Source organism: Microtus oregoni, unplaced genomic scaffold (assembly GCF_018167655.1).
Source record: "Microtus oregoni isolate MIOR12 unplaced genomic scaffold, Mior012 000010F_ref0000083, whole genome shotgun sequence".
NCBI lineage: Eukaryota > Metazoa > Chordata > Mammalia > Rodentia > Cricetidae > Microtus > Microtus oregoni.
The window spans coordinates 40976839-41121017 of record NW_024543069.1 but is presented as its reverse complement, the minus strand read 5'-3'; the positions used below and the strand labels follow the sequence as shown (position 1 = coordinate 41121017).

At 40.7% G+C, this 144179-nt stretch overlaps 2 protein-coding genes and 1 pseudogene across 6 annotated transcripts; 1 reads left to right on the top strand and 2 right to left on the bottom strand.

The window, feature by feature from the left end:
- Window positions 1-43967: 43967 nt before the first annotated feature.
- Window positions 43968-48140, top strand: Dnajc19 (DnaJ heat shock protein family (Hsp40) member C19). Its single transcript, XM_041659248.1, has 6 exons — window positions 43968-44121; window positions 45137-45188; window positions 45264-45337; window positions 46009-46088; window positions 46542-46612; window positions 48017-48140. The coding sequence occupies exons 1-6, from the start codon at window positions 44119-44121 to the stop codon at window positions 48085-48087; spliced, it is 351 nt and encodes a 116-aa protein (XP_041515182.1). The 5' UTR covers window positions 43968-44118; the 3' UTR covers window positions 48088-48140.
- A 7044-nt stretch (window positions 48141-55184) lies between these two features.
- Fxr1 (FMR1 autosomal homolog 1) lies at window positions 55185-102521 on the bottom strand. 5 transcript variants are annotated; one of them, XM_041659060.1, is made up of 18 exons: window positions 102436-102521; window positions 85771-85823; window positions 84770-84863; window positions 79464-79535; window positions 78995-79143; window positions 78504-78597; window positions 77832-77948; window positions 76310-76480; window positions 75471-75549; window positions 71226-71335; window positions 68499-68585; window positions 66998-67055; window positions 66848-66910; window positions 63280-63483; window positions 60675-60875; window positions 59953-60033; window positions 56841-56932; window positions 55185-56238 (listed from the first exon to the last, which is right to left on the bottom strand). In XM_041659060.1, exons 1-18 carry the CDS (start codon window positions 102484-102486, stop codon window positions 56068-56070), a joined length of 1947 nt encoding a protein of 648 aa, XP_041514994.1. In that variant the 5' UTR covers window positions 102487-102521; the 3' UTR covers window positions 55185-56067. The 5 variants fall into 5 exon arrangements, with proteins under 5 accessions (XP_041514994.1, XP_041514992.1, XP_041514995.1 ...); XM_041659058.1 differs by having other exon boundaries at window positions 66848-67055; XM_041659061.1 differs by lacking the exon at window positions 59953-60033.
- Window positions 102522-139438: 36917 nt separating this feature from the next.
- Window positions 139439-139992, bottom strand: LOC121452769 (annotated as a pseudogene).
- Between the last annotated feature and the right edge of the window lie 4187 nt (window positions 139993-144179).

The window sequence follows — 144179 nt, the reverse complement described above, 5'->3', positions numbered from 1 at the left end:
CTTCCACTACTGAGGAAAGTATTTAAGGGGATACTAGAGGGAAACACTCTTCTTTGGAAGTGCCAACCATATTCTGGCGGCAACAGCCTTCACACATCCCTGGAGTGTGGGGAAGCTCCTTCACATTGCAGACTGGTACCACGGCCCACCAGCCATGGAAGTAGAATAGAAATTAACCTCATTTATATGTGAAAAGCTAAATAATCTTACATTCTCTAAAAAGCAAAACTATAGAAACAATAAAACAGCAGAGATTGCCAGGATAAGGAGAGGGAGGACTATACAGGCACCATGTGGGGGTGGGCCTACACACAGCCACAGAGCAGAGGACTTTCAGGGCCTATGAGCTGCAATGCTGAATAGATCTCACTGTGGTTTTCAAATTTATTTTATGTGTGTGCCTTGCCTGTGTGTATGTTTGTGTATTGTTTGTGCAGTGCTCACAGAGGACAGAAGAGGACATCAGATCCTCTAGAACTGAAACTACAAATGGTTGTAAGCCACCATGTGGGTGCTGGGAATCGAACATGGGTCCTCTGAAAGAGCAGCCGGTGCTCTTAAGTGGTGACCCATCTCTCCAGACCATATTTTGTTGTACATTTATAAAAACTCACAGGATGTAGGATGCCTACAGTGAACTATGGTGTGATCTACACCCTATGAGCAATCGTGCACTAATGCAGGCTCGCCAGTTGTACCAGATGTAACCAGCTAGCACATGTGTGGAAGACTATGCAACCATGGGGCTGGAGACAGGGCAGGGGTGCAGAAGGCTATGAAATCACGGGCTGGAGGCAGAGTGGGATACAGGGGTGCAGAAGGCTATGAAATCACGGGCTGGAGACAGGGTAGGATGCAGGGGTGTGGAAGGCTATGCAACCATGGGGCTGGAGACAGGGCGGGATGTAGGGGTGCAGAAGGCTATGAAATCATGGGCTGGAGACGGTGGGATGCAGGGGTGCAGAAGGCTATGAAATCACGGGCTGGAGACAGGGCAGGATGCAGGGGTGCAGAAGGCTTTGCAGTCATAGGACTAGACACAGGATAAGATGCAGGGGTGGGGAAGGCTATGCAACCATGGGGCTGGAGACAGGATGGGATGCAGGAAATATCTGCTTTTTCTTGCAACTTTTCTATGAAGTCAAATTCTTCTAGAAAATTAAGTTGCATCCAAAAACAAACAAATAAGGAAAAAGTGAAATGAATTAGCAATACCCACTGAATAAGATGTGAGGCAGGCTTAGCACCCAGGTTCCGGGGACTTGCTTCAACCACTGCCCAGGTGAGGGCGGACAGTGACGAAGAGACAACTGCTCACTCTGCAGACACTTACCCCTAGAGATGAACCCTGAGAACCATAGCATGTGAGAAAGACCATGATGGGAAAACAAACCATGCCTAGCGCAGACAGAAAGGCGCACCTCAGCTCGGCCTTTCACTTTCCTGTATTATAGTCTTGTAAAATAGCGTTCTTGTTAGACACAGCAGAGCCACAGCATGGCAAATGTTTGCCCCCAAGTGATATCCAGCTGCCAGATCCTTACTCTAATCATATTTAGGGGTTGTCCACCCAAGAGACAACCTCTCCCCACCATGGCAAAGCCCCTTGGGAATGAAGTTACCCACGAGTACTTTGCATTGGTCTTTCCTACACAAATAAAAGTTGGAATTTTTTTAAGGCTCAATAAATATTAAGGATCTTAAAGTTCTGGAGTGTTCTAAGTTACACAGTCTTGTCAAAATATCAGACAACTTAGGATACAGTATGAAGTTGTTAAAAATTTAAAGTTATGTATGTGTTCAACTTTTCTTAGCCTCAGCATCCTTTCCTGCACAAGTATACAACAATGAACACCAACTCATCTTTGATACCAGGATGTCATTACTCTAATGTGGTTGTTTGAAAGAAATGGCCCCCAAAAGGAGTGGCACTTTTAGGGTGTGTGACCTTGTTTGAGTAGGTATAGCCTTGTTAAAGAAAGTGTGTCACTGTGCAGGCGGACTTTGAGATTTCATATATGCTCAAGCCACACCCAGTGACCCAGACTACTTCCTGTTGCTTGTGGATCAAGATGTTAGAACACTCAACTCACTCTCCAGCACCATGTCTGCCTGCAAGCTGCCTTGATTCCCACCATGATGATAATGGACTAAAGCTCTGAACTGTAAGTGAGCCACCCCAATTAAATATTATCCATTATAAGAGTTCCCATGGTCGTGGTGCCTTTTTACAGCAACAGAAACCCTGACTAAGACACCTAGTGATGCACAGAGGACCAGGGAGCAAATCCTTCCACATACATCTAGAATGGTGGAATTCACAAAGGTCATTGCTTCAGGTAAGATGAGCAGTGGGACCTCTGATTCAAGCTTGGAAAATGTGAGTGGCTCTGAAATAAGATCAAAGAAATTTGGGACATTTTTATCTTAAGGGATATCTCAGCTTAACATCAGTTATCAATTACAAAATTGTTAACTATTCAATAGACAAATTCACATAGACACAAGCACAAATTATTAAACTGAGCCTTGAATCTAAAGTCTCTGTGAGGCAAATCCCTGATAAAGAAAATTGGTAGCAGAGGACACAGGAATATGAGGTCATAATCACACAATAAAAGACAAAAAGTCACAGGCCACTATTTTATGATGAACACAGATGCAAAACTGTTCAAGAGAGTCCCAGAAACCAAAGCCAGCCGTATATAGAAAGAGCAGCAGCCATTCTTACAGAGGGTCTGGATTTGGTTTCCATCACCCACACATCAACTCACAATTATCTGTAACTCCTGTTCCAGGAAATATGACTCCTTCTCCCTACTCCCCATAGCCAGTGCTATATCAAATAAATAAATAATAAATCATTTATCATGATCAAATGGTACCCACCCCAGGAAGGCAAAGAGGTATCAATGTACACAAGCCAATGCATCATACATTAAATCAACAGTATGAAACACCATATGTTCATCTTAATTGGTGCGGAAAAATCATTTGGCAAAACTTAACACTATATCATAAAAAAAAATAGAACAAACTAGGCATGTAAGGAAAGCATTTAACCCACTAAAAGTCAAAAGTTAAAATTGTGTTGAATGGGAAAGGGAAAAGCTGAAAGATCTACCTTTGAGGGTCTAGAACAAGACAGGATACCCGTCTACCTACCTTTACACTAAATGGTCTTGGAAGGCCAAGCCAGAGAAATTAATTGAGGAAAAAATAAAGAGTGACCAAATTGAAAGAGAAGTCTAGTTGTCACTATTACGTAAAACTGACACGCTCTTCTAAAGAAAAACCTCCTAAAACTCTGCCAAAATTATTAGAACTGATAAATAAATTCAGTAAGATTATAAGCTAGAACACCAACATACAAAGGCAAACAGTGCTGGGTACAAACCAATAGAAAATTACCTGAAATAGAAACCAAGGAAACAATTCCATTACAATAGGTACCGAGAATTTAAACACCTGGCAATGAATTTAACCAAATAGATGAAAGATCTCTAAAATAGATATTTTAAAGCCCTAGTAAATAGAAATTGGAAAAGAAAGATGTGGAAAGACATCTCACATTCTTGAATTGAGAAAATCAATACTGTCAAAATAGCCACATAAATCAAGCGATTGACAGAGTCTATGAAAATCTTATCAAAATACTCATGGAAACTCACATATAAAACAACTCTAAAGTTTATATGAAAACCACAAAAAGCCCCAATAAGCAAAGCCATGTTGATTAACAGCAGCAAAGAATAAAGGCATCGTGTGATCTGTGGTGGTGTGAATGAGAACGGTCCCTATTGGTGCATGCATTTGAATGTTTGGTTCCCAGTTGGTGAACTGCTCAGGGGGGATTAGGAGGCAGGGCCTTGTTTCAGGAGGGCTATGCAGGAGGGCTGCAGACTTCACAGTGGAAGTTTCCCATCAGGAGTGGACTTTGAGGTTTCAAAAGCCCACACCATTCCCAGAGTCTCTCTCATTGCTCCTTATGGATCAGATGAGAACTCTCAGCAATGGCTCCAATGCCATGCCATACCTGCCTGCCTGTCTTTCTGCTTGCTGCCATGCTCCCTGTCATGGACTAATCCTCTGGAGCTGTAAGCAAGACTCCAACTAAATACTTTCTTTTATAGGTTGTCTTGGTCATGGTGTCTCTTCATAGCAACAGAAAAGTAAGATATTATCTGACTTCAAAACATGCTATAAAGCTACATTAATAAAACAATATGGCACTGGTGTGGGCGCGCGCACACACACACACACACACACACACACACACACACGCAAAGACACAGGAGTTAATGGGACAGAGTAGAAAACCTAGACATAAACCCATAGTCTTTACAAATGTGCTAAGGACACACACCGAAGAAAGACTAATCTTCAGTAACTATCACTGGGAAAATTGAATGTCCCCAAGTAAAAGAATGGAAATGGAGTTCTCTTACCAGTTAAAAAGGTCAACTCAAAATGTTAGCCTGAAACTGTAAGAAGAAAACCAAGTAAGATACTTTTAAACACTGCAACAGACAAGTATTTATTGAACAAAGCCAGAAAGTGAGATTAAAAATAGGCACGATTTCATGAAACTTAAAAACCTTCTGCACAGCAAAAGAAAATGCTGAGCAGAGTTCAGAGACAGCGACAGGAGAAAAAAAAATTTCCAGTGCACACATCTAGCAATGGTTGGTACCTAGAATGTATAGTAAGAACTCCAAAACTCCATGAAAAATAAGTAATTCAGATTAAAATGGGTGGAGGGGTTAAGAGTTGAGGTGAGTTGAAAGCATTATATACATAAACATATACAAATGTGGATTTACGTGAAGAAATAAACGACATTGCCAGGGAAACCCAAGTCAAGATCACTAAGCCATCATCTCACCCAAGCAAAAATGTTAATAAAAAAATAAAAAAATAAAAAACAGAGAGTTCCAGGCAAGAGATGGAGTGTGGAAACCTATACTCTATTGGTGAAACCTCCACTATGGAATCCAGCACTAAGGTTGTACAAAAACTTAAAACCTGCACTAGGTGACTCTATTAGTCAGGGTTCCCTAGAGGAACGGACCTACAGGGCATATAGAATGATTGCTTTTTAAAGGTTCCGGGTCTGCAGTTGGCTCAAGTCTGGAAACTGGTTCCCTGCTGAGATTCTCAGTGGCCGTGATCTAATGAAGCTATTCTTTCAGTTGTTTGAGAACGGTTTTGCTTATACAGAGCAAACAAAACTGCAGTAGGCTTTTTACTTATTTCATGCTTTAGAAACACCACGATTGACTAGCCAATACCAAAGGTCCATACGAGTCACATCACCATAAAATTCACTTTGCCTGTGTTGACCATTACGGCTTCAGACACTGTGGCTATTGCCTATGCTGTCCATTATGATAACTTCAATAACCTAGCCCTGCTACCTTGGGGTCCACTTAAACCCACCGCATTTAATTCATTCAAATGAGCAGCAGCATCTCCAACCCTACGGTTGAGCACAAAAAAAGGTGACAACAAAGATCATCCATCACCTGTGCTGGTACCCCTCACCATTTTGCATCTCATAGGATAGGTGAAGGGCATGTCTTCTGGGCCTCCCATGGTGGAGGATTAGGTTTCACACAGCATACCCTCTCTAACATCACAATTTCCCTGAGCCTTAAAATACCTTCATCAACACTAAGTCAAGGACTATCAGGCATCTCCAACTCCTTTCAGTAGGCCATCTTTGAACAAATGCTTCCAAACATTCCAACAAATTTTGTACACCTTTTTAACTGCACAAGCTTCCATATTAAACCTAGGCTCTCCACTCACGAGCCCTTATCAATAAACTCAGCATGATCTAGTTAGGTTGCTTCCACCATGGTCCCACACCCTTAAAATCCATTCACATACATATTCCCCTGATTTCTACTGGAACGAATTAGCAAACTCATTTTCTCTTTAGTTCTAGCTCCCCTCTAGGGGCCTGCTTAGCCTTTAGTCTGGTTATCTGTTGGTTGACTGTGAGGGACATCAGTATTGTCTCAGTTGGCATGTCCTTCTGAGAAAGTCTCTGCTGGTTGAGCAGACAATGAAGGATGAATTTCCTCAGTCAAAAGCGGGAAAGGCAATATTTCAGGAGACAGCAGTAGGAGAACACCTTCTGCTGAGGGTGGAGAGAATGTTCCCTCAGGTGAGATAAACCCTTGAAAATACGAGGGTTCAAAGTCCTCAGACTCAATAGAGTCCTCCCACACATCCCCATCCCAGGCTATAGGACCCCATTCTTTAATTAATGTCATTCCTTTAACCACCGACACCCTCTGAGGCTGGGACCTGAATTTTTCCTGTGATTTGGCCAACCTTATAACGATGGCCTTCGTTTGATTTTGTGAAACTTGAGATCTGAGGCTGCTGGCGAGAAGACTCTCTTCCAGGGCACTCTTAGGGTGCTCTAGACTGCTTATTCACATCTGGAGCTGGCCATTTTCAGCCCTGAGTTCACTGTTGCCTTTCACTGTGTTCTGAGATGCTAGACGTTGGTTAATTTTACCAGGAGTTCATTTCTTTCCCATGTCAGTTTATCCAGAGAGGCTAGGAGCAACTAAACAGGATCATTATTTTCCGTATTCTTCTACAAATAGTCTAAATTTTATACAGAGTCACCAAATCTTACTTCTCAAAATTGGTGAATCAGGATAATCAAATGTATGTCTCCTTGAATTTGTAAAACAGTTCACACCCTGGACTTTGAATACTCTCTGACATTCTAGGAGAGGCTTCAATAACTTTAAGTGTTGACAAACTGGAAAGTCTATTCTAGGTACCTTAAAAGTTCACCTCTATTCTTCTGTTGCTTTAGAACCACTTCTGGAACCAAAATCTGTATAAGTCAAATTTTTCAGAGGAATAGAATTTTAAAATAAATATACGGAAAGTTTTATTACAATGGCTGTTGGTTCAACTAGTCCAACAATGGCCTATGGATGGATGGTCCAAGAATCCAATAGCTGTTCATCCAGCTGGGTGTCTCAGCTGGTCTTCAGTACATCAGAATCCTGAAGAAGTGGGCTGTAATGCCAGTGAAGGAATAATTTTTGCCAGAAAGCGGGAGAGCACACAGGCAAACAGAGCAAGCTTCCTTCTTCCATGTCCTTATATAGTCTGAATGCAGAAAGTGTGGCCCAAATTAAAAGTGGGTCTTCTCACTTTTAATGATTTAAAAAAAATAATAATCCTTGCTGGTGTACCCAGCCAGCAGATCCTGAAGCAGCTGGGCTTGAAGGACAATCCTGTACAGACAGACAGACAGACAGACAGACAGACAGACCAGCATAGCCTAAGACCTCTGTGATCATTTCCGTCCATCAAGGCTGGCCTGTGGGCTGCTCACACCCAGTTTGAAGGGATACCACATGGGCAGTGACAAAGCATTGATAGTTTTCTGATTGTTTGGAGAATATCCACACAATGTTTTTTTTAAGTTTGAGAAGATATTGGAATTACATCCAGCACATCCCCACACTGATGGTGGTGTTGGTGACAGCCTCATGAGCCAAAGAGCAGATAAAAACATTTCAGCAGAAACAGGAACTAAGTCCAGAAAACCTGGAATAGCCTGGTTTTGTGTCAAAGTCTTAAGGGTATTTAAGATAATCCTCCCAGGCCCAGTCTTCATGTGGCTTGACTTTTCTGAGTGAGAGTCTCAGTAGTCTTTGTTAAGCTTGAGAGAAAAGGGCTCGGGGACCGGGTCAGTTTGAGGGACTTACTGGAGCTCTTCTGAGGGGTTTACCTTCTGGCTTTTGGAACTTCCCTAGGATGGAAAGTTTCCATCGTGGAGGAAAGAACTATGCAACACCATAGTATTTTATTCATGTGTATAATGGAGCTAGATACATTTTTTAAATTTATGTGACTATATGACTATATTCTACCTGTATGGGTGCCCATGGAGGCCAGAATAAAGGGCCAATCCCTTCGAGTTGGAATTAATGCTGGTTGTGAGCCATCCAACATGGATGTTGGGAAGCAAACTTGGGTTTTCTAGAAAAGCAGGAAGCCTCTTAACGCTGAGCCATCTTTCCCGCCCTAGGTCATAATTAGAAGCCCTTTTCCATCAAGTCCTCCTCCCTAAAAGGTATAGCACACTTCTAGCCTCTCCATCACAGTAGCTTAGCAATAGGCTGGTCTCTATCTGCCGCAGCCTGGAGCTGTGGCCACCGCCCAGCATAAGGTCCTGTTGTACCACACATTACTCCCCTGGGCAAAGGTCAAAGTTCTATATTTAGTGTTATTTCTGAAGGAGGCAAACTGTCTTCACACATCGGAAAGTTGAACCTCCTCTGGGCAAAACCCTGCACTTTGGGGGGACTCTCACACGTGTTCACCGTGACTAGTATGGTTCTTGTCACAGTGATCCACTTCAAGTAAGAGGGCATGACAGCTGCAGGGAACAATATTCTTCCCTGGGAGAGAAACTCTGAACAAAGGTCAAATGCAGTTGGAGCGGGACTGGAGGACACTCTGGAAAGCGGCTCGGCTCTCTTTCTCTCTGTGTAGAATCCTGTATGTTTTCCCTATGAAGGAATTTCTGTGCTAATATTATTTTACCAATGATACAACTAGACACTTCAGATAGGATCATTTTAATTTGTGTAGCTTTTCCAGTGTTAATAACAACTTTTTAGAACTGAGTTCTAACATCTGCTCCTTGATTTTGTGAACAGTAAGACGCTAAAAATTGAAAATCGCAAGCCCAGGATGTTCTTCTCCGAAGCTGACCACGCTCTCAGGCTGCAGGAAAGCCAACCAGTTTGCCCCATGCTGAGGATGCCCTGCCAGAGGGTCTTGTGGACCAGCATTAGGTGTTGTTTGCAAATGGGGAAACTGGGGCAGGGAAACACAGCTGGGACCAGAGAGAAGGAAGGCTCTCTGCAAATGAGAAGAGACTTCCAAACTATCCAATGCTCAAGTAATCCAAGCCCAGTTCAGATGTTTTCACAGCTGTTATTCACTCTTAATAAATGTACGCTTTTCCCTGACAAAAGAGGACGCCAAACTATTTGGCTTGTCTTAGAGCTAGCTGGTCCCTTTTTTTTCTGTTTACTTAGGTGTTTTTAACAATTCTCTATTGCTGGTGAACCTATGACGGGTCACTTTCAAAGGCGACATTATAAACAGATGCTGATTTCAGGTGCTTGCCTTGTGGATAAAACAACAAAATTGAAATTGGAGTGCAGTTTTACATGTCTGCTTGTTTTCTTGCTCAGTGGAGTGAAGACCCCTTGACTGCCAACCCTGGTGTTGTGACAGGCTAGTGAGTTTTATTAGATGACAAAAAATAAATTGCTAACAAGGATCGATCCTAAGCTGGGATTCTTTTGTATTAGAGTATTGATTTGAGATTTTTAGGACGTGAAGCATAAAGTGGAACTGCCGTCTCCCACAGCGGTTGCACACTGGCATCTTAAATCAGCATTTCTTTAACCAACATGCAGACTACATGAACCGTGCCATTCTGTGTATGTGAAGACACTCAGTGGGAAGACTCCCTGCAAAACCCGGGTCATCGGAGCTCTTAAAAATCAGAAATTGACAGTTTCTTCGGCATTGCCTAAATAGATTTCAAATAGTTACAAATGTGGGTAGGAGAGACATTTTAGTCTCATTTACATTAAGTGGGCAGTTTCACACTCCCGAAAAGACCAAACAAACAAAAAAATTACTTTATATATGCCACACTCTCCTGTTTTTTCCTAAAATACCTAAATGCTGAACAATTACACAGAGAAATTTTAAAACCTAGTTCTTGGAGCCTTCGCAGCATTGCTGACCTGTGAACAGTTGCGGACTCAAGTCCACGCAGCTGCCCGTGCTCTTGATCAACCCTCTGCTAATGACCCCGCCATTGTGTTCCTCTAGGACATAGCCTTACTTTTTAGCCTAAAAGGCAAGCTTTTTTTGCAGGCTGTCTCCAGGCTTTTATTGGCTGACACAGGTTTTAAATATCAAGAAATATATCAAAAAAAAAGTTAAATTCACAGAAAAATTCAATTCCACTAGAAGACTCAAATACTTTTGCAATTCTGGGCCTGTATGCATGCAGGAATAATCCAGCTGAGGCAGGGGAATGGCTGGGCCTTTCATAAGTTGGCATAATGATAACCATGTTGGTGGTGCCTGCCATTTGCCCATCAGACGATCCTGACATGAACTCCAGGCTTCATAGGATTAACAAAGTTGTCAGTAGAGCCTGCCAGGTATTCTGTGCCTGAACTCTTTCACAACTGACATTTGACAATTTAATAGTCTTTAAGACAGCCCAGGCATATTCCCAGGCTACCTTTGTCTGCTTGGCATAGCTAAACACTTCCTCTTGCCTCACAGGCCAGGGATTCTATCCCATGGATGTCCAAGGATGCTGCTGTGTGTAAGATCCTGTGTGTGGTCATGGCTTTCTCCTCTTTCCTTGGTCTCCTGACAGTGTCCAATTTTGATGGATGTTTCTCTTTCACTATATGTCCTAAAGCAACAGCAGTAGGCCTTAAGTCAGCCATTGTCCCTGCCAGCCTACTCACAACCTCCAGCTTCTCCTCTGCATCTTAATGTCTATCAACCCCAGTTAGCTTCCTACGTTCCCTGCCTGATTTCTTCAAGCATTTGGGATTTCTGGCCTCTTCTGATAAAGCACTTTCTGTTTTATTTCATTAACATGTATGTTGTCTAGATTTATGTCAACTTGATATCATCTAGAATCATTTTGGGAGAGGAAACCTCAATTGAGAAAATTAGCCCAAAAGACTAGCCTGCGGACAAGCCTGTAATACATTTTCTCGATTGATAATTGATGCGGGAAGGCCAACCACATTGTGAGTGGTGTCACCTCTGGGTAGGTGGTTCTGGGTGGGTGGTCCTGGGTGCTGTGAGGAAGCAGGTCGAGCAAGCCATGAAAAGCAAGTCAGAAAACAGCACTCCTCCACGGCCTCTGCATCTGTTCCTGTCTTTAGGTTCCCGCCTTGAGTTCTTGCCCTGACCTTCCCAGTAGTATGATGGAAATAAATCCTTTCCTCTCCAGGATGCTTTCGGTGGTGGTGGTGTTTTATCACAGCAATAGACACACTAAGGGAACACGTATTACATATTCACTGAATCTGTATGTGTGTGTGTGTTTGTGTGTGTGTGTGTGTGTGTGTGTGAGAGAGAGAGAGAGAGAGAGAGAGAGAGAGAGAGAGAGAGAGAGAAAGAACAAGACAGGGTCTCACGGTGTAGCCCTATCTGGCATGTAACACACTATGCATGCCACAGTAGTCTGGGACTCAAAGAAATCTGCTTGTTTCTGCCTCCCGAGTGCTTCAATTAAAGGCATGGATTCAGACACACTAAAATATGGAGGGATGAGTATAGAAAGTTGAGTGCCTGACCCCAGAGAACGTCGGTGGGAACAACAGAAACTGAAATATGCATGGTGATGATTTAAGGTTCTTAGAACTGAGCCCCCTATCATGGATTAAAGTGGGGATGTCCAATAACATTCCAATCGAGTGACACCATATGTAATTTTAAATTCTATAATAGTCATGTTGAAAGGGGTCTTAATATAAATGATTCTAACAATATGAACTAGATACAGCGATATAACTAAATTAGTCCCTTACCACATTATCAACATTAAAAATCACTAGTGAGATGTTTATAATCTGCACTAAGCCTTTAAACCAGCTCATAACTCATACTGACAAGACATCTCAACTTGACTGACTGCCCATAGTTCAAGACCTCAAGGCCCACGTGACCGGTGGCCACAGGGAAACAGAGATCTAAAAGGTCCTAAAATCCCCAGAGATAATAGAAGTTAAATACAGCCTGAAGGCTAAAGATCCATTGGAAATTAATAAATCATTTGTGGATCTGTGGAGCCAGACTGGTTAAAAAGCCATGGACATACCTTGATGGCACCTGATCTTCTTTGATTTGGGAAGCTAAGTGGGGCTTGACTTGGTTAGTATCTGGATAAAAAACAAAACACAGCAAGAGGAGCGAAAAAAGTGACATACACATTTACAGGATGGGCCAAGACAGGTGGACATGAGAGAAGACTGGAAGCGACAAGCTTATCTAAGATGCGAGAGACTCTTACTCTCTGGGAAGTGGGGAGCCACTGAAAATTTCAATCAAGAAGGTGGTTTATCAGATCTATGCTTAAGATGGATAGTTTACAAGGCTGGAACTAAAATGAAATTAGCCAGGTCTGAATCCATGCAAATAGAGTTAGACGACAAAGACAGAGTCTCTAGGAAGCAAACGTCGGCTTCACACAAAGAATTATGTTCGTAAATTGTCAGGATTACCCAAGGCACTGTGCGCTCTCTGGGAGGCTGAAAATCCCACTGTGGGGCTGTAGGCGCAGATGCCAGATAGCTACTGTCAGAAACCAGGCAGAGTAGCGGAGCTCTTTTGTCCTGGCAAGGCACAGATAGCACCCAGCGCTCCGTTCCTTTTGAGCGAGCTGTAACGTCTCAGCTTCCTCTCCCATTCAGCGGCATATTGGAATGCAAGGGAGAGAGACAGGGCTATTATTACCAAGATAACCTTGAGCCTGTTCTAATTTATTTTTTAAAAGAAAATAAATCACTCTCAACCTCTGTTGCTTTATTATTGGATGGTGGTTAGAACACTTTATCCCCCTAGCAGCCAGTATAAGAATTCGCTCTAGTAAGAGAATTGCCTTGCTGGGAAAACGCTAAAGCTAGCTTGGGGTTAGGTGAACGCTTTGGTCAAGAATGTCACAGGAGGCCAGGGATTCGAGGGACAGGATGAAGCTACAAGGCAAGCAGGAGGGGAGAGGACTTGCCCAAGTGCTCAGGTGATGAAAGTGAAGTTCTGGCTCCACACAAGGGAAGACTCTAGAGTCTACAGTCATGCTCACAGAAGAGAAAAGTCCCGCATAGCAGTACAACAGGGAGCACCAAAAGACCAGCCTTGACCACCAGAGACACCACAGGAAGCCCTGCAGAAGGCACCAAGTCAGACACACACTCCCCTTCACAGCAGCGCAGGGTACTGTGCCGTTCACAATAGAGTTCCCAGACACTGGGCCACATGGGCCAGTCCCAAAGGACAGTCACACTGGACTTCTTAACAGTTACTTTTCTCATCCCTGAGACAAAATATTTGACAAGCACAGCCTAGGGAAGGTCATGGCTTAAGAACATGGCAACAGGAAGACTTGGCAGCTGGGTGTAAGGTACCTGGTTACACTGTGTCTCACGTCAGGAAGCAGAGAGACAGATGAATGCCCTTGTTGAAAGCTCCCAGGGGCTTCCCCATACACAGACCGAGATGCACATCTCCTAAATCGTCCTATATCCGGTTGAGTTGACCGCGAAAACAAACCATTTCAAGGTTGAGTTGACAGACGCTGCCTACCTTGGCAGGTCCTCCAGTCCCAGACTTGTCCGAATAACTGTTTTAGGTGCTCACTGCTCGAATGTTCTGAACCTTGACTGTTTGTTTAACCAGCAGCTCTCTAAATGGAAGCTGACGAGATGCTGAATCAACCAGTCCTTGGGGGTTGGAGGAAATAATGCCACACTCCTGTGGGAGCTTTTCACTGGATTGGAAACAACTGATACCTTCCCACATTTAAATAACCATAGATTATTAGATCGTTATCATTGCTGCTCATGTGCATATGTGGGTGTATATGGAGGTCAAAAGACAACCTTGGCCACCATTCTCTCAATGGTCTGGAGCTTGCAGATTTGGCTAGGCTGGCTGACTTTACATTAGGCAACTTGGACTTGCTCATTATGGAAGGTTCTCTATGCCCGGCAGCAAACACACAAGCCTACGGTCGGGGGGGCACAATGTAGAATGATCAGAGCTTGTCATTCCTCCAAGTCTGCAGGTTTCACAATGAACACTTATTTTAATAATCTTACAAAAAAATCTAATAATCTGAGTTGGAGGGAGAGAGAGAGAAAGAGAGAGAGAGAGAGAGAGAGAGAGAGAGAGAGAGAGCGTTCAGTGAAGGGTTTGCCTCTTAAGCCTGAGGAGCTGAACTTTCTAACGACTTTCCAGAGTTGAGCCCTGAAGATCAGCTACCGCGTCACCCTGGATGCAAGTTGTCTTTCATTCTGCACAGCCTTGGGGACTCACCTGGTGAGCATCAGAGATGGCCTTCCCTACCACCACAACATGCCATCTAAAGGCTCTCTCAGAGATGCAGGTGGTATAGGAGGTCCTTCTGTATTTGTGTTGCTTTCTTTGGTTATTAAAGAAACTGCCTTGGCCAGGTTGATAGGGCGGATCTCAGGTAGGCAGGGAAGACAGAACAGAATGCTGGTAAGAAGAGCAGAGTCAGGCAGACGCCATGAATCTCTTGCCTGAGACAGATGTTGGTTAGAATCTTGCTGGTAAGCCACAGTCATGTGGTGATACACAGATTTAATAGAAATGGGTTAATCAAGGTGTGAGAGTTAGCCAATAAGAGGCTAAAGCTAATGGGCCAGGCGGTGATTTAATTAATACAATTTCTGTGTGGTTATTTTGGGCAGCGGGACATGGCCCACTTGCCCTCTCCTTACAACATGCAGGTGTCTGGTGCTTCCTGCGATGCTAAGTAAACCTAAATATTACTGTGGTGTGTAACCTTGGGTTGGTGCTATGACAAAGCTATGGAATTACTTCAGGGAAGTGGCCACATGTCACTTTTCACTGGAGAGTTTTGAGAAAAATTAGCAGATGCCAGCAAATATGTTCCATGAATGATGAGCCCTCCCCTCTCTCTTCTCCCTTTTCTCTTTCCTCCCTTCCCTCTCTCCTCTCTTCCCCCTCCCGCAAATAGCTTAGTGATACACATTTCTCTGTATACTGCAAATGGCTGTGGGCACACACATGAGGAAACCTCAGGCTAGACACAGTCTAGTCTGTGGTAACCTTGGTCTAGCCTCTTGGTAACTTGAGGCAACCCTATCGCACCATAACAGAATAACACATTTAAAAATATTGATCTGAGCATCCACCCCACTTGCAGCCTCAGCATCCTTCCGAGTATTTACTTTTCTCTTCAAGAACTTCTCTGCCTCACCCTGTTTGTTGAGAAGGACGCAATCCAAGGACACCATCTCTAGAAAGCCTGTCTTGCCCTTGCCACTGATTGTGAAGAAACAGACCACTCTGAGCTCCTCTGGAAGTCTGACTTACCACACATTATCCTGTATCGTAACCAGTCACTTACTGGGGTAAGTCTCCCCTCCCATTTTGAACTTTTTGATAAGTTAATGACCAGAAATTAAGTTGAAATTCCATCAAATTGCAAGCCACAGAGTTTGAAGTAATGCAACATCCATCTTCTGAGCAGTCTTTGTAACCCATCTCTAGCTGAGGCTGTTTACAAATTAACGGTCAATCTTTTAAAATGCAGGTACCACTCAGCACATGTCTGTCATCTCAACACTCAGGAGGCAGAGGACAGAGGATGGTAAGCTCAAGGTCAACCCAGGATACACACTAAGTTCTAGACCAGCCTAGACTGTATAGTAAGACCCTGTTTCAATAAAACCTAGAGACATAGAGAGGGGGAGAGAGAGAGAGAGAGAGAGAGAGAGAGAGAGAGAGAGAGGAAGGAAAAGGAGGGGAGAAGAGTGGAGGAGTGACGGAAGGAGGGAGGGAGAGAAGAAGGGAGGGAGAGAAGGGAGAGAAGGGAGAGAAGGAAAAAGGGAGGGACGAGAGTGAAGGGAGAGAGAGAGAGAGAGAGAGAGAGAAAGGAAGGAAGGAAGGAAGGAAAAAGAGGGGAGAAGAGTGGAGGAGTGAGAGAAGGAGGGAGGGAGAGAAGAAGGGAAGGAGAGAAGGGAGAGAAAGGAAAAGGGAGTGAGGGGGAGGGAAGGGAGAGAGAAAGAATAAGAGGTAAGGTATGGCATGGAGAGAGGAAGGGGAGGGACAACTTCTGTTAGTTCATGGCTTACTGCTCAGATGTGCTTCACCTCTGTTCACACACATTGAACCACCTGGGTCCCAACTCCATCCCCCAGGGTATCTTTACAGGTGCAGAGCCCTTTTGTTAGTAAGACGGGCAACAGAAAGCTTGACTCAGAGCAGCACGTGCTGGGAGGAGTCAGGTAAGCACTGGTGCACACACCTGCACACACCAAGAACAAACACATCAAGAAGACAGATGGTGGGCATGTGGCACACACCTTTAATCCCAAAATTCCAGAGACGGAGGCATACAGATCTCTGTGAGTGAGAACCATCCTTGTCTGCATAGCGAGTTCTAGCCCAGCCAAGGACACAAAGGTTCAGGCCAGTTAGGGATCCAACACGACATGTGCGCATGCGTGTTCACACACACACACAAAGTCACAGGTGTTTGGCTAGCAAGATGGCTCAGAGGGTAAAGGTGCTGGCCACCAAGCCTGAGACCTGAGCTAGATTCCCCAGACTCCACATGGGACGAGAACCACTCCTTCCCAGCTCTGATTCGACACGAGCCTGCTGTAGCGTACATACAAATACATAAATACATTATGTGCATACATACAAAAACATAAATACGTTATGTGCATACATACAAATACATAAATACGTTATGTGCATACATACAAATAAATAAAGGCAATTATTTTTAAAGTCACGAGGTTTGAAGTTCTCTCTGCCCTGTTTGGGGGGTAAATAACAAGCCAGGAGGTAGTGGAGCACACTTTAACCCCAGCACTCAGGAGGCAGAGGCAGGCAGATCTCTGTGAGTTTGAGGTCAGCCTCGTCTACAGAGCAAGTTCCAAGACAGTCAGGGCTACACAGCAAAACCCTGTTTCGAAAAACCAAAAATAATAAATAAATAATGTAAAATTTGCAGTGCTGACTTTTTAAAGATTTATTTTGCTGTGTGTGTGTGATTTGTGCACATGAATACAGGTGCCAATGGGGTCCAAAAGAGGGTGCTCAACCACCCAGGTCCAGAGTGACTAGTGGTTGTGAGCTGCCTGGGATGGGGTCCTCTATTAGAGCAGTGCACACTCTTCACTGTTGAATCACGTCTCCATCCCCAGTGATGATAGTTTTGAGTGTTTGACTAGCATTGCTGATTATATTGCTATTATCACACAACCCTCAACACTATTTTCTTTACTTTTTCGTCTTCTCAGAGAAGAATTATGTCCTGTCAAACAGTGGCCTTCTGGCTTCCTATGCAGCCTCTGGCGGCCATGTTCCCCTCCTTTCCCTGTAAATAGCATATGTGTTTTCCTTAACGCTTTAGAACATTTTGTTGTTGTTTTGAGACAGGGTCTCCTTGTGGAGCTTGCTGTGTAGACGAGGCTGGTTTTGAACTTGAGGCAATCTTTCTGTCTCTACACTCCAAGTGCTATAATTACAGGTTCGTGCCACCACACCCAGCTTGTACTCATGTGATTATTATCATGAGCTTTTGTTCTTTTATCCCACTTACTATACTTAATACGTTTTCATAGGTCACTCGTGTGGGAATATGTTCACATCTGCTTCCTGTTCAGGGTTGAGCAATATGCTATTGTATTCGCAGGTCGAATGTTGTCAACCCATTCTTGCATTGCTATTGTTTGTCATGCTGCTATGAGTACCAGCTTCCAAGTCATAAAACCTCAGCGTCCTCGCCTACAGGCTTTTCAGTTAGCTCTACATCTACAGATGGACATGCTGGGTTCCCCAGTAACTGCCTTTGAGGCGTCAGGAGTTGCCAGTTTTCCACAGTGACTGCAGCCTCTCACATTCTGACTAGCCCTGCACAAGTGTGCTGACATTTTAAAATAAGAGCTAGGATTGGAAGCAACTTAAGCATCGAGTAGCAACTGTTTCCATGGCTTGGAGAGCACCCCCAGTGAAACACACAAAACAGCAAACATAGAAATACATAAACACAGAACGACGATCTTTTTATTGATTTACCTATTCCTGTGATTAAGAAGTGTTGAATGTGTTCCTTGAGAAAGCAAGGTGTGAGCCGAGTGGTGGTGGCGCACTCCTTTAATCCCAGCACTCGGGAGGCAGAGAGAGGCGGATCTCTGGGAGTTCAAGGCCAGCCTGGTCTACAAGAGCTAGTTCCGGGATAGGCACCAAAGCTACAGAGAAACCCTGTCTTGAAAAAACCAAAAAAAAAAAAAAAAACAACAGGAAAAGAGAAAGCAAGGTATGGAAGAGTAGACATGTGGGGTTGTCATTTATATAAAGGAGAAGAATTTTTTTATAGGAGTTGGGGAAAATGGTTCAGTCAGTAAAGTGCCTGTCCCGCAAGCATGGGGACCTGAGTTTAAATCCCAGCACCCACATAAGAGCCAGATGTGGTGGTGCACCTGTGACTCCAGCTTGGGGGGGGGGGGGCAGGATGTTCATTGACCAGCCAGCCTAACAGAATCTGAACTCCAGGTTGAGGGAGAGACTCTGTCTCAAAAACAGGATGGGGAGTGGTTGAGGCAGACACATGATGCTGACCTCTGGCCTCGGGGCGCACATTGTGCGTGCACACTTACAAATACATATACTACATGCAACACACACATCACACAAGGTTAAACATATAAATCCATCACGAGGATTCAGTTATTACTTCTCTAGTGGCCCCCAGCACTTTGAAGAATGAAATCTACGTGATGATTAAACTTACAAAGAAATAAAACGCACCAGATCTCTGAGCATCATGCATTGGCGCCTCCTCCATCATGAGGTGTGACTGCAAGGTGGTCACACGCCCCCTTCAGAAATGTGGAGACCCTCACCCCTGTGCCTCAGGCACCTCCTGAAAAGCCACCCCTTGTTTTTACTCATCCACGTGTATTCTTTTTCTTTCTCCCTTCCCTTCTTCCTTTCTCCCTTCCCTCCTTCCTTTCTTTCTTTCTTTCTTTCTTTCCCAAACAAACACCAGAGACCTCTCATTCCCTCCCCACAGTGAGGCGTGGCCTCAAAGAGTCCAAACCCCACTCCAAGCCTCCAGCCATAACATCCCCCCAAAGTGATGAAAGACGCATCAACCGAACACAAAGAAAATAAGAACCTCTCCTAATACTGTAAACCCACAGCAATGGAAGCCCAGGAAACTTAAGTGCCAACCCTCCTCGCCTCTCTAACACATCTTGCTGGCTGTGTGGATCTGTGGTCCTGGCCCTGCCACACTCAGACCGGAAACTGAGAATAATGCTTTATGCATTACCTTTGGACAAACACAGAAATGTACAGTTGCTCATCTGTGTAGGGAAGGACCACAGTGATGTCAAGGAACAAACAGTAAATGCCTGCCCTACCCATGAGCTCCTTAGATTCATATCTTAAAGGATTGTTTCCCTCGGTTCCACCGAGTCCTGAGTGAAACCCAACTGGCGTCCCTTGACACTGCAGGCCCCGAGCGATGTGCACTTTTGGTCAGTCTCTGTGCTACTTTTCTTGAGAATACACAGTTGACCATCATAAGATTCAAGAGGAAGCAAAATATTACCAGAATTTTAAAGTACCCATTAAATAAAAAACATTGCTTGGGAACACACACACTGGTGAAACACAGGCTACAGAGGTTATTTTGAGCTTCTCTGCCCACTGTAACCCAGCCACATCTGGTCCCTTGTCAAGGTAGGAACTGATTAGAGGGCCACTAGGTTCCAAAGTCAGGCATAAAGGTAGGAGTAGTCCAAGCCTCCAGCTCCTCTGCCAGAGCACTCAGAAGCAGGGAGAAAGCAGCGGCAAAGATGTGGAGAACAGGCGGTCTCGGCACCCTCAGAAGGTCGTGGGTATTTACTTCTTTGATGAATTTAATCCACAGAAAACATTAATGCAGCTTTGATAAATCTACAGATTTAAATTCCTTTTTGATGCGATGGCTCTGGGTTTTCAGGATGAGGGAAGCTGGTGATGATGAAGGAGAAGGAGGTAATGGAATGGTTTCTAAAGCAAGAAATGTACGATAAGGGTTTACGGTGAGTGCCGGGCTGTCGCGTTCTCTGCTGATACACTCAGCTGGTGTGCAGCCGAAACCTGCCCTGCACAGCCAGAGTAGTACCTGACGGCAGGGAATGCTCCCATTTCTCCCCAGCATCTCCCTAGTCCTTACCTGGGGACCCCTGCAGCCTGAGGACTTTTCCCTAATAAAATCACTTCAGCCACACCACACCAGTGAGCGAACGGCAGTGTGCTGTCTTGTGATTCAGTCTAGTTCTCCTGTTCTCCAGCCCAGAATTTTAATCCTGAATTATCCTTCATGTAACCAAACCTTGTTTTTAAATAGAAACATAATTTAAATCATAATTTTAAATTGGTCATAAAATTAAAAGTAAATGAACACAAACATGAGCTGCCATTTATAATTAATTTCACTCTCCTCCAGCAAATGTTCAAAATTAAATCCCATGAATTAGAATATTTCTTCTCAATTAAACCAAATAATAAGTCTTTCTTCCTTTTTTTTTTTGAAAAATAATGGTAGAATCAGAAGCATTGGTACCACGCAGCCCTGATAAGGGAGCGGGAGGGAGCGCGCTCTGTCTGCAGTGCTGCCGAGGCTGTACTCTGTTATTATAGTACCCTCTCACCGCGTCACAGAGTCGGTGGCTCAAACTCACGTCATAACCCTGATGTCTGATGAGAAAAGTCTCTAGGCATTTTGAAATAATCAATATTTAACTTGGTTTCTAAGCATGAATATTGTAGATCACCGGCTTGCTTTCAAGGAAATAATAAATAAAGTCAAAGTCACCGGAGCATCGTTTTGATTTCAGATTTGCTAAAAAAAAAAATTACATATTCGCAGACAAGTTCATCTTTTGCTTTGGGCAAACTAAAAACATACAAATATGAAAGGGGGTGTAAAAACATGTGCCCGCAAAGCCAAGCCGTTTTAAATTCGCATAACCAAATCACCTTTCCTCAGAGGGGCAGACAACTTCAGAAATAACTCAACAGTTTCTTCACCCATTGGTGAGAGCATACATACATGCTCCTTCACAAGAACAGAGACATGGCCAATCGCATGCTAAATCACTTACAATGCACATATCGAAGCCAATTGCCCATTTGACATGCAAAAGAAAGCTAAACTCAAGGATGAAATCCCAGCAATCGCCAGGGGAGCTGGAGGCTCTGTGTCTTATTTTAAAGGTAGCTGTTGGTACTTTCTACTTCTTGGTTTCTTTGGTTTTGTTTGCTTGCTATTATTATTTATTTCTGGCCAGAGAAATAGTACTTGATCGCTATAGTATCTCTCACCCACTGGGGGGGGGGGGGGACCACACACACACATTTTACATAAAGCAATCTTTCCCCCAGAGAATACCAGCATGTTTAATTCCTACAAGTAAAACAACCAAAGCGCTTCTATCAGAACGATGCTAAGTAACTTAAGATAAACATCACATTGTATATCAGCATACAAGACAGATGTATTATATACATTCACATCTATGCTACATGCTTGATCCCAGGTGTAAAAATCCACCTTAAATACACAAAGCCCCAGTGACTAGCTTAGCCCACTTAGGAAAGGCAAATTGGTATGAAGATTGCTTCCTTTGATGGAATATGTCTTTATAAACCAGCCTGTCACATTTTAATTTTTTAAATCATCAAATACATTCCTGTAATTTAAAAATTCCTAATTTCTAATGTGACTTGATGTTTTATGCATAAAGTTAGATAATTTAGCACTGGAAGCCAAAGACATTTCCCGATTTCCTATCAGAAGGCTGAGTCTGAACCCTGCTTTAAACAGTCCTCGTTAAACGCGGCATTGAACATACTCTTTACACTAATGTGAGGAAGGGTAAACAGCACATTACGACTTATTGAGACTCTGCCTCCCTTCCGTAGAGCCTGTTACTTGAAAGGTTTGCTTATTAAAAGAGGGAAAACCTTACAAGGTGGAAAATTTTTTAAGCTTTATTCCTAACATTCAATTATTGCCACAACCGGTTTTTTTGAGTGCTATAAACTATTAATTTGCAAATATGGAGCCTTTCTCAGTGGCAGGCTTCCCAAAGGCACCAGGTGTCTGATTGTATTCAAAATCACAACCCAGGGTACACTTACAGTAATACACAAAGAAAAAGCCCCCTGAGTCCCGATGTTGTTTCAAAGCCTATCTGCCGTCAATTATTTTCACAACCGAACATAAATTTCACCAACAAACAGGAAAGGGTCTATGTGCACATAAGACACGCAACAGGCAACGTTCCTCAGAGTAAGCCAGTCCCCTCCGTAATGTCAGGACCTGGAATGGAAAGGCGAAGTTACGGGGGTAGAGATTTCCGTTCTTATCATTTTCCAGTTTTTCTGTGTAAGCAGCAGACCCTAAGAGGATCAGCCGTATTCCATGTCCTCAGCATTTTCTGAGTGCCATGTTTAAGTACTTCTCTGAAGATGCTGTGAGTGTATGAAGATGAAAGGCTTATGCATATCAATAAACCCGAGTCCAACTGCAAACCTTATCATTTCCTAAAATGCATTTTGTTAGAAACAGCTAAAGGATACTGGAATTTCGCTTTCTGGGCTCACGCTCTTATGGTACAAATACCAAAATATGCATTAAAGACTTTGTCATGCGATAGGCTAAAGAAGAGGAAAAATCAATAACTAGCCCCAAATGCAAAATAACAAAAGGTCACTTCGTGCTGCAGCAGCCTAACTGGGTGGCTTCAGCCTTCAAAACAAAAGTCGTAGCTATTAACCTTGGATCTGAGTCATAAATAAGAGAGCTACGGAAGTCAGGTTGCCAGACCCACAAGCACGCCTAAACTTTCCAGCCTAGGTCTGGCTGCCCTTGAGGGTTCACCTTTATCTCCCCTGGAAAAAAAAATGCCAATATAAAAATTCTAAAATACCTTCATAAGCCCCAAGGAAAGCCTGTGGCCAGAGAGATGGTGTGATAGAGTCCTTCCTTCCACTCCTCAGCCGCTTCTCCTGTGTGCGGCTGAGAGCGAATGCATGGAGAGTCAGGCGCATATTTAATTAGAAGCAAGCTGCCTCACTATCAGTGTGGGGATCTACCTCTGCAATCTCTTGTGAGTCAATCTTTCCCATCTCTGATTTTCTTTTATATTTATGCTAGAATATTTAATTGTAGACAAAAGGTTACTCTGGCTGTATTCACCGCGCAGAGGCACAATAATCTGCTTTTAAAGGCTTGACATTTCAGGCTTTTCAAAAAGGCTGAAAAAATTATATCCCTGCTTTTGTTAATCAATGAAGTAGAACTCTCCTGAACAAAAGAATTAAATTGCTTGGTTGGTTTAATAAAACCAACAGAAATAGCTGCTTCCTCTGGGTTTTATTGTGTAGGCATGGCACACGCACCCAGCTCTGTAATTCCATATGATTCAGGGCAAAACTCTAATTTCTGCACACAGTTGGGTTTTTAAATCCTATTCAGACCCTACCCGTTCTGGCTGGTTCTCGAAGGCCGTATTTATCACTGAACTTGACTCTTTCTCTGAAGTGTGGCAACCATATAGCGATTTTATTTCTGTTCTTGTGCCTGTACCCCTCCAAAAAAAAAAATCCATTAAAAACGTATTAATCTAAATATCACCTTTTCGTTCTGTTTAGTCTGGAGCTAATGGTTTTACACATCTTTCCAGATATTTAATTGGGGGGGGGGAGGGCTTGAAGGGAGTAAACAGGCGACAGGAACTTAGATGTGAACATATAAAGCAGCCCCTTTAAAAGAAACACCCCAAGACTAAACCAGAAAAATCACGATTTTCTGAAATTCATATTTGCAGCATAGGTTTGCAAGCCACAGTGGGTATATTTTAGCAGAAGACCCCAGAACGTACAAGGTAACCAGGGTGATTGCAAAAGATGACAGAGACACCCATTCCTTTATCTGACCATGAGGCAGCTCACCATCGTCTTACTGAGAAGACACGGCAAGGCCAGCCAGGGAGGTGACCCTTTCTCGAGCGCATTCAAAGGGGTCCTTTTGTTCTGCTTGTGGCAAACACTCCCAGAAAGGGACATGCTCTCCCAAGGTTCTGTTTGGAAGCAGCTAAGAGTTCAGATGGTTCACGACACACTGTCATGTTGCGGCTTTTGAGGATGGAGAAGGAAGAGTGGGAAAAGGAAGCACTGGTTGGACCAGCCATTTCTCCCCATCCTCAAGCTTACACAGAGCATTCTCCAAGATAATAATGGAGATAAGAGAGCCAACAGATATATTTATGCCAGACAAATTGTCTAAATGCTGCTTCTGACTTCACAGTCCTGGGACTGAAGGTCACATAGAGGTCATTCAATCCAGTGCCCTATTGGTTTTTGGGAACCACCGCCCCCCACCCCAGCCACCCATGGAGATAATGAAGGGCTAGCACAAACCTAGCCTTAGTAAGTGACCACTAAATGGAAACTACCATTCACTGTCTTTACAGCCCCTTGTCTAATCCATTTCACATTGGCAGGGATCTGCAAGAGCTGGCCTCATTACCAACCAGTAGAAAGGCTACTGGCTCTGCTGGAAGCGCTGGCTTTCTCTAACAAATACATATATTGTTGCAAACATGGAGGGGAATTACCTATCTCAGGCTTACAAAAACTTCATCCCCTCACACTTTCCCAGTCTCCCTTGCAACAGATGATTAGGCTACTTGTTATGTCAGGACACCAGCTTTCTTCATGAGAGCGAGCCTGTCTCCTCTCTCTCTCTCTCTCTCTCTCTCTCTCTCTCTCTCTCTCTCTGCCTTCCTCCCTCCCTTCCTCTCCTCTCTCTCTCTCTCTCTCTGCCTTCCTCCCTCCCTTCCTCTCCTCTCTCTCTCTCTCTCTCTCTGCCTTCCTCCCTCCCTCTCCCTCTCCCAATCTCTCTCTCCCTCCCTCCCTCTCCCTTCTCCTTCTCCATCTTTCTTCCTTCTTCTTGTCTTTAAAGAAACAGTGGTTCCTAGCAGGGCCAGTGGTGATGCTCGCCTTTAATTCCCAGCACTCAGGAGGCAGAGGCAGGCAGATCTCTGTGAGTTCAAGGCCAGCCTGGTCTACAAGAGCTAGTTCCAGGACAGGAACCAAAGCTACAGAGAAACCCTGTCTCAAAAAACCAACAAACAAACAAAGAAAAGAAACAGTGGTTCCTACCCCGGCTGTAGTGATGAACGCCTGAATTCCAGCGTGAGAGGCTGAGGCAGGAGGTGGAGAACCGCGGGCTGTGGGAGGAGACAGTGGGTGTGATGTGGACCCTCAGCAGCCTATGGGTTAACTTTCAACTTTTCATCAAATGCACGAGTCCCGAAGTGCCTGGCACCCAAAGGAGGACTAGCTGTTTGCTTCTAACTGGTCTCAGCACCTAGGGCAACTGTGGTATTAAACCTGTGACTGACTTTGAAGAACACACTGGAGATGGGCTCTTTCGAAGCTCTCAAATGAACCAGCTGTCCACCACAGAAGCGGTTTTCAGCCCCTGGTTTACACCGACACTGTGATTACAGACCTTCTGGCGGTCAAAGTTGTGGTGGAGCTGATGAGGGTCGGTGAGTGGCGCCAGGCCCTAACACAAGCCTTCTCACTGATGCTCAGCAGCTCCTGTGATTCTTTGCTCTTCTGAATGGTTTCTGCTCTGAACGAGTTTAAGGTTCTGAAAGGTTGATTTTTGACATTTGTCATTGTGGACCCTGCTCTTACAATAAAGCGAGTTTTTAGAGGCCGCTGGAGAATATTTCACACAGGGCTACCACACCAATGGGAATGACCACTTCTGTGTCCTACCTAAGAGAAACAGCAATCTGACCCATACAAGAACATGTGCACAGTTAGTTGTTCACAGCAACATCATTTTTAAAAGTCCTAGCCACACCGTAGAATATTACACAACAATAAAAAGGAAGTTCTGCTATGTGTTACAACATGGTGGTCTCTGGAAACACGACAAAGCAAGACTCTGAGGAGCGTGTGTTCATACAACTCCAATCATCTGAAACATCTAGCATATGCAAAGATACGGAGAAAAAGTAAATTAATGACTACCTACGACTGGGGGAGAAGGACGGATTAAGCCTCTAGAGGCTAAAGGGCGTGTCTTGGTCATTGTTCTTTTGCTGTAAAGTGATGGAGGAGGGTCATCTTTCTATCTGTTGATTTCATTGGTTAAGCAATAAAGAAACTGCTTGGCCCTCATAGGTTAAAACATAGGTGGGAGGAGAAAACAGAACAGAATGCTGGGAGAAAGAAGCTGAGTGAGGGAGTCGCCATGATTCTCCCACTCCAGGCAGACGCAGGTTAAGATCATTCCTGGTAAGCCAGCTCGTGGGCTACACAGATTATTAGAAATGGGCTAGTCCAGGTGCAAGAGTTAGCCGAGAAGAGGCTAGATATAATGGGCCAAGCAGTGTTTAAAAGAATACAGTTTCCATGTAATTATTTCAGGGCATAAGCTAGAGCTAGCAATGTGGGCGGCCAGGTGCCGGGGACGCAGCCCGGCCGCTCCTAATTCAACAGTAAAGAGACACTGTGACCAAGGCAGCTCCTAGGGGGAAAAAAAGTGTTTAATTGTTGGATGGCTTACAGTTCAGAGAGGGAGTTCATGGTCATCACGATAGGAAGCAGGCAGGCATGGTGCTGAAGCAGAAGCTGAGAGCTTTCCATACTGATCCACAGGGCTGGCAGAGAGAGTCAGATACCGTCTGAGCTTTTGAAACCTCAAAGCCCACCCCAGCAACACACCTCCAACATGGACACACCTATGAATCCTTCCAAACAGTTCCTCAACTGGGGACAAAGCGTGCAAAAGTTTGAGCCCTTGGGAATGTGTGCATGGGCGGGGGGGGGGACTCTCACTCAAACCGGCACAGTGTCCTTGACTTCCTTTGAGGTCGGGTGAGGGCAATGCCCTGGTGTAAGACTGGCAGTAACTATTAAACTAAAGGAGCTAGTCTATTCCTGGTGGATTACATCTCAATAAAGCCCCTCTGTCTGTCTGTCTGTCTGTCTGTCTGTCTCTCTCTGTGTGTCTCTGTCTCTTTCTCTTTCTCTGTCTCTGTCTCTCTCTCTCTCTCTCTCTCTCTCTCTCTCTCTGTGTGTGTGTGTGTGTGTGTGTGTGTGTGTGTGTGTGTGTTTTATGAAAGAGATAGAGAGTCTTGTTGCCTCTTGTCTGGGGATCTACCCATCTTTCATTCTCGTCCAGAGCCCTGGCTGTAAAGACACCCAGAGAGTTCAGCTCAGGTTACCGCTTTTCCTCTAAAATAAAACCTAAAGATGTGGGCCTAGTGGGAGAAAAGGAAGTCCTGTCCTCAAGCAAAGTTCTACCAGCTCTAGGGCAGGGTGGGAGGGACATGGGGAGACTTGTACTGGAGTGATGTGGGAGTCCCCTCTGTGTGCTGTGATTATCATTAATGAATAAAGAAACTGCCTTGGCCTGTTGATAGGGCAGCACTTAGGTAGGCGGGGAGGACTGGACTGAATGCTGGGAGAAAGAAGGGCAGAGTCATAAGACACCACAGAGCCAACACCACTGGAGATAGACGCACTGAAACTTTGCTGGTAGGCCACGACCTCGTAGTGATATACAGATTAATGGAGACGGGTTAAACTAAGATGTAAGAGTTAGCCAATAAGCAGCTAGAGCTAATGGGCCAAGCAGGGATTTAATGAATACAATTTCTGTGTGATTATTTTGGGGGTCTGGGCAACTGGGAAATGAACAAGCGGGCCCTCCTCCAACACTGGAGAATACCAATGGAAGCCAGCCAGTGTCTACCCTTCCCAAGCCCTTCCCACGGCATCCAAGGGAGGCCCACAAAACACGAACAACAGACCGGCCTGTCTGATCTCATTCCTGGAACACCCAGGATTAGATCCATTTGTTAACTTGGTTGGCCTGGAAGAATTTGTTGAAATTCTAGCTTTTATATATACTTTTTCTAAAATGTATTTTTGGTTTTAATCATGCATTGCATGCCTGACTGCCGTGGGTTTGCACACTGCGCACATACATGCAGAGCTCACAGAGGCCAGACTTTGTACATAGGTTCTGGCCCATGTGGCAAGGACTTTACCAAATGAGCCAGCTCCCATCCCTTGGAAGATAGGTGTTGGACAGTTCCAAATCTTTCTTCTTCTGAAGATCTACCACAGGCAAAACATCGTGGTGACTGGTTTCTCTCTCTCTTTTTTTTTTTTTTTTTTTTTTTGGTTTTTCGAGACAGGGTTTCTCTGTGGTTTTGGAGCCTGTCCTGGAACTCACTCTGTAGACCAGGCTGGTCTCGAACTCACAGAGATCCGCCTGCCTCTGCCTCCCGAGTGCTGGGATTAAAGGCGTGCGCCACCACCGCCCGGCCCTCAGTTCTTTGAATGTCTTCATGAAAATCAGCTGGTGAACTGGGTAGCGCCTGCTCACAGTCAAGCAGGGTGGGAGCCATGTTGTCAGTGAGCCACAGGCCCAGCAGAAGCCCACGCCACACCGTAAGTTTTCTGTGTAGAAATTTCTACTGGATCCTTTTACAGCTTCTGTTTCTTTCTTGACCGTCCTTGTGTTTCCCCTTAGACTTTTGAGTGTACTTGTAAAACATATAGTTGATATTTCTGCTACCGTCAACTGATTTCATCATTTCTGACCATATTTCTATTAGCTGATTTTCTTCCCCATGGCTCCTTTTTATCTGACCTTTCTTCTATATCTGTGACAATGTGACATTGTGGTTCTACACATAGTTCTGTCACATACTGGATTTTGTTGCCTACCTTTAAAGAGGATTGGGTCCGTTCCAAAGCTCAATGAAGCCTCCCAGGGATGAGCTTTCTTGAGGACCATTCAGAGAGGCCTTTCTCCTAGACCTGAGGCACCCTGGGGACTCTGGACTGCTGCACATGTGAGGACTTCCATGTATATGATGGGAGCAAGGTCTAGACTTGAAGGACTCCAGACAGCATGGAGCTGTCCTTTATGTGTCTGCTTTCCGTGGTCTTCCTGAGTTCCGCTCTTTACTGCCCACCCCCATGCAGCCTCTTAACAGAGCCCCCTTTCCAATACTCCCGCTCCCAAGCTCCAGCGGCCTAGGTGATCCTGAGCTCTGATTTGTCCCATCAACACCAGGAAGCCACCAGGTTGCCTTGGTTTCTCCTCCCAGCACAGCCTCAGAGAGAGACCTGCCTCGGGTGGTGCGGGAATGGAGAAAAGACAGGCACAAACAGATACACCAACGAAAAGCAGAGGTCAGACAGCCTGGACTCTCACGGTAGCGCCCTGGAGGCTCAGCGAGTTTATTACATGGAGTAGCTCAAAGAGGCAGCGCTATCAACAATGGGGAGGCAGCTTTTACCACAGAACAGGTTTAGTAACTCAAGTGAAAGTATTCCCTGCCGGAGAGCAGGCCATAAACATCCAAGGTGGAGAGAAAGCTGTGATGGACATTTTCCACACACACTATCAACTTCCACCCAAGGACCAGAGGAAGCCTCACCCCGGGAGACAGCTTTGCTGTTGCTCCATGGATCTGAGGCTCTGGTGTCTGTGACATGGCTGACTCATGTCAACACACATGCGCCTGTGGTGGCGTGAGTCTTCATACATTGCATGTGTGCAGATGCATGTGTACATATACCCGTGTGGAGGAAATTCTCTTGTGGTACCTGTGGTCAGGTGGGCTGGCTGGCCGGCAACCTCCAGAAATCCCTAACCCTGCCTTCCCATGGTCAGGATCACAGGCTCTGCCATATCTAGCTCTTCTCTTCTTCTCTTCTCTGTTCTTCTCCTCTTCTCTTCCTGTCTCTCTCTCTCTCTCTCCCTCTCTCTCTCATTTTAGATAGGGTCTCCTGTAGCCCCAGTTGTCCTGGAACTCACTATGTAGACTAGGCTGGTCTTGAACTCACAGAGATCTGCTTGCCTCTGTCTCCTAAGTACTGGCATTAAGGGCATGAGCCACTAAGCCTGGCCCAATAGGTTCTAGAAATTAAATGGGTCTTTGTGCTTGCATGGCAAATTCTTCACTGGCTGATCCTCTCACCTGCCCCTCGATACATTTTTAATAACAGATAGGCATCCATCTGGAGAAAACACTAACCTGGTTTGGAAGCTAGAAGGGACATTGGAGCCAGTGGGGCGTGGTCGGCAAGCATTCAGGTTCTGCCTGAGGGACCAGGTGGTGACCTTCGTCTCCGACTCCTACAGTATCAGGTGACCACCCCTCCACTCTACTTCCCATTATCTGGACTCTTTGGTTTCTCCAGTTCCTGTCCTTTGCTGTGATCCAATGCCCTGCTCCTCATATCAGTATTTTTTTATAATGCTGCATATTTTAATTCCCCCTAGTACCGGATATGCAGTAATTTCCTCCAGAATTAAAACCTTCTTGAAGGCGTGCTTGTTAAAATCTCGTATGTTAAAGAGTAGGTGAAATTAGAGAATGTTCTAAGGCAGCATTTCTCAAGCTGGGGGGCACAATTGCCAGAAAATACATTTCCGATGATCCTTGGAACTGAGACACCACTCAGCAGCAAAATTAACAGTTATGAAGTAGCAATGAAAAAGAAACGTCAAGAACCACTGTTCTAAGGGGAGGTGAAACTTTCTATCCTGCAGGGAAACCCATTAGAATGAGGAAGTAAAGAATTCAATAGCTTCAGAAAAGCCTTTAAAATGACCAGGCACACTAGGCCCCTCAATCCTCAGGCTTATATATGCACTGGAGACTGCTGAGAGACACTCTCAGACAAGCCAAGATGTCTGGAAGAAGCAGAGACCAGTTTCAGTCCCTAGAAGAGACTCCAAGCAACAGAGCTACCTAGAGAGGATGCTCTCCAACATGCCGAGGGGCCTGCAGATGGTGCAATGCAGTCCAGGTTTCAACGTCTGTGGGCCATCACTAATGCTGAGGTGGGCTTTGGAGATGTAGCTATCTTTGAGTCACTTCTGGTCCTGTAATCCCTCAGCCATATTCCTTTATAGGGAACCTGAAATGACCCTATCCTATAGCAAAACTGACGAATATCTTGCATATCATCATAGAACCTTCATCTGGTGATGGATGGAGATAGAGACAGAGATCCACACTGGAGCACTGGACTGAGCTCCCAAGGTCCTAATGAGGAGCAGAAGGAGGGAGAACATGAGCAAAGAAGTCGGGACCACGAGGGGTGCACTCACCCACTGAGACGGTGGAGCTGATCTATTGGGAGCTCACCAAGGCCAGCTGGACTGTGACTGAAAAAGCATGGGATGAAACTGGACTCTCTGAACATGGCGAACAATGAGAGCTGATGAGATGCCAAGGACAATGGCAAGGGGTTTTGATCCTACGTAATGTGCTGGCTTTGCGGGAGCCTAGCCAGTTTCCTAGATATGGTCGGAGGAGGGAGGACCTAGGACTTACCACAGGGCAGGGAACCCTGACTGCTCTTTGGACTGGAGAGGGAGGGGGAAAGGAGTGGGGGGAGGGGGAGAAGGGTGGGAGGAGGGGGAGGGAAATGGGAGGCTGGGAGGAGGTGGAAACTTGTTTTTTTTCTCATTTTCTCAATAAAAAAATATTTAAACAAAAAAAAGAAAGAAAAGAAAACTCAATAAAAATCACTGCAAGCTGGGCTTTGGTGGTATCAGTACTCTGATCAGTCATTGATTATCTGGGCTGAGCAGACATTGGTTCACTCAGGGAATAGTGACACACAATATAAATGGCTCCTGAACATGAACTGAGGGAACCAATGAGGAGTTGGCAGAGTGACCACTCCCTGTCCTGGTTATGGGTGGCACACTCATGAAACCGAGGCTGAAGAGCCTTAGGGTGGATCATCCACAAGGCGGAATCTGTCTTGTCCCGCACTGCTTGGTCCTGAAAACCTGACTGGGACAACCACAGAGCAAAGAAAGGACAGACACGTATACAGAAAAGCTGCAGTGGGGTGCCCTGCGCTCCCTCTGATGGGGCCGTACCAACTGTGAAGCAACTGCAACCCCCCACCCCACCCCCACCTGGGTTCCAAAACTTAGTATCCATGGAAAGAGTTTGATAATAAAGAGAGAGAGAAATAAGATAAAGATAACTAAAAAATAAACATAAAAAATAAGTATTTGATGCTCAGCCCACAGTATCAGAGAAGAATTTGTTCATATAAGAGTTGATAAAGGAAGTCAGGAATGGTGGCGCACGCCTTTAATCCCAGCACTTGGGAGGGAGAGGCATGTGGATCTCTGTGAGTTCGAGACCAGTCTACAGAGCAGCGAGGACTATACACAGAGAGACCCTGTCTCAGAAAAATAAGGAAAAAAAGAGTTAATAAAGGGATGGATTTATCAGAGACCTGGGGACCAGGAAGGAGCTTTGGAGGCTTTGCTGAGTCCCATGTTAGGACACAACCATTGGAAAGTGAGGTTTCTGCAGACCAGATTACTTAGGTCAACATGTGAACAAGCTCTGTAAGGGGCTAAAATAAGGAAAATTAGATAAAGGGGAAAGAGCCAAACATGTCACTTAGAGACAAAAGCAGAGTCCCTAGGAAATGAGGATATAATACCAAGTTTGGTGTGGTGAGTCTTCGGGAGACACAGCAGGGCTTGCTAACAGATCACCACAGTGTGGTCAAAAGCAAAGGCCTGGGAAGGCTGCAGGCAACTAGTACTACAGCTCTCCATAGCGCAGTGGTCCCCACCCTTCCTGACCCCGCAACCCTTTAACACAGTCCCTCGTGTTGGGGTGATCCCAACCACAAAATCATTTTGTTGCTACTTCATAACTGTAAATTTGTTACTGTTATGAACTGTAATGTAAATACCTGTGTTTTCCGATGGTCTTACGCAATTCCTGTGAAAAGGTTGAGTCCCACAGGTTAAGAATTGCTGCCAAAGAAGGAGGTCTCCACTGATGGGAATCTCCACAGCCCCTTCCCTAACAGTGACCAGGGGCAGGTGAGGGCCATGAAGGGTGACAGAAAACCCCAGCCTAAGTTGTAGATGTATTGGTCTTCTGTTAATGTTAAAAATATATATATATATATATATTTAGCGGCTGAAGAGACTGCTCATTGGTTAAGAGCACTTGCTGCTCTTGCAGAGGACCTGGGGGTTCAGTTCCCAGCACCCACAAACATGGCTCACAATCATCCATAACTCCAGTTCCAGGGAACCCAGTGACTTATCCTGAACCCCACGGCTATCATGCACCCACCTTGTGCCCATCCACATATGAAAGCAAAACCCTCAAACACATAAAATAAGTAAATGTTTAAGAATTTAAAAAATATTTTAGAGTCAGTTGATGCTAAAAGCAGGCTTGCCTCTGTTCCTGCCTCTGCCCCCAAAGGTATCAAGGGCATTAAGCATCAGTTAGAAAACATCTAGGCCAAACAATACAGGCAAAAGGGAGTAACCCTGATGAAGGGTAGGCCTATTTCCTCCCAGTAAACTATGTGTATTTCTCTTCCCATCACAGAGACTCTTCACCCTGACAAGGACGTAAGTGCAGGCGCAGACAGAGAGATGGGTGACTGTTCCTCCATTGGCCTAGGTAGATTAAGCAGCCAGCGCCAGCTACAAGTTCATCAAGGTAACGGATAAAAAGAGGTCCCATATAAATACTCCAGGGTAAAACAGACAGATAATTGATACCGACGAACAAAATGATTTTACGCTGCATTAGGTCCTGCTAACTGTTTAGTATCTCCTTAGCTGTGAACTTCTGTGATCGCCTCATACATGCTCAGAACAGATGACAATGAACTTGAGAAGTGCTTCACCAAAGTTCTCTCCACAGTCCCACCGCAGTCCCTTACCAGATGGTGGGGCAGGGCTTTGCATTATTGCCCTGTCCACCCTGTAAAAGGAGGTCTATATTTTGTACAGTTCAGGGAATGGTGCTGCCAGTCTTCCCTTGGGTCTTCCCACATGGCTTAGCATAATCAAGACAATCCCCACAGGCATATCCCGTGTCTTAGAGTTTCTATTGCTGCGATAAAACACCATGACCAAAAGCAACCTGGGGAGGAAAAAAAAGTATATTTTATTTTAAAACTTATTTATAATACATCATCCAGGGAAGTTAGGGCAGAAACTCAAGGCAGGAACCTTAGGCAGGCACTTGATACAGAGGCTGTGAAAGGACACTATCTATGTCCTTATTCCCAACAGCTCGCTCAACCTGATTTCTTGTAGTACCCAGAAACATGGACCCAGAAGTAGTATTGCCCACAAAGAACTGGGCACTCTCACACTAATTACGAATTAAGAAAATGCCCCATAGGCCAGTCTTGTGGGAACACCTTTCCAATTGAGATTTTCTCTTCCCAAATGACTCTAGCCTATGCCAAGTTGGCATAAAAGCTAACAAGCACACCCAAAGACCTCTCTCAATACTGTCTGGTGATTCTAGTTCTGTCAAATTGACAGCTTACACTCGCCAGCACACTAGACACTGCCTCTCTGAGCTCTCAGCTTTAGTGTCTGAAATTCGAGTCTCTTGCATACAGTTCAAATCTGGCCCCATTCCCAACAAGCGCTCAAGGGCCTGACATGTTTAGAAAGAGAATAGAATAAACAGTGTATTGGAAATAAATACATTTTGTGACCTTATTTCTCCATAAGAACTAAAAATGTTTATAGCATACTATATATCCACATGTGGTCCCACAATTACAGTTCAAATTCTTATGCCAGAATTTAAGTATTTTGACACCAGCTTAACTTCTTATGAAGTGTGCCATCTCCAAAAATTTGCCTTTCAATTATTTTATTTTTGTACATAAACTAAAAAGATAGATTAAACCATTGAATGACTATGTTGTACTATTAATTATGCATGCCAGCAAATAAGAAAACTTCCCCATATCTAAATCAAAACCAAATGCAACTTTCAATAGGTGGTTCATTCACTTTCCTAAATTAAGTTACATATATATTGATTTCTTCTAGCACAATACATGTCTAGATTTATTTTTTACATTTAAATACTCTTCCATAACATTGATTCTAGGACCGGAGATGTTGGCTGAGCATGTATGTGCAAGGCCCTAGGTTTTATCCTCAACACCACCCAAAACAAAAAAAAACAAATAAAAACTATAAAAGTGTAGATCAAGAAACTCAGTTTATGTAAAGATTTACAGTGTGACTCCAGGTTTGTTTGATATATAATATCTCACATGTTTGAGGATTTGCTGCTTTGATACATGTGCGTGTTAAGAGGTTGGTATGATCGAGTTAATTAGTGTACCCATCAAGAACGTGAGTCGTGACTGTGTTGGAAACACCTGATTCACTCTTGCATTAGCGACTTTTCTGTTGCTTTCATAAAACACCATGACCAAGGTGACTTACAGAAGAGTTTATTTAGACTTATGGTTTCAGGATGGGATTCTACTGCAGTGGAGAAGCCTGGCAGCAAGCAGCAGGCATGACTGGAGAAGCTAGAAGCTGAAAGCTCACAGCTTCAATAGCAAACACAAAGCAGAGGAAGCAAACTAGAAATAGGGTAAGGTTTTAAGTTCTCAAATCCTGACCCCAGTGACACACTTCCTCCAGCAAAGCCATGGCTCCTAAACCTACCCAAACAGCACCACTAACTGTGGATTAAGTATTCAGATGCCTAAGGCTATGGGGGCATCCCATTCAAACCATGACAACTGTCTTAGCAAGTGTCCAGTACACTAGAGAGTATTGGGAGCTACCATCACCTTAGTACACACTACACTCCCAGGACCATTCTATCTTCTATAACTGAAACTGTACCCACCCTCCCACAGAAAATGAGAGGTTGTGAATTCATTCTGGGTTAAGAAAAATTTGGTTTGCCGTAGTGGCACACGCCTTTAATCCCAGCACTCAGGAGGCAGAGGCAGGTGGACCTCTGTGAGTTCGAGGCCAGCCTGGTCTACAAGAGCTAGTTCCAGGACAGGAACCAAAAGCTACGGAGAAACCCTGTCTCGAAAAATCAAAAAAAAAAAAAAAAAAAAGAGAGAGAGAGAGAGAGAGAGAAATCTGGTTTGATCAATAAAGACCCCCTGAAAACTTTCCACTGGGAACAGATGGCCCAAATGATCCAATGACTCCCTGTTGTTTGCAAGATGTAGAACTCAGTTACCTCTTCAGCACCATGTCTGCCTGCTTGCCGCCATGTTCATCACCACAATGGTCTGATCCTCTGAACTGTAATCCTCCACCTCACAGCACCTCTGTTGCAGTTTCTTCTGAGTTCTACATCTAGAACAACTTCAAGACTGCTGGCTGAGACAACCCAGCCTCACAGAATGCTCCCGTCAGGACTTGACCATAATCCTACATTTCCCATTCTACGTTAGGTCCCCATAAGATTATCAGTGCCCCCAGTCAGCAGGAAGTAATCTAGAAAACTACACCCACACTCCCAATGATTATGAATGTTTGTCTTTACCATGTTGATTACAAGTTGTTATGGATAATGATCAGAAGAAAAGCTAAACAAAGGTTAGATTCAGATTTTTTGCTGTGAAAAGAAAAAAGGGGAAATGCTGTGGGATAATGCTCTTGTACACTGTAAGGATTTGTCACACATATTGGTTTAATAAAATGCTGATTGGCTGTAGTCAGGCAGGAAGTATAGGCAGGTTGATCAGACTAGGAGAACTCTGGGAAGAGGAAAGGTGGAGACAGAGTTACAAGCCAGACACAGAGGAAGCAAGATAGGAATGCCTTACTAAGAAAAGGTACAGAAACTTGTGTCTATAGTTAGCAGAAACCTCTGTTGTCTGTTCAGTCCCTGGATTGCTGCAGCCATGAGGACCAGCTTCCAGTAGCTCAGGCTTGAGGGGAATGAGCCAAGTGAGCAGACAATAACTCAACTTGACTTTCTATCTGAGGGAGTAAAATTTAATTCTCCGAGGCCAGCAAAGGGAGCTAAATTTAACTCTCTTGGGCTGGCAAAAATGGGGAAAACACACACAAATACACACATTCATCTCCAACAGGTCAGGATCTCACTAAGGATGCTGATAAATGGCAAGCCTTCCGCAGGTCAGAGAAACTCAAGAGATGTAGAGCAGGTGAGCTACTGGACAGACAAACAGACACACAAGGACTTTTCTGAGGACAAAAGCTTAATTCTTCATTTTATTATTATTTCCATTGCTTGTTTTATTCTATTCCTTTTCTGCTCTGGTTTTCTAACCTGATGTTTTCCTTCTGTCTCTCTTGATGTTTTCCTTCTAGCTTTTCTTTTACATCTTTTCTGGTATTTTTCCTTCTGTCATCTGCCTCTCTCTCTGTCTCTCTCTGTCTCTGTCTCTCCTCTTATAGCTTATATACCCCAATTGAATCTTTCAAGCAATATAAAATTTACAATGTGGTTATATTTTATTTTTCAAGTGAATGATTGCAATGACTACAAATTAAAAACAGAATGTTATCCATATCCCTTACATGTTAGACATTTTATGTATTACAGGTGAAAAACAAGTTGTACTAAGAATCCACATACATTCATACCCAAGCAACTTGTTATATATTAACAGAGTGTAAGCAAGCAAGGTATTTTTCTCAGCAAGTTCTTTTGCTGGCAGACTGCATTTTGCAGTTACAAAGAAAAGACCAATCATTTATTATAAATTATTTATTATAAAAAGTCTTAAAAGAATCACAAATCTAAACTTTTACCTATGAAAAATAGCTCTACTTTAAATTTTAAATCCTCAGGATGAATTGTGGTTGGTTAATTTTTTTCTCTATGGAGGCCCACCATCTAGCTCACAAATGAATACAAAGTCTTATTCTTTTTTTTTGCTTGTTTGTTTTATTTTTCGATACAGGGTTTCTCTGTATATCTTTGGAGCCTGTCCCAGAACTAGCTCTTGTAGACCAGGCTGGCCTCGAATTCACCTGCCTCTGCCTTCTGAGTGCTGGGATTAAAGGCATGCATACCGCTGCCTGGCTCAGAGACCTATTCTTATGAATGCTCAGCCTTAGCTTGGCTTGTTTCTAGCCAGTTTTGCTAAGCTAAATTATCACATTTCTCTTTAACTACATTTTGCCTCAGGGTTTTCCACTTTTTTTTTTATTCTATATATTTTTCTTTCCTTCTTACTCAACGGCTAGCCCCTGGTATTCTCCCTCCTCACTCTTTTCTAGATTTCTTCTCCTCTTTCTTCTTTCTGCACGACAGAGCTGCCTATCCTTTCTCCTGCCTATCTATTGGGCATTCAGCTCTTCATTAGACCAATTAGGTGTTTTAGGCAGGCAAGGTAACACAGCTTCACAGAGTTAAACAAATGCAACACAAAAGAATGCAACACATGTCTGCATCATTAAACGAATGTTCCACAGCATAAACAAATGCAACACAACTTAAACTAATACCCCACAACAGTGCATACCCACTCATCAACAGTTTATATCAGGAAGCCGAGGGAAGAACTGGGCACAGTCATCATTGCTGATCGCCAACTCATCAGCTAACAATAACCAGGCTGCTTTGTCCTTGTTTCTGACCTTAATGAGTTCCTATTCAACTATGTGCTTTTCTAAAGTTTAGATTGTTTTTCTCTATGTTCTATTTCGAAGCTATTAAAAAAATCTTATCCTAACCTTAAGTCATTATGTAAAGCTTTGTTTCAGCTATGATGCACACTGAAACCTGTGACAGCATCTCCCAACATTAAAAGAATGTGAGCTAACTTAGTTTCTGGGACTTGATCGTTTTTCTTAATTATTATCCTAAGCCACAGTCTACATGGCTCCCCAAGAAAAACTAGCTGTGTGACATTTCCTTGTTCTATTTTTTCTATTATACAGCCCCTGTCTTCTCAGGGGTAGGGGTGTAGGTGGAGTTTTCTGTCCTGGCAGTAGCTCCCAAATTATCACACAGAGACTTATTAATTATAAATACTCAGCCAATAGTTTCGACTTGTTACTAACTAGATACTTTAATTTAAATTAAGCCATATTTTTATCTATGCTCTGCCACATGGTGGTACCTTTTTTTGAAGCACAGCATGTTCATCTCTTGCTTCCTCTGTGTATGATTGACAACTCCTCGTGACTCTGCCTTTCTTCTTCCCCACATCCTCTCCTGCCTAGCTACTGGCCAGTCAGATCTTTATTAACAATGAGAGTAATACATAGTCACAGTGTACAAGGATTATTTCACAGCGGGGGGCAACACTTTAAATAGTACAGCTTAAGAGGAAATCCTCTTCTTAATAATTCACAGGTAAAATGCCCAGCAGAACAGGATATTTTCATGGAGATAATCACATTACCTTAAGGCCATTGGAATCCCCCCCCCCACACACACACCCATTCACACTATACCGAATACCAGAGAAAAATGGTAGCAGCAAATTCTGGGGCCAAGGCTGTCGGGGCCTTGCTTATCTGAGAGTTACCCATCTGAGCCTTGCTTCCTGTTGGACCCGGTCCCCTGAAGTCAGTTGCCACCTGCTGCTCCTTTGACATGGCCACTGGCACTGGACCCAGTTGCTATGACCCTTTACATCTCAACCTCTTGGTGCTTGTGGCAAACCCCTCAGTACTCCAAATGAGGTAAGAACTCAGTAAGACTCTTCAGGAGTGGGAGTGTCCCCATCACTGAGAAGGACACAGACTCACTACAGTCTTCGCAGAAATTCAGGGCATGGAGCTGTACAGCGCTGGGGGAGAGGATGTGTTTGTCCCATTCGGTGTCCCTTCACATTTGTTCCTTTCCTCCCTCCCCTTCCCCCACCCCTCTTTCTCCTCTAAACTCCTTGGCTCTAACAAAGAAACTCTCATCTTTCTGTTTCATTCAAAACTGGCAATCCTGTGGGGAATGAGGACTAAAAACCCTTCTCCTATTTCGCTGGCATCATGCCTGGATTTTAATGCAATCATGATTCCATTTCCATGTATCAAAGTGTGCTAACCAAAAAGAAAAAAGTGTTCTACACAATTATCATCTACAAGAAGTTTGCAGGCTACAGTATACCTCAGTGGGGGAGTGTTTATCTAGCATGGATGAAGCCTTGGTTTCAAGCCCCAGTATTGTAAAGAAGAATGTGAATGGGGATAGAAGGAGTGGAAGAAGTGAAGGGAAAGGACCCCGTTCAACCTCCCCATTTACAAGCGAGAAGATTCAGAGGCAGAAGAGCAGCTTAGCCAGCATCATGGCAACACGAGGCTGCCAACCCAGCTTTAACCGTTGCATCCACTGAAAATTACCAAGTCTCTGGGAACCTCTCCAAGGCAGTGATGCCTAACTCAGCTGCTATTGGTCCTAAGCTCACTCCTGGGTAGTGCTCATGTCTCACCCCGTGAGCACAGCGAAGAGCAGCACAAAGTACTGGACCCCCACCATCAGATCTGAGGGCTGGAGTCCCAAGTCAGCCAGCAGTACACCAACCATTAAAACCATAGTCATGTAAGGATGCAGGCAGATCTTGGCAAAGCTTGGACGCATTTAGGAGAAAAGGTCACATTTGGATCCATCATCCTCGGCAGCTTTCCTTTAAGGGAAGACCATGACCATGTAACATAAAACTGTGTCCTCAATAACTGAGTGATACTGTGGATCTGGGGAACTGGAGACAGACTAGCAAGCAGTCCCTGCCTCTGTCCACCAACGGAGTTTTAAAGACACATTTGGGATTCCACGGAGTGACCAAGGTACTGGAGAGAATAGCGAGCCCAAACAAGAAGAATAATTCTCTTATGCAGATGCAGATTAGTGTGTCCAGCATGACTTATATTTAAATGCAAATTTCGAAATGAGTCACAATTTCCAAATAGCAGATGGTAATTCAGGTAGATGCACAATCAAAAGAGTCCGCGTGGCTCACTCAAAGCTCTTTTCAGAAAAGGGGAGAAGAACGAAGTTCATCCTGCTGCTGTATATTTCAGGGTGCACTGAAACCCCCGATTGTAAGCGAGTTCCGGTCCTCCCCAAGCCCTAGCCCAACTGGAATACTCTGGATGCTTCCTGAATTCGTTCAAATGATTACAGAAAACCCAAATCAAAACCATTCCAAAAGAGGGTCCTCTCCTCTGGGCGGTGGTGGCACACGCCTTTAATCCCAGCACTCAGGAGGCAAAAGCAGGTGGATTTCTGCGAGTTCAAGGCCAACCTGGTCTACAGAGTAAGTTCCAGGACAGGCTCCAAAGTTAGAGAAACCCTATCTCAAAAAACAAAACAACAAACACACAAACAACAACAACAAAAAAGAGGTTCCTCTCCAGAAACAGGCCAGGTCAAATGTGAGAACATTACTTCCCTTACCAGACATCTTAGGCCACCCTAATATCCATTAAATGACACATTATTTTCCTAGAACTTCCTGATCGAATGTTCCAGCTTTACCTAGGGAAATATGACAATATGACAATCATGACCTGGCACAAGGTGAACTGACAGGGGCCACAGCTTTGCAAAGCAGACCTAGAGTCTGGCATTAAAGAGGAGTCCTGGTTAGCACCGTGGGAGGGATATTTTCTTAGAAATATCCGTTCCGTTATCACTTCCTTGCTTGTAAACCAGACGAGTGATCAGTTGGAAATGTTCAGTAAGCTGCTTCCCTGGGCTGAGGACCTGCTTTCAGTAGTAGGAAAGCAGGGCGGAGTAGCCATCCCTCACTCGGTTGGGCAAGAGTAGCCAGCAATGGCCATAATTTGAGAAGGTGACTGTAAGTTTTCCTTTTCTCTTATTTTTAAACTTTACAAGCCACACAGAAGAGAAACTATACACCTACTAGTGTCTTGACCTTACATGTCCAGCCTCTAGAATTTAAAGAAACATATTTTTGTTGTATTAACCTCCCTGCCTGTGGCAATCCGTTGCGGTGGTACTAGAGAACAAAAACCTATCAGACACTTGCTAGCACTCTTCATACAAGGTGGTTCCGGAAAGCTTAGCATAACCTCTACCATTTAAAGAGTAAAGAACTGTTTCCACAAGCAATGCTTGGGACACTACTCACATCTATGCAAAATGGTGAAACACTTGCCTAATGCTGAACAGAAAAAGCAACTCACATTAGATCAAAGGCAGAAAACTACAAAAGCCCTAAAAGAAAACCCAAGGCAAATTATTCATGACATTGGCTTTTGGGTGTGACTCAAAGGCCCGCGTAAGAACAATAAAGAACCAAAGAGTCAGAGAACTGGACTTTATAAAGTTTTTAGAATACTATGTTCAAGACATACTAGCAACAGAGTCACAGGGCATCAGAGAGGTGGGGAAAAAATAGAAAACCATGTAATTGATAAGAAACTGATACCCAGAATACATAAAAAACTGAATCTTAACAACAAATACAAATTCCAACCCCCCCAAAAATGGGTAAAAGATTTGAATAGCCATTTCCCCAAGGAGGTGCGTGCATGTTTATCAAGCACATAAAAAAGCATTCCATATTACTGATCAAGAGGTACAATGAGTTACTACCTCATACTCATTAGCACGACTAGTATTAAATAAAACCAGAAAATATCAGATGTGGACAAGGATGCGATTCAAGACTCTCATCCGCCAGCGAAGTTGCTTTGCAGGAATGTAAAGAGGTTACCTTCCCACTGCAGTGGTGAAAGGACTGAATTCACTCATGCTGGACAGAAACTTCTTGCGTTCACACAGTCTCCAAGCTTACAATCCCTGATCATACACTTCCACGGTCCTGGATATGTGGTGAAGCAGAACTTGGGGGCAGGGAACACAGAGTCTTAAAGCATAGATGAATTATGGCCAAGAAGAAGAGAGCGAAAGGAAGGAACTAGAGACAAGGACCTGCCGGGTATAACTATGATTCAGCTAAGTCTCCTCCAGCACACCACCCAACAGTCCATGACCATCACTGACTAACCCACTGATCTGCCTTCAACACACACACACACGCACGCACGCACGCACGCACACACACACACACACACACACACACACACGCCCACAAGCTTCTGAGAGGCAGTTCAGACCCAAACCATTACAGCAATGAAAAGTATCACAGGGTACACGGATTTCATTTCTGCCTACCCAGTAAAGAGAACTGAAATCAGTCAGCCTAGTTTCTGAGCATCCACGCCCACAGAAACGCCATTTACAATAGCTACGTCACAGCAGCCACCCCTGAGTAAATGAGAAGATAAGCAAAATATGATCCACTCATTCATAGAACGGACCTCTGGCTAAAACGGGGGAAGCTTAGGGAGGCCGCAGGCAAAGACACCGTGATAAAATGAAACGGAGAGTAGAAAAGGAAATTTCATGAAGAAGTTAGGCTACCTCAGTTTCCAAGTTTCTGCTGAGGTCACACACGGTTATATTTTCTCACAACCTAAAGCCTTCACGCAGAAAGACGCCTCCCCATCTCTTTCCTTCTGGTCAAGAGCACTGGCGTTCTTGGGTTAACCAATCACACGCTCAGAGCAATGCAGACACAGACGTTCTTTTGGAAAAGTAGTTAACTCAGGTTAAAACAGGAGAGAGAAAATAAACAATGAACACACACAGCAGAAGTTGTGTTCTTTAGGGAACAAACTCGTGTAGCCTAAAGAAGACACCAAGAGCCAGGTGGTGGTGGCACACGCCTTTAATCCCAGCACTCCGGAGGCAGAGGCAGGCGGATCTCTGTGAGTTTCAGGCCAGCCTGCTTTACAAAGTGAGTTCCAGGACTGAAAAACAAAAACCAAAAAATAATAAATAAAATAAAATAAAAATAAAACACCAAGAAAATGGAAACATTAACCTCCCTTATAATTTCTAATCTACTTATAGACTTAACCAAGCTCTAAGCGGGAAGAAGAAAGATATTGCTGCAGGGCATGAAGATCGCTCTCCATAGCAAAAAAGGCGCTGAGACGTGAGACGTGAAGAGAAAACCAAAAATAAAATAAAATAAAAAAATTTAAAAAACCCGTATTATAAAAATACTGTCATCTGAAAAACAGCGCTGCTTTCACAGGGTTTTTTCACAGGACAAAAAACTCTACAAAATCAAAGTGTGAGCGATGTTTTAACCGGAAGACGCGTTCTGTGCCAGGCCTTAGACTTCCGAATCAGAAGCCCGGGCGGAGGGCACCGCAAGTCCCGCCCCCGACCGACCTTTCAGTCACATGAGTTGCTTGGTCCCTTTTGCAGCACCCTGTGCGACGGTTCCCGACGCGCTTTACGGCGCTCCGGCCGTGTTGCGCGGCGCGGCCGGAGCCGGCGCGGTTGGTACGGTCGCGGCGGTCTGCAGGCGTGCTGTGGCGGTGTGCTCGCGCTGGGATGAGCGCGCGCTGCCGGGCCGCGCAGCGGAGTCATGGTGAGTGGCCGGCGCTGACTAGCCCCGACGTGGCGCTGGCCGGCCCGGGCGGACGCCAAGACTGACCTTCGCTCCGGCCTCCGCCGGCTCCAGCCGACAGCCTGTCTCTGCTGCGGGCTAACGCTTGCGCCTCCTGGGAGGTCGGCCCGTTAACCCCCAACAAATCCTTTACGGTGGAATTGCCTTGTGGGACTCTTGCAGGGAGCTTTGCAAGCACTGTTTTCTAATCCAGCAGAAATCTTAATTCTCACCGGTCTTCTTTAAACTTGAATAAGGTTCAAGTGCCTGTGGGTTAAAGTTCTCTTCGACCTCTGAAGAAGTCACCCTTCTTGTGGATAAACAGGTTGACTTACCCTTTTCTTCTTAGTGAAAATAGCACACCCCACAGTAAATTGTGTATAAACATTGCAGTGGTTTTTAATTTTTTTGAGGCAGGGTCTCACTATGTAACCTGGCTGCCCCAGAGCGCAGGAGATCCACCTGCCAGTGGCTTCTAGGTGCCGGGAGTAAATGGCATTAAAAGGCCACCATCGTGTACAACGTCAAATTGCAGTGTTTTAAAGACAAAACATTAATCCCAGCACTCGGGAGGCAGAGGCAGGCGGATCTCTGTGAGTTCGAGACCAGCCTGGTCTACAGAGCTAGTTCCAGGACAGGCTCCAAAGCCACAGAGAAACCCTGTCTCGAAAAACTAAAAAAAAAAAATGTTTCTTCCAGCAGGCATAGTGCTGCACTCCATAGAGTTTCAGCTACTTAGGGAGGAAACTGAGGCTGAAAGATCGCAAATTCATGGCCAACCTGGACAATTTAGCAAGTCCCCACCCCAGAATAAAAGGGTGGAGATGTAGTCCCACCAGTATAGCGTCTTCCATGTGTAACACCCTAAGTTTCATCTCTAGTCCTTGCCAGAAAGGGAAAAAGAACCCACCTTTCACTGAAGAAGGCTGTAATGAGTTTGGATGCAGGCTAGGTGCAATTAGAGAAGTAAAGATGTATTCTTTTCCCCCCTTACCAGGCCAGCACAGTGGTAGCAGTTGGACTGACTATTGCCGCTGCAGGATTTGCAGGTTGGTTTATGGTTGGGGGTGGAAGAATAGACTGGTTATGGATTGACTTGCTTATTCTATTGATTTTGGTTTTAGGCCGTTATGCTTTACAAGCCATGAAGCATGTGGAGCCTCAAGTAAAACAAGTTTTTCAAAGCCTACCAAAATCTGTAAGACAACTTTTTTTTGGTAAATGTATTACCTGTACTTTAAGCCTGGAGCTGCCCTGTAGCCAGAATCCCACAGGTCCATGTTCAGTGAGGAAGGAGTTGCAAACCTTAGGTGACAGCTAAGGGTGGGTGACCTTCGGATTTAGTACTTTATTACTCGCACACTGCTAACCTGCCTTCCGTCATCTGCTGTCACATGAGACACAGGTAGCTCTGCAGTACATTCAGACATCACACCCTGTCATGTTGAGAATGAATCTTAACTGGGTACAGCACACACAGCTGCTGCTCTTCAGGACTTTGAGGATCCATGTTATAGACAGCAGAAACCATGCTGCCCAAGGTTAAATTAAGGTCCTGATGGCATAATTTCCCTCCCACACTGCCATACAGTTAGTGGTTTCTTTGAACCAGGTATGATACTGCTTTTTATGAGGAATATGGGTGACAACAGCCTCCATTCACGCCTAGTTTTCTTAAGTCCTCGAGACAATTTGTTCCAGTTTGGCTGGAGGAAATGGATGTTTAATGCTTATTGCAATAGCTACCACTAATCAAGCTAAAATATCTTGGGAAATACACTTGTAGGTCTTTGAAATGTACTATTTTCTTTTTGATTTAACCAACCTTCCATTTACTTCATTAATCTTTCAATTCAATTTCCCTTTCAGGCCTTCAGTGGTGGGTACTATAAAGGTGGGTTTGAACCCAAAATGACAAAACGGGAGGCAGCATTAATACTAGGTGTAAGGTAAGATTTTTACTCATTAATAGATGTAGGGTAGGATAGTTTCTATTAGTATTTTCCTACAATTGAGAATAAGGTAGTTATTAGGTTTTTTGTCACAAGACAACACTGATTTTTATATTGGTCAGCTCCTTCCATGAAAATCTTTTAAGCCTAACATGCCTGCAGAAGTACAGAACTCTTACTGAGGAATATGTAACAGATTAAGATAGTGCTCACTGCTGCCTGCCTGGAGTGATCTGCAGTGAAATTCTGCTCCCATTTCCAAATGAAGTGTTGAATAGGGATTGTCAGGCCAACAACATCTAGTTTTGTTTTTAAGTACTATAATTTGGTTCTGATTTAGAAAATGCATTTTATACCTGTGAGGCTTATAGAGTGTTAAAATTTGACCCTTCTGTATAGTCCGTGTGTGATGTTAAATAAAGTAACAAATTGTTTCCCTTTTCATATTAGCCCTACTGCCAATAAAGGAAAGATCAGGGATGCTCACCGAAGGATTATGCTCTTAAACCACCCAGACAAGGGTAAGTAATGGCTCGGCTTTTGTTAAGCATGTTGTTGGACTGCTGTTAAGGGGATAACTAATTCTTGGCAATTATATGTCTAAATGTACATATGAGCAGTCTCCCAGGCATGGATCACATAGTAGTCTTTTTTTTTTTTCGAGACAGGGTTTCTCTGTGGTTTTGGAGCCTGTCCTGGAACTAGCTCTTGTAGACCAGGCTGATATATAAATAAAATCCACCAGATATGGTAACACTCTGTAATCCCAGTACTCTGGGAGGGGGGCTGAGACGAGAGGATCAAGGGCCAACAGTGCGAAGCAGTCTGATACCTTATTTCACCAAAACAAAGGTATAATGAATAAAAGAGCCATTGCTATCTGGGAGTAATAAAAAACTTAATAGTACTTTTAGGTTGTTTGATAAAATATCTTCCAGTAATGGTCACAAATACTAGGTATTTTGGTTGGCGTAAACCTCTTGACCATTCTGCCTCAGCCCCAACTGGTGGGATTAAAAGTGTACATACCAACTCTTGGATGAGTTTTGTTGTGGTGTATTTTTGAGTTTTGCTGTATATCTGCTTAGATTCATAAATAACCAAGCGCTAAATTTTAAATAGGAGAAAAATTTTAAGAGGCTTCCCCTTGTAGTGGGTGCTTGGATCAGAAAATTATTTGGAAGCTTTCGAGCTGTGTTTGCTTTTGATACACCTCAAAGTAGCTTTCAATGGTAAAAGGGATTACTTTGACTAAAGAAACGTAAAAATCTGTTGCCACGTACCAATCTCTTTTGTTTGTAGGAAAATAGTTTTTGACAAGTTTAAACAGGACAGCTGTTTAGTATGTAACTTTACAGTGTAAGGAATTTAGCTTGAATTACTTAAGGTCTTCTGTTCCGGATGCGTAGGCAGAGTCCATACACACTCATTCTACTGGCATCCTCTTGATGCTCTTTGATGGGCTTAGGACCACACTGCTTCATCAGGTTAGTAAAACAGCAACTCTTAGATGACATTAGAAAGGGTTAGCAAGTAGCAAGAACACTGAAGCAGAAAAGGATGTAAAGCAATAGGTTTTTCAAAATAAGCCCCCTGGGAACACTTAAAACCATGTACTGTGTTCACATGTGCAGTAATGAACAGCTTTAGTTTCAGGTGCATGTGTGGGAACGGCTAAGTCCTGTGTCAGTCAGATTTAAGTTTTTTAAAGATAAAATTTTTGTGTGAAAACACCTCGTTTCCCATTGGTCAAATACCTTTCTTTACATTGTAATTTTGTGACCTACTTATAGTATCATAGTTGCTTTTTAGAAAATGAAAATAGTATCTCTATTAAGGCCTGGGATCATTGAAATGCAAGTAGCTTTTGACAGATTTAAAATCTGTGCTCTAAACCATGTCTCCCCCCCCCCTTTCTTCTATAGGAGGATCTCCTTATATAGCAGCAAAAATCAATGAAGCTAAAGACTTACTAGAAGGTCAAGCTAAAAAATAAATGTGATGAATTTTAAGTCCATTAGTCTATGTATATGCTTTTGTAATAAAATACCTCAGAGCTATAATTTGTGAACTGACTTGGCATCAGTGTCTTGGTATATTTTGTTTGAATTTTAGGATTTCTGAATTGAGACTACAGTATTAGCAATTATGATTACAGATACACACTATCTGAATATAAACATTGTTTTAGTACTTATGTTGCTCTTCAAGACTTGGCTCTAAGAATGCGCCACTGCAGTTTATTAAGCCAGGCAGCGTTAACTACTGAAGCAGGGATTCTTTTTTTTGGGGGGGGGGGGGGGGGTGAAACTCCAGGCATGATGGCCTGTTCAAGTACACTGTAATTCAAATTTACTAATCTAGCTATAACTTCCATCTAAGAAATTTTAGTTCATTGACATTTCACATTTCATCAATACGTTAAAATTTTCTTTACGAAATAACACTGCTGTCCTGAACTATGAACTCAAGAGATCTACTTGTCTCCTCTGAAGTGCTGGGATTAAAAGTGTGTCCCACCATACCCAGCTACATTAAAACTATAAATAGAAGCATTTCCGTGTATAGCTCCTGTTTTTAATTCCTATTTAGCTAGTCTCTTAAAAATACTTTAAGTTGTCCCTGTTTTGCTTTCTACACAGTTCATCTGTATGACAAAGCTTATATGTGAATTTAAAGTCCTCTCACTCAATATTAAATACTAAGAGCTAGTTGTAGTGCAGGCCTTTAATCCCAGCATGTGAAAAGCTTTTGATTTTCAGCCTCAACTGTTAACATTTTACATCCAAGTGACATTTGAAGGCAGGTAACTTTTAGTACATTAAAGTATGTAAGGACTTGTATAGATCAGGAGGTAAAATCCCTAGCTGGTGGTCCCTGTAGCATTTGCAACTTTCAATTAATCAGCACGCAGAGGGAGACAGGGTGGTGTGTGAATGTGGTCAAGGGCACTAAGGGTGTTAATAGTGGACACGTAACAGTAACTAATAGTGAATAGCTCTGTATTTACTTCCTATTTTGTATCCTTGTTCAAAGTAAGTCCTTACAATTAGAGAGTTAAGTTTGAGTGTGATGAAAACTAGCTTCTAGAGATTTTATGTAGCAGAAACACTCCTAAGCCCCATCACACTAGGGAAGAGGCCAGATCTAGGGGAAGGCACAATTCATTCTTACAGCAGCTGTGTTCTGTTAAGTCACTGATCTCAACTAGCAAATGCCGACAATTCTGTTCCTAATGGGAAGAGGTTCCTTTGAGTTTCTAGGCATATGCTTCTCTATGAACATTACTACTACTTATTTCTCACTTCATCAGTATTTTCAAGTTGGAAGCACTACAGCCTAACTTTGGCATATACAGCCTTTCTTATTTTGAGGAACACAGCACTACACCACACAGGAAGATTAGAAAAATCAATACAAGCACAAGCAGGGAATACACACTGCATTGCCTTACCCAGAGGCATGGCATTAGAAATGATCAACAAAGCAAGTGGAGTGTTGATGTGGGTTTTATGTTAGCTATCAGGTAAATGCACTTGAGGAATCCACAGATGAGAGGAGTCAAATCATGGTTTACTAACCTCTTATTTAGCCATTTGAACTAACAATAAAAATAAATTCATTCAGGGCTGCAAACATGGCTCATCAACCCTGTCTGCTCTTCCAGATGACCCAGGTTTGATTCCTAAAACACAGGGGCTCTGGTACCATCTTCTGGCCTCCTTGGACACAGCCTTCACATGGCACAGATATATCATATCTATAGATACATATCTGCAGGCAAAACACCCATGCATAGAAAACTCAAATTTTAAATGTTCCTATGAACAATAATAAAGCAGAGTTTGGTTAAGATGTAAAAGCAGATGTTTGAAAAATAGTGCTCTGATATGCCCACATTTTGTCACCATTAACTGCAGAGAGGACTGAGCACTGAAGGCTTAAATACCTTGACTGTTAAACACTATGCATACCTGTAAGGAAACAAGCGCCAACACTGAAAGCCTTTCTTTCATACCAAGGAGCCATTCATTCTTTGACAGTAATTTTTATTTCTCTAGGCTTACCTTTTTCTAGCTGAAGAATCTATTTCATTGGAAGCTCTAGGTATAATGTTTAAATGTCACATATGTAAGGGCTCTTAGTAATAGGACCTATAAAGGGCCTTCTCCGTGCTATTTTCTTAAGTGCTTAAAGCCACCTGCATTGTGCTAAGCATTCTTAGTGTATCTCAACTATTATGTGTTTAACACAAGAGAACCAAAGTTTAGACAAGTAACGAGTCCATGGAGACAAGGTCAAATAGGAAAACCTACTTCTTTTCAGACTCACAGTTCCATGCCCCTTAAGTCTGTGACCTTCCAGTTCGAATCCAATCATCTAAGCATGTTTCTTGGTGATACCTGCTGAGTATCCAGCTGTTTACACATACATATAAAGTGCCAAGAATTGGACCGTTTTGCCATAAGCTAGGCAAGCAGTTGCCAACACTGCTATCAGGTATTGTAAATGGTGGTGAAGGGTTAGGTGCAGATCAGTGGCAAAGGAATAGCCGCAACTTAGGACCAGGAACCTGACTGGAAGACTAAAATGTGTAGGCTAAACACTATTGAATATTTCTCCCCCAGGAACCATCCAGCTTGTTTTTTTGAGACAGGATTTCATTGGGACTTAACTCGGACTTAATTCTTATTAGAATGGGGGCGGGCAGGCAATAGTCAATGAACACAAACATTCTGTCTCCACTCCCCCAGTGCTGGGATCAAAACTCTCTTGACTTTTTAATGTAGGGATTGTACTTAAACCACATTTAGGCGGCACTTTACTGACCGAGCTTTGTTCCCAGCCCCTAGGTAGCTGTGAGCAAGTCCTTACAGAGGGATATATGAAATGAAAATTTAAGGATTCCTCCATATTTTATTAATAATAAGATAATTAGCTAATGAATAATGATTGAACCTGGACCTATCTTTCCCAACTTATCATGTTCACTTACAGTTTGGCTCTGTCCATAGGTTACCTTTGATGTTGACATTTTTTTTTACCTCTGATAATGCCAAGTATACCTTAGCATTATCCTGAAAGCCAATTATCTTTGGACACCATGGATTTTTAGGAAATTTTACCTTCAAGCTTTCTCCAAATGACAGGAGTACTTAAGGAAGAGTGATGCAAAAACTGTCATCTGAGACCCTTTCCACCTGTATATTCAGAACCACCGAAGTACTAGGGGAAATTACAATGAGTTGCTATCTAAAAAGGTAAAAACTAGAGCCAGTAAATGGTTCACTGAGTACAGACACTTGCTACAAGCCAGGCGAAGTCCAGTTACTTGGCCTGGCTTGTAGTTGAGTTGAAGGAGTGAAAGTCCCCCAAGATACCTTTGACTTCCATGTGTTCCATGGCACAAGCATCCCACGCTTAGAAAAACATACTTTAAAAAAATTTCAGGCAAAACCCTAAACCTGTGAACTGCCATCCTGTACAGCTTCTCAGTCTGAATATGTCCTACCTTAAACCTTACATACAAATGATTAAAATAAAAAGATAAATAAGTGATAGTAAAAATTACTCAACAGAACATAGTCTTGGAAAAGAGAATTCATAACAAATCTTTTTCTGGTAGTGACCTATAAGTTTTCAATTCAGAAACCTGAGATTAAATGCCACCACCCTCGTAATAGTTACGAGGAATTTACAACTTGGCTCAAGTCCAATTAACAGCACATTAAAAAAATTCACAGGCAATGTCAAAAAATATTTAATAAGCTCAACAGCTGAGAACATTAGAACAAGTAACCCTGAGAATAGCAGACATCAACCTAGGCAAGACTGCTCAATGGGTGAAGGTACTTGGGGCCAGCCTGGCAACCTGAATTTTATCCCAGAACCCACACAGAAGCCTAAGTAATCAATATGGATTAGTTTATATTTATACCTAGTAGAAATTTTTTTGTTTGGTAAAAATGGTTTCAAACTACAATTTAGTAAACAGTAACTTTAGAATATGTTAAGATACAACTACCAAAATACAGAGAAAGTTGGAAATCTTTTAAGTGTGGCAGTGAAGCAAATGATATACTTATGCTACATATGGCTGTCAGGCTGTGTAAGAAGGGATTCTTTTTGTGTTGAGCCTAACTGAATGTCAGGAATGGGCATACCCAACATACACCACTAGAAGTACTTTCATACTCACAAGGCTATGAGATATATGGTTAAAATGCTACTCTTAACTCCAAAATACAGAGACTAACACACAATGGCTTCTAATTATATGCTTTTTATCTGTAACATCTCAAATGTTTAAAGTCTGTAGGAAACCATGGTCAGGTCTACCTGCATTCTCAGGTACTCAGAGAAGGGTAGAACAGAAGGCTAAACCTAGTCATTTGACACAGCCAGATAGACATGGTGGCTCAGGTAGACAGGCTGATCCCAAGCAATCACAGCACCAAAGACCTGAGGCAGGAAGATCACTTCAGAGTTTAAAGCCACAATGGACTATAGATCTCTCTCAAATCTTAAAAATGGTTAAAAAAAAAAAAAAAGCTATCTATGGACACACAAGTTTGTGTCAAAGTTATTTCTTACAGAGGTTCCTGGCTTCAATCCCCAATATTACCAAAAATTAATTTTTAAAAAGGTATTATTTTCTTACAGACTACATGTGCCTCTATCATCGAGCCGAAGGACAACTCCTTACTGAATTTCTAGTGCTTTTACTTAATTAGGTTGACAAAAACAAAACCCATTAATAGCTGGTCATTTTTGACCCCTAAGAGTAGTAATTCACAAGAAACTAACAATAACCCTAATGTAATGGTGTGTTTCAACCAGCAGTACAATACTTTCAAGTGAACACCTGTTCAAAGATTGACTATATTTGACTGGGATTAATTCCAACAGATTAAACCCAAACTCTTACCTTATATTAACAGGGTAAAGAGCAATTATAACCCCCCAATTGAACAAGTTAGGAGATAATGAATTTATATGGGGGAACCCAAACCATAAAAAGGCAAATGAAGATTGAATGAGCTATTAAAATATGCTCTCCTTTTCAAATTCTACAACGCTCCATAAACAAATGCAATGTCCCTTTACCAACAAAAACCATGCCACATTATGGTGAGGTTCCTATTTGTTTCCCTTAGCATTCATATGCTAGATTTAGTCTTTAAGAATTCTAATTATTTGAGTCATAAGAAAACTGGAATGTCTGAAGAGGACAAACCAACTTTTCCAGATTTTCCTCAGGTTACAATGCTCAAGTCAAATCACAGTCAGCTACAGCATTCGGCTTAAGGGTGCTAGGACTCAAGAGTAAACCACCTAATGCTTCTTCAGACTCAGTGCCTCGCTACTGATTTCTTCGTTTTATTAAGTATTATACCTGCACTTTTAAAATGTACGTTATTTAAGCAAAATCCCTTGACTTTGTCTCAGCAGCACCGCAGGTAATTTCCCAAGAACTCACTGGACTGACATTCTGTTGAACTTCACATTAAAATTTAGAAGGATTTTTTTTTTTTTTTGCATCCTTGCTTGCACTTTTTGGAGGGGTGGGACACACAAGAATCCCAGAATCCTTACCTTACCCTCCCCCAATAAATCAGGAAAACCAGATAATTTTTGACCCTGATATAATATGCACTCCTACTTCACATTCAGTTTAGGTTTTACACGTAACCTCATGGGTCTCCATTCCTCAGTGCTTTGAGCTGTCAAAACTTTTCAGAATATATGTTCTGCTTTCACATTTTATAGTATGTGCTAGGGCAAGGATTCCCACTCAGAATCTAACCAAGGGGGCAGCCAAAGTACCAAAAGGAACCTGAATCAATGGTCCCTCTGATCAAGCAATCTGCCAGAACAACTCATTGACAGTGCTTTGGTGCCGTTTCTTAAAGGGCAAGTCACTGAGTGGCTATTTTCAGGTAATGAAATCTCAGCTCTCTTAAAGAATTGATTACTAAATCCTGCTCAAGTATTTCAGCAATAGTTGACTTAATTAAGATAGTTTAATTTTTATGACAAAAAACACTGTAGGGGATCTGGCATTGGAAAAATGAAAAGTTACACTTAGCATCATGTTTCCCAGCTTGGGAATTAATATTCTTTGTGGGCTAGGGATGTAGCATAGTGGTAAAACATCAATTCCCATCAGACACAAAATTCTTTTTGTTCAGTACTTCATGGTTAAACTTGTAACCTACATACAGAGAACTAAGTAATTAAGAAACCAATTATTTAACTTGTTTTCAAAACTTTCAAAAGGAGGTTATGGTTATTTAATCTGGTATAAAGTGCAAGTTCACTATACACACCTCACTTTCAAGTTCTATTATCACATCTATTCAAGAAAAAAAACCTCCGGTATCAGTGCATGTCACTCTTAATTAGAATGTGACTGGCTATGGCTACACACATACCAATAAGCAAATTGTCTGTTCTAACTATGTGAATTATCCTAAGCTCATTTATAAAAGCTCAACATTTTTATGAACATAATAAATTATGCACATAAAAAACTTTTCAAATGACGAAACTAAAGCACTTCCAGGAGTCTATGTAACACATGGAGCCTTCACAAATATTTCAACAACCACAGAAATATACATTTATCATTAAACTTCCATCTGAAAAATCTTTCATAAAATTAGGTCTTCTGAAGAAAATATTTTTAATCTTTTACTGATTTTCAATCACTGGTATGAAAACCTTTAAAATTGTTTCCTTGTCAATCAAAAACCACATTATTGGCCTATTATTTAAAAACTGCTTCTCATACCTTTAAAAGTTTTTAAATGAAGAACTAAAGGCAAAAGTAAAATGCTTATCTTCTGCCTCCCATATCTTCCACAACTTCCTGTAGATTAGACTTTAATATAAATATGTTTCTCTAACAGCAAAGACATATATTCTAAACCATTTAACAGTCAAAATTAAGTGTAGAGTAAATGGTTAGCATTTTAATACTAGGTCTGAGGCAGAATAAATGCTTTTGAAAAGCAATCCAAGAATGCTATCTATTCTAGGTCTGTGACGTAGTCCTACTTCTTTGAAACAATTGGCATAAAAAGTAGAAAGTTAAAATCAGCAAATGGAAGATCAAAGTTTATTTACTACCTGCATACAAAAACATATTGCACATCAAACAACCAAAATCAAAAAAGGGGGGGGGGGGAAGGAAAAAAGGGAGGAAAAGAAAATGTGAAAGATACTCTAAAGACTAAACATGTAGTTTTTACAGAATAAACCCTCTGGAAATTGATCTTTTCAGTAGTTCAGGCTATGAATGGACATGACTAATCAGCTTAGTGTTTCAACTAAAGCTATGTTTGATTTTTTTTAAATACTGTACACTTTAATAAATAAACCAAACAAAGCCTCAATGTAGAACAGTCACTGCCAATATCACCCCATGTCCCTGCAGATGAGTTAACATATGTATTCCAGTGGTCTGCAGACTTGCCTCTACAAACAGCATTTAAAACACGTAACAGACCAGTTTCCAGACTAAACTAATGAAGAAATTACAATTCAGTGCAAAATATTTTAAACTGCTTCATTCTAGTTTTCCTCAGGTGAAGAAGTGGTTGCATATTATTAAAAATGTAACAAAAGCAGCTAATGCTTTCATAAAGAATATTACGTTAGGGACCCCACCCCACCCACCTCCCATCTCTGCCATATTTTGAAAACAAAATAACATTTCCTATAGCCAGCAACTTTTTTTAATGTTACATATACTATTCTCAAGGCACATCTGATGATATATTTTTAACACAGTAGGTGTCAAAGTATGTTTAACATATGATTTCTTCAGGATCCCTCCCCCTTTCTGAATTCCAAATGGAGGAACTGAAAGTGCGATGTAAGACTGGCGATCCGAATTCTATCTTTGGCAAGCTTGTACAAGCACTATTGTAACTGTAATGTAAAAGAACTGTAAACTAGGAACTTCCTTCAGTTATGAAACACCATTCAGGACTGCTGCTTCTTGAGTGCTTTCTTCTTTTAAGTTCTTAGTCTTTTCTTCTCCTGGAGTACGCGGTAGTTTAGGAATTTCATCGCCAGAAGCGCTAGTTGGACCATTTATTGCCTTTTCTGAAGGACCATGCTCTTCAATCACATCTTTTGCCTGTCAAAGGGAGACAACTTTTTCAACATCTTTATAAAGAAATCTGTAGCTGAGGAAGAAAATGACTACATAAACATTAGCTTAAAAAAGGATAACTTTCATATGCCATACAGAAAGCGTTTTAAACAAATACCAATGCACTCCAGTCTCAGGGTTTTTAAACTACCTTATCTCTAGTACCTATGAGTGCCCACATCACAGAAAGTATCGGCACTGTTCAAGGAAACCTGCACCTAATATTACTTTAAACCACTGGGAAGTACACCATATAAATGGTGCAGACAGTCAATACAGTAGGTAAAACAACAATCACCCATTTTACTCACCTTTCAAAACTCCTATTTCTGATTAACACTGAAAACATTTAAATGAATTGAAACTTAAAGGGTCTGTTCCCATTACTGACAATCTATGTGGAAGTGTCTCAGACTCAAGCATGCACACCTTCACTCAGCAGGGGCCTGGGACAGAACCAAGATCTTCTTTAAATATCTTTCAGGTGAAACAAGTGACCATACAGTAATAAGTAAAAAATAATTAAGTCTAAGCAATACGAAATAATAAAAACAAAACAAAAACCCTACAGGTTAAATTCTCCTTACCATTTCTTTCTTGTTTTTAGCCAAAGTTTCCCTTGGGAGGTTTCTTTGTCTGCTCTGAGACTCAGCTCTAGAAATATAATCTGCAACTGTGACTGTTAAAGATGAGAAAAAAATTACAGGTGTTGAAAAATATTTCTAAATTTTATTATGGATAAGAATAATTTCACTATTAAACTAAACTAATGGTGGGTAACCCAATTTCAAAAATTTATGCTGGGTACCCACATCTGAACAAAAGCATAGCTTGGAAAAATGTGCCTATGATTTTAGTGCTGACAATAGAAAAATTCAAGCTGGAACTTGAGGAAATCTAGGTTGAAGTCCTTTTGTTCAAGAAACCAGCCATCTCCTGGCTGAGTCTAAGACTGTGAGATGAATGTGGTGTAGCAACCCACCACCAAGAACAAACACTTCAAGACAGTGTTTTAAGTACAGAGTGGTGTTTGCTGTTATTAGTATGTGTGTGTATATATGGGGGTGAGGGGAGGATGTTGGCACAAATCATGATGGGATAGTTAAAATTTTTAATGTTTTATGTTTTTGGTTGTCCCTTTGGCCCATGAAAAACAGCACAATTAAGATATTGAATTGTGGTATTTGTGGTTTCTTCCTAACATTTCATGCTAGACAGCATTTAAATTATCTGATTTTCAAATTTTAAGAAGTGCAGGCAAACTAAGACAATCCTAATGTGGTTAGACACTTGTCAGGGTGGGAAAGGAACAGAGTAAAAAGAGATGCTGTCCCATCTTAAACGTAAGATAATCAAATTAAGTATTAGTTTATGCACTGACCTAAGAACTTGAAACTCAATATTCTTAATTTAACAATCATTTTCTATCACAGTCTAGTTTTAAGAAAAATCCCAATTATTAAAAACTAAAAACAGGTCAATTTTACATTATTTATAAAGCCACCATGTCTGGGGAGAATTAGTTCATTAAATTTATACTACATGCAGCTCAAAAAATCATTTAATACAATAAAAGGCTGAATTGTATTTTACAATTCATATTAATAATGCATGTACTAACATTAAGTTTGAAGAACTCTCTAGTAATTCATTACTTTAAATGAGCCTTAAACATAATTAAACATCTTGGATCAAGACTTACTAGAAAACTACATACATTTCCAATCTAAAACTGCTTTCCTTCCAAATTATAAGGAATTCCGTAGGCTCATTCTGAAGCCTATCGCCAAGAACTTTTTATGTTTAGCAATATTCCTGGGAGATTAGTATAACCTATTCATTTTGTCTACTCTATTTGGGCAATACAACTGTCTTGAGAATGACTGTAACCACGGGTAGGGGACCTTCTAATGGATTATTTTGTTTTCATAGTGTAGACTTCACTGACACCTGGAGGAATGCATCAACTTCAAGATGTTACTGCACAGATAGGCATATTGCTCAATGTAAATGTGTACAAACAGTTCTTAGACCCTTTCACCTACTCCTACACAGAATGAGAATCTTGATGTAGCTTTGAGTCCAAAGCTAAGTGGCACTTAGTTCTGTTCCCTGTCCCCAAAGAAAGGAAGCCAGTTAAGAAATTTGTTTTATAGTCCTTATGGAATAGAAATTGAAATTTCAAGGAAAAAAAATCTAGGCAATTTTGTGGCATAATCGGGACCCTGTAATTTCCTGTGTGGGCTTAAGAATGAATGGATACCTCTATAATGTCTAAGTGTAGAAAAGACCACTTAACAGTTAATTCATAGAGAACAAAGAGCAACTAGGAATTGTAGACAAAGGAAGAACTACTATCAACTTTGTGTGAAGGCTGTCTCCCCGACTGCTGTGACATGAAGAAACTTTGGAAAAATGGGTGACTGGAAATAAAGGAATTTGGTAAGAGGAAACACAATGGTTCCTAAAAACAGGGAAGTCAGGATCAGATGTAGTATGCAACAGCACATTGCTGTCAAAACTCCAAATCAGTCATTTCAGTTAATTCCAGTCAAAAACATCTAGTTCATTTAGAAAAAATTTTGTGGGATGTTTTTAATGTCTGTATCCTTAGCCAAGATCACTAGCTTAGGTTATGCTGAAATGCACTCCAGGTTAATGAGCTCATACTGATAGCCTGAATTTTCTTCTTTACAAAGGAGGGCCAGAAAATACTCATTGCTGTGCCACCTTCAAAACTGAAATTCATGACCTCTTCAATTAAAATACAATTCTAACACTAAAAAGAGGTAGAAGAAATAAAAAGGCAAAACAAATTCTTTGGTAGTGTTTGATTCTTTTTTGCATGTCCTTCTATCTTTAAAAAAAATTCTTCAGATTAGGAATTAATGTCTTTATCTAGACTTCTCAAATGTCTCTATAACCTCTAAAAGATTTACGATTTACATTATTTGTGGGGGAGAGGGGAACACATGAAAGACCATGTTTTGGAAAGAATGCAAAAATTGGTTAGTTTGAAAGGGGTTTATTTCTACTGCACACAATTTCTTCATGGTGAATATACAGTGATTCTCTGTACAATAAGAAATGAACTGTTTTCAAAATAATAAAGACATAGCAAACAAGTTTCTTTCCAGTTACCAAAACTTGTGACAACATAAAATACTGAATGAAACTTAAGTAAAAACTATTTGAATGATTAGTATGTGTAAAGGAAAACGCACACTACAATAACACAAGAACATTAACATGCACCCTCTTTTAAGGAAAAAAAACACTTCTACATTTTCTTTTTAAATTTTGAGTATTTTAATTCCCATCAAAATGAGGCGCCCAATCTAGATATAGTAAGCAGGCACCATGCAAAACTACCTAGCTTTGCCAATCAACCTCAAACCCAATCCACACCACAGTCCCTGAAATGGCAGTCCCCATTTTAAGTTTGAGGAATCTGCCAACTGCAGTATTTCCATGTAAGAAATTAAGACACAACATTAGTTCACTTAAGACTGGATACTAAACATTTATACCGTGAAGGAAGAATGCATTTTCTTAGCAGTGTCATTAGTTGAATAGCTTATGCAATGCAAGTTCTGAATGTATATACACACATGTGAACATGTAATTATATTTAGAATGCAGACACATGACATTTTTTTCATGCTTGTGGCCTGACACCAACAGGTCCACTCAAGTTACCTGGCTGTCTATCTTCTGCCTGACCCCTGAAACGACGCCTGCGGCTACGATTGCGTCGCTGGGGTTTTTTTTCACTATCATCTGCAATTGCAAAGTTTACCATCAACTATTCTGGCAAAAAATAACAAAACAAAAACAAAACGAAAAACTTCTTTCCTTATTTAAAAAACCTTTTAGTTAGACATTGAAGGTAAAGCATACAATATCGACAAAAGGGTTATATACATTTTTGTAGCATAAACCATTCCTCTCTGGAAATAAAGAGGGCTTTAACCCATAATAAACTGCCATACATAACCGGAACTACCGCTGTTATTCAGAATAAAAGGTTTCTCTCCAACATATTTTGTTTCAAAGTTAATGACATTTTAGCCCCGTAATAATTAATGCTCACTCTATGCATCTCCCAAAATGTACCACAATTATTCAAAGGGGGTGCTAAAAGAGTTAAGTTTTATTTGTACATAATAAGATCAACTGAATATTTGTACTGATGATTAATGGTATTAATGGTATGAAAGGGCACTTTAATTAATCCTCCCAATTTCAGATAGTTTGACAAATATAAAAAATAAGACACCCAAGACAAGCAAGCTATCTTCCCCATTAAAAGGAAACACTAAAAAAACATTTGTGAATTGCATACATAAACAAAAGCCTCATCTATTATCAGTATAATACAATCACACACACACACAACTTTTCCCTAAATGCTTACATACCTAGCCCATTTTCATTTACTGAGGCTGTATCAGATTCAGTCATTCCATCCATCAGAACAGCATCTTCATCAGTCCTTCGTCTACGAGACCGCCTACGACGGTTAGTACTGTGATGAGATTCGCTGGCGTCAGTGTCTGCAGTCTGATCTGATTCTGTATTATCAAGTAAGCTGTATGGATTGCTGTCTGGATCTTTGAGCACTATATTCATGTCAGAGGCAAGAAATATTCATTTAAGATGGCTGCAGTTAAAACACTTGATTTACTGAACTACATCAACTAACCATACATAAACTCCAATCCCCCCAATATAAATATAGGCCTGAAGTTTTCTTATCACTAATTTACCTGAAATTAAGGTAAGTTAAATTTTAATGGGAATGAAAAATTGTAAAGCAAAAGTTAAGGTTATTTTTCAGCTTTGTAATGTTTTCTTTGAATTGTTTTACAAATATAGTCAGGTCTTTATATCCTCAGAAAAACTATAGAAGGGGATACAGCTGTATCAAACAGTTTTAGTCCTGCATAATTTTTTTCTTACTAGTGTCCCTCAAACTTAAACTACTTACATGGCATTTTTGCAGACAGAGGTAATCTAGAGATAATATAGAACAGTATGCACAGATGATGTATTAATATTGTATAAGCTTTCATAAAGGATTTAAAAAAAAATTGTGGAGGTTACTGAGACCAATCCTCCAGAGATACTAAAGGATAACAATATCAGAAAATACTATCTAATTCTGACATTCACTCTTTTCTTTTCCGAGACAGGGTTTCTTTGTGTAACAGCCCTGGGTGTCCTAGAACTCACTCTATAGACAGACCAGGCTGGCCTCGAACTCATATGGATCCGCCTGCCTTTCTCTGCCTCCTGAGAGCTGGGATTAAAAGTGTGCACTAACATTACCGGCTTGACAATCATACTCTTACCATACCCAGAGGGTAGAGAAATAAAAATGTAGAGAAATATCCAACTATTATGTAGTGATTCTGAGAACCTTTTGTTTCTCTTTAAACTGCTTCTTGTGAACTATTTCCAAATAAAATTAGTAACTGCACCCAAGACCTAACAAAAATCAGCTAACTATGAACTGAAGCAACCAAAACAAGTCCACTCAGGTATCAAAGTAAATTAGGCTTAAATAATAACTGTTATGGAAAAGACAACACTGAACCAGATGTTAACTTGCGCCATAACTCTGAAAACAGTGTTTCGTAAAGTTACAAAGAAAAGAAAAGCACCTCTCTTACCTATATGCATCTATTGCTTCCAACACTCAATTACAGAAGGAATTCACCTAGTCACCATTACTCTTAAGTTTCCTTTGGTAACAGTTAGCATCTTTGCAAAAGATGCTCAATTCATCTATTAATCATAAACACTAGGTAAAATACATTCATTTTGCATTTCCACAAAATATAATGGTTTAATAATGACAGTATACATTAATACAAAAATTGTTTTTCTGTAAAAAACTAAGCTAAACTTTTCTAAATAAAACTAAACTTAGGGCCCAATGAAAAGTGGGATCCAATTAGAGCTAAATATACATCCTCCATTTTATGCTGATTTACTCCACTGTAGGTTAACATGTTTGGATTTTTGGGGGTGGGAGACAAGAGTAGCCTTGGCTGTCCTGGAACTCACTCTGTAGACTAGACTAGTCTCAAACTCAAGAGATCCACCTGCCTCTGCCTCCCAAGTGCTAGAATTAAAGGTGTGTGCCACAATGGCCTGGCTTTAATATATGCAAAATCTAACCTTCTAAGATTTAAAACATTACTTTAAATATATTAATATTTTCAATGAGATATCTAATCATTATAAAGTATAACCTTCTTAAATGACAAAGAAATAATAATGCTACTGTACAGTGCTTTAAAATAATCTAGTCCATATTATCTCTGGAAACCCTCCCCTCTTGTCATTCTGCTCAGAAAGAACATTCTGGCAACTATTACCACCTCATGGTAAAAAACAAAAAAACATCAAATGACCACAGCCAAGAGATGCTTGAGCATATGACATCTTTGTCTCTACTCTGTATCTGTGAACATGTGGTGTGCCTATGCACACCCATATGCGCAAGCGACCAGAGACCACAAGAGGGCATCAGAAAGGCCCTGAACTGGAGTTACAGGGTTATGAGCAGTGGGTGCTAGGAACTTTACTCCCTACTCTACAACAGCTATAACTGTTCTTAATTGCTGAGTCACCTTTCCAGTCCTTCTATATTCCTCTTTACATTCAATTTCTCAGAAAAATAAAACAAAAATTGAGTGTACTTTTTTCTCTGTCCTCAAACTGTAGCAAAAAATTCTTGGGAAAAATTACCCAATATTACCTAATTACCAAGGACCCCGAAGCAAAGGAAACCGGCCAACTGAAAGTTCTCACCTACAAATTCTTATGTAAGCCTTCACTCAGAATTAATCTACACAAATTTTCCTATATTAATTGCTACACAGTCTACTATTATTTCTAAGATAGTAACCAGAATCATAAACTTCCAAAAATGTTTGGCTCTGAGGGAAGAAATGATTTTTGTAGGGTTATACTGTTTACAAAGCATGAACGCTGACATAGTATGTAAAAGACTACCAGAACTGATGGAAGATTTGCCACCACGTGGTCCACCACGACCTCGACCCCCTGAAACACTTCTGCCTCTTCCTCCTGGGCGTCTCCTGCTGTCTCGTTGATGCCGAGTCTCTCGGTCATCTTCTCCTGCCAACGACCAATCACTTAGCTCATCTTTACGCTCAGATTCTGTTTCGGAGGGGTTAGACAGCTCAGAATTTGTACCTTAGAAAAAAGATAGTATGTAAAGTGATTAGGTGCACATATATAGATGCTTAAGTATCATTTAAAATAAGCACAGTAATTGTTTTGAAGAGAGCCAAATTAAAAACTTTAAATTAAATATGCAACTAAATCAACTAACAATTAGAGGAAAGGTACAGTATGAAAATGCAATTAATGTCAAAATTTTGCTCATTTTTATATTGATGGCCTAAATCATCAGTACAATAAATGTTACCCAATACCTAAAATAAATTTCATCACACCCAGAAAAATTTTAATTTTAACCAATAGTTTTTCTATTATTACTGACTTGAATGTGTATTTTTCCCTCACATTTTAGCATTTCTAAAATCAGAACACTTCTTATAACTGATAGTCTTTCTTAAAGCTAGAAGTTCTGGTCAGCTAATATACATAAAATGTTTTACTGCTGCCTCAGATTAGCATAACAATGTTTCTGAGAAAAGATGTACTACCTAACAAGGACTAAGAGAGACTGAATGAAGTTCACATGACTAATCTCGTTCAAAAATAGCTGAGTTGTAAATTTGTACCAATTTAACTGAAAATGGAACCTTTCCTCTTCTCTTATTTCACTGAAGTGCTGTCTGTCTGTATCATGCCACATGCTACTGTTCTCAACATTCTTCTATGTTGGTCTACGCCAAAATGCAAAGCTTCATCTTTATCCTATCAGTGTCCCAAATGTGTCGTAATGTGCAAAAAAAAATCCCCTGCTGATGAATGAATTTGTTGAATGGAATACCTAAACATTGGTTGTATTTAAGCTCCGTGAGTATTTAAAAACAGTAGTAAAACACTAGTCCTCCTTAGATATTAAAATGGAAATAACAAGGTGCAAGGAATAAAGAAGTCTACCAATACAAATTACAGAGGAAAAGAAAAATCATTTTAGGAAAAAAAAATTCAGTTTTTCATTCTCAAGTATTTGTTAAGAATGAAAACATCATGGAAGGGAATAAAGTAACCATTTAACAATTATTTGTTCAAATGCCAAAAAACATTAACTGTATACTATAAAACTGTCAAAATGTAGACAATAATCATTTCACGAGTAGTAAAACAAATCTGTGTTAAAATGTAAAGGAGATAAGCCTAGCAAACTATTTTACCTTACCCAAGAAAAGAGCAAGGAAATTATTCCTTAACATACACCCAGTATTTATTTTATGAGACAAACATTACAAAACACAAAGTTTCTGATGAACTGGCTAATACTCAGGTCTTTTATGACCACAAAGTCAAGGATAAGGTTCAGGCATGACATGAGGAGATTGTCCTAAAATATCTAGGTGGCCCCCAAATATCTCATAGGTCCTTAAATCTTTCTCACGTTATAAAGATGACAGCCCAAGAACCCTATAGTCGTTGGCATTTTAAAAACGATAGGCAGGTGGTCATAAGCCAAGAAACAAAAGTCTTGCTAGAATCTGGAAATGACAAGCGAGCAGGTTCTAACTTTCAACCAAACAAAACACCTACAGTCCAGGTGATGTGTAAGAGGTTAGCCAATGAGGCAACAGTGAGCTTTATGATGATAAAGCTGTGCTGCTCACATCTCTAAGTTGCTGTAGATTGTTAACTACTGTTCTGCTGGAAACAATACCGACATTTCAACCTCTCAATATTGGAAAGTACAAGCAAGATACAAGGAAAGAAATCCCAGAAAAGCTTTTAAAAATGAGCCATGACAATCACAACTTGTTTTTAGACAAATTTCATGATCATGCTTTTCTTTTAACTTTACAACTAATAACTACCACTTTTATCAAGATGGTTCCAATCACTTTAAATGCTAATGTGCTAAATGCTTACATTAACTATATGTCATATCATAACCAAGATTAAGATTCAAACTAAATTTAGCATGACTTTAGAAATGTTATACTAGTAAATGTTTCTTATATTTATTACTGCTTAGTCCTGATAAGTACAAGAACATTTGTAATTCAAACGCTCTTCTCAAGTTACTTCAAGAAACAACAATGTCTCTAGTTCCACAAAGCTAAGTCTGCCATCTGCTGAAGGATCTGTATAGCGTTCTCTAACGCAAAGGATTCCTTTGCCATTTTCCCATACACTTTATTATCTACTCCTCATTCATTTACCAGAGTAATTCCCTCATCAATAAGCAAAGGTCCCAGACACTAATCAAGATGTTCAATGGCTTTTCTCATTCTTGCCTTACAAAGCCACATCTGATTATGTTAATTTAGCATTAAAATGTAAATATGCCTGATTTCTTTTTAATTACTGTCATTAAATATACTTTTGGAAATACAGCATTAGCTTACAATTCTCCATCTTTTACATAGTGAACATATATTTTTAGAATTTTATTTAGAACTTCAATGCTGTGTTAATGAAAATGCATCAAGAAAATGGGATAATGGAACATAAGGTTTTACTACAAAAGAGAAGGGATACTTAGCCTTGCACCTGTACAACAAATGAAAGACAATACAAGTTTACAACTCTAGCACCATTAGATTCCTCAGTTAAAAAGTCTGGATCTGAACCTGCATGCTGCAAACCTGCATTCATCTCTACTTTCTGTAAATATTTCCTGCTTTGGCCTATGTTCACGAGTATTTCCTCAAAACAAGATTAACACAGGGAGAAGAGAACATAAAGGAACAGAAAAGGAAATGAGGAGGGATGGGCAGAAGGATCGGGTCACTGCTATGATCCAAGTCCAAATGGAGAAAGATGAAACAACTCCAGAGCTAAATAAGAATAAATGAGAATTTAAGATTAGAGAATTGTTAATGGCCACAGGATCCACTGATCCTTTCCTACCCAGATTAGGCCCCAGCTTCAAAGTGAAAGTATAGTTTATAAAGATGTTCATTATAAAATGTTAACTCTCTTTATTAGCCTTCATCTTCAGGCTGCTACACAAAATGTTATTCTATACAAAATAGTTTACACAAGGTGTGTGAACACTCAAACCCGCCAAATCAGCGAAGTCTATTTCAAAGCTGCTGGAGACTTGCTGTGTATGATGCTGAACTAGTCATCAGTCTATTTTTCACTTATGTTTTCATTACAGGTAGCAGTACCATTCTAAGATTCTACAGGAAATGTATGAAACCACACTATTTAGAACACAGGCCCTATACCAATTCACCCTTTATTCCAGCTTTAAATTAAGCTTTGTTTTATAACTGTTTATAAGCTATCTACTTTTCACTGTCACTAGTATATAACAATAGTAGCATACAGACCTTACAACTACCTTTCACCCTCAAAAACAAATTAGAGCTAGTATGAAAATACACACAGCATCTAAACTAGAACACTACTACACACTATTACAGAAATAAAACAATGTTCTTTTTACCATAACCGGAGGTGTAATTAGGGCCCCGACGACCTCTGCCTCTTCCACTATAAGACCTAGAACCTTGTACAGAAGAGACGGTACTTTCATCAGTGGCATATCCTTTCTCTTTTTCAGGCCCTCTGGTGGAAGAAGGTCTGAAACCCATACCAATCTGTCGCAGCTGTTCATCAATCTGCAGGCGTTCCATTCTTAGTTGTTCCACTTCCTACAATCAAAACAAAGAATCGTTTTTGCTATTAGTGCACATGTACACGTCATGCCCTCTGAGACCTCAGCCAAACACTTTTACCCTACCTATCGACCCAAGTTCTATACAGGTTTTTGTTGGTGTGTGTGTGTGTGTGTGTTGGCTTAGAGCTAGAATTTTACAATCTACCAAAGAAACAAACTGTGTTCGTTGAAATCATCTCATAAAGCAGTATTGTATTCATAAGGTCATTTGCTGGTCAACTCAAGAAACACTGAGTGCTTTATAGTGTGTCCAACACATTGCTATAAGCATACAGTATATATACCTCTCTTGCTTCAAGTGACTGTATAATAAACCTAACCTATCTGTTAATTGCTAATCCTACTACCAAATACTGTCCTTTTTACTCTTGAATGCTTGTGTGTGCGCACACGTAATGTGTGTGCTACCATGTGCCTGTGGAAATCTACTTCAACATCTCCTTCCACAATGTAGGTTGTAAGGCTTGGCTGCAAATAACCTTTATCCATTGAGCCAGATCACTGGCTACACACTGTCTCTGTAACAGAGAGTTAACAGTCTCTTTAAAGGCAACATTAATGAGCTACAGACCTGACCTTTTAAAAATTGAGGTCCTACAACATGTGAAGGTAACCGTCAAAACAAAACTATTGGCTTAGAGGAAGAATAGAAGACAAAGCATTTGTTTACAAGGTTAGGATTGACAGAACTGAAAAACACGGAATGACATAAAATACTAATACAACGAATATCAGAGACTGAAAAGAAAATATACTAAAGTAGAGATCATTTGAGAATATTACTATAAACAACAACAAAAAAAGAAAAATGAAAAACAACTGTGATGCTTACTAACTTACAGGTACGTCTTTTTCTACAACTCTTGTGTATTATGTTTCAAATCTAACAAATGGAGGCTGAGGGTGTAGCTTGAAGACCGACTCCAATTTTGTTTACCATGCACTTGGCTTTGGTTTGCATCTCTAGCAACCCACTACCCCACTCAGAATTGATGGAACAACACCTATTGGATATTGACTCAAAAAAATGTCAAAGATATCAAAGACGTCCAATTTCACCTTTATGCAGACAGTTAAAATGAGGGGAAAAAAAAGGAAACAAACTGGCCTGCACAGAGCTATTGTAAATAATGACAAACTCTCACAAACCTCCAAAAATAGTCCTTTCTTTAAAAAAAGAAAAAAATCAGAGGGCTCCCTTCTCCAGAAAATGTATTAGGGCAAATAACATTTTATTCTCTACGTTTTCAACAAAAACCAAGCAAAACTGAAGTAAATTTAAAACATTTAAATACCCAAACATTACTATAAATCAGCTTGTTCAACATGTATAGATTCCTTATTTACAGCAAGTATACAACATTCACACAATAAATGCAGGGGAGATATAAGAATACAATGTGAACTGTATACATACCTTTAAGTAAGCAATGTGATATTCTAGAAGAACTTGAACATTTCCAATACTTTCTTTAGTGCCAACAAATACAAATGGAACCATTCCCTATAAGAAGGTACATTATCTTCAATATCACATATTAATTATATAATTTAGCAAACTTTTCTACAACACACAGTAATTAGACGGAAATGCAGAAATTTTCAACACCTTATTTGTGCAAAATTACATTTGCCTGCTAAAAAAAAAATAAAGATCAGTTTATGCTAGTTTTCTGATTTCTGATCAATTTAACGTTCCAAGAATACAAACTAATTTTTTTAAAGGTTTATTTATTTATCATGCAAACAGCATACTGCCTGCATGTATTCCTGCAGACCAGAAGAGGGAATCAGATCTCATTACAGATGGTTTTGAGTCACAATGTGGTGACTGGGAATTGAACTCTGAGCCATACTCAAGCACAAAAAAACAATTTTTTAACAAAACACTAAACTCGTCATGGTCTTTCAGACCACAAAATCTATCACAGTAGGCACAGATTTAAAAGCCAAACACATATTAGACAAGTTATCTCTTTAAGTGCTCAGATAAGACTCTGAGAAGACATAATGGCACATGCTTGTAAATCTCAGTATTTGGGAGGCTGAAGTAAGAGGATCATTACTCGTTCAATAGAAAACAGGGTGAGACCCCCATATCTAAATTAAAAACTAAACAAAATGTTGAGTGTGTAGATATTTCTAACAATTAAAATGCATTATTTCCAGGGCTGGTGAAATAGCAACGGGGAAAGGTACTTGTGGCCAAACTTGATGACCTCGTTAAGTTTTACCCCTGGAACCAGCATGCTAGAAGAACAGAAACACTTTCTTCAGTTGTCCTCACTTCCACACACAATCTGTGGCACGTGTACATGCACACACAGACATACACAAAAGACACTGACTACAGAGCATTATTAATTACACTATGTAAAATTGAGGAAATCACTGAAGAGCAGACACCAAAAAACAAAAAATAAGCACTCAACTATCCTAGACTATTTGGTGAAATTTGAGAATAAGGCATTAAAAAATAGAGCAAAAAGGGGCTAGAGTGATGGACTCAGCTGTTAAAAAGCTGATCTTGAAGTGGATCCAGGTTCAGTTCCCCATGCCCACATGGTGGCTTACAACCATTATTTAACTTGAGTTTCAAGGGATCTGATGCCTTCTTCAGATCTGCAAAGGTACCAGGCACACACAAGGTAAATACACATATATGCACAGTAAGTATCCAGAACCAAGATGGCTTAGTCAAGATTTTCTACCTTATAAACATACTTCAGCCTTCTACTCACTCTGTAGACCAGGCTGGCTAAAAATTCAGAGAACTGCTTGCTTCTGCCTCCAAGTGCTGAGATTAAAGGCGTGTGTCACCACACCTAGTCCAGTAAACAATCCAGGCCTGAAAATAGCAATAAGAATGGCCCAAGCTACACAGAGTGGGTAGCACAGTAAGCTCTTTTCATAGAGAACCCACCAAGAAGAATAAACCTGCACTGAAATGGCAAGACTGAAAGCAAGTGGGAACGCGTCAAGGGAAGACTAGCTTTGAATAGCAACTTTAAAAATTCTATTTGAGCTATGTAATGGTTCAGACTATCTTAGCCATCAGATCAGAATTTAAATTGTTATTATACTAGGTTTATGAAAAAAGTAAAGATTACAATGTCGGACACTATTTTAATTCTTGTCTGTGAAAGACATTCTAAAAACCATACAAAGCAAGCAGATGCTATGTGATACAACCTATTTTAAAACTCTGTGTTTTAAAATTACTGAAGAAAATGTTCTGACCCTTGTGAAGACAATGGACATTTATTTTGAGGTGTATTTCAACCCCATGTTCAATACAAAGAAACAAAGAAGTGCTATCTTGAGTAGGCAACAATGGCCTGAGCTAATCAGTGTCTAAAACTGACTCTGAGAGTTAGCATATTTTCTGAACAGTGCTTTACTGTGCAAAACTGAAGAAATTCTAGTGTCTTGAATTCTAGTTGGTTGTCCTAGGGACAATCACAGACTTATTTTCAGGCTTTAAAGCCCCAAATAACTATATCAAGTGGTCCACTGAACCCACAAATTCAACTGAACACCTTGAGGTGTAAGAATTTAACAGAATTGTAAGCAAAATATTAACATGAGGAGAGACTGGAAAAAAAAAGGCCAAGGAGTGATCAAAAATCGTTTTTGGCAGACTGCTTCGTTGAGCATCAAATTCTATAGCTTTATACTCAAGAGTAAAAATGATCCAAGATGGAACTGGCATGGTATAGCTCAGCAGTTGCAGTTAAGAGCATCTGTTCTCACAAAGGACCTGGGTTTGGTTCCTAGACCCCATTAGACAGTTCACAGCCCTTAGTAACTCCAACATCAGCAGATCCAATGCCTTATGACCTCCACAAGCACCAGGCATGCACATGGTGCACATGTACACATGTGGGCAAAATCTCATACACAGAAAATAAACCTAAAACAAGGGGAGGACTGGGCGTGGGATTAACTTACTGAAACTTTTATAAAAACTGGCTTAAGTACTGACAAACCAATAAGTAGCCACAGTCCACACAACTGAAAGGTAATTGTTTTCTATTATGAAATAATAATTCAAAGAAATAGACTTTTCAAAAACAATATTCACAGTTATTAGAAACTAAGACTCTAACATAAAACAGGCAAATAAGTATTATTAAATACTTACATCTTCTCTGGGTAGTTTATTTTCATTGTCTCCTTCAATTCTTACTCGAACCACACCAGATTTATCCACTATTTCTTGAATAACTTTGCCATTTTTTCCAATAACTTTTCCTTTAGTAAAAGAAAACAAATTAAGTTAAAAACTGATTTGTTATCCATTCAGTACAAATTTAGATTTATGACTTTCCATCAAATGATAACCACAAAACAAAGGTGAAGCTTTTTCACCTAAAAACTTCTAAACTCTCTCTGGAGTATGCCTAAGGCTACTGACTCCAACAGTCCAACGCAGTTCACACACAAGACAATTACCAAGCCTAAGCATTTTCAAACATTAGAACCATTTCTAATACTTTAACAACTCTCCCATTTCAAAACCCTGCCCATGGAACTAAGAGAAAGCAATTTTAACTGGCATGAACTCTGTCAATTTGTTCATCTCATTCATCTATGTATATACACAATCACACACATGTATATTTTTACAAACTAAAATATTACATTGTTCACCAAGTGTTTTTAAGTACTTCATAGTTTTAGTAAGTGCTAGCATGTATATTCTGTCTTGCTATGAACATACTATAAAATGATAGAAAATCCATACCTTCTTCATACTTAACCTGTCACTCAAACAGCAGTTACTGAGTATACAATACATAAAAAGAAAAATTCCAAAGGGAACAAGGAGATGCTGTTTCCCTATTATAAAGATTAACCTGAAGAATCAATGTATAACTGAAATAATGTGGTATATTCTTGGGATATAAGTAACAGAAATATCCCTTACCAAGTAGTGGCAGCCTCATGTTATCAAGTTCACATCACAATTATTTTTTACCTAAGTCATTTTCATAAAAGCTTAATTTCAGTAGAAAGGAAATAAAGTCTGTCATGTTGTATGCCTGAAAGAAGTTTCCATTACATAAGGAACAATGTCAACAGTGAACCAGGTCATAAGAGCACAAACTCTTTCTAGATTTTTACAATCTTATTCCTAATCTCAAACCCCCTTTCCCATCAGTAAACCTCAATTTAAAGAGCAGTAGCTGAGGAGGTTAAAACAGACAGAGGTCACAAAACTGTGTCTTCTCCGAGAAGCCCTAGCAGCAGTCCATCAAAAGCAACCTTCACAGATTACGCAATGAAGCTTAAGCAGCAGCTTCATCCTCCATCCTTCTAAAAATAAGCAAATGTCTTTTCAGAAAACAAAAATTAAGTTGATGGCACATAAGCCCTTCCCCCAAAATCTTGTTCACTTGCTTCTTGGAACTGTACCAGTGGTGAGTTAAGTATCCATCACCCTTCTGGGTCCTTGGCAGGGACCTACCTTCAAGTCTTACTTAGTCCCACCAGAGACCTTCAATATTTTAAATGATCATTTCCACAGTTTAAATTCCAGAGCATATTGACAAACTGAAGCAGACCTGTAGTATAAATTGAGCATTGAATATAAATGTTGAAGGACGAAGTAAAGAAGTGATTAAAGGCAGCTTCTAAAAGGTGGATGGTTTTGATCCATTTTCTAATCCGTGTTCAAAAAATACTTTTTTCTTTGATTTCGGACAGGTGGGAATGATCAAATTCTAGAATGCCTCTAACATGTAAAGCAGTCCATTCTCTCTGGAACTTACCCAAGAGGTCCTCATTCCCTTTTATTCCTCAGTTTTCCTTTGCTTTCATTAGGATTATGAATTATTTCTCAAAAGACTGCTTAACCCAGAAAACATTTGAGGGAAATAGTGTATTACTCTTTATGACAAGCAACAGAAATGTCCAGGTTCAACATTGTGAGCTTTCTCCTGCTAATGTATGCTTTCTAAAGAGTATATAAGCAATTCAAATCACAAAGGTCATCCAAGACAGGATAGTGGATAAGATAGAGTCCCATCACTGAACTGATAACCAGATAAAGAAACAGAACTACAGATAGATACAATTTCCTTAATTCTGAAATTCTATGATTAATACTACAAATTCTGGAAGACCAAGGTTTATCCTTGTAGAATTAAGCCGGACAAAAACTTGCTTTCCTTTTCATAAAACCACCATCAAAACCTTTTTACAAGTAGGAGGCCTTAGCTGAGTTAAATGATGCTCTTAGAATAGCTACCACAAATTAGCACTTCATCCATGTGAATAAATGATCTAACAATAAACATTCCAAAAGCAGCCTTTGTGGCTGGAGTATAGAAGAAGCCTTATCTAGCATGGGCAAGGCCCTGGGTTCAAAGGGAAGAAAAAAAAAAAAGAAACAAATAGCAAGATAGTAAAATTCATATCGGGGCAGCAGGTTGTCTCTGCCGGTTGTGCCACACAAGCCTGGCAATCTGAATTTGATCCACCAAACTCATATGGAGGTAATAAGAGAGCACTGACTCCACAAGATAGTTCTCTGACCCCTGTCCACACAGATACAATGAGTGTGCTCGAGCATCCAATGTTCACCAATTTTAAAAAAAAAACTCTTAACAAACTTTTGCATTTTCTTTTTTATGAAAATTATACAATATTCTTCAATTTCATTATCTCAACTCATTTTTCTAGTAATTATGTAATGAGCAATGACATCAAAAACTAGTAGCGCTTGCATTAACTGGCAGTATATCGTACTTATTTAAGAGTCCTAAAAAGGTTTTTAGATACATTACAAAAAGAAACAAACTTTTCTGCTATAAATCATTTTTCCTACGTGTGCACTGACCCACGTGAAAGCCAAGGATCAATTTTGAGAATTTTCTTTTATCTGTGCCTCCCCCTTTATTTTTTGAGCTGAGACAGGGACTCTCACTTAACTTGGAATCCATTTTTTCCTAGCTGGCCATTAAATCCCTAGGATCAGCTTCCCTGCCACACCAGTGTTACAGATGTACAAGGTCACAACAGGCTTTCCTGTAGGCGCAGAGTTGGGCTGCACTTTACCCACCGAGTCATATCCCCAGCCCTATACTAGTCCTGAAGGGAATATCTTCAAGTAGAGAAGTGATGTGTTTTAGATCTTTTCCAGTTTTATTTTATAGGATGTAACAAATGACACATACATAGACAGAAATTACCTTCTTATGCAACCCAAAGGGCTCAAAAAATTCCTTAGGGTCAAAAAAAAGCAAACAAAGGAAAACAAACTAATGCAAAGTCTACCATATTATGTTAGCACTTAATTCTAAGTTTACTACTTTGGAGAATCACCAAGTACTTAACATATACCCAAAGCCTTCCTATTTGCATCAAGTAGCACCCAAAATGACACAGAGGCACGGGATAGTTTGGTAGTGCAGCACTTGCTACAAACACAGGAGGCCCTGGGTGTGGTATGGTTCTCAGCTTCTCAAAGGCACAGGAACAAAGACAGCCCCATCAACAACAGCACCATTAACTAACATACCTAAGTGTAAGTTAACCACAGCAAACTCAGAAACTATCACCTAACCTGTAACTTATGGATACAGTCATATTCACAGATGGTGATAAACAAGTGTAAGCTCCCCTAATAGGACCATCTGTCCTCCTACCCAAGGCATCTTACCTTATGCTATACCACTGCCACAATCAATTATTTATTCAGGGCCTAATACATGGAAAGAAGTTTATTATTCTAGAGTTAGCGGAGATTCTATAGTTATTCCCACTCTAAACAAACAAGTACCACAGACCACCTTAAGACCTTCACTATCCCAGTTTTGGTAGACGTATTTGAAAAATAATAATAAACGGGCGGTGGTGCCACACGCCTTAAATCCCAGCACTGGGGAGGCAGAGACAGGCGGATCTCTGTGAGTTCGAGGCCAGTCTGGTCTACAAGAGCTAGTAACAGGCTAGACTCCAAAGCTACAGAGAAACCCTGTCTCAAAAAACAAAAACAACAACAACAACATAATAATAATAATGATGATGATGATGATAAAAAAGACATTAAGCAGGAAATAGGTTAAGTGCCCAAAGGATAAGAAGACTTAAGAAAAACTTTATCTGTTACATAAACTCTAGATCTTATTAATGGCACAGAATAAATAATACACTTTCCTTTCTTGGGTATGAAAATATGGAAGGTTAACACAGTAACACAAATAAGATTTTTATCTCACCCCCCCCCCTCTCTCTCACACACACACACACACACCAGAACACAGTATTTGCTGTCTTAAACAGCTCAGATTACAGGTACAGTAGGTAAATAAATTACAAACCTAACATCCAATTAAACTACTTTACATTAATATTCACATTTAACCTTTATACAAGTACCTACCAACAAGATTCCTGGGAACTTGAATAAAATCTTCCACAAATTCCAAGAACCCCCTAGCTTTTTTTACAGCCTCAGCACTCTAGATGAAGGAAAGACAAGTATAAATCCCTGTTAATGTCCTGGAACAACCCCATACCTAAAATAAATGAAAAAGGAGAAAATTCCCAATTTTTATGGCATACCACAAGATTCAGCTCAGCCTATTGGAATGTCAGTTCAGGTTGGGTCATTTGTTAAAAAGCACTTGCCTGCCTGTCTGCCCTGTACAGATGCCCTGGATTCTATTCCCATAAAACACAAAAGATAACAGAAGCTGCATACTGGGCATGGTAGAGCTCAAGAGGAAAAAGGTCACTGCTGCCAACTGAGGCTAGCTTGCTCTACACACCAAGACCCTGTCTGCACAAAACAAAGTTGCTTTGCTTGTCCAGAGACACGTTTTTAAAAATGACCTACTTATAAGATCATTTAAATTTTAAATTCTAATAGGTACTATTTTTTAATAGACTGTAATGATTTTGTGGATGGCTTTCTTTTATTTCTGTTCCTTAACCACAGTCCAAACTGTAAACATATGTTACAAAGTTTAGTAAATTTCAGAGCCCACTCTATAGACACAGGACTCTAGGCAGTATGACTCAAAGCCTGTCCTCATAATGTTACATTGCCATTTCTGAAGATTTCAGAAATAAACAAGAGCTTGTGCTAGAATAATTAGTCTGGTTTTATGTGAATTCTTACCTCAAACATTTTATTGAAAATTAAAATTATAGAAATAAATATGATAAAGCAGATTATGCCCAATTAAGTGAGAAAAAGCAGGAAGCAGATTAACTTACCTCTCCATAGATTCTAAAAGTTCCAGTATCTTCATCTAACTCAATGGCAGTTACTCCAGGAACCTTCCTAGCTTGTTGTATGTTACTACCATGTGTTCCTATTGCCAGGCCCATTAAATCTTCTCTCACAACAAATTCTTCATGAAAAGCTGCTGCAAGTTGTTTTGTGCACTATTGAAAAAGGGAAGTCAGGATTTCTCTTTTGTAAACTTTTCTTTTAAATACTGATGTTCATACCATCACTCAAAATAACCAGGAAGTGGAGAGAAAAATCCACATCAACCAAGCAATAAATGGGTGAACAAAATGTGGATTATTCACACAATGTAGCAGGAAACTTAAAAAGGCAAGTTGCACGTGGCAATACGGATGAACCCCAACAACATTAACATTAGAACCCTAAGAGAAATAAGGTAAGCATAGAAAATTATTACACTTACGCGTACAAGTTACCAAAGTTTTAAAGAAAGATCTTTTGAAAGCTTGACTAGCATATGCAAGTACTGGGATATATCTCAGTACTTGGGGAAAATTCTTTTTTAATTAAAGTATGAAAATTTTAAATGGGCAGGGTGACTGAATGGTCATAAATTGCATACCAGTCTCAAACAAACAAAAATATTAGTGGGGTCTGCAGGAAGGGGAAAGTAGCAAGTTTCTGTCAATAGTTTATAATATGACAAGATCCGGAGACCGACCAAGAATGCTAACTACATCATCACTAACTAAAAAAGTTAAGATAGTAAATTTTCAGAATTTTACATTTATTTTTAAATTCAAGACAAAACAAAAATCTAAATTTAATAAGATCAACAATGAGTCTTACAGAATTAAGGAAACTCATAAAATGGAAGGAAATCAAAACATTTCAGTCTTTAATTCTAGTCACAGAAAACTAATTCTAAAATTATTTTTAACAAGCTGCCAACAATTCTCCAATTCAGACGGCTGTTTCAGTATTCATATACTCTGTGGAGAACACATGGGGAAGCCACAAATTTGAGGAATAAAAATGCCTCCCTTTCTCTAAGAACGAGTACGCGTGCACATGTATTCAGATGGGACAGTAAGGGCAGAAGGAGCATCCTCAAGGTTAGCAGTGAACAGCAGGAGGAAGTAGAGAGCCCCAGGAGATCAAAGCAGCAGCATATTGTAAAGTGTGCTCTAGGATGTCTACCTCTAACTCTCCTTTCCCCTTACATAACTGCTACAGTAAACTAAGGTCACATCCAACAGGTGACAGGGTAGTAAAATTCAGATCAAAAGAAGGGTAAAGAAAAGTTTTTCTGGGTATGCCAAATTACTAATTTCTTAAGCTCTTTGGACCTATTTTCTAAGCCCCACAAGAGGTGCTTAGCAAAAAAAAAAAAAAAAGTAATGCTTGATAAAAGTAAAACAGAAAATTAATTTTCCTAAAGACTCTGGGTATTAGCCATATATCTAACTCTTAGGTTGCTTTCTGTTACCAACATTTGTTTGAGACACAGGAAAGGTTATGGGACACAAAAGCAAACCCACTTACTTCTAAATGCTTAGTGGCCTCTTCATTTCTGGACATAAGCATTAACTTTGTCCGAATACTTCGCAAATGCATATCGCTTAAGATATTTACTCTCTTCACAGTTGCTTCACTGGCCGACTACAAACAAACATGTTAATCACTCACAAATTTAAACATTTTTTCCAAGAAAACTCGAGCATAATTTTCTAAATGAAGCCATCCTTGGTTCTTCTTACCTGCTTCTTCTATCTTTTCATTGTACTAAGCTTTCCCTCTCTAATGTAATCTTACTTTACTTTCTGAGCTTTGTTCAGATGTGTTTTGGGGGAAAAAAGATTTTTACACAATAATAATCTCAAGATGTTATGAATATCATTAAGAGTCTTATGAGCCAGACACAGCAGTCCAACTTTAATCTCAACACCTGGCAGGCTGAGACCGGAGGACTGATTGATAGGGCCAGCTTGAGACTACATAGTAAGACCCTTTATCAAAAAGTCAATCAACAACAAACAGAAAAAGCAAGCCAACATTTGTTCCTTCCTACTAAAGGAGAAAAAATTAACACAGCTACAAAAGACAACAAAAAACCTTATACATTAGTAAAATAATTATACACAAAGCTTAATAAGCCATTGAAATATTTAACAATATTTGGTAATTAACTAATTTAAAATATAGTCTTAATCTTACCAGTATCATTAGCTGGGTAGTTTCAGGATGATAAAAAATTCTGCACGCTCCTACTGCTTTCTTAAAATCTTTATGGGCATTTTCATTTGCACACCTAAAGAGAAAGTAATGGACATGAAAGACCAGCAACGGATTAAATTTAGGAAGAGTAGAGTGTAATCTCTGTATTTCATTTTGATATATCCTATTAGAATTTAAAAGCTCCTTTCTAAAGATTATTTCATTATTTCTAATTGTGTGTATTCTGTAGTGGTTTGTGCACAAGTGCCAGTGCCAACCAGAGGCTTCAGATGCATTGGAGCATGAGTTACCTGTGAATGGGAACCACCCAATTTAAGTGCTAGGAATCAAACATTTGTCCTCTTAACTGCTCAGCCACCTACCCAACTCCTTCGAGATTTACCTCTATAAGGTTTTGGTTTGTTGGTTGACGAATGATGTTGTGGACTCAAAGATCTTAGCTCATAAAAGAGTTCAATAAAATTACTTACGCCTCTCTCAAATCCTCAGGAACATCCACTGTGCACTTAAAGAAGGTGTTTTTTTTGACAGTTTTATTTTGATTGACAGGTCGAAGTCGTTCAAATGTGACTATTTCATTGTAAGTGGCATCACAAGCAGCATATTCAATGACATAAAACTAAAAGACATCAAAGTTCTTTTAAAAGCTTATGTGAACAAAAATACTAACCTTTAGATGATGTTCTAGACCCTCCCACTTATGCACAAACACTAAGCAAACCTTTATACTATCAATATCATTTACTTAAGCCAGATTATAAATGAGTACACGCATGAACATTGGTGGTCATATAAGCTTGAGACATAACTGAAATTTATAGTACAATGAATCTTTCAAATACCTGATCGACTATGTCTGAGGTGGGAGTTGAGAAAGAAAACAAAGGGTGATAGTCGAGCAGCCCGAAGCTCAGGTATGTCCTCGGAAAAGTCACCTACCTCTCCTTTCATCATGCGAACTTTAGCTAGCCACCATCCACATGGCTCTTGGTCATTTGCTCTGGAATATACCTGAGAAGCAAAAACATTCCTTTATCTATCCATCCCAAAAGCTTGACATCACAGATGTAAATATAAAATCTCAAACTCCACCAGAATGTAACTACTGAAGCCAGTAGATAAACACACTTTGAAGAAAAGCACAGATAGACATTATTACTTAAAAATAAGGCCCTGAAAACCGAAATAAATAAATGGCTGAAAGCTTAGTAACTTAGCTTCTTGAAAATCTATTATACCAAACAACTCTTGAAATAATTTCAAATAAATTTGAAGAAATGCCTCTTACAAGGCAACTGTATGAAATATCTGCAACATACACCAACACTTCATCAAAATCGAGACTGTTTTGAAGACTTAAAAATCCAATTTTAAAAATAAAGAGCGTCAAAACAACCAATTCTGTTAAAAACATGAAATCCAATGTATTCCAACTGCTTGTCTGAAAAGTAAAATATTAAGATACATTAAGTTCATCTAGCACAGTACACATATCTTACAAAAACTGGGTTTACATTATATTATTGTCACTGTTGTTTGCTTTGTTTTCAGACAATGTTCTCAATAACTCAGGCTGGCCTTGAACTCCACATGGAATTTCTGATCCTCCCGCCTCTACCTCCCCAAGTAATTTTTAAAATTTCAACTATTGGGGCTGGAGAGATGGCTCGGCGGTTAAGAACTCTGACTGTTCTTCCAGAGGACCCGGGTTCAATTCCCAGAAACCACATGGCAGCTTACAACTGTCTGAAAATCCAGTTCCAGGGGATCTGACACCTTCACACCAATTCACATAAAATAAAGTTGAATCATAAAAAATTTTTAAAAATTCAACTATTATTACCAAAAACAGAAAACATCAAAATTCTGTTAAGTGTTTTTAGTTTATTTTTTATTTTGTTTTTAATTCACCCTGGTATGGTGGTACACGCCTAGAAGCCGAGCACTCAGGAAGCTGAGCCAAGAAAATATAGTAAAGCTAGCCTGGGTTACCCAATAAGATACTGAGTAATAGACAGGTGACTGGGTATGCCTCCAGGGTTGATAAAGTCAAGTCAACCTTCTATATAAGGGTTTCACAGATTTAAATACATTCAAGAAAACTAATGCCCCATAAATTATTGAATACAACTACCTACAGAGCATTCGTGTACTCAATATAAGGTAGAGATGAATTAAAACATAGAAAACTGAATTATATGCACATAATTTTTTTATATAAGGGAGTTTTGCATCCTCAAATTTGGTATGCAAAGCCGGTCCTGGAACCAACAAAAGTACTCAAGAGTACTTATATAGCTGAAATACTCAGCCTAAGAAGTACATCAGTGAAGCTTCTGTACTGGGAAGCACACTCAAGTGTTGGTAGTACACCAAAAACATGGAGGTTCTTAGTCCCCCAATCTCACCTTATACATTTCTTCTATTTAGCTGTTCATGATCTCTTATAATTAACCAGTAAGTCAACAAGCTTTCTTATCCACTCTAGAAATGTATTTGAAGAACATCCATTAACCTCTGCTAATTTGCAAAATTCCAAGACTTCCATACAGAGAAACCTTGTCTTGAAAAACCAAAAAAAAAAAAAAAAGACCCATACAGGAAAAAAATGCATTTCATAAGACCATCAAATACAGGACTGAGCATATCACTGAGGAGTAAAATACACCTCACGTGAGGTACTCTGTTCAATTCCAGGAACACAAAGACACACACACACACAACCACAAACAAAACTTGTAGACCTGTGTTCCAATCTCTAATATTGCAAAAATGTAAAATCTTATCCATACCAACTTCTGCCTCCTGTTTTCAAACAGTATTCTGGTTGATGAATGAAAAGGACGAGCCACAAAACATAACAAAAACACAAAGACGTGGTAATTAAAGTAAGCAAAATGAAAGCCACATACATGTAACAAACATTTGTAACCTGAGCACCCAGGAGGCAGAGCAAAGAAGATGGAGAGTTTAAAGAGGCCATTCAAACAGAACAAAACCCCCATCTATAGGGGCTGAGATGTGCAGTCCATAGTAGAACACTTGCCTAGCATGAGTAAAATCTTAGGTTAGATTTGTAGCACAAAGCACTACATATATTTTAAAAAAGACAAGTCACAGAACAAGGGATCAACAGTAAGCAAACATAATTTTAAACATGTTCAGTATCAATTCAATAGATAATAGTTCAGCTCACCAAACTTCTAAGAGTTTACTAATTCAAACATTTTGAGCCTAAAGAATGATCTTTTTGCTACTATCAAAATCTTAAATACACATGCCTTTTTATTCATAATCTACCTTTAAAAAAATAACACTTCTTTAATTATTCTGTGAGTATGTTTCTGTGGTATGTGTGCCAAGTATTCTTTTCTATTACTCTCTGTCTTATTATTCTAAAGCAGGATCTCTCCTGAACCTAGAACTTCTATTTTCTTCAGGTAGGCTGGTGGTTAAGTAAGCATCCATCTCTTCTCCCCACCAGTGACAGGCTCAGGCTACAGGCAAAGATGAGAAAAGACCATGCTAGGCTTGTTACCTGGGACCTGGAATCCAAACTGAAGTTTACACTGTGCAATAAGTGCTTTTAGCACTTGGCCAACTCTCCCTATCAAGTGATCCTCTTAAAAAGATCTGACATAAGGACATGCTTTTTGTTTTAACAATAGTACTTCTGATCTCAATTTTGGATACATCCATACCAAGAAACTGTGTATTTGGTTAAAAACAAAGAAGCAAATTTGTATGAGCAAACATGAAAGTATCTATGATGCTCTATTAATTAGTTAGTAAATACAAAAGTCACAAACATGTAATATAGTCACAGTTGTTACAACTTAAACTTCTTTATAAACACAAAGGAAGAATCTACAGAAATACTCAACTCTAGTTGACACAAGCTGGGGCAACTGAACATCACATCTATGCTAAAAGGGTGGTTCATTTTTACCTTATAGTTTTATATAATTTCACTTATTTTTAAAACTTAAACTTTAGGAGATGGAGAGATGCTCATCAGTCACAAACACTCGTTGCTCTTCCAGAAGACCTGGGTTTGATTCCCAGCACCCTCATGACAGCTCACAACTATTTGTATGTAACTCTAGTACTGTAAGATCCATGCCATTTCCTGGCCTCTCAAGCACTAGGCACACATTTCACACACATCCATGAAGACAAAACATCCAAACACTAATTTTTTTTTTATTTCAATCCATAAAGAGAGGCTTCAGAAGGAAGGAAGGATTGGTCAATTCACAGGAGGCAAAATTTTTCCTTAAAATTTCAAAAATAAACAAAACTTGATTATATCTTAATTTGTGATGTTTTACAAAACTGTAGCGAGCAAATTTTTACTAGGGCTGAATTATGAAATGGAAAATGAAATACACAATCTAGGAACAACGGTTTCTCAATCTGACATGAATGTTTTCATCACAACTGGATAAACAGGCTGCAGATGGTTCAGTCTAAGTCTGAGCTTACCCAGACACAGACTAGGGAACAGATTTAAATAAAATATCCTCAGCACCTCGCCAACAACTTGTGATTTTGTTGTTGATTTAAGTTGGGTTCCCCCTCCCCGCCCTTAAATCAGAGATTTGTTGTGGAATAATCTTTTTGTAAACTGAAGAGGTGTCTTTGCTAAGGTGCCTTCTGACTGGTTTAATAAGTAGCTGCATTGTGAAGCCACTCCTCCCAAGGCTAAAAGATCATTGTGGCTGAGGGGGCAGAAAAAAAATGTAGGCAGAGGCAGTAAATGACTACAATCAAACAGTATCATTTGACTTGGCAGGGCGGCTGTACATATAAACTCACTGCAGTTGTGACAGCATTCACAAGACCTGTGTAAGCCGAAGCCAGACAGAACGAGGGGCGCTGACCAAGCAACCCCACCCCCCCCTTGTCATAGGTGTATTAGCGACTTTAGCTACTAGAAGAGGGAGAGATGGTTTTCAGAATACAACCATCTCCACTGGAAGAGCACACATTTCAGACTATTTGGGCAATGCAAACTGGTCTTAATTAAAAATTTGTTTAATGCGGTAGGGAGCACAGGACACAACAGCTTTAGTGGGTATGTGGGGGATATCAAATATGATCAATAAATATTGTGCAAAACTCTCAAACTAAAAATAAAAGCATCTTTACTCACCACTGTTATTGATTGTAATAATAATTTTTAATTTTTTTTCTGTGCGGCAGGGATTCAAATTACAGGATTTCATACATGACCCAAGATAGCCTTAAAAGAGTGCTAGGATTACATACATGCAACATCATGCCAAACAACAGCAAAAATATCCATTAATAGTTAATACTGAAGAGACAGACATGCAGAATTTTCTTCTAAGTGCGGGGGAGCAAGTTACAAACAAAAAGCAGCACAATATAAATCTATTTCTGCCCAGCAGTGGGGGAAGAGGGTTAAAAAAAAGTGTGAACTATGTATGTTCTGAGTGACAATTTTTTTTAGTTTTTGACTTTTTATTTTTTTATTTTTTTGTGTATTGGTGGAGAATATACTCCCCCTATTTATTTTTGTGAAATACTCTTTTATTACCATATGCATTCTTTCTACTATCCAGGATGTATTTGGATCACCCCTTTTTTAAATTTATTTATTTATTAAGGATTTCTGTCTCCTCCCCGCCACCGCCTCCCCTTTCCCCTCCCCCTCCCCCCGATCAAGTCCTCCTCCCTCATCAGCTCGGAAGAGCAATCAGGGTTCCCTGACCTGTGGGAAGCCCAAGGACCACCCACTTCTATCTAGGTCTAGTAAGGTGAGCATCCAAACTGCCTAGGCTCCCCCAAAGCCAGTATGTGCAGTAGGATCAAAAACCCTGAACTGTAAGACAGTCACAATTAAATGTTTTCCTTTTTAAGAGTTGCCATGGTCATGGTGTCTCTTTACAGCAACAACCAAAGACACTGAAGCTCAAACCACGAAGATTAGCTTTAGAAAGTTATTAACATTGTATGGTTCTGCTCTAGATTTCTCTAAAAATTAATGTATCATTCTTAATGTTTTAATAAACTTTCATTTTGAAAAACTTTATCAAGTTCACCAAAGCTAAAAATAGTTAGCACTGACACACGAGTCCATCTCACTTAAGTCTCCAGAAACACTACGTTACAGTCACTATCAATAAAGAAGAGAATGATTATCAGCTACAGATTTCCCCACAAGGATATTTACTTATAACAAAAAATATACACCATAAAGAAAACTTAAAAACACATACCTCTACTTCATCTCCTTCACTAATTTCTTTTTTTATATCAGGTGGTGGTGGTAATCGAACTTCATTAAAGGGAACCTGGCGTTCTGGTTGCCAACTGAAGGATTAAAAAAAGAATTAGTACTTTTATTCTAGCAGAAACTAATATGGAAAACCTATAGTCTCTGTCTAATGCTTTAAATACATTTTTAAAAGTTACTTTTATCACTCAGAATGTCCCAAAGAGAAAAACAAGAACTTTAGTTCTTTAATTTCTTGAATAAGTTGAGGTAGAACAGATTTTTGCATGATTCTTTGTAAGTTTTATAATTAATATTGATAGTATTACACTTTAAATTACTTATCCTAAGAATGGCAAATACATCACCACCCTGCAAACAAAACAGGTTAATTTCTCAATAAGGACAAGGTTCAAAATAATATTCACAGCTATCAAATGAATGTGGTGAGATCAAGTATATGATGTAAAAAAAACCCCACAATTTCATAAATTACAACAAAATAAAAACTTTAGCATACATGTTCACAAAAGTAGTACAAATATTAGTAGTTTAGAGCTGAGAGAGCTTGGTAGCGTTTGCTTGAAGACTCAGCACACACACAGGAACCCAATACCTGTAACTCCAGTTCTAGGAAATACCAGTACTCTCTGTGGCCTCTGAGACCATCAGACATGCATTTGGCATATGCAGGGAAAACCACCAGATGCATAAACTTTAAAGAATATCTTAAAATTTACAGTTCAGATGAGAACTTCTTTGTGCTCAGAGTCGAGGTTCAATTTCAGCACAAACAGTCCTCAGACATATTTTGACAAAGAACAATATGAAAATGGCAGGCAGATTGTAAATACAAAAACAAGTAAAGGGTTATCAAACTGGACACAGAACTCGTGAGGACCAATCAAAGCACTCCCACTCCACAGCAGAATCATTTTCCGACCAGCATCAGTAGGAACATTCAGTATTACCAATCTTAAAAATTTACATCTGCCAGTAACTTACTTATTTTCAAAAACAACTGTGAGGGAGTCTTCATGGACATCTTTGATAAATCCCTGCATAAAACAAAAAGTCTTATCAGTATTATTATTACCTAACTCTTAAACCCTGTAATAGATATAAAAACTACAGAATGATGAAAGAACGCAGATCAAGGAAGACCAGTTGGTACAAAACTGTTCCAGCATTATGGGTGCTAAGGCAGGAAGATTGCTTTAAGTCCTAGGCCAGCTTGGACACACAGTGAAAACCAGACAAGGCAGGGACACAGGACTCTTGTCTTTAGAAGAGAGAAATAAAACACCCAGCTCAGTTTGTAGACTACTCGCCTAGCACTCCATCCCCCACACAATTCAAGAGTGTGATAACGAAATCCAAGAGGGTGAGAAATTCAGTCATTTTTAGGTACATAACAAGTTGAAAGGCAGCCTAAGATGGGTTAAGAAATTGGGTGGAGGGGTGAAAAGAGGTGTAGATGAGAGAGACACACACTCACCCAAACAAACCCACCACATTCCAACAACCACAGGGTTTGAAAAGATTTTAAGATGTGAATTTGGTTTTCCTTTCTCTCATTTGTAAAAAGCTGTTCTTTAGCCTCCTTGAACTCTGCTTATAACAATGTTATCTACCTCAAAATAAGCAAACCAAACACACAGTACATCCTCATCCTTGGAATGAAGGGCTTACTTAGGTGAAGTAATAGTAAGGCGACTGACAGGCCAGTAACTTAGTAGTTAATAACCCAAACTCTTCAGTCAGGTAACATCCTAACTCTGTAAATTACACACAATTTTAATCTAATGAATTTAATTAGGCCTCATACATTAGAAATTAAAATTTAAATAATGTTCAACAAAGTACCTAACAAAGTTAAGAACAGATTCCACTATAACTATTAAATTACAGTCCAAGTCTGGTAAAGCATTACATTTTAAAAATCAGCATTATCTTAGACATGTTTTTCTCACCTACTTTTCTTTCCCTTAAAAGAGTCAGAGCCAGGGCTGGAGAGATGGTTCAGAGGTTAAGAGCACTGACTGCTCTTCCTGAGGTCCTGAGTTCAATCCCCAGCAACCACATGGTGGCTCACAACCATCTGTAATGAGATCTGGTGCCCTCTGGCGAGTAGGCATATATGAAGACAGAACACTGTATACATAATAAATAAAAATCTTAAAAAAAAAAAAAAGTCAGAACCAGAAAGACAACTAAGCTGGTAAAAGGGTCCACCAAGCAAGTCTGACCACACAAGTCTGAGAACCTGAGTGTGACCATGGGAACCCACAGTGGAAGAGAGCTGACTCCAATGTCACACTACATGCACAATGTAGGTAGGAACCCATGTTTGCACTCACACAGACACAACAATATAATTTTCTTTCTCAAATTTGGCTAGTTAATATACTGCCTCCAAACCATCATATATTATTATCAATAAACACAAAATGATCACTTCCTAGCCTTTAAATAAATTTTAGAGTTAGTGTGCTTATCTTCATTTAACTAATACCACTGAGTCGCCATTAGACCTCTGCTCTCAGTATCGATGACTAAGCAAACAGCCAGGGTTATTAGTGTCCAATGAACCAACCAATCAACCAAGAAAGAAAAAAGCATAATGGAACTTATTTTTGTCTAACATATTACCTAAAAAGAACTGTTTTTAAGTGGAACAAAGGACTGTGGTGGAGACTGGCTTGTTTAAATTCTTACCCAGAGGGAAAAGTACTACTTGACAATTGGGTAATTACAGTTAGCATGTAAAAACATTTAACATTACTGTCAGAAGAACTGCAAATCGCTCAACCCCAGTCCAGAGCTTCCATATATAATTTAACCCAGTGGCCAATTAGTAAACATTCTTCTCACACTTACACTCCAAAATACACACTCAAGACTAGCCATACAAACACGTGCACTTAGTACTTGGGCAAAGCACAACTTAAAGGAATACTTGTTTGTGTTCCCTTAAAATCTACTTAACACTAAAGTTTATGCCAAGATAACTCACAAAAAGACAAAAATTGCAACTGCTTGTTAGGTAACAAAGCAGTTTAAAAGAACAATATTCAAATGTCTACTATCAATTAGCAAACTGAAGACTACAAGACATAAACCAGCAGAAGGAAAAGCAAACAGCAAGTTTAGTACAACCCCGTAAAAATCTTTGCAGTTAGTCAGTCTCAAAAAAAGTAGCAGATGGGACTATTTCTCATTATACACACAGTATGACAAGCTGTAAGAATATAAGCGACTTTCCAACCAGAGGCTTCCTCCTGACCACTGTCCCAGGGCCTGTATATACTAAGCTATGGCTGATTCTATTTCTATATGCTATTATTCCCAATCTCCAGATCTCCATAAAATTTAGTTCGACCATTACACACAGGACCAGTAACTTTTGTTGTTACTGTTTTTAAGTAGTCTTGCTAAGTAACTGCTACTGGCTTGATACTTGCCACTGAGCCCTACAGTCCTCAAATTGTGGCAATTTACCCTAAGAATTTTAAAAAAAAAAAAGAGTAATTCAGTGTGTTTGCAAGTTAACCAACATACTTTGTAACATATAAACAATGAGAAGGGGGGAGGACGAGAGGCTTCTAATAATAGCTATAAAAAAATCTATTGGTGGAGGAAAAAAAGCAAGTCTTCCCTCAAAAAAAAAAAACAAAACAACAACAAAAAAGTACATTTTTAATTGTGGAGGGGGAAGCCCATAGGTAACAAGAATATACTACACTGATTAAATAAATAATAATGCTTACATTAAAGCTCAATGATCCTAACGGGAAGACACTTAAAAGTATAGACCACAGACTGCAAAAGTGCTTCTCTTATAAGTAAATTATTTAGAAGAAAAGGGCAGTGGCAGGGGACGTAGTCCTGGCTGTACTGGAACCTCAAATTCACAAAGATATATCCCTGTCTCTGCCTCCCAAGTGCAGGTAATTAAAGGCATGCACCATCATGTTTGGCTTTAGAAGAATTTTAATGGAGAAAAGAACAGATTACCTTTAAGCGGTACTGGGATGTTTGGTTATTTATTATGGAAAATGAAGCTGGGTGTGGTGACACCAGCACTCAGGAGGCAGAGCAGGATCAAAGCCAACCAAGACTAAAAGATTAAGTTTTCAAAATAGCCAAGGGATAGAAACTAACTCAGTGGTAGAGCACATGTTTAGTAGTGTTAGGTCCCTGTTCTCAATTTTCAGGACCCCCAAAAATGTGTCGTCACAAAATAAATTGGCTAAAAGACTTAAATTCTGCTAGGCATGACAGCGTGTACCTATATTCCCAATGTTTAAGAGACAGAGGCAAAAGAATGAATTCAAGGACAGTCTAGACACTACAGAATGAGCTTGGAGCCAGAGTGTACCAATGAGAGAATTTGCCTCAAAAAAAAAGGGGGTGAAGAAAATAAAATTAAGTATCTGGGGGGAAATATGAGTGAATTATTCATAGTCCCAGTGTAAAGAAGTCCTTTCTAGTCATAAATTTAAAACACAAACCTACTTAAAAGATGAGCCATGATAATCACAAAGAAAAGAACAGGAGAGTGATTTTAACTGTGAGCTAAGTTAAATTCCCCAAATTCTCGTCAAAAAGAACATCAGGATAGACCTAACAATGAGAAGGGAACAGATCACCAGCCTCCTAGAGTGGTTATCCTATAGTGATTCTGATCTTTAAATTCCAATCTATTAAAAATCCTCATTGGTTAAGCAGGCAAATGACTCAAATGGGTAAAGGCACTAGCAGCCCAGCCTGCCCACCAGAATTCTATCCTGGGAAGCCACCCCCAACTCCCAGTAAAAGGAGAAAATTGACTTCTGAAAAGTTGTCTTTTAGCCTGAGAACATGCACACACGCAAATGTAATTTTAAAATTTCAGCACAGTTCCAATGATATCCAATGCCTCTGGCCTTCCCAGGAATCTGCACTCACATACACTCCCACATATAGACACATACACACAATTAAAAATAAAAACAAGCCAGGTATGGCGGCACATGCCTTTAATCCCAAAGTCAGTTTAGTCTACACAGCAAGTTCCAGGACAGGTAAAACTACATAAAGAGACACTATCTAAAAAAAAAAAAAAAATTAATCAATCCATTAACTAAACATAAAAACTAAAATAATGACACACACTTTCAATCTCAACATCCAGGAAACAAAAGCAAGATCTCTGCAAATTCAGGCCATTCTCAACTACATAGCAACCTCTAGGCTATCCAAGTCTACACAGTGAGATCTTTACAAAAATTTAAAATTGTAATAATAGTTTTAAAAGCAAAAATAAATCATTCAAAATCGCTTAAGTCACCCTGGGTAAATGGGACCTGTCATGAATCTAGCCTCTAGTTCACATTTATTTTCATAGACTGACGCTCCTACTACCTTCAAACAATAAAATATTCTTACAAGTTTAGTAATTGGTTTTTCTGGCACGAAATTTCAATTTTTTCTAGATTTGGTAAACAAATAATTTTATGTATTTGATTTCTTATTAAAGGTAATTAAGAACACTTCATTCGAGGCTTAGTTCTTGACCTGAAGCAAACTTGTGGTAAGGAATACAGTTCTAAAACCAAATTAACTTCTCTACTAAAATCACTAACTAGGTGCCGGGCAGTGGTGGCATATGGCCTTAATCCCAGCACTTGGGAGACAGAGGCAGGAACACCTCTTTAGAGTTTGAGGCCAACTTTGTCTGCAGAAGCTAGTTCCAAGATAGGCTCCACAGCTACAGAGAAATCCGTCTTGAGTAAAACAAAATAAAAGCACTAGGTTCAGTGTTGGATGCTACCGCAGTCTTTCCCTTCATCCTCTCAGTTAAAGAACACTGCTGGCGCCGGGCGGTGGTGGCGCACGCCTTTAATCCCAGCACTAGGGAGGCAGAGGCAGGCGGATCTCTGTGAGTTCGAGGCCAGCCTGGTCTACAAGAGCTAGTTCCAGGACAGGAACCAAAAGCTACGGAGAAACCCTGTCTCGAAAAATCAAAAAAAAAAAAAAAAAAAAAAGAACACTGCTGGCATAACGTACACAAGACTAAGCCTTTTGTTTTTCTTGAATTGATGGAACTGCTTTGGATCATGACTTGCCAGGCTTTGAGCAATTAATGGTCTATTCAAAGGTTCATTTTCCAACTCCTGTGTAACTTCCAGTCTGACAACTCAGCATATCTGAAACCAGAATGCTTCTTTAAAATGAGGTTATCTTAGAATTGCTAATAACCACAGGTCACCACTTAGGCAGGCTCAGACTTGGCTTGCTTGAAATTTTTCTACGTCACTTGAATCATTACTTGAGTAAACCAGTGAAGAATTCTAAGGAAGAATAGAGTCTTCTTAGCAGAAAATTGTTGATATTTTACAATAAATATCAATAAAGCACCAGCATCAATACTTGCAGAGTGATTCATTCAAGGGATCCTGGTAATAGCAGGATGCCCAAGGAAATCAAGAGGACACATTGAAAACAAACTGTTTAATGGTTAAATAAGCAACTTATTTAGTCTGCATTTCCTATCTATTTTAGGTATCCAAATTAAAGGCACTAAATAAATAACCAATCCTCAGAGTAATATAAGCACCTTTTTTTTTGTTTGTTTTTTCGAGACAGGGTTTCTCTGTAGCTTTGGAGCCTGTCCTGGAACTAGCTCTTGTAGACCAGGCTGGTCTCGAACTCACAGAGATCCGCCTGCCTCTGCCTCCCGAGAGCTGGGATTAAAGGCGTGCGCCACCACCGCCAGGTAAGCACCTTTTTTCTTACAGCTGGTATCATTTTAGGTACAGTAAACTGGCATGGATCTCTCACAAAACACCCAAACCTGTATGTGGTAATCATCTATTCCTCTGGGTTAGTTGCTGCTTTTTTTTTTTTTTTAAAGATATTTATTATGTATACAACATTCTGCCTCCATGTATGCGCGTACGCCAGAGGAGGGCACCATGTCTTATTACAGATGGTTTTGAGCCACCATGTGGTTGCTGGGAATTAAACTCAGGACCTCTGGAAGAGCAGCCAGTGCTCTTAACCACTGAGCCATCTCTGCTGCTTTTTAAGATCTCATTCTGCAATCCCAAGTTGGAGTTGAATTTGCAGAAATCTCCCTACCTCAGCCTTCCAAGAGCTAAGCTTCCTGGCTTGAGTCACCACACTCAAATTACTCCCTGGACTCTAAACCTAGCTTAACTATTTTAATCTCTTGACCATGGCATCATGTTGTACAGTTTCCTACCCTACATGTACACATGTACAGATTTTCTGAAAGGAAGAACAAAATACAGCTGTCTTTTATAATCAGGGTTCCAATACAGCTCAACGCAGCTAGGCATCCATCCACTGTGTGTAGTGAATTAATGCTTTTCTCATGCCTCTAGAATGGCACTATCTAAAAACAGTGTTCTCAGATGAGACCCCTCAACTGAAATTGTCTTATGCCTTCCCAGCCCTGGACGCAACTTTATGTAAAACAAAACAAAGGAACAACAACAACAAAAAAAAAACAACCCTGCAAATTGTGCCACGGAGTACTTTATGCTACTACTCATTCCTTTCAAAATACTGCAGTAAACCTCCCTTTAACTTCAATGTCTACTAATTTATATGACTCAAAACAGTTTCTGGACTGTCTATAGATAAAGACACAGGGAAAAAGCCCTTATCAAAACAAGGAAAAAAGAACTTTACTAAATATAATTTGCAGTTTCATCACAAAAACTGTCTCAAATTCACTATGTAGTATGTGATAAATCACAGAACCCAAGAAAGCAAGATTTTTCACTCTAGTCTTATTCCTCAACAGGCAAGTCATAATTCTCCCTCTTCTGGGCCTTTTGTGAATCTTCCTAGAGCACTCAAGGTTTTGTGGAACAATTCATGGGGTGAATCTAGCCATACTGGATGGAGATATCACCACTCACTCCAAGGCTCCAAATCAAGTCATGAACCAGTAGCACAGGCACTCATTTTCCCCATGTACAAATAAACTATTTCAAACTGCTGGGCTACTGCTTATTATTTAATAGTTGATGCTTGCACAGATGCCTATCTTTGTGAGAATACACTTTTACATTAAGTTAATATCCAGAAACAAACAGATCTCAATAACTGAAAAAAGACATCCCAACAGGAAAACGGACAAGGACAGGCAAACTGTAGAACAAATCCAAAAGGCAAATCAACATTTTCTGGCTTGGACATATTAAGAGGAAGAGCTATCAGCTAGTGAAAAAATCATGGCTGTCTTTGAAAAGACAAAAGTAACTTAAGAGGCTTATTTTGTTTTCTTAAGTTTTTAAGTTTCTTTCCAAACTAACCTATTATTGTTTGCATGTATGTTGTATGCACGCATGTGTGTGTGTGGGTCGGCAAGAGACTGACTTAAGGTTATCTTCCTTCAATCATTCTCTTCCTTCTTCACTGATCTCACTTGAACCTCGAGTTCACCAATTCGGCTACTTTGGGCTTATCTGGAAGGATTCCCCAGTCTGTAGGATTATAGACAGATTGTCACGTTCACTCAGCATTTATATGGATGCTGAGTTTCTGGACTCTGATCCTTACGTTTGTGGCAGGCACTTTATCACCTGAGCCATCACCACAGTTCCTAAACTACCCCTTTCTTTGGAATCTATCCAATGGAAACACAGATACTGGGGGGGGGGGGGGGGATTGAGTACTGACAAATGCCTGATACTGTATGCACATGTTAAACCGTGATTCTAGTTTTTTATAGACACACTGAAAAACTCTACATTTGTTTCTGAATGTGTATACGCACACAATGCTATGAGCACAGAGATAAATCTGGGATCACATTTATCTGGCTCTAAGCAAGGTTACCTATCTGACTATAGGCAGGGTTCCCTGAAATGGAGGAACAAAAAACATCAACCACCAACACCAGGAGGAAAAAAAGGAAAATATTTGGACTGAATCAAATTTGTACATCACATCAATAATAAACTACACATGTCAAGACTATGTGAACATCGATATATAGAAGTGCATATCTTTTAAAATGTGTGTTGTTGGGCATGTAATCCCAGCACTTTAGAAAGATGAGCTAGAAAGACCATGAATTAAGAGCCCAGGCTAGATGACATAGTGAAATCCTAATTTTTTAACAACTTCTTCTGTTCTTAGCCAACTACAATAGCCCATATCCCCAGCTGTTATGGAAGTGGAGGGACTTAGAAGATACCACATAGGTCCACGAGTTTGTTGGCCTGGACCCCATCGTGAACCTCTTTCTCAAAGGAAACTCTTATTTTGAACAATTTATTTTGAAAAAGCTACGGAACAAATCTACTAAGTAAAAGTAGTTAAAAATCAATGGATATAAGCTCTATAAAAGAAGTCTGCAGGTATTATTACAGAACTAAATTACTGAACAAATTCTAGTAAAGAAAAACTACCAAAAGCAACCCTTCACAGACTGGTTGCAGCCCAGTAACAAGCTGCTTGCTAGTTGCATGAAGTTCTGGTTTTGATCTGAGAACAAGCAAACCAAAATTAATAACAACAGCAGCCAGCACTTAACACTTAACTCTTCTAAACACAAGGCAATGATGATAAGACAAAATACAGACAACTACCACTGTTTGAACAGTTCTTGAAATGAAATGACTCAATGCTTCCAAATGGCTACCCAAAACTCTCCTAACTTTTCTGTTGCAAAGCATGGAAGTTTCAGTTACCTCCGTGTACACCAAGAAGTTGTGGCAATGAGAATTTGTGACCAGATCATTGCATAACCACTAAAAAAGCCATTTAAAATGTTCAATTAGAACTGATTCGAAAAGACGTAACTCTGTATATAGAGAACCACTAAGATGACACAACAAATTACCTGTGTCCAGAAGCCAAGACTAATTTTATTTACTCAAATATATACTGAAGCCACTATTGCAAGCTTCATCAGCATCACCAAGAACTCTCCAGTTACTTTCCCAAATGGGTTGTGCAAACATGGTAAGGATGAAGTTTTGGAGCCTGTTCTGGAACTACCTCTTGTAGGCCAGGTTGGCCTCGAACTCACAGAGATCCACCTGCCTCTACCTCCAGAGTGCTGGAATTAAAGGTGTATGCCACCACTGCCCAGCAGGAAGTTTTTTTTTTTTTAAATCTGATACCATTAAGTAATTGTGTTTGCAGAGAACCAAATACACAGAAATTCACTATTAAGTCAATGTAAGATTTAAGGATAGTTCAATTTTACCATGGTTTTCAAAGACAAATGAATTATAAAACTATATATAAACATGCATGTGTTCAGATCAACAAAGCAATATTCTGTTTCCTAATTTTGTTATAGTCCAGCTATTGAAAACCTAGTCCTAGAAAAGCTGCCTCAGCACTTTATTCCTCTTCATGAGCTAAGTACCACCCACCAAAAAAGCTCCATTTTAAAGTCTTGGTATTCAAAATCACTGACATGCTGCATCATAAAAACATTACCTCAGGGCTGGAGATGAAGCACTGGCCTGATAGAGGCAAGGCTCAGAGTTTCATTTCTAGCATGGCCAGGAAAAATTCTGAACAGGCAGTTCATTTACACTAATATGTATGTGCATTTCAAATATTTCAAAGTATTTTACATACTCAGTAACAGAAAGGTGAACAGCTGCGGAGGATGTAACCATCCCACAGAAATAAAATATGAATCATGCATGTAACTTAAAATAGTCATATCAAAATAAATGAAAACAGGTAAGATTTTAACATACTTAAAACCCAATATGCCCAAAATATTATTTTAATATGTAATTAGTATTTTAAAAACCGTTAATGTGTTATATCCTCTTTTAAACTACCTCACTTCTGACTAGTATATTTCAGTTCAGTAGCTGCTAGCTACCATTTTGGAAAAGGAGTATATTCTTAGAAAGCAAAATAGAAATCAACCTAAATCTTTTTTGCAGCAGTCATCCCAATTCAGTCTTGCACATTCCCAGTTTATTATTAATTTACAACTAGCAATAATTTTGAGAACTACTTATTGGTACTTAAGAAAAAAAATCACAGTATAACAACTGAGCATGGTAGCTAGCATAAATTTGTAATCCCAACATTTAGGAAGCAGAAAGATTAGAAATGCAAAACCATTTTCAGTCACATAGCAAGTCTGAGAGATCCTACCTCAAAACAGTGTGTTGTGTGTGTGTGTGTGTATGCGCACGCACACGTAATACTGTAACAGTTAAAGAAAATAAGCTCCAGAAAGGCAAATACATACTTGGAATCTGGAATCAACCTGATTTCTGGAGCTCCAACAGGGCTTCAGATTTCCCCAAATGGTGTTTACTGTTTGTTTCACTGTGGTTGAGACTAAATTAGACATGCACATGAACAACATCCAAGCAGCACCTGAGAAGCAGTCTCAACTCAAAGTACTAGTTGTTGTTGTTGGAGCTGGACAGACTGAATAAACTCACAGAACTTCTCAGCAACTTTTACAAATGTCAGAAAAATACACTGCCTTAAACTCCAGATGAGAAAACTAAAACGAATCATTCTGAATAGTGTGATAGAAAACACAATCAGTAGGTCACAATCTAGTTAAATTCAGGCTCACAAAAAACGGCTCAGCACATAAAGGCACTTGTCACCCAAACTTGGTGACCTGAAGAACTGACTCCACAAAGGTGGCCTTTGAATCCCCACACTGGTACAGTGCCTGTGGCACTTATCCATCCACAAACACATACACAAAGTTCATTACTCAAAACTATCCTTTGAAGAAGTTTAAGGAAGTATCATAAACTAGAAGTGAAAAACAGAGTTAAAAGCCACTTCAGATACAGCATCATCATCAACTCCTTGTATATAAAATGACTAAGTGCATACCTCATAGATCAGGTATGGCAGTATACACCTTTATATCCATATTCCTAATATCTTATATTCCATAAGAAGAGGCTGGTAGACCTCTGAGATTTCCAGACTAACACAAACTAGAGCGAGATCCAGGCTAGCTAGTGCTACACAGTAAGCCCTTGTCTCAAAAATAAAAATCTGCACAAAACCATACCTCATGAAGTGTCTGAGTATGCAGGAAATACATATGAAAGCTTAAGAGAACATCTAATAACAAGCCAGCAAGCTGTTCTCTTACAAAAAACACTCAAACATGATACATATATATGTACATAAAGAAAAGGGTCCAAGCCATGTATATTTCTAGATACTTTTTATAGCTTTTGTCTTCAGATGTTTTATTCTGTATTTCTCCTAAAAATAAAACAATGAATCCAATAGTCAGGTATAGCAGTGCATGCCTATACTCCCAGCAACGGAGTAGTGGAGACAAGAAAATCCTTAGTTCAAGGGCAGTCTGGGCAGCACATAGAGCAAGTTCCAAGTCCACTGAAATAGTTCAGACCCTGTCTCAAAATAACAAGTCTGCAGCTTTCTTTCCCTTTACAGTCACATTTGGACGCTATTCCTGGACAAAATAAAAGCTACAAACTGGGTATGGTTGTACAGGTCTGTAATCCCAGTAACTCAGTAGGTTAAGGCAGAATTGCAAATTCAAAGCCAAAGTTACATAAAACCCTGTCTCAAAGCCCAAATTATTGAGACCATTCAATTCCACTTAAAATTTTAATATTTACAAAAGCCATAGTTTAAATATGTACGATGCAAATTCATCTTAAAAATATTTGAACCTATACATTTTAGCAAAGAGCTCTAATACTAAGGAAGCTACCATTTCTCCCTCAGATACTACATTTAGAGTTGCTGGTGAGAGGTTGGTTGACACAGTTGTTTAAGCATCAAGAGTTTAGCCTACACTGACCTGGAAGTTAAAGAAAATAAAAAAGTAGTTTGTGTGGAGGTTAGAGAACTTGAGGGAGTCTGTTCTCTTCCCATCATGTGGACTGTCAGATTAAACTCAGATTGTCATGTCTGGCAGCAAGCACCTTATTAACCCACTGATCCATCTCTGTTGTCACTGTTTGTTTTCCAACCTAGAATACTGATGTTCCTGCCTCTGCCTCTCAAGGACTGGAATTTCAGGCATGTGCCACCAGGCCTGGTTTCCAACTAAGATTTTGTACTCACTGAAGTCATTATGTCCACAGCACACCACTCCTTCACTGTTAATTTAGTTTGTCATCAGTGATAAAATACCTACTGCACAACTTCATTATTGATCTCAATTTTTACTTTTAACAGTAAGTTAAATAAGGAATTATAGATCTATTACAATTCTTCAAGACGTGTCAATTATACACTTAAAGCCAGACATTAAGAGCTCTACATGTAATTAATTCCATCTACTATACAAAGGACCCCAAACTTCATTTCACCTATACAGACAGAAAAATTCCTCCACAAGAGCCAAAAACTGATTGACTTGCTCAACATCTACTTAAAATTGTTATTTAATGTGGAAGTATCCACCTCAGACATAAAGCATTAAAGCCTCAGGTGCAACTACCATATCATGCTCAGCCCAAAAATATACAATGCAATGACATTACAAAATTTCATGTCAGAGTTGGGCATGACACCTGGAGACAAAGCTTGTCTAGAGACTAAGACAAGAGGATCACATGAGACCAAGGACTCTTTTCATATACATTTAGCTCATACACATCACCTATGAATGCTGAAAATGGGCACAACGGGTTTTTGGGGTAATGGAGTTATGTGACAGTTGGTTTTTATTATCAATTTTAGACAATCTAGAAATTACCCAGGAACATTCTCTATCAAACATTGTGTAGATTAATATGGTCTATGGGTATGTCTGTGAAGGACTACTTTGAGTAGCTGGGAAGACTCACCTACTGTGGGTAGCAGCATTCTGTCAGGCAGGTGTAGAGAAAGAAAGAGCTGCTGAGCAGGCGTATATATGCATGCGTTAATGCACCACTCTCTGCTCCTGACTGGAAGTACTATGATGAGATGAATCAAGTTCCCTCAATGATGAACCATAACCTCCAATTGTGGGTCTAATAAACCATTCTTCCCATAAGCGGCTTTTTCAGGGCATTTTATCACTGTACTAGCAAACAGAACTAAGGATATTTATCACAGAGAACTGTTGCCAAAAGATGCACAATTTTAAGTATCCTTCCTAGCAAGCCATTCTGTTGCTTGAATAAATTATAGAATATACATTCTTATCTCTTTTCAGTAATACATTCTACCTCACTGAGCTTTCTAAAAAAGCACTTTGCTTTAGGTATGAAATGTATAGAAGCAAGTATGTTATACCAAATTACCCACAGCCACCAAATGTTCCCACTCTTTCCCATTCCTAGAGTTAGAGAGCTGCAGAGACAACTAATTATAGATGCATTTTTAATAGAAAAAGCAATATGCTTAGCACATTGTTTAGTATGTTTACCATGCTACTACTTATGTATGGATTTCTTTTTTCTAAAGAAAAGGCTGTCCTGGCATTGGGTACTAATCTTCAGCTCTTCACTGACTCTTAAATTTATTCGATTTACTCCATGTTTAAGAGCCGTGCCTCAAGGCAATACTGACCACAAAGCTCAAAGCACCAAGCTGCCTCTCAAAACTCTCAAATGACAATTCACAGGGCCAAAGGCCTGTGTCCCTGCACTTCCACCAAGCAGAGAGTGATAACAGTTCATAAATTCAGAGTTTCAGAATCACCCATACACTGAAAACCACAACTTAAAAAAAAGTACAACAAAATAAAAACATGAACAGCTCGAGTCTATAAACAACTTCTACTTCTAGTTTTTCCATTTCCAAAATTCCTTGACTATCTTCTAAACTAGAAAAAAATTCCTCTATGCTAAATAGAAGCCAAGCTCAAACACTAGGTATTATTTTACTTAGTTAATTCTACACATATGAAATTCTAGATGAGACAGAACTATGAAGACAGGAAACCCTAGAGGCTAAAGGGGTAACAGGGAAACTTTCATGGTGGTGTTGTGATGGCATACAAGTGTCAGTATTGATCAAAAACATTTAGAAAGTTTGTTTTGAAAAAGGAAACAAAAGCTGTCTTGCAGAATGTAACCCCTCTTTAAAAACTTAAGTGACAGAAAACAATGAGCTGTTGTGGGGTAAGAACTTTCTCAGCCAGGTTATTAGTTAGGCTGAGGAAGAAGGATAGCAAGTTCAAGGCCAATGTAGACAACTTAGAGCTTGCCTCAAAGTAATGAGATTAAAGGTGCAGCTCAGTAGGAGACCTTACCATGCACCTTTAGAGAGGGCTCTGGCCAGGTTCAACCTCAAAAGAAAAAGGGTTTCCTCCCCCTGGGGATTCTTCTGTTTTTTTTTCTTAAGAAACCTAAGATGGGAGAAAGCAAGGGAGGATGGACACAAACCAAGTGGATAATTTCACTGCATAAACATATAAAACATTTCAGACCACTGTACAAATCGCCCTTTTTACACGAGTCAATTACAAGATAATCAAGTACAAATCTATAATGTCCATTTCTTTACTTCTAGTTAGGGCTCTTCCTCTTTACCATTTTTTATATTTCAGAGTCCTGAAAAGTGTATCTTCTACAAAGTACACACACGATTGATTACAACGGGAAAAATTCCAAACATCCGAAAGTACACAAAAATGTGGCGTAATGTCCTTCGCAACCTTTATCAAATCCCCATCTCATTCTGAATTAAAAATGAGTGGAGTCCAGTCTAAGTAGGATCAGATATGTAGAGTAGGAAAGGGATCAATAAACTGGGTCCTGTGGTACAGATGTGTAATTCTAGCTACCCAAGGGGCTGAAGTGCCACTGCAAGTTCAAGGCCAGCATGAACTACCAGATACCAGAGTGAGTTCAAGGCCAGTCTGGACAACTTACTGGACAACTTTCTCTCAAAGAAAAAATAAATAAAGGGGTCAGAACACAGCCTGATGGTAAAACGCACTTGCTTAGTATGTACAACATTCTAGGTTCAATCATCAATACAACCATAATCAATTACTAATATTTCAGAGTTGCAACAGGGGTACTCATGAACGGACTGGAAAAAAGACACCAAAAGACTGCAAAGAAACTTTACAAAAAGCCAAACCGACTATATTGTACTACAGAATGACACGGAGTAAAGACCTGGTTTTCTACTGCCGACACTATGCACAGTAACTGGCTAAAACAAACTTTACAACGTGCAAGGTAAATAAAGCTGTCTATACTCTCTAAAAACCCTAAAGATAAACAGTAAAAACAAACTTTTCCAAAGGGCAGGAAGATGATGCATAATAGTGACCTTATCTAGGCAGGAAAGTATTTTAAGTCCATTCCCTGTGGCTCAGCTAACCATCTCTGCAATCTTTTGGAGGGTCTACTTAAGTGTTGCTTGGATCATTAGACTGACAACAAGTTTTAACCTGGAACACTGAGGAAGCCAGCTACAAGCTAATAAAGATTCCAGCAGTCATTATTACCTGTGTTGTCCGCAAGAAATTTACAATCATAAAATTTAAAATATATATTAGATCATTCTTCGTCAACAAGCTGCCTATGTTATTACCACGTGACCAATCAAATCCACAGAGCTAATCAGCAAGCTAAAAGAGGAAAAACAAAACACTGCAAATTAGGAAATTGTTAGGACCGAATAAAATCCTCTGGAATAAAGGATGCGCAAAAATGAAAACCTGTGGGAAACCATTCTACGTACATACAATACTCATGCACTAGAAGGCCTTCATAAAAATAGCCAAGACTCTCAAACATTTGAGATGCTGGCTCCCAGAATTGACTGACAGACAACAGCTGGGGAGGTTTTGTATTGATTTGAGATCCTCGCGCACTCAGGAAAAAAGAAATGAGGAGAAGGGGCCGTTACTAAGGCGAAAATAAACTATCCGGACTTCGTGTTCAACTTGGTGGCCCACCCCACCCCCATGGAAGTCCCTTACGAATTCCTCTACTCTAGACGCCTCTTTCCGCCACCCAGCCCAGACTCCGCAGCAGTGCACGGCCTCCTCTCAAAGAAACAAAAAGAACCTCATGGAAGAGGATTTAAAAAAAAAAAAAGCGCAAAACAACAACAACAAAAAAAAATACCTCCTTCGCAGCAGGCTGTGAAGAAACGCGTCCCTCCCACCTGCCGCCTGGCCTCGGGTCACCTTTGAACCCCGCCTTCCCAAGTCGCCTTTCTCCCCGGCGGCGGGGCCGCCCGCTCCCCAGGCCGCAAGCACCCCGGCCCGACCGCCCGCTCTCCCCGCGGCCGCCAAAGGTTCGCAGGGCCCCGGGTCGGTGCGACACCGGGGTGAGCCTCGGGGTCCGCCACGACGCCGCGGGCGAGGCGGAGAGCAGCCCCGCAGGCCCAGCCGCCCCGGGGTCCCAGTGAGCTGCTCGCCGCCGTCTGCGCCCCCCGCCCGGCCAGGCCTTCGCCGGCGCGCCCGCACCCCAGCCCCGCGCCTCCGGCCCAGCCCGGCCCGGCCGCCCGCCTCCCGGAGGCCTCGGGCCGCGGCGCTCCCGGGCAGCAGGCAGAGCCGGCGCCCGCCGCCTTGTTTCCAAACATAACGGAGCCCGGGCCCCCGAGACCGTTAAACCGCGTCGAGGGCAGACGCCAGCAGCGCAGACCCGCTGTACCCCGCCGCCGCCCGCCGCCACGCCTCGGCCCCCGGGGTCCCCGGCGTCCCCTGTCCCCGCTCCCGATGCCCAGCTCCCGCCCCGGCCTCCCCGCGGCCCGTACCTTGTAGAAAGCCCCGTTGGAGCCGCGAACCTCCACCGTCAGCTCCGCCATGTTGGAACCGCAAAGGCCGCTGGGAAGAGATTCTAGAAACTTTCCAACGCGAGGGGAGGAGGGGGGAGGGGCGAGCGCCGCGGGGGAGGGGCGGGCGGGAGGGAGGGCGGGACGCTCCCGGCCCGCTCCCGGGCTCTCCGCTTGCGGCGCCGCTCTGCGCGGGTGCTCGGGCGGCTTCCCTGCGGCGGGCCGGGCCCGCCCACGCCCACTCCCGCGCGTCCGGGCTCGCGCACAATGAGGGAGGCGGACCCGCCCGGGCGCGCCCGCCGACGCTCCCCTCAGGACCTGCCCGGCGGCAGCCGGGGCCTGGCGGGCCGGCGGGCGGGCGGGAGCGCGTGGCGGGCCGAAACTCTTCGGGGAAGCCTCTCCTCACGACCTTCCTCTGGAGCCTCGGGCCGGCGGCCTCGCCTCAGGCCCTCCCAGTGAGGAGCCTTTCGGTCGGCGAGCCTGGGAAGGCCGCGCTGAGGCTCGAGCTTCGTCCCTATCCCCACACAGTTCACGGGCCTCGCCCCGCGCGAAGCCAGCTCCGCACCTGTACCCGGCCGAGCACGGTCACCTTAGTACGTTAGGAGACACTGGGGGACTTGCGAATTTTGGAGGGGATTTTGCCAGAGACGGAGCCTCTCGGTCGCAGGTTAGCCTTGAACCCACAGAGCTCCTCCCTCTGCCCTTCTGAGTCCTGGGATTTACTTTTTCAAAGACTTTTTTTTTTTTTTTGAACAATGAGGAATTGTATTTGCCCCTGATGCAGAACACATGTGAAGTTTTTCAAATACGATCCAAGAACCACGTTGTGTGACTTTACCACAACCTACCCCAGCTCTGAAACCATGGTGGCACTAGTACTTGGTTTATTTTGATGAGTTAGTACCAAACTAACGTGACCTAGGCTTTTGGAAATATTACTTGAAGACTTCAGTTGTAAGTGTGTTCTTACATGGCCGTTTCCAAGGGAAAGTCGGTATATTTTTCTTTGCTTTATTTGGATTGCGCTGTGTAACCCAGCTGGCCTCATATTCCCTACCCTGCCTCCTGCCAGGTGCTGGGTGGGATTACAGACATGTGTTGCTGCTCAGCTGCTCAGCTGTTGCTTTAGACTGAAGTCTAATTAAACAGCCCAAGATGGCCTCCGAATTGCCTACCATTTTCTAGCCTTGGCCTCCAGAATGCTAGATTTACTGATGCGAGCCCCCTCACCCAGCTCCTCCTTGGCTTTTTTTTTTTTTTCAGTACATTTGCTTTACATAAGATTAACCCATTTTGCTTGGCGATGGTGATGCATGCCTTTAATCCCAGCACTAGGGAGGCAGAAGCAAGCAGTTTGGGAGGTTCGAGGCCAGCCTGTTCTACAAAAGTTTGCTCCAGGACAGGCTCCAAAGCAACAGAGAAACCCTGTCTCGAAAAAAGAAAGCAAACAAAAAAGATTAACCCATTTTAAACTGAAAGTTCAGTAGCTAAATGACCAATTTAGAACATTTTCATTACAAACAATAACACTTGTTCTGTTACTACATATGCTTTTGTGACTGGCTTCTTCCATTTAGAATAGTATTTTCAAGTTCATGGTATTACTAGGTATTATTTTTGTCACAATGTCACCGTTGTATAAGCATACCACATATTGTTGGTGGGTTTTTTGAGTATGTTTTGAGGGTCAGGGTAGTGAGAATTGAAATCAGGTTCACACCCTAACCATACACTCTGCCACTAAGATACACACATCACTATCTACTTAAGGCCTTTTATTTGTTCATCGCTCCTGTGAGGGCCCAGTGTAGTAGCCCATACTAGTAATTCATCACTTCTGTAGAGAATGCAAGGGATCAGGAATGCAAGGTTATCCTCAGCTATATTACCAGTTCCAGGCCAGTCTGGACTACAGTAGACTCTCAAAACAAAAAGAACTCCACTGATAATTGAGTCATAGTCTCTTATCTGTTAAAAGTAAAGTGGGTGCCCAGAGGCAAGAGGATTTCTGAGGCCAGCCTGGTTTATATAGCTAGTTCTAGGACTGCTGTCTTGCCTCAAAACAAACAAAACAAAAACAAACAAACAAAAAAAGCCAGAGTGTTAGAGAGGCTCAGGCCCAGGGGTGGTGGTGCAGGCTTTTAATCCCAGCACTCAGGAGGCAGAGGCAGGTGGATCTCTGTGAGTTCGAGGCCAGCCTGGTCTACAAGAGCTAGTTCCAGGACAGGAACCAAAAGCTACGGAGAAACCCTGTCTCTAAAAATAAAAAATAAAAAAAAAAAGAAGAAGACATGGCTTAGCAGTTAAGAACTCTTGTTCTTGCAGAAGACTGAGGTTTGTTTCTCAGCAGTTACAGGGCAGCTCAAAACCATATATAACTCCATTTCCAAGGGGATCCAACACCCTTTTCTGATATTGGAGTCTCCAGGACCACGTATGGGCACAGACATACATACAAGCAAAACACTCATAAGCATGAAATAAATATGATTGTTTTGTTTCTCAAGACCTAGTTTCTCTGTAGCATTGGAGCCTGTCCCGAAGTCTCTCAGTAGACCAGGCTGACCTCGAACTCACAGAGATCTGCCTGTTTCTGCCTCCTGAGTGCTAAGAAATGGATGCTTCTGATATGTAGGAGATGGAGGAAGGCCTGAGTAAGTGAATGTGTATTGTTGACACGGGCATGGCAGTGCCAAGGATTCCAAGGCCTCACACACATGAAACAACATGGCAAAGCCATTACCAATATGAACCAGGCTTGAGAGTTTTCCCCCATGGATCGGTGTGGAGAAAGACTAGGGACTTCGGCTTCCTCCTCCCAGAGGAGATTTAGCCTCCTGAGGTTAGCTCACACCCCACCCTGTGCTGTACCTAACAAACATGCTGAGATTCTAAGTTGCAGACATGATGGAACCCCACCTGATCCAGGCTCACTGTGCGCATTTGTGTGACTATCATTATTTTTATTTTCTCAATGTCCCTAGTAAGGTTCTCAGGACACAAGCTGTGTGGGCAATGACACTGCTGTGAAAATTCCTGTTTAAGTTTTTGAAGTTCATCTCTCTTGGCTATCTACCTAGACATCTATGTGCTGACTTCTATCGTGATTACTCAATGTTTTGCCACTCGAGAAATGGTCAGACTCTTCCAGAGTGGCTCCATGTTTGGCCACCTCCATGTAGGCTCCCCCTTCCCTCTTTCTTCTCCCTCTCCTGATGTGGAAAGTCTTTGTCTGTGTGTTGCTTTTATTGGTTAATGCATAAGTCTGTTTCAGCCAGTGCCTTAGCAGAATAGGGCAAGGTGGAAGTTCCAAGCAGGTAGAGCAGGAGAGGAGGCAGAGTTAGTGAGAAGTCATGTAGCTGCCAGAGGAGAAAGACACATGCTGCCAGCTGGAATCTGGCCAGTAGGCCATGAGCCTCATGGTGAAATATAAAATAATAGGGATGGGTTAATTTAAGATAGAAGAGCTAGCTAGCAATACATATAAGTGATTGGACAAGCAGTATTGTGAATAATATTGCTTCTCTGTGTTGATTGCAGGACCAGGCAGGAGAGAAACCTCCACTAACACCTTCCTTTTTCTTCTCTATTGTTGTCATTAATATATTGTTTAGGATGTTGCTTCTTTGTTTAGATTGGAGCTGTGTAAAGTTCTACTTGACCTAAACCAAAGGCTTCTAGATGGTATAAACTCTGAAAAGTTAGAGTTGGTCTTCTTTAGACCTTGTAGACTAAAAACATTTTTTAAATATTTATTTCTTTATTATGTATACAATATTTTGTCCACATGTGTGTCTGCAGGTCAGAAGAGGGCACCAGACCCCATTACAGATGGTTGTGAGCCACCATGTGGTTGCTGGGATTTGAACTCAGGACCTTTGGAAGAGCAGGCAATGCTCTTAACTGCTGAGCCATCTTTCCAGCCCCCGACTAAAAACATTTCACTATTCCTTCTAGGTAGATTGATTTTCATCAAATAACTGAGCTTAGCTAGCATCTAGTGACTCTGGTAAGCTCACAATCCTAGGTGACAGAAGCAAGATGTAAACCCTTTATTTTCTCTTTCCAACAGTCAGATTGCTAACTGCAGCCCCTGTAATTTATTTATAATGGCACATGATATAAATTTAAAATAACTTTATTTTTGTCGTTATTACTATTTTAGTATGTATGTGTGTGGGTCGGTGTACGGGTGTTCACCAAGTTCAGAAGACAGGTTTGTGGAGTCAGTTCTCGCCTTCCATCTTTTATGTAAGTTCCAGGGATTGAACTCAGAACTCCAGGCAGCGAGCATTTTTACCCACCGAGCCCTCGTGTGCTCCCTCAGTTCCTTTACCAGTCCTTGGAACACAGAAGTTACTCTAGAATCTGTCTCAGAACATTTCAAATTGGCCAATTGTGTGGGATTTAAAAAGAGATAGAGCAATGGGAGAAGGGGCAACCAGCAGGAGCACGGATGATGACCTAAAAGCAGCTGCATGGAAGATCTGCAACCAGCACGGGTGGTTACTTTCCCATGGATACTGTGGTGGTTTGATGAGAACCACCCCTCCCCCAGCTCATATATTCGAATGCTTGGACCCCAGTTAGAAGAACTGTTTGGAAAGGATTAGGAGGTGTAGCCTTGCTGGAGGAGATGTGTCACTGGGTTTGAGCCTTAGGTTTCAAAAGTCCACACTATTCCAAGTTAGCTCTCTCTGCTTCGTGACTTCATCTCTGTTGGAAACCTGCTTTGACAAGGATACCACTTACCAGAGGAGGGGTGTGGGGATTAGAAAAATAAGTAATGTTTCGAGACCAGCCTGGTCTACAAGAGCTAGTTCCAGGACAGGATCCGAAACCAGAGAGAAACCCTGTCTCGAAAAACAAAAAAAAACAAAAAACAAAAAAAGAAAAATAAGTAATGAGAACGAAGACACGAGTGAAAATAACGAAACAGAAACATAGAGTAGTATTGGGAGGGAGTTCCAGTGAATACTGAAATCGCCTGTGTTTAATTCCCATTTTCTTAACTACCCTGACCCCAAAAGGTAGGAGTAAGATAAAAATTGCATTAACATGATACAAGGAATGAACACACCAGTAGAAGGAGTATGGACTACATCCTTAAACTTTGTTTTTTCAAAACAAGACAAGTAATGGCCATACCCTAGGCCAATACATTCTGTAGGACAAACCACTCCCTGGGTAGAATCCATAGTTATCTCCCTAAGGGAGTAGGAACTTAGTTGGATCCTTAGACTTTTGTTTGGTGTAGAAATAGCTCTACCTCTTAATACCTGAAATACCAGGTCTGGATATTAGCCTCACCTGTAGACAATAACCTCGAGAGCACAGAACTCTCTGATCTAATCAGGGTGGAATGGAGCCTTGAACTTTGTTTAAGGTAGAAACATCTGCATCTTAATACCTGAAATACCAGGTCTAGATATTAGCCACACTTCTTGTCTGAACTGTTGACTATAACTGTGAAGGCACAGAAGATCCAACTCTCTGACCTTTACTCAAGGTAGAATGGACCCGTACCTATGGGCCCTGTCACATCTTAAGATGTAAGCGCTCAGGTAATGTTTCAGTGCCATGCCTGCCTGCCTACTGCCATGTTTCTGCCATGGCAGTAGCGGATGCACCCTCTGAAACTGTAATCCCAAAGGTACTGGTGTCTTATCTATCATTGCTCTGATAAACCTGAGTGTGCTGGCTGGAGGAAGAATGTGGAAGACTTTAGTACTTTGGACTCGGAAAATGGTTGAACATTGTAGGTGGGGTTCAACAGGCCATCCTAGAAGGAGCTTGGAAGATAGTATTGCTGAGAGTAATGGGGAATATGGAGGCCCAGCTCAAAAGGTTTCAGAGGGAAAGAATATTAGCAACTGGGCTAGGGACCATTCTTGACTATTTTGGCAAAGGATGTGGCTGTCTTTTGCCTATATCCTAAGAATCTACCTGAGGTAAATTGAAAAGTTTTGTACTATTTTTTTTTCTTAGCGGAAATTTCAACACAGCCTGTAATATTGAATATATAACATGGTTATTAGTAATCACTTTTATCCAGGTTTACCTTGAAAAAGAGAAAGCAGAGCAAAAAGAAATATAAAGTGTACAGAGCACCAGGAAATTTAATGTTGCAACCAAAGCTTGTGCTGAAAGAGATAAGGAAGATGCCAGTAGCCACATCAGAGGAGGAGCAGGTGGCAAGTGAAGTTCAAGGTGTCAGCCCACCAGGAGGAAACTCTGATGGGTCAATGTCAAACAGGCAAGGCCCTGAGACCTCAGACCCTGGAATGTCTTTTGCTTCTGCTGTGCCTGCTCGTGTTTGCTGCTACTATCTGTCTCTGGTATCTGGCATGGCGTGAATGGGTGTGGGGAGATCCCATGCCTGTAATGTAGTGTGCTTATCTCAAGGAGACATCCCATTCTACTGGGCATTTTGACCTGTGGATTATTATGTACTAAATAATAAACTGTACTGAATACTTGATTATAATAATAATGTTGGCGAATACAGAGTTTTGATGAATAAAAATATAAACAAGGACATTTCACACAGCTAGAACACATGAGTTTCAATTGAGGAGCTATATAGACTGTGGGCATAGGCTAATGATTAAGAAAAACAACTGAGTCCCAATAGCCCAGCTAACTTGAATTCTTTTAACCTTAAGGCCACAGGTTTCAGAATGCATCACAACTGAAACAAAACTTTGAAAATAAAGTTAGGCTAAGGTGTTTTTCTCAAATAGCTTAGAGGTGAAAATCCCAACAAGACAGTCTAAAGTTTCAGGAAGGCACATAGTTGAGTGAGGAACTAGTTAAGGTCGGGAACAGTAACAAGGCAACCCAATTAATACTAGCTAATGTACTTTTCTTGCTAGGATTGGTTGATGATCAAAGGTGGTGATTAATTCCTTGTACCCATTTTTGTCCTCAATCTCCTGATATTAAAAGAAAAAAAACTGTTGATGATTAGGAATACACTCTGATGACTCATAAAGTGCAGCTGATGCCAGGCAGTGGTGGTGGCGCACGCCTTTAATCCCAGCATTTGGGAGGCAGAGGCAGGCGGATCTCTGTGAGTTCGAGACCAGCCTGGTCTACAGAGCTAGTTCCAGGACAGGCTCCAAAGCCACAGAGAAACCCTGTCTCAAGAAGCCAAAAGTAAATAAAGTGTAGCGGACTGGTTCTTTTTCATATATAAAAGTTTAGGTTTGGGCTGGAGAGATGGCTCAGTGGTTAAGAGCACTGCCTGCTCTTCCAAAGGTCCTGAGTTCAATTCCCAGCAACCACATGGTGGCTCACAACCATCTGTAGTGAGGTCTGGAGACCTCTTCTGGCCTGCAGACATACACACAGACAGAATATTGTATACATAATAAATAAATAAATATTTAAAAAAAAAAAAGTTTAGGTTTGGATTCCTTTATGAGTCCTTATAAGATTACCTTTCAAGATGAGCAATAAAGTAATTGAGCCCTTCTTTGTAACTGCAAAGTGCAGTCTGCCAGTAAAAGGCCTGACTGAGAAGAATACCTTGCTTTCCCACATGATTAATCTTTAACAAATTGCTTGGGTACAAATGTATGTGGGTTCTTGGAATAATTTGTTTTCTACCTGTAATACATAAAATGTTTAATCATGTAAGGAATATGGCAAACTCGCTGGTTTTTTACTGTTTGTTTTCTATTCATTGTAATTATTCACTTGAAAAGTAGAATGTAACCACATTGTAATTTTCATGTTATCTGAAAGACTTCCTGGGGTATATAAGCTGTAAAGGAAGTAATAAAGATGGAGTTAAAATGGGCTCTAAGAAAAACATCAAAATGAGAAAATTAGAAGGGAGACATCAAGAGTAAAGATAGAGTCCGAGAGAAAATATCAAGAATAAGAGAAGGAATAGAGAATGCACAAGAATAACAAAAATTTGAAGGAAACCATTGAGAAAGTGTGTCTTTTTCCCTAATCCCCTCAGATAGAAAAGTCTTAGTATGAGTCAATGCCTGGATTCCTTTCAAGCCCTTGTGCTGCTGACAACAGCACCCCCCGCCCCAGACAACAATAGAGAGGCCTGATGCAAAAATGAAATAAAGGGAGTGGTGGCCTCAGGACTAGACCTACCCAGGTAAGCTTTCAACTTGGGAAAAGAAAAGGCCTGGAATCTTGGGTCCCTAAAAAACAACAATGTGGAAAAGCTTATGCAATGTGATTCCAGGAGGGACCAGGCTCCATCCCAAGTAGGCAGTGAAGTCTGGCAGTGTTGTTTATGTGGTCTGGCTTTAGAGTCATGAAATATTCAGGAGTAAGGGAGTTCTGGAATCTTCCTCTATAAGACTGTGGTTCTTTTTTTTTCTTTTTTTTTTCCGTTTATTTATTGATTAAAGATTTCTGTCTCTTCCCCGCCACCGCCTCCCATTTCCCTCCCCCTCCCCCAATCAAGTTCCCCTCCCTTGTCAGCCCATAGAGCTATCAGGGTTCCCTGCCCTGTGGGAAGTCCCAGGACCACCCACCTCCATCCAGGTCTAGTAAGGTGAGCATCCAAACTGCCTAGGCTCCCACAAAGCCAGTACGTGCAGTAGGATCAAAAACCCATTGCCATTGTTCTAGAGTTCTCAGTAGTCCTCATTGTCCGCTATGTTCAGAGAGTCCGGTTTTATCCCAGGTTTTTTCAGACCCAGGCCAGCTGGCCTTGGTGAGTTCCCGATAGTACATCCCCATTGTCTCAGTGGGTGAGTGCACCCCTTGCGGTCCTGAGTTCCTTGCTCATGCTCTCTCTCCTTCTGCTCCTGATTTGGACCTTGAGATTTCTGTCCGGTGCTCCAATGTGAGTCTCTGTCTCTGTCTCCTTTCATCACCTGATGAAGGTTAATATTCAGGAGGATGCCTATATGGTTTTCTTTGGATTCTCCTTATTTAGCTTCTTTAGGATCACTAATTATAGGCTCAATGTCCTTTGTTTATGGCTAGAAACCAAATATGAGTGAGTACATCCCATGTTCCTCTTTTTGGGTCTGGCTTACCTCACTCAGGATAGTGTTTTCTATTTCCATCCATTTGTATGCAAAATTTAAGAAGCCCTTGTTTTTTACTGCTGAGTAGTACTCTAATATGTATACATTCCATACTTTCTTCATCCATTCTTCCATTGAAGGGCATCTAGGTTGTTTCCAGGTTCTGGCTATTACAAACAATGCTGCTATGAACATAGTAGAGCATACACTTTTGTTGTATGATAAGGCCTCTCTTGGGTATATTCCCAAGAGTGGTATTGCTGGGTCCAGGGGTAGGTTGATCCCGAATTTCCTGAGAAACCGCCACACTGCTTTCCAAAGTGGTTGCACAAGTTTGCATTCCCACCAGCAATGGATGAGTGTACCCCTTTCTCCACAACCTCTCCAGCAAAGGTTATCGTTGGTGTTTTTGACTTTAGCCATTCTGACAGGTGTAAGATGGTATCTTAAAGTTGTCTTGATTTGCATTTCCCTGATCGCTAAGGAAGCTGAGCATGACCTTAATTGTCTTTTGGCCATTTGAACTTCTTCTGTTGAGAATTCTCTGTTCAGCTCAGTGCCCCATTTTATAATTGGGTTGATTAGATTTTTACGGTCTAGTTTCTTGAGTTCTTTATAAATTTTGGAGATCAGACCTTTGTCAGTTGCGGGGTTGGTGAAGATCTTCTCCCAGTCAGTGGGTTGCCTTGTGTCTTAGTGACAGTGTCCTTTGCTTTACAGAAGCTTCTCAGTCTCAGGAGGTCCCATTTATTCAATGAGGCCCTTAATGTCTGTGCTGTTGGGGTTATACGTAGAAAGTAGTCTCCTGTGCCCATGTGTTGTAGAGTACTTCCCACTTTCTCTTCTATCAGGTTCAGTGTGTTCGGACTGATATTGAGGTCTTTAATCCATTTGGACTTGAGTTTTGTGCATGGTGATAGATATGGATCTATTTTCATTCTTCTACAGGTTGACATCCAGTTTTGCCAGCACCATTTGTTGAAGATGCTCTCTTTTTTCCATTGTATACTTTTAGCTCCTTTATCGAAAATCAGGTGTTCATATGTTTGTGGATTAATGTCCGGGTCTTCTATTCGATTCCATTGGTCGACTTCTCTGTTTTTATGCCAATACCAAGCTGTTTTTAATACTGTAGCTCTGTAATAGAGTTTGAAGTCAGGGACGGTAATGCCTCCAGATGATCCTTTATTGTATAAGATTGTTTTGGCTATCCTGGGTTTTTTGTTTTTCCATATAAAGTTGATTATTGTCTTCTGTAGATCTGTGAAGAATTTTGATGGGAGTTTGATGGGGATTGCATTGAATCTATAGATTGCTTTTGGTAGAATTGCCATTTTTACTGTATTGATCCTCCCAATCCAAGAGCAGGGGAGATCCTTCCATTTTCTGGTGTCTGCTTCAATTTCTTGTCATATAGATCTTTCACTTCCTTGGTCAGAGTTACCCCAAGATATTTTATGTTATTTGTGGCTATCGTGAAAGGTGATGCTTCTCTAATTTCCCTCTCTGTTTCCTTATTCTTAGTGTATAGGAAGGCCACTGCTTTTTTGGAGTTGATCTTGTATCCTGCCACATTACTAATGGTGTTTATCAGCTGTAGAAGTTCTTTGGTAGAGTTTTTGGGGTCGCTTATGTATACTATCATATCATCTGCAAATGATCTGTTTCACTGGGTAGAGTTTTGAAGAATCTATTCAAGATCACTTAGTCCAACCTAATGAAGCCGCTGTCCTTCACAGACCTTGGTGGCTTGAGCAGATGCAGCAGGAGCAAGATCCCTGGCCGAACTTCCACGGGTGACTCAAGTACAGCTGCTGGTGACCCATGTTAAGGCTGTGGTTCTTAATCTGTGAGTCGAGACCCCTTTGGAGGTTGAGCAACTCTTTCACAGGGGTCACTGAAGACCATCAGAAAACACAGATATTTACCATTCACAACAGTAGCAACATTACAGTTATGATGAAGTAGCAATGAAAATAATTTATGGTTGGGGGTCACCACAACATAAGAAACTGTGTTAAACAGCTGCAGCATTAGGAAGGTTGAGAACCACTGCTTTAATGTTACCAATGTCATATAGCAGGAGAGTCCCTCCATAGAAGCAGTGAGGAGTCATATCATGAACCTGTGAAAGTGAAACCTAGATTGTATGGAAGACCCTGAGACATTGAAGATGCCAGAGTCCTGAGACATCTGCCAAGAAGAGCTGCACACAGGGTGGAGCCAGTCCGTGAGAGAGAAGCGCGTTACAGTCAGCAAAGTCATTAGGGTAGAGCCATCTGAGCCCTTTCACAGTGGACATAGAGCTACAGGATTTGGTGATTTTCTACAGGGTTTGATCTCGCTTTGGTCCAGTATTACCCCACAATGCCTACTTTCCTGCCTTTTGGAATGGTGATGTAAGTTCGATGCCATTGTATGTTGGGAGTAGGTAATTTACTTTTTGATTTTATAGGGATTACCTTGAGGAAATTAAGAAATTCCCTTAAGGCTTAGAAGAAACTTTGGACTTTTAAACAGTGTTGAGACTGTGAAAGACTATGGGGGATTTTTGCATTCTTATGAGCCTATGGAGGCCAGGGAATGGAAGGTAGATTGAATAATGACACCTATAGCCTCATTATTTGGCTCTAGGTCAATAGAACTACTTGGGAAGGATTAGGATGTGTGGCCTTGTTGGAGGAGGTATGTGACTAGGAGTGAGCTTTGAGGTTTCAAAAGCCAATGCTGTCTTAGTTTTCTATTGCTGTGAAGAGATACCATAGCCAAGGCAACTTATAAAAGAAAGCATTAAATTTGAAGTTCACAATTCCAGATGATGTATGATTCCCCTATGTATGCTGTGAATATGTTTTATTGACATTGGTTAATAAAGAAGCTGCTTTCAGCACGACGGTGGTGGTGCATGCCTTCAATTCCAGCACTCGGGAGGCAGAAGCAGGCAGATCTCTGTGTGTTTGAGGCCAACCTGGTCTATAAGAGCTAGTTCCAGGACAAGCTCCAAATCTACAAAGAATCCCTTTTTTGAAAAACAAACAAACAACAACAACAACAAACAAACAAGAAAGAAGAAGAAGAAGAAGAAGAAGAAGAAGAAGAAGAAGAAGAAGAAGAGAAGAAGCAGCAGCAGCAGCTTCTTTTGGCCAATGGCTTAACAGAGTAAAGCCAGGCTGAAAGAGTATGTAGAGAGAGTAGGTATAGTCAGGGAGAAGCCACATAGCCTCTGGAGACAGACATGCCGAAACCACAACCATGTGGTGATACACAGATTAATAGAAATTGGGTTAATTTAAGATATAAAAGTTAGCCAGATATATTCTTAAGCTATTGGCCAAACAGTATTGCAAATAGTATAGTTTCTGTGTGATTATTTTAAGCCTGAGCAGCCGGGAACGAACTAGAAATCTCACCCAAATGGGCTGACTAAATCCACATAAAACCTGAGAAAGCTTGGAAAGAAATCCTAGACACAAAAGAACAGAGTTAAGCATTGCTTTTTGGTAGCAGCATTTGCTTGGGTGGACTCTGTTTGCTAAAAGCAAGCAGAGGCATGATTCCTTTAAGAAAGATCTTCCTGATTCAGCAGTAACAGAAAAAAAAATTGCACAGTTTTAAAACAGTGGCTTCCTGGGTCTTGCTGCCAGCATGAACTCTGGCTCTTTCAGCCAGAACTTGAATAGGGTTTATGGGCAGCATGCTGCAAGTTACTTGGTAGCAGCATGGGACAGCTGGTTACGAGCTGAGGTGGTGAGCATGGCTCCCACCCAGGAGTCTCAGAGGCTATGAATGGACCTCTGCCATTGGACTGGGCAGAGCCAAAAGGCAACACAGCTTTAGTCCTAGCCATTCCACTTTGCATTTTAAGAAGCAGTCCTGGGCAGAAAAGGATTATAGATACATAATAAAGAAAGATTCAGATAAAAAAGACCTCTAAATGGATCACAGTGTTGGATAAATGTGTGTAGAATTGGGAGAGAAAAGAAAAAGAGTATAGAAAGTTATAAAAAGAAGTGAATTTTTTTTAAAAAAAGGTAAATTCTTTAAAGAAACAGAGTACAGACAGCCATAGATTAAAAGGAGTAAAGAAAAATAAGCCATGTAAAGATGGAAAATACACAGAGAGTCTAGATTATGTATATTATTGTGTTTTCTTTGAATTTTTTTTTCGACTGTAAATGAGCGAAGTACAAAGAGACATTTTATTGTATGGCTGCTAAGCTAAAACAACATATATATTTTAAAAGTATCTTGACTTCAAAATTTGGGTTGCTTTGGAAAAGAGGTTCTTCTTTTGTTTCCACAGAGGATGTGGTTTGATGGACCAAGATCCCCTGAAAGGTTGCTGTGAACATCCCCCAAAATTACTTCGCCCAACAAAAAGCAGACAGCAGTTTGAAGAGAACTATGCCTGAATCCCTTAAATGATAGTTTATAAATGTTTGTTTAAATTTAAAGGTGAATATGCTATAGAGATGAATAATTTTCATTGGTATGGATCTTGGTTTATTGATACAAATGTAAGGTCAATAGTTTCTGTGTGATTATTTCAAAATGTACTAACAGTCTCCCCCAACATCCAGAGGGTAGTAGAGTGGTGGTGGTGGTGGTTTCTGTGAACACTAAATATTGAGAAAATATGAACTATGGTTGACAAACATATTTTGAAATTTTGCCATGTCTAAATTTTTGCATTGAACAGATATGATTACCAAAAGATAATAAAATGCATTTTCAAATGCTGTGCCATGAAAAAATCTACAACCACTAGAGATGAACTTACTGAAAACACTTTGTTGGATAGGAGTATAATTCAGTTGATAGAGTATTTGCCTAGCAATCGCAAAGCCCTGGGTTCAAGACCCAGCACCACATAAACCAGGCAAGTGTCTTATGTCTAATGTCAGCAGTCTGGAGATGAGTTAGGCAGGGCTATCAGAAGTTCAAGATTATTGTGGTTATAAAAGTTTGAGGCTAGTCTAGGCTCCATGAAACTGTCTCAAAAAAAAGAGGAGAAGGAAGAAGTGGTGGTAGTGGTAGGGGGTATTTTAACTGATAGAGTAAATGCCTATCTCCTAACTATAAAAGCAGACTGACAATGCTGTATATGGAGTGAGTTTGTATAAATAATGTATACAATAGCTGAAAATGTACTGTAACAACTTCTGCAGGTGTGAAGGTGTAGCTCAATGGTAGGGTACTTCCCTCCCTTCACCAAGGGACTGCTGCCAAACTAGGTAGCTGCTTTGAAGTCCAGTCAGGCTTTTTTGTTCTATGCAGTAGCAACAAGCCTCACATCTTTATCAACATCAATTGGGAATTCTGAAAGGAAGGAATTATTTTAACGGAGTTTTCTCATATTTAAAAAAAAATGGGAAAAATCATTCCAATGGAGGGATTTGGGTCTGTATGATAATATGTTCGATACTTTGAAAATGGAACAATTAAATGAGAGGACAACTAATTTAAATGGGATTCATGTAATGACAGTTGTAAACAGTGTCAGCTTTATGCTTTATCGTTTTTGTTTTATCACTAAAAAAGTTGGTTCATCTTGATGTTAAAATACAGGCCTTAGAAAAATCTAATAAAACAGATCACAGAGATATTAAAATCCAATAGAGAAATTTAATGGAGAACCAATTTCAGCATTGCATTATAAGAATTGAGAGGAACAACCTAAGGTTTTCTTTTTTTTTTTTTTTTTTTTTTTGGTTTTTCGAGACAGGGTTTCTCTGTGGTTTTGGAGCCTGTCCTGGAACTAGCTCTTGTAGACCAGGCTGGTCTCGAACTCACAGAGATCCGCCTGCCTCTGCCTCCCGAGTGCTGGGATTAAAGGCGTGCGCCACCACTGCCCGGCGTAAGGTTTTCAAATAACCAACTTTAATATATCTATTAACAGTACAGAAATTGCCAAATTCTAGAGGCTCTGTAAGAGCTGAATGGATTCCTTTGCCAATGTTAGATTTTAGGAGACTGGAGGAAGCCATAGTCTCATATGGCATGCACTCACCTTTTGTGAAGCAAATGTCAAACTTGTGGTCAGTTTGTAATAGAATTATCCATAAAGACTGAATAGAGTTGCTTAACACTGTTTTAGAGCCAGGTCCACAATTACAATGGAGTACCTGGTTCAGAAGAGGCTAAAACTATTGAACAATGGAGTAAAGCTAGCGATATGGAAATCTCCCAAGATCAAATTCTTGGAGAAGGAGATTGTGTTACTATAGTAAGGCAATCCATATATATTGGTCACATCCTGTCTTTATGTCATGTAGCAGCTTTGAATGCTTGGAACAGAATTGAAGAAGTAAGAAAGCAGATTGAAACATTTATTAAAGTCATACAGGGTTCAAAAAAAACCTTTACATTTCTTGCAAAGACTGGCATCTGCAATAAATAGAATGATACCAAATTCAGAAGCTAAACAAATAATTATTGAATCTTTGGCTTTTAAAAATGCTAATACTTAGTGCAAAAAGATAATCAGGCTGTTAAAGGCAAGGTCAGCACCTTTGAAGGAATGGATCTGAGAAACAATTTATATTGAATCTTATGACCATGATGACAGTTGGATAGAAGTGGTTTCCAGAAGTTTAAAGAAAAATCAAAATGTCAAGTGTTTCAATTGTGGCAAACAAGGTCACCTTAAAAGGGATTGTAAACAAGATGTTTTTAGAAACAACTGTTTTTCTAAACATAATCCATTCAGAACGTCCTGCCCTTCTGGATTATATAGAACGTGTGGCAAAGTTGAGAAAAAACTTTCAACATAGTTACAGATTTGCAGTATGCAGAAAGAGTTGTTTTACATATTGAAACTGCTGAATTTATACCAGATGATATGACTTTACTATTTATTCAGTTTCAAAACACCATCAGGAACAGGAACTATCCCATATACATAATATGCATCTGATGCCGTACAGGTCTGCCAGGTTCTCTAGCACAAGGTAATGCAGAAATCCATCAATTATTGTTTGGAAATGTGCTGGAGGCCTCAGAATTTCATTAAAAAAAACCCCTCATGTCAACAGCAAATGTTTAAAAAGGACTTTTCCATCACGTGGCAACAAGCTAAGGAAATGTTTTACTTTTTCTTTATACAAAACAAAACACCACTACCTTCAGGAACAGGGCACTCAATGGAATGAAATCTGGCAGATGGATGTGTTCCATTTTGTAGAATTTGGAAAACTAAAATATGTACAGTACAACATTGATACCTACTCAGGTTCTCAATAAGCAACTGCTTAAGTTCATAAAAGGCTAATTCGGCAATCACACATTTGCTAGAAATATAGCCATCGTGAGTATACCTGCATAAATAAGGACAGACAATGCTTCAGCATATGTCTCAAAGAAAATGAAATGGTTTTTTGCTTATTACAATATAAAGCATATTAAAGGTATACTATACAAACCTACAGGGCAGGCAGTTGTAGAAAGATCAAATCAAATGCTAAAGGATATGTTAAATAAAGAGAAAGGGGTGCCGGGCGATGGTGGCGCACGCCTTTAATCCCAGCACTCGGGAGGCAGAGGCAGGCGGATCTCTGGGAGTTCGAGACCAGCCTGGTCTACAGAGCTAGTTCCAGGATAGGCTCCAAAGCCACAGAGAAACCCTGTCTTGAAAAACAAAAAAAAAAAAAAACAAAAACAAAAAAAAAAAAACAAAAAAAAAGAGAAAGGGGTGATAAATATGCCCAGAAATAAATTACATAATGCTTTACTAATGTTGAATTTTCTAAATGCTATTGAGAAAGGAACAACAGCTGAGGAGAGACATTGGATAGTAGAAAAAAAAAACTACAGAATTTAATCAGCCAAAATACTTTAAATATGTACTGACCTCAGAATGAAAACCAGGATATGTGATATGTTGGGGAAGGGTTTTGCTTTTGTTTCCATAGGAGAAGAAAAGCTATGGATACCATCAATATTGATAAAGATTCCATTTGAACAAGAGACACCTCTTAATTAGAAGAAATGTTAGTTCATCAAACAACATGGCTGTTGAATCTAAACTCACCTATAAAACTATCAAATGTTTTCATTTGATCAGATATAACTTGCCAAACAGGAATTTCCCCCAAAATTTGGTTTTGACAAGGGTTTTGTCTCTGTCTTTTCCGGAGAATGAAAACATCCAGCTAAGGAATCTGAAGACAACTGGACAAATGACACACCCGAAGGAAAAGGACAAATCATCCAGAAACAATGTCTCACGAAAAAGAGTAAACTAGCCTATTAGTATATCACATTTCCAACAAGATGACATTTCACAAGTCTTCCCAAATGTTTGTTTGTGCTGTTCTCTACAGACATGTAATGCAAATGGTCTTTCTGTAGTATCAGTCCTATTAACAATTAAAGCTGGCTTTGGAGTTGGAGTGTGGCTCTCTCCTTCTCTAAACCCAGGCATGCTCATTAAAGTGAAATCCAAAATCTCTGTCTCATGTCAGAAGAGCCACCTGATATGGTACAAAACACAAACAAAAATTTAAGGACTATTTTATTGCTACTAATCTTATAATTTTCTGGTTTTATATTGACTTTTCTTTCTTTCTTTCTTTTTTTTTTTTTTTTTTTTTTTTTTTGGTTTTTCGAGACAGGGTTTCTCTGTAGCTTTGGTGGCTGTCCCGGAACTAGCTCTTGTATCTTGTAGACCAGGCTGGCCTCGAACTCCCAGAGATCCGCCTGCCTCTGCCTCCCAAGTGCTGGGATTAAAGGCGTGTGCCACCACTGCCTGGCTTATATTGACTTTTCAACAGCTTTTCCTAAGGTATAAATTTTATAAGATTAATATATATATTAACATATATATTAATCTTATAAAACTTTTTATCATGATTTTAATGGCTTTATAGAGTACTAATTCTAGAAAAAGTCCTCATCTACCTTCCTGTACATGATTTCGGATTTGAGTTTCTATCAGCTTTCTTCAGTGAACCATGAGCATGTCTAACAGCAACCTATGAAGTCTCTAAAAGGAGGATGAGGCCCCACAATGATGGTTTTTCTCTAAAAGGAGAATGGGGCCCCACAATGATGGTTTTTCTCTAAAAGGAGAATGGGGCCCCACAATGATGGTTTCTCTCTAAAAGGAGGATGGGGTCCCACAATGATGGTTTCTTTCTAAAAGGAGGATGGGGCCCCACAATGATGGTTTCTCCAGGACTGTGATAACACCACTTAGCTGAAAAACACCACCTAAAGATCAGCTTTTGGACTACAAACTTCTCAGGACAATTTCAAGGTAGCTAGCTGAGATGATCCAGCCAAACAGACTACTCTAGGCAGGACTTGAGAGAAGCCTTGTACTTTCCCATTGTGCAGAGAAACAACAAAGGATACAGCTACCTCTCCCAGGACTTGACAATCAGCCAAAATTTTTCTTTTCAGGCTCCCCTAAAGATAACATCACCACCAGACAGTAGGAAGTAAATTTAAGAATATGACACCCACATTCCCAAGAGGTGGGATGGTGTTTTTTGGTATCTCATTGGATTATGGATATTTGTCATTGTCTAGGCAAATTGATTACAAGTTGTTATTGGTAATAGGAAAAAAGTTAAGCAACGCAAATTAGATTCAAAGTTCTTGTTTTAAAAAGAATAAAGAGGATATAAATATGATAGGATAAAAGGGCAGATTATTGAATCTACTCTGAAAAAGGAGAATATAAGATTAAAAGATTATTTAATCTAATTTTTAAAAGCAACTACAAGTTTTAAATGTTTTACATTGGACTGGACTTTTATATATTATATACAAATTTTGTATATTGAGATTAATTTTATTAGAACATACTATAAATTCATTGCTACTCTTGTTCAAGGTATTGTACCTCTATAATTCATTTAACAATGTAATGAAAATTTTCTAGTTCTTGAAAATTATTATTATCAACTGTTTATGATAATAAGGAAAGGCAGGTCAGTAGTTAATCACCAATTATAATCAAACTTGTAGTCACATTAGGTTTGTTTTCAATGTTGACCAAAGATAATGGGAATCAAAGAAACTCCACATGGAGTTTACTTTCTTTATAGCAAAAGTAAGCTGCTGAAAAAGAAAATGTCCTTGCCTTGACTACTGGCAGTAGTATGTTGTTCTAATTGGACAAACAAGACACAAAAGAGAGTGGCTGCCACACATTGTCAAGACAAGCTGGGACAGCCCTTCAGAATATCCTCATTCACAGAAATGTCTCTCAAATATTCTAGGCCTGTAGGCCAAAGATGAATGCCCAACTTTGCAGAAGAACTTTGGTTGACTGTCCGTGTAGCTATTTCTGCCATTTCTCATAATTTTTGAAAGTTGTTTACTTGTACTTCCTGCTTACTCAGTTAATATTATTTTTTCTTGGATCTCTCAGGTAGTTGAAAACTAGATATAGCTTTCCTTGTTTACCAGATGCAGAAAGCAAGTTAAGATAGAACATAAATTAGGTCTAAGACTTTGGTCTCACCAAGACAGGATATGAAATGGAGTATTTTCTCTGAATTTGTCACATACAAATGGATTAGACATTGTTGGTGTATTTATTGCCTATATATATTGTATATAGTTTTTTTTAAGGGAACATTACATCTCATCCTCGTAGTGTATATAGTATTATACTTATTGTATATAGTTTTTAGATGAGTTATAGCTTTTTTATTTTAGATAAAAAGGGTAAATATAATGGTATATTATTTGTGTTTTAATAAATAAAATTTGCCTGAAGATCAGAGATCAAAACAGCCATACTAGTCATCAATACAGGCCAGGGAGTGGTGGCACACACTTCTAATACCAGAACTCAGGAGACAAAGGCAGATGGATCTCTGAGTTCAGGGCCACCCTGGGCTACACAAGATTGAATGTCAAAAAGAGAAACAGAGCTCACACAAAGGTGATCACAGCACTTGGTTTCACATGCCTCTAATTCCAGCACAAGGGAGGTAGAAACAGGAATAGGGCTGGGTGGAGAGAGGACTATAAAGGGGAGGAAATAGGAACTCAGGTGTGTGAAATTGAAGAACTTGTGGAAACAGGATCTTGCCCCAATTTGCTCTGAGGTAGAGGTAAGAGCCAGTGGTTGGTTGCTTTGCTTTTCTGATCTTCAGGTTGAACCCCAATATCTGCCTCTGGATTTTTGTTATTTGTGCTACAGATTTTGTCTTTATCTCTATCTCTACCATAGAAGAAAAGTGACTGGCATGACCAATCTTTTTTTTTTTTTTGTGCTTTGTTTCTGCTCTCTCTAGGCTTCTCTAAAAGACCAACCAACTCTTTTGTTTAGCTCATCAAATACATCATTTACTGGACTGAAGTAATGGTACCCAATTCTAAAATCAACTGGAGAATATGGTTCCATTGGTAAGGTGTTTGCCACGCAAACCCAAAGACCTGAGTTCAGGTCCCCAACATTGCAGTAAAAACTGAGCATGGCAATGAATGCCTGTAGTTCCAGCACTGGGGAGTCAGACATGAGCAGATCCCTAGGGCTTGCTGCTCAGTCAGGACAGCCCAAACAGTGACCTCCAGGTTCAGTGTGAGACAGTGTCTCAAAAACTAAAGTGGGGGCAGCAAGCTGACTCAGTGAAAGCACTTGCTGCTAAAGCTTGGCAATCTGAGCTTGATTCCTTGAATCCTCAGTGGTTGGAATGATTCCTGAAATTTGTCCTCTAACCCTCCCCCATGTGTGCTGCAACACACATATGCATCCACCATATATCATACACACAGTATTAAAAAATAAGGAGGAAGCAATTGAGGAAGCCACTCGATGTCAACTCTGACCCCCCCACAAAGATGATGATGATGTCAACTTTGATCCCCCCAACAAAGATGATGATGATGATGTTGATGATGATAGTGATACAGTCAAATGAGAGCTTTAAACTACACTGTGGTCATTTTGTTCTCTGTGTGTGTGAACCAGGGTTGCCATAGAAATTTTTTTCCCCTAGGGTAGAAACACTATGGAATCCTCAATCCGACACACATAAACCCTTCCTTTTCTGAGACAGGGTTTCTTTTACTATATAGACCAGACTGGCCTCCAGTTTCTGATGTTCCTGGCTCAGCCTTTCAGATGCTATGATTACAGGTGTGCTACCATGATCAGATCATTTTCCTTTACAACAGCTAAATAAAAACTTTAGATTTTAATCCGTTTTGTCACAGCACTTTGACTAAGTTGTCTTGAATAAATGTTACTTTGAAATGTTATGAAAGATGGAAAAAAGCATTCTTCACTTCTGGAAAATAGAAGACTATGTAACCTACTACCCTTGTTTTCAGTCTTCCAAAAGTGCTACACTTGGAGATAAATTAAACTTGTCTTAATTGAGACTATAGTTTTTCTTCCTAAAGAAATCAAGAACTGGGATGCCTAAAATAACTTTTGAGGTTTTTTTTTTTAAAAAACAATTTTGAACAAATTGTGCCTAATTTTGTGAAGAGCTAATCAATGGCTGGAGAGGCATAATCTAAAACAGGTACTTCAACCAGGTCAACCTGCTGACCTCAGAATGGGAGGACAGGTCTAGAGACAAATTGCATCAACATTTCAACCCTGTTATGTGGTGAGCTTCTGGGTTGGTGACTGGTGAACGCTGAGTGTTGGAAGCATGGTATACCCACTTATCAACCCAGCTGTCATCTTTCTAGTTTGGACTATATGTAACTATTATGTGTTAACTCACAAAGACTTGGCTGTTTAACCCAGAAGTAGAATTGGTTTTACAAATGTATGGCCTTCCTTCACTACTTTCATCAGAATCTATTCTGTTTTCTTTCTTTCTTTTTTTTTTTTTATTTTTTTTTTTATTTTTCGAGACAGGGTTTCTCCGTAGCTTTTGGTTCCTGTCCTGGAACTAGCTCTTGTAGACCAGGCTGGCCTCGAACTCACAGAGATCCGCCTGCCTCTGCCTCCCGAGTGCTGGGATTAAAGGCGTGCGCCACCACCGCCCGGCTCAGAATCTATTCTGAAATCAGCCGTAGTTCTTCACAGTTTAGTCTCAGCAGAGACTGTACTTGTTGCTGTCTTTCACTATTACTCTTTGCTCTTTGGGGCCCACCTCCTAGCTTCCAAACAACCACATGGAGTCTTATTCTTACTTATACATGCTCAGCCTTAGGTTGGCTTGTTTCTAGCTAGCTCTTCTTAAATTGTCCCATCTACCTTTTGCCCCTGGGGTTTTGCTTTTCTCTATTTCTGTGTATCTTTTCTTTCCTTCCTGTTCTGGCTGGGCAGCTGGGTGGCTGGCCTCTTTCTTTTCTCACTCCTTAATCCTCTTTTCCCAGATTTCTCTTCCAGTTTATTCATTCTGCCTGCCAGCCCGCCTATCCTTTCTCCTGCTTACGTATTGGCCATTCAGCTCTTTATTAGACCAATCAGGTGTTTTAAACAGGCAAAGTAGCATAACTTCACAGAATTCAACAAACGCAACATAAAAGAACACAACACATCTTTGCATCATTAGACAAATATTCCACAGGATAAAGCAATGTAACACATTTTCAACTAATATTCCACAACAAGAAGCAGAGTGGTCTCTGAGTTTGTGGCTAGCCTAGTCTCTACACCAAGTTCCTGGGCTGCATAGTGACACCCTGTCTCAAAATTTAAAAATTAAAAAAAATATATTTTCTATTAGGAACAAAGATTTAAGCAAAGAAGTCACCCTGACTACTGAACAAGTAGATACAATCCTGTACTACCCATGAGGGAACTGAGTCCAGTATACTTAACAGCACCTGAATCTGCAGCTACCCCAGTACCTCACAGGAAAAGGATATATTTACACATAACCTATACACACTATCCTTTATACTTGATATAATTTTTATTAAATTTATTTTGTATGAGGATATTGACTCTCTTCATCCACCATGTAAGTTCTCGGGATCAAGCTCAAGTCATCAGGCTTGGTGCCTGTTGTCAGGTAACCACCAGAGAAAACTACTCAGACACAGGTTTAGGTCAGTAGAACGTCTTTATCAGCCAGTTGGAACTACACTGGGAGCTTCAGAAGCCAAAAACCAAGGTTAATACATTTAGAGACCTTCCCAAACAATGGACTTGGAGTCAGTAGTGCTAAGGTCTTGGGGCCTACCTCAGGTTTGGGGGCTGCTACCCTGACAAGCACCTCTACCTGCTGATCCATTGACAGTCCTGTGTTGTGTTATGTAAATCTCTGCAGTACTTACAGTAACCAATGCTATATAAATGCTATGTAAATAAAGAGTTGTTCCAGTATCTTGCTTAGAGAATATTGACAAGAAAGGTCTGCAGATATTCAGTTCTTGCACAGTGTGTTTCGATTATTTTTGAACTGAGGTTCATTGAAGCCACAGGAATTCTCAGATATGGAAGGCCAGTTGTATGCATATTTTTTCTTAGTGATTCTGGGTGGGATTAAACCCAGGACCTTGTACCTGTTAACACGCATTCTTACTGAAGTAGAATAAGGTATAGAAAACCAATTGTTGGATATTGATTTATTAGCTTATCTAGTGACTTACTTAATGTGTTGTTTGTATAAATAAAGCTTGACCGAAAGAGGGTGGAGCTAGCCACCAACTAACCATAGACGTCTGGAGGTTTGTATAGACAGACAGGAAGTGATATGGCTTAGCAGAGAGAGGAAGTGATAAAGTGGAAGGAAAGAGGATCTCCATCTTCTTTCGGCTGGGAATTTGAGAGGTAAGGTGGCTGTGGTTTTGCTCCTTCATCTCTCTGATCTCTCAGCATTCTCCCAAACATCTGACTCTGGGCTTTCATTATTAAGACACATTAGAATTAGTGCTATCACTTAAAGCATGATTTGCACTGTCTACTGGCCGAGCATGACTTCTTTTCCTACCTGCAACAAAAGTAACTGAAACAATGGGTTGTTGCCCTTAACAACCTGCTGACTGCCTTGTAAGCTTCTGTAAAGACTGGCTTGCTTGTCTGTTGTAATAGGAGCGGCAGGGCTGCATCCCCAGCACCCCGGCCGCCTGACTAGCTTATACCCCGAAATAATTACACGGACACTGTATTCTTTTAAACACTGCTTGGCCCATTTCTATCTAGCCTCTTCTAGGCTAATTCTCACATATTAATTTAGCCCATTTCTAATCATCTGCATAGCACCGCTAGGTGTGCTTACCGGGAAGATTCTAGCCTACGTCCATCCTGGGTCGGGGCTTCATCGCATGTGCCTCAGAGAGCAGAGCTATCCCGGTGTCTGCCCAGGAGATGGGGGCATGGCATCTCTCTCCAGAGAGCAGAGCTGTTGCTGTCGAGTCTGAGCTCGCTTCCTCTTCCTCCTAGCATTCTGTTCTGTTTACTCCTCCCACCTATGTTTTAACCTATGAGGCCAAGCAGTTTCTTTATTACTTAACCAATGACCTTCCTCCATCACTTGTCCATCCCACCTTATGTTTTTTTTTTTTTTTTTTTTTTTTTTTTTTAGAAGCCACGTAGTTTTTACTGCACCTCCCTTGCAAACAAAGCCTATCTGGAAAAATGTTGTTACCAAGAACATGTACTTGGCTCCCATTTTTTGTTGGTCTAGAAGCCTTTAAAAAAAAAAAAAAAGCTTTCTTAGACTTTATGTGGAAATTCTTGCCCCACACTGGCACACCAATCTGTTGTTGGAAGACTGCTCATTTGTTCCCAACTGCTCAGAGTCAAAATAACTACACAGAAACTATATTAATTAAATCACTGCTTGGCCTATTAGCTCTAGCTTCTTATTGGCTAGCTCTTAAACTCTAAACTAACCCATTCCCATTAATCTGTGCATCACTATGAGGTCATGACCTACCAGGCGATGTTTTGGCAGGCTCCAATGAAGGCATCTGTCTCCAGTGGCTGCTACAAGGCTTCTTCCTAACTCTGTCTACTCTCTCTCTATATATCTCTTCAAGCCTGGCTATATTCTGTTAAGCCATTGGCCAAAAGCAGTTTTATTAATTAACCAATAAAAGCAGCACATATACAGAAGGACTTCCCACACCACATCTCAAAGTAGCTTATACTTCTGATATTAGATCAAGCAAGATTCTGCTCAATGCTTTCATATCTTTGATCTTAGTGCTTAATCTTGGTAACAAAGATCTCTTCTAAGTCATAAGATGCAAATTATCTCATAGGAAATTGGAAGAAGGACATAAGTAATAGACATGAAATCCAATATAATGAATATTAAACATATTAAAAAGTCTCACCTAAACTCTCAATAGATGGAAAAATATGGGAACTTCACTCCGGCTCTATTCTCTTTCTGACTGATGAAAATTATAAAAAGATATATTGATACACAAATGAATAATTTTATTGAACATCCATGAAGATATATTTTAATTGATCATGCTATTTAAGTCATTCATTTAATTTGTAAACATTTACCTTACATATGTACTCAGTAGGGGTATAAGATTGTTTAAGAGGAGCTTTCTTTTCTTTCTTTTTTCTTTTTTTGGAGTGGGGTTTAGATACAGGGTTTCTCTGTATAACAGTCCTGACTATCCTGGCACTTGCTTTGTAGACCAGGCTGGCCTTTAACTCACTGAGACCTGCCTGCCTCTGCCTCCCAAGTGGTGGGATTAAGGGCCTGTGCCCACCACCACCCAGCTCCAGGACAGGTGTGCACAGATAGAATTTGAAAATAATTTTTTTTCACTGCTATTATCTGGCAAGCAAACCCCAAGCCTTCCTCTACTGGCTGACCAGTTCCCTCCCTTCAGTTCACTAAAGACTCACAGATACTTGTTCCATAACAAACTTTGTTACCCAGCCAACTGTTGCGATCTCTTCTGCCCGACGTGCTGAGTAACTGGCCTGCAGCCCTACGCTGCCATACTGAACTCTGACATTTTGCTCAGATTGCTGCGCTTTATCATTCACACCGCTTTCAGGTCTTTTGTCTTCTTTTGCACTGTTTAGATAAAACTCATGGCATTGTGTGTGCCGGGAAGCAACCTATGTCACTAAGTTGCATCCTCAGCCCTGGCTTTTGTGTGTTCTAATGTACTCCTCATTTATTACATCTTAATACTTTGCTTTCTGTTTTTATGAAATGCTCTTGACTTGTTCTTTGTATTTCCTGCCCTGATTTTAGAGTAACTTATTTTTCTAAATGTTTGAGTCTTAATTTGCTCCTGATTTAGTGACTGGGACCTCTTCAGTTTGGAGTATGAGTTCACCAACTTTGCCCATCTTGAAATCTGTCTTCAGACTCATTGTATACTTTCCTTCCTGCGCTGTGGAATTACCCATTTCTACTGGGATCCCTAATTCATTTACTGGAGAATTGATGGGTCTAGTGATGGGAATAGATCTTCTTTCATAATATGCTTTTTGGGGTGGGGGAGTTGGGAGATTAAGGCGATTTCTCACTACATAGTCCCGCCTGGCCTGAACTTGCTATGCACACAGGGCTGGCCTTGAACTCACAGAGCTCTATCTGCCTCTGCCTCCTGAGTGCTAGGATTATAGGAATATGCCACCATGGCCAGCTAAAATGTGAAAATTTTAACAAAGACCTCTTATGAACTAAATATATAAACTTCAGAATTTTATTTTTCAGGATTAAAAGGAAAATGAACTGGAATTCTAAAGATTACAGAAAGTACATTTGGGACATCTGTAGTTTTGAGAATCAGATATTTTCTTGATGGAACATAGACTTGACCTTGGATTTTTATGAATATATAATTACTATTTTAGCAAAGAATTTGAGGCAGGCATGGTGGTGTGGGCCTTTAAGCAGCATTTGAGAGGCAGATCTCTGTGAGTTCCAGAACTACATAGTGAGATCCGATCTTTTTTTTTTTCCAGGACAGAATTTTTCTGTGTAGCCTTGGATGTCCTGAAACTTGGTCTATAGACCAGGCTGACTTTGAACTCACAGAAATTTGCCTGCCTCTGCCTCAGGATTGCTGGAATTATAGGCACACAGCGGACAGCCAGGGCTATACAGAGAAACCCTGTCTTTAAAAATAACTAACCAACCAACCAACCAACCAACCAACCAAAACAAATAAAAAACAGAGATCCTGTCTTAATCTAAAAGAAAAAAAAAAGACTTTGAGCAATTTATACAATTATTTAAAACATTTCTATATATCTTTCTATAACTTTGCTTTTATTTAAAAGGCAAGAGTCATTACTACATCCAAATAGCATCCAGGCCAACATGTATTGAACACTGAAATCAAGCCCTTTGCACAAAGTTTGTGGGTTTACTCGCTGGTGCTTTCTATCAGGTCTTCAAATGTTCATCATGATCCAGTGGATTAATTTTATGATCCAATAACTACTCAGAGCTCAGTTTCAAAAAGCAGGAAATACTAAGAAATGAATCTCATGCCTAATATGACGTTAGCGGTAAAGGCTTGTGAAGCTTCGTTGTAGTTCGTTGCCGAGAACATGGCAGCTCTCTATATGGTTTAATTGAACCCGCCCATTACCCCTTTAATATAGACATTATTGTGCTCTGTTTTGCAACTCAACTGAAGTATATAGCAAATAAAGAGTCACGTTAGCATTCGACTCAATCTTTCCAGTTCTAAAGTTCGAGCTCCTAACTGTGACATGACAACATCTTAGTGTAATTACAGTTAATTGAGGGGGAACTTGAGGACGGTTGGGTAGGAGGTGCTGCTTAAGAAGGAATAAAAAGGAAGTTAGCTGAAGTACAAAAATGGGCTCGAGGACGTTGCTTAGCAGGTGAAGTTCTTACCTAGTAGGCAGGAAGCCCTTCAAAACACCAGGTATGGTGGCCCATGCCTGCTATTCCAGCACTGGGGAGGCAGATACAAGGGCATCAAACCAGCTAACTTAGCCTGATCAGATCAGTGAGCCCAGATCTCTCTCTCTCTCTCTCTCTCTCTCTCTCTCTCTCTCTCTCTCACACACACACACACACACACACACACACACAGAGTGATATAATGCCATAGATATGTAATAAGGACTCTAAAGCCAGGAACTAAGTCTTTGGAGTAGAATTGAACTTTGTTCTACTCCTCAGCCCCCCCAAATATTACTGATTGAAGACTTGGTCTTGGATAATGCATCTCAGTTTAGATACTTTTAGAGTATACAGTATATTCTTTCTTCTGGAAAAAAAATATCTCCCCCTTTTAGTTTTAATTCTTATAAAAGAAAATTCTATCAACAAAAGACTCAATTAATTTTCCAGGCATTTTACAGAAGCTTGAAACACTCATTCCAGAGCATTTCCCTTTGGCCAGACACAATTGGCTAACCTATTGCTTTGCCATCTCTCACCTCCAAAGAACCAGTGCTTGTCTCGGAGGCTCAGCTCCCTCCCTTCCTTCTTGCTGCTTTCTTTCTCACAAATCTTTCCTTGGAGCCTGATGCCCTGGCCCGACATCTCCAGCTCACCATTGCTATTCCTCCAGCATCCCTTTGGGAATTCCGTCTCGCCAACATTTTACGCGAGTCACTTACTGCCATGATGTTTGCTCACTTTCTCTTCTCTCCATTTTATTTATGTTATTTTGGTTTTGCATTTACTTATTTAGTTTCTTTGTTATTGTGTGTCTAGGCTGACTTTGAACTCACCCTGTAGTACCCCAGGCTGCCTTGAACTCTTGACCTTCCTTCCACCACCAGGGATCCCAGCTCTTCGGTAGCATACACGCTGCTCCTCGTTTTTCAATGCTCACTATTTGGATCTTGTATTATTTAAACTGATGACCAATTGTTTTTTCTCTACTTTAAAAATGGTTTTTGCTTTCTTTTCTAAAAATTCCTTCAAGTTCTCTATTTAGCTTTTATTTCTGCTATATTATTAATTTCTAGAAGTGCTTTAATTTTTATCTTTCATCTATTATTTATATTTCATTTATTATTATTGTGTTTATGTATGTGGTATGTGTGTTGTGTGTAGTGTGGTGTATGTTTGTGTGTGTGGCGTGGTATATGTTTGTGTGTTTGTGTGGTGTGTATGTGTAATAAGGTCACCTTTGTGGCATGGCGAGTGTGTGGTGGTCAGAGACAGCTGTCAGGAACTGGTTCTCACTTTCTACTGGGTGGGTCAGGGCATCAAATTCAGACTTGGCTACAAGAGCCTTTACCAGCTGAGCCATCTTGCTGACCCTACTTTCAAAGGTTATCCGTAAACCAAAAAACAAAAACAAAAACAAACAAAAAAAAAACCACTAAAAGGTATTTTCAATTTTACCAAATATTTTTGGGGCATTAATCACCCTTACTAATTTTGATTTTATTGTAGTTACACTTTGAAAGGTAACTACAGATGATACAGACTTCAGACTTGTTCAAAATATTTAGGATAAAAAGCCAAATTACCCAGAAACACAGGTAAAATTTAATTGTAGCTCCCCCCAATTTCCAATACAACAGGAATATAAGAGGAATTTCAAAGCCAAAAAATACAAAATAAATAACTTTAAAAACCTTTTCTGACTAGTGCTTTCACAAGCTCATAAGAAGCAGGGAATTTGCTTTCTAAAATTTATTTTTAAAGGTTCTATTTCACAAGGATATGAAAGGTGCATCACAGCAAATTATTCTAAAACTCTATAAAGCATGGCAGAAGCCCAGCTCTGGCCGATGATGATAAGAGACATCGGTCAGAGCCATCTAATCTGCATGTGAATTTGATTAAAATGTTTTGCTTTAAGTACACACTGGTTGTGAGAAGGGTGTTTCAGGTTTGGAGAGACACAACTGGGCAGAGATGGGAAAGATGCCAATCAGGGAATCTTTTGTTTTGATTTTTTTTTTTTTTAGTTTAATGAAACATTTCAATCTGGTTTAACTCATTTGCTTGTTTGCTTTTATTCTGTGAGTTTTTCATTCTGTTCTCTGCAAACAAACAAACAGACAAACAAGCAAATAACCCACCTCCTCCAAGTTTAGAAATAGCAGTAATGTGCACCTGTAATTTCAACACTTGAAAGGATGCTCAGGAGTTCAAACTGGCCTGGCTTACAAGAGACCTTGTCACAACAAACAAACAATCAAGCAGAGAAAGAAACAGATAGATAGATAGATAGATAGATAGATAGATAGATAGATATAGACAGATAGAAAGATATAGACAGACAGACAGACAGATAGACAGACAGATAGATAAATGCAGCAAGGACAGCAGCCTACTGTTATAAAGAAACCATGGGAGCAGGACACAAATGGGGAACACTGGACCAAGTTCAGCACTTGTCCACAGATACAATTCCTTCATCGGGTGTGGTGTAGCCTGTAAGGCCAGCACTGTGGAGGCTGAGGCAGGAGAATTTGGAGTTTAAGACCAGCAGGAGCTACTTGGTGATAGCTAGCCTCAAAGGAAAAATAAAGCCATACTTCGTAAAATATCCTTTGTAATAGCTTATATTGTTTTCTAAAATGAGAATTGGCAGAAATTTCTCATTAAAAAAAAAGACCCAGTAAAGCCACTTCTCCAGGGAAATGGACAGAGAATAGAGAGAAGTCAGTCACACTACATCCCAACAGGCCTGGTACTCTAGCACCTCTGGTTTCCTGGAAGTTGCATGCCTTGTGTTTCTGTTTTCTACTCTAGCACCTCTGGTTTCCTGGAAGTTGCATGCCTTGTGTTTCTGTTTTCTACTCTAGCACCTCTGGTTTCCTGGAAGTTGCATGCCTTGTGTTTCTGTTTTCTACTCTAGCACCTCTGGTTTCCTGGAAGTTGCATGCCTTGTGTTTCTGTTTTCTGCTCTTGCTTTATAAGCAGTTTTCATGGAGGTTGGGAAATATAAACTTTTTTTCCCCTTTTCTACTAAGAATTATCTTCTTAGGGAAAAGTGTGCTCTTGGTAAAGGACATTTCCGGGGAACAACTTATTAATTTTGTCTTCTTGATCCTTCAAGCAAAGGCACTGGTTGGGGTCAAGCCCTGTGTTGGTGCCCAGCCCTAACAACAACAAAGTGCATAAGACACCCAGGACCACAAAGGCGCCAGCTTTCTATATAAAAATACTGTGGAGGTTATTTTTAATGGCATTATTTTATTTCTGTTATTATCAATATAAAAATGTCCACATGAAGAACAGCGCCTCAGGGCCTGCATGGGTACTCTCCCCATTCCAAATGGTTGCTGGTTTCAAAATCCTAGGGTTCAGTAATTCTCCTATGTTGACCCACCAATTGACAGAGGTTACGGTGAATATCACCAGGCCTGGATCTAAATATGTGTCTTTAAGTGATAAAGTCCAATAGTGAAAACTTCACACAAATGTCCAGGGTTGGCTCTCTGTACAAGAATTTATCCCTCTTCTACTGGGTGATAAGCCATAAATGTGGGGCATATAGACTCTGATCCTTACACGCCTCTGCATGACCAGTGACCAAGCACAGGTTGACGCTACAGTCGGGGAACCCTCCAGAGAAGAGCTGGGCTCCTTTGCAGCCCAGAGCAAGGCACACTCAAAGCTCTAGAGGAAGCCAGGCATTCTTTCCAAGAAGCAAACTTCACATTTTATTTTTTTGCCTAAAAAGGAAGGCAGTGAAAAAGGTCAAGCATTCAACTAACTAGGAAACCGCACAGCACAGTGAGAAAAATGATGAGAAAGTATAAATTCTTGTTACCTGAAATTAAGAGCTAGGCTTCTGAAAGAAGAAGCACAGTGGCAAGTGTCATTGGTTTGGTTTGGTTTGGTTTCATCTAGTAACCCTAGATTTCAAAACATTTTCTTCTAGGGGCCGGTGAGATGGATCACGGGATAAAGGCACTTGTGCTAAACCTGATCACCCAAGTTCAATTCCCAGAGTTCAACTCTTGCAAATTGTTCTCTAACCTCTACATTCACATGTACAACCTACACACACACACACACACACACACACACACACACACACGCACATGCACGCACATACACACACTGTAATTACTGTGATAAAGAAACATTTTTTTCCATTTCATTTATCACTATTATGACTGTGTGTGAGAGCTCTGGTCCATTTTCAACAGTGTCTGTTTCATTTGGGGTGGAGCTACAGATGGACAGGAAAACGCTGTGCTGTTGCTGGCATCTACTAGTGTATACCAACTACCCAAACAGCCAAGCTTGCCTAAGGATGTGCAAAGCTTGCCTGCAGATGTGACAAAGTCATGAGCCTGATAAACTATAAAATAAGCAGGATGAACAAAAGTAGAGATGAGCCCAGCAGAGTCTCTGTTGAGACACAGAAAACATTAGCTTGCTGAGAGGCAAAAGTGCCCGCTAGTACTGCTAATTCTATACTCTCATAAAAATATGTCTCTTATAATTCTCAAACTCCTAGCATCAAGGACTAAATATATAGCTACATATCTATCCTAAGTTAATAGCAAACCTGTGGCCTAGTATATGGTATGAGATGAAGTTTTCAATTCAATTCACTTTTGTTCAGTGGATGTAATAGGGTTTCTACAAGTAGGATAAACAGGAGAAGTCAATATTTCATTTACAGACTGTTTGGCTAGCATTGCCTGTTTCCTTTAGTTCTAGAGATGTCAAGACGGTCAATAGTCATTGACTAGTCAGTGAATTTTGTACCTTAAAGATTTCAATAACATTACTTTCCTTTCGTGGGTCTTTTATGCAAGCATAAATGGAATCCCTTCAGTTTAACATCTGATTGCCATGAAATATTCTTGTCCTAAGAGCATTTTCAAAGAAACAAGCAAATAAATGTGATTGCTTTCAAGCCTTTGAAAGTCTAAACCCAGAGTCAGAAGCACATTTTCCAAGGTAATCCAGCACACACACATGTATATACATCAGTAAGCAAAGCTTCCCGACACACAAAGCTCTTGGGTTATGAATGCATTCCTAGTTTGTATTCTCTTTTGTTACACTGTATCTTTTCTTTCTTTCTTTCTTTCTTTTTTTTTTTTTTTTGTTGTTTTTTCGAGACAGGGTTTCTCTGTGGCTTTGGAGCCTGTCCTGGAACTAGCTCTGTAGACCAGGCTGCTCTCGAACTTACAGAGATCCACCTGCCTATGCCTCCCGAGTGCTGGGATTAAAGGTGTGCGCCACCATCGCCCGGCACACTGTATATTTTCAAATTAAAAAAAAAACCTTCTGAATCTGCTAACTAACCTTAGTTAATGACAAAATGGGTCAAGACCTGTCATTTGGAAAACGTTGCCGTGACTAGATTATGAACAATCATCTTTTGCTTATCTATTTTAACAAGCCCAGCACACTTTACTTTGAATTTCTGAACATTACAGAAAATATAAAACAAAACAAAAACACACAAGGGTCTGGGGATATCGCTCGACTGGTAGAGAAGTTTTCCAGCATGCACGAAGCCCTGGCTTCAGTGCCCAGCACTGTGTGACCAGGTCATTTCTCTCTGCTGTCAACTGCGTTAGTATTTTAGGCTTACTGAAGCCCTGGCTTCAGTGCCCCGCACTGTGTGACCAGGTCATTTCTCTCTGCTGTCAACTGCGTTAGTATTTTAGGCTTACTGTTGCCATCTTGTTCCTGTTCTTTGTTGTCTGTTGGAGACAGGGTTTTGCGATGTAGCCCAGGCAGGACTTGAACTCACGGTGTTACCAAGGCTCACTTCAAACTCATAACAGTAATGTCCCACTCTCCCAGGGGCTGGTATTAAAGGCTCCAGCCGGGAGACCTGGCAGCCTCACCTAGGCTGGATCACACTCTGAAATCCCCAAACAGTGACGTCTGTTCTGTCATTTAAATGCTGTGTGAGCTTGGGGAAGTTAGTAGCCATCTCTATGCCTTCGGTTTCCTGACCATAGAGTGGAAGTGTCCAAAGTTTGGAGGCCAGCGTTTGTCACACCCCCATAATAGAAAATGAGTAATAACTGTAGCAGCAACCTCAGTGTCCCTGTACAGGAATGAAATGAGTCACTGCTCCTACTGCGTTAACACCTGACATCCCCACTCATCTCTGTGTGTATACATATGCAGTTTTTCTTTTTATTATGAAATAATAAAAATCATTTTAAGTTCAGCACTCAGAAGGAAGAGACAGGAGGATCTCGGTGAGACTGAAGGCAGCCTGAGCTTGAAGTGAAATCCTGTCTTTTCTTTTCCTCTTCTTCTTCTTCTTCTTCTTCTTCTTCTTCTTCTTCTTCTTCTTCTTCTTCTTCTCCTCCTCCTCCTCCTCCTCCTCCTCCTCCTCCTCCTCCTCCTCCTCTTTCCTCTACCTCTTCTTCTTTTTGTTTTGTTTTTCAAGATGATGTTTCTCTCTGTAACAGCCTTGGCTGTCCTGGAACTCACTGGCCTCAAACTCACAAAGATCTGTCTTCACTCTGTCTTCCGAGTGCTTGGATCAAAGGAAAGGTGTGCGTCACCACCCCTAGCCTCGGCACAATCACTCAAACAGCGTATGAGACTAAATGGCACTGAACCAATTCTTCAGAACACAATGAGAATTTTTTAAAGCATTTGTTTATAAGATATGATTATTGTAAAATGTGGCAGGTCCTTGATTCTTTAGAATAAACCAGAATCACAGTCAAAATCTATTCTGGATCTACTAGTATATTTTTAAAGTTATCTCTAATTTCTTCTGTGCATTTGGAAATCTGATTCAAACTTGATTCTCATTCAGTTCTGTTATACACATGTATTCTGAAGCATAGCCTGAGTTTATTAAGTGATATTAGTGTGCATTGGAAGTCTGAAGCTTAAGAGTCAGAAAGGCATTCTCACAAGAAAGCACCTGAGGACTGGGTTTGGTCTTCTCAAGGGAGAGTTGCCGGTATTACATACTGTATATCCACTTGTACAGGGGAATGAACCTAAGGCCTCGTGCCTACAAAGCCTTCAACTTACTTCTATGCCACAGTGCAGGACATTGTATAACAGTGTCCCAAGAATGAGGAGTCTGATCTGAATGTCAGTCTGAAAACTCAGAGAATAAGTGAGTCTCTTAAAAACAATTTTATTTATTTAGTTATTATTACTGGTGTGTGTGTGTGTGTGTGTGTGTGTGTGTGTGTGTGTGCGCACCAATGCCATAACACACATGTGGAGGGCAGAGGGCACTTTTGTGGAGCTGGCTCTCTCCATCCGCCTTTATATGAGTTACAGGTTGCCAGTCTTGCAAGTGTCTTTACCCACTGGGCCATTTCCCGTCTGAACCATTTAAAAACAAATAAAACATTGAACTGAGAAACTTGAGCCCTGTTTACACTCGTATAAGAAAACTATTTACAAAATCTCTGAAAGCTTGATTTCTTTAGCATGGTGAAATTAAATTCAACCCTATAGGAAATATTGTTCAACAAATTTCCTTGGACACAAACAGGGAATGTCATCTTCAACTGCCCTTGCCTGACTCACTACCTGGCATTTGTGCTCACTGGCAGTGTGTATGGGTGAACATTCCTCCAGGGCCAGACAGCAGGAGCCTTTACAACCTGTGGCTTGAGAAGACCTAGGGCACAACAGGAAACAGGTAGGAACACCAACGAAAACAGAGCTGGGATGAATTCAAGCACACCGTCCTGGTTACAGGGGCTCCGTGGACCCCCACATCCCACCCCGCAGGTGCTTTGCACTGAGTATTTCCATAAGAATTTTTTTAAAATGAAATTTGGAAAACTGATCATTGAATTTTAATTGGTGAAACCCACACCTAAAAGGAAGACTCTTGGCTCCACAGAAGTCTAAAAATACTCTCTGATCTCTTTGGACACTGGTTCTCCTAGAGTTCTCTTCCACAGTTGCCAGGTGGGGAGTTGTGGCTAAGGCTTGCTGCAACGCCAGAGAGACTTGGTGTAGGTGTTCCACGGTGACCCTGAACCTTATGTAAAACTTATCGTATTTCTGCTTCCTTTCTGCTGAATGAGAACATTTATTTATAGACCATGCAAGAAGCCAAGCATGGTAGGGTTTTCTTTCGGCCAATAAAAATGGAATGCAAGTCTTCTCTTGTAATGAACACGGTGGCTTGGCTTAGTAATGAGTGCCATTGCTTAAAAGAGAGCCCCTGACCTTTGGGCTTGGAAATCAGCACCCCACTGACGGCTGCCAAAACCTCTTAGGCATTCCCCGGATCTGAGTGCAGAGGAACCAACACTGGAGAGGTGTGTCCTGACGTTCTGAACAACTGGCTACTGGTACATACAAGAGCAGGAGAGAGAGAGAGAGAGGTTGGGAAGAAGTGAAATGAAGGAGGAAGGACAAACTGCTCCCAGGGTTAGTCTGCACTGCCTTGGATGGGCCACTGCAGGAACTGGGTGTGCTCTTCGGAGCTGGTTCTTAAGGATGCAAGTGCTGTCTGTGCAGGAGAAGCTGTGTTGGCTCAGATGCGGTATGAGCCTGAGCCATCGAAGCCCTCCTTTAGGCAAGCAGATAAAGAGTTAACAGAATATTTTGTTGCCTTACTAATACACTCTGTATCTTCTAATTGTGTGGAAATACTTCAGTACAGGACACGGTGTTGCACACCTGCAAATCCAATGCACAGGTGGCTCCTGCAGGAGAATTTTGAATTTGAGGACAGTTTGGCTAAACAGTGAGATGCCGTCTCAAGAAAAGGCATGACGAAAGGAACATCTGCTTTTGTTGCACTGTTTCCTGTAAAGTCTGAAAATTGGAAGCTGTAAAAGCGTCCATTGATAGTTGTGGATGAAGACGTTATATGCAGTCCACTACTGAACACTATTACACAGTTGTTCAGATGAGCTCTGGTCATTGCCTTGGAAATTTCTCAGAACAAACCATTAACTCAGAGCACAAGTCATAGAAAACTATGGCCACAATAAATTATTCCTGTAGAAATTTAAAGTTGTGTAACTATGTGTGACTTTGGTTGTCAGAATATTCTATAATAGACTGTATTAGTGAGTCATTTTATGAAATTAAAAAAAATTGAAAATAACAATTATTTTAGAGTTCATCTTGGCTCATTAAATTTGGCACACAGATTAGCCTGAAATCATTGCTCTTTGTTCTAGATAGTTTTTTTAATATAAGTCTTTTATTGTCCCAAAAGACACCCCAAATCATACTTAAAGTTCAGGCTCTTGTTTCTGGAGCTGGGTAACTTAGGCATTTCTCACCAGGCGGTTGCACTGCTCCCTTTTCAGACACATAGACACTGTCCAAAAACTTTCTGATAGCCTTGTTTTTAACAGTTGTGGCTTGCTGAATCAGAGCTGCCGAGTTTGAAACAATTTCAATATCATTTCCTTCAAAGATTAATTCATCTTTCCGGGCTTGAGAGACAGAACGAGCAATGTCTGTCCTCATCCGAACCCTGTGGATGTATTTTTCACCCAGAAATTTCAGATTTCAACCAAAGACTCTTTCCCCTGAATAACAACCTTGATGGGAAGTGAGCAAACATAGACCTCATCTTGTAGCGGAAGCCCCATGTAACACTTGATCGTGCTCTGAACGTGGCCGCAGATGGTTATGACAGTGACCAGCTCCTTTCTGACCCGACCATTGTCAATCCGGAGCCTCTTCTTCTTTCTGAGGAGACAGCTCTGGTGGGTTCCTTTGGGCCCCTTCACAATGACTGTGTGCCCCTTCAGAGTGATGTGCACATTTTCTGGGATGGTCTTCATTCTTGCAGCAGATGGGGCAAAAAGATCTAGATTTTTTTTTTTAATTTCTTGTCAGTTTTGAAAGCAGATAGATAACTTATGCTCACTGCCTAAAACACATGGTAACTCTATTTAGTTTTCAAAATAGAGCAAAAATAAATTCGTTGACTTCAGAAAAAATTAAAAAGGCTTAAAGAGAAAGGTCTTAGAATTTTAGCTTTGGTTGGATTTGGGTTAAGGCTCCCGATATTCATGAGTGTGCTCTGTCTGTCTGCATGCATATAGAGGTTCTGCTGGGTTTCTTCTTTCGTCAGTTCCCACTGTGTTTGTTCGTTTGTTTGTTTGTTGATTTATTTAGGTTTTTCAAGATAAGGTTTCTCTGTGTAGCCCTGACTGTCCTGGAACTCACTTTGTAGACCAGGCTGACCTCGAATTCACAGAGATTCACCTACCTCTGCCTCCCAAGTGCTAGGATTAAAGGTGTGTGATACCACCTGGTCCCCTCCCTATTTTTTGAGGCAGGTTCTCTTGCTGAACCCAGAACTTGCAGTTTTGGTTAGGCTGGCTGGCCTCACGTTGCAAAGAGGATCTTTTGGTCTCCGCAGATATGTGCTGCTATGCCTGGCTTTTCCATGGGAGCTGCGGAGCTGTGGTGGCTTGAATGACAATGGCCCCATATTATGTTTGTGAATACTTGGGCTTCAGTTGGTGGAACTGTTTGGGAAGGATTAGGAGGTGTGGCCTTGTTGGAGGGTGGAGGATGCGTGTTGCTGGGGGTGGGCTTTGGAGTTTCAAAAGCCCCTGCCATTCCCAGGTCTCTCTCTGCTGCTCTGTCCTGTGCTTGTGGATCAGATGTAAGCTCTCAGCTACTGCTGAGGCACCCATCCTGCATGGACTCACCCTCTGAAATTGTAAGCAAGCCTCTAGTTAAATTCTTTCTCTTGTAAGCTGCCTTGGTCATGGTGTTGGTGTCTCTTCATAGCAAAAGAAAAGTAACTAAGACAGGGCCTAAAACTCAGGTCCATCGCGTTTATAAGTTTATCCCCTGAACCATCTTCCCAACTCTAGCTCTCAATATTTCGACAAATAATTCTTCATTATCTTTTGTGTTTATTTTGAGACTAGGCATTGTGTAGTCTAGCCTGGCCTCACACATGTTAGGTAGCCAACCTTGAATTTCTGATCCCCCAGCTTCTGCCTTTCCAGTGTGGGGATAACAGGCGTCAGTGGTGCTGTAGGTGGAAGGAACCCAGGGCCTCAAAATGCTGGGCAAACATGCTACATTCCAGTCCATCATTACACTACTTATCCAGAATCAGTAGGTTTCTTGTTATTCTTCTTCATGAGGCTGGAGGAACACTAAGCTTTAGCTACCAAGCCAGGACCATTCATACTCCCTAAAAGAAATGAAAGAAACAAAAATTAGCAACTCCTTTCTCATAAATAAAAGCAGAACAGTAAGAAGAAAAGCATAGATGGGAGCTACCAGGGAGAGTGCCTTTGTCTTACAGGTATCTTAAGATTACAGTAAATTCAGCAGGTAGTAGTGGCGCATGGCTTTAATCCCAGCACTCAGGAGGTAGAGAGACAGGTGGATCTCAGTGAGTTCAAAGCCAGCCTGATCTACAAGAGCTAGTTACAGGACAGGCTCCAAAGCTACAGAGAAACCTGGTCTCAAAAAAAAAATCAAAACAAAACAAAAAAGAAAAAAAATCAAAAACAAATTAAGGTTAATTCATGTAATTGATAGAAAACTGTATTAATTGATTTCTTACACCAATACACTGTCCTAAGATTCTGAGGAATGGCTTCCTCTTTCTGTCAGCTGTAGGGATCCAGGAGCACCAAGAACAGAATGGCTGAGTCAGGAGGCTGTGGCTGCAGATCTACATGGTTGATAAAGACCCCAGGAGACCTTCTTTAAGAAGGATTCGCTCAGCTTTCAGCACCTGCCAAAGCAGAGTCTGAAACCATCTTAAAATAGCACCAGCTGGCCAAGAACCTTCTGCTTCCCTTCCCTCCCCTGTCCTGGTGCTCCCGGGAAGAGGGGTCAGCAGAGCAGCTGGGAATGCCAGGAGTTAATGAACAAGAAGTTCCCAGCAGGCACAGATGAGTTGTGTGCTTGTCATGCACGGATCCTGTGGCACAGGAAGCAAGGGACTCCTGTTTTCTTTAAATTTGTATTCCGTGTTTGAGTTTACTTGTTTAGTTGGCTTTAGTTCTTTTCAGGATGGCTCTGGACTCACGATGTTGCTGAGGATAGCTGTGAACTCACTTGACCCTCCTGCTCCCACTTTCCTGGGTGCTTTGATTACAGTCATGGTGCCCACACACCCAGCAATATTTCTTTGTGGGGGGGAGAGGATGCTGCTGAGACAGGGTCTCTCTATGTAGCCCTGGCTGTCCTGGAACTCACTAGTGAGCTAGGTCGGCCTTTGACTCACAGAGATCTGCTGCCTCTGTATCCCTAATGTTGGGATTAAAGAGATTCATTACCACGTTTTATTTTTTAATGAACCATGTGGTATTAACAACAATTTGGGTATTGAAGTCTTGCCTTGTAGAGTATAATGTGACTTAGAGATGCGATTCAACTCTGCTACCTAAACAGAAAAAGGAAAGTTAAAGAGCCTGGATTATATTCCAAGGGACAAGGAAGAACAGATTCTATACTGAACACCTTTCTCTGAGGGGACACGGAATAAAAGGATGGCCTAGGTCTATCACTGGGCTCCATTTCTTCTCTGTCTTTCATGGCTTCCCCCTATGTTTAACTCCATAGTCTCGCCCTGCAGTGTGTTCAACGACACAGTGTTCTTAAAAATCCCCCTACTCAGGCTGGAAAGATGGCTGCAAGGGTAAAGATGCTTGCCAATAGTCTGGATTAGATCCTGAGTCTCACTCACATGGTGGAAGGAAAGAACTGACAATTTGTCCTCTGACCTCCACACACACGCCTGGGTGTGCATGCTCACTCAGACCTATACACACACACACACAAAGAATAAATCAGTGCAATAGCTTTGTTTTTAATCCTCCTCTGCTCACACTATGTTGACCTCCCCTCTCTGCTGCCGCTTTTCTTTTTGTACAGTGCTATGGACGGAACCCAGGGCCCAGAGCACGGCTTGTGCTCTAACAATGCACCACATCACAGTTCTCTCCTGTCTTTATGTTCAGAAACACAAGGATCATTGGCTAGATGGGAGGCTGTCTGTCCCAGGACCCTGAATTCCTGAAATTGGAGGTGGGCACAGGACTCTGATCCCACCAGGTACGGTGGCTGATCTCCATTAGAAACAGTAGCAGTGTTTCCTTGAGACTCAAGCTCAGAATTCAGGGACTGGTGCTTTGGGGCTCAGCATGCCCTTGTGACATTGAGTACTGCCAATGTCAGTTACTGCAAACACCATCTTATCTGCTGCTATTTCTGCACTGTACGCTGCAGGCCTGGGACATGAGGGTAGGGCATATGCCTGCTTTTAATAATAATAAGACAGACCTATTGAGCCCCTTGGTTTATAGTTCACACTCCACACATTTTAGTATTTCCTATGATTGTGCGGTCAATACCACGTACACTTTAGAACTTTTTGCGCAACGAAAGGCACTCTGGGCCTCTCATCCCTCACTTCTGACCAACTTTCAGTCCCTCGCTGCCACTCATTTTCTGTCGCTGTGTGTTTACCTATGTAGGATTTCCAATGAACAAAGTCATACAAAGGAGCCTTTCACCACAGCTTCCTGCATTTAATACAGTGCTTCGAAAGTTGACCTGGGATGGAGAAGTCTGTCCCTTCTCACTGCTGAGAACGTTCTGGGCCAACTACTTTCTTTGGTTGCTTGTGCTTTTAGTGTTTTGTCTAAGAAATCAAATAAACAAAAAAAATCATTAAACAAACTCATTCTAAAAATTATTTATTTATTTATATTTTACATACATTGGTGTTTTGCCTACATGTGTGTCTATGTGAGGGTGTGGGATCCCCCTGCAAGTGGAGTTACAGGCAGTTGTGAGCTACCATGTGGGTACTGGGAATTGGATCCAGGTGCTGAGCCGTCCTGCCACCTGCCTCCAAACGAACTATTAACCACAGAAATCTGAAACAAAAATTAAAATGATAAATACAAGGTAAAGCATTTGCTTTCACGTTTTATTCGAGATTTAGAATTTATGGTGATGTATTTTGTGTGACAGTTTATGATGT

Coding starts and splice junctions, on each gene's coding strand:
- Dnajc19 (XM_041659248.1), top strand. Junction 45,189..45,263: donor TGCCGCTGCAGGATTTGCAG/GTTGGTTTATGG, acceptor TTTTGGTTTTAG/GCCGTTATGCTTTACAAGCC. Junction 45,338..46,008: donor TTCAAAGCCTACCAAAATCT/GTAAGACAACTT, acceptor TTTCCCTTTCAG/GCCTTCAGTGGTGGGTACTA.
- Fxr1 (XM_041659058.1), bottom strand. CDS start 102,486: ATGGCGGAGCTGACGGTGGAGGTTCGCGGCTCCAACGGGGCTTTCTAC. Junction 84,864..85,770: donor ACAGTTGTTTTTGAAAATAA/GTAAGTTACTGG, acceptor TTAATCCTTCAG/TTGGCAACCAGAACGCCAGG. Junction 71,336..75,470: donor AGTTCCCAGGAATCTTGTTG/GTAGGTACTTGT, acceptor CTTTTACTAAAG/GAAAAGTTATTGGAAAAAAT.